At 61.6% G+C, this 134,250-nt stretch overlaps 6 protein-coding genes across 46 annotated transcripts in view; 2 read left to right on the top strand and 4 right to left on the bottom strand.

Moving 5' to 3' along the window:
* Positions 1–18,887: 18,887 nt before the first annotated feature.
* SLC17A9 (solute carrier family 17 member 9) lies at positions 18,888–32,609 on the bottom strand. Of its 15 annotated transcripts, none has more exons than XM_045070547.1 (13): positions 32,378–32,602; positions 32,145–32,275; positions 27,445–27,642; positions 26,951–27,090; positions 25,519–25,618; positions 24,213–24,343; positions 23,665–23,761; positions 23,360–23,456; positions 22,682–22,769; positions 21,374–21,935; positions 20,678–20,733; positions 20,506–20,535; positions 18,888–19,961 (listed from the first exon to the last, which is right to left on the bottom strand). In XM_045070547.1, the coding sequence occupies exons 2-13, from the start codon at positions 32,198–32,200 to the stop codon at positions 19,798–19,800; spliced, it is 1,719 nt and encodes a 572-aa protein (XP_044926482.1). In that variant the 5' UTR covers positions 32,201–32,275; positions 32,378–32,602; the 3' UTR covers positions 18,888–19,797. The 15 variants fall into 15 exon arrangements, 14 of the variants coding, with proteins under 14 accessions (XP_044926482.1, XP_044926483.1, XP_044926489.1 ...); XM_045070548.1 differs by having other exon boundaries at positions 32,145–32,242; XM_045070554.1 differs by lacking the exon at positions 32,145–32,275 and having other exon boundaries at positions 21,374–21,489; positions 21,816–21,935; positions 23,360–23,380; positions 32,378–32,601.
* Positions 32,610–33,579: 970 nt separating this feature from the next.
* Positions 33,580–44,231, bottom strand: GID8 (GID complex subunit 8 homolog). 5 transcript variants are annotated; one of them, XM_045070561.1, is made up of 6 exons: positions 43,798–43,986; positions 43,435–43,573; positions 41,222–41,351; positions 39,997–40,193; positions 39,348–39,545; positions 33,580–38,845 (listed from the first exon to the last, which is right to left on the bottom strand). In XM_045070561.1, exons 3-6 carry the CDS (start codon positions 41,337–41,339, stop codon positions 38,672–38,674), a joined length of 687 nt encoding a protein of 228 aa, XP_044926496.1. In that variant the 5' UTR covers positions 41,340–41,351; positions 43,435–43,573; positions 43,798–43,986; the 3' UTR covers positions 33,580–38,671. The 5 variants fall into 5 exon arrangements, with proteins under 5 accessions (XP_044926496.1, XP_044926499.1, XP_044926497.1 ...); XM_045070564.1 differs by lacking the exon at positions 43,435–43,573 and adding an exon at positions 42,295–42,380 and having other exon boundaries at positions 43,798–43,910; XM_045070562.1 differs by lacking the exon at positions 43,798–43,986 and adding an exon at positions 42,295–42,380 and having other exon boundaries at positions 43,435–43,670.
* Positions 44,117–92,174, top strand: DIDO1 (death inducer-obliterator 1). Of its 10 annotated transcripts, none has more exons than XM_045070542.1 (17): positions 44,117–44,253; positions 59,820–59,986; positions 60,501–60,611; positions 61,378–62,206; positions 62,860–63,181; positions 65,039–65,251; positions 66,175–66,385; positions 74,944–75,400; positions 75,522–75,681; positions 76,521–76,637; positions 76,769–76,873; positions 77,087–77,222; positions 77,609–78,134; positions 78,556–78,709; positions 79,366–79,455; positions 80,261–80,456; positions 87,676–92,174. In XM_045070542.1, exons 4-17 carry the CDS (start codon positions 61,380–61,382, stop codon positions 90,729–90,731), a joined length of 6,570 nt encoding a protein of 2,189 aa, XP_044926477.1. In that variant the 5' UTR covers positions 44,117–44,253; positions 59,820–59,986; positions 60,501–60,611; positions 61,378–61,379; the 3' UTR covers positions 90,732–92,174. The 10 variants fall into 10 exon arrangements, with proteins under 10 accessions (XP_044926477.1, XP_044926476.1, XP_044926478.1 ...); XM_045070541.1 differs by having other exon boundaries at positions 44,142–44,275; XM_045070543.1 differs by having other exon boundaries at positions 44,153–44,279.
* Positions 92,175–99,782: 7,608 nt separating this feature from the next.
* TCFL5 (transcription factor like 5) lies at positions 99,783–113,279 on the top strand. 8 transcript variants are annotated; one of them, XM_045070786.1, is made up of 7 exons: positions 99,784–100,595; positions 101,514–101,700; positions 101,960–102,122; positions 103,655–103,901; positions 105,678–105,819; positions 106,534–106,786; positions 106,869–107,521. In XM_045070786.1, the coding sequence occupies exons 1-6, from the start codon at positions 99,844–99,846 to the stop codon at positions 106,783–106,785; spliced, it is 1,743 nt and encodes a 580-aa protein (XP_044926721.1). In that variant the 5' UTR covers positions 99,784–99,843; the 3' UTR covers position 106,786; positions 106,869–107,521. The 8 variants fall into 8 exon arrangements, 7 of the variants coding, with proteins under 7 accessions (XP_044926722.1, XP_044926721.1, XP_044926720.1 ...); XM_045070787.1 differs by lacking the exon at positions 106,869–107,521 and having other exon boundaries at positions 99,783–100,595; positions 103,658–103,901; positions 106,534–106,838; XR_006603937.1 differs by lacking the exons at positions 106,534–106,786; positions 106,869–107,521 and adding an exon at positions 104,822–105,176 and having other exon boundaries at positions 105,678–105,805.
* A 144-nt stretch (positions 113,280–113,423) lies between these two features.
* COL9A3 (collagen type IX alpha 3 chain) lies at positions 113,424–129,948 on the bottom strand. Its single transcript, XM_045070784.1, has 32 exons — positions 129,835–129,948; positions 129,229–129,297; positions 128,035–128,070; positions 127,347–127,418; positions 126,777–126,830; positions 126,053–126,088; positions 125,797–125,820; positions 125,516–125,569; positions 125,113–125,166; positions 124,743–124,784; positions 124,074–124,130; positions 123,668–123,721; positions 122,974–123,027; positions 122,505–122,558; positions 122,196–122,249; positions 121,717–121,770; positions 121,251–121,304; positions 120,625–120,678; positions 120,483–120,536; positions 120,296–120,340; positions 120,146–120,199; positions 119,963–120,016; positions 119,453–119,506; positions 119,256–119,327; positions 118,209–118,244; positions 117,720–117,764; positions 116,992–117,024; positions 116,722–116,868; positions 116,532–116,586; positions 115,985–116,167; positions 114,886–114,963; positions 113,424–114,060 (listed from the first exon to the last, which is right to left on the bottom strand). Exons 1-32 carry the CDS (start codon positions 129,904–129,906, stop codon positions 113,870–113,872), a joined length of 2,049 nt encoding a protein of 682 aa, XP_044926719.1. The 5' UTR covers positions 129,907–129,948; the 3' UTR covers positions 113,424–113,869.
* Positions 129,949–132,861: 2,913 nt separating this feature from the next.
* OGFR (opioid growth factor receptor) overlaps positions 132,862–134,250 on the bottom strand; it is an 8,029-nt gene continuing 6,640 nt past the window's right edge. For 6 of the 7 annotated variants that reach the window (XM_045070796.1, XM_045070793.1, XM_045070792.1 and 3 more), the window contains one exon: positions 132,862–134,122. In XM_045070796.1, the coding sequence (XP_044926731.1) occupies positions 133,168–134,122 (955 nt within the window). In that variant the 3' untranslated portion in view covers positions 132,862–133,167. The remainder of the gene's footprint in view (positions 134,123–134,250) is intronic. The other variant, XM_045070797.1, reaches the window with a different exon arrangement.

Here is a 134,250-nt window from a genome sequence, read left to right as displayed (position 1 = left end):
CAGCGACGGTGAAGGGTGTTCTCAGCGCCGTGCGGCCGTCGCCACTGCTCCTTCCGGAAGGCCCGTCTTCCATCTGTAATTTGACTGGTTTCAAGCCGGGCTCGTTAGGGTACAACGTGCATCCAGTAAAACACGTGCTTGGACGCACCGCTCAGGAACGTGGGAACCTCGCGCAGCTGGGGAACCGCCGCCGCGGCCAAGATAGAGAAGGCTGCCATCACCCCGGGAGGCCTTCCTGCGCACGCCACCCCCGGCCGGCCGCGGGCTTTCTGGGCCTAGAGTCTTGCTTTGTTCCAGAACATCTCCTAGGGAGGGATTGTTCACAGGTGGCCTCGGCATAGCGCATGTGAGGCTGTCCGGGGTCCCCTCTCTGTGCCTCAGTCTTACCATCTGCAAAGTGGGGTGGTAATCTCAGTAGCATATGGGGTTTTGAGGGAGCTGTACGAGGTGTTTTCATAAATCTTAGCACCATACCTGCCCTACCTCAATTTTTGCAGAAGCCTCGCATGGGCCACTGTGACGTGAAGAGACTTCTTGGGTAAAGTGAGTAGGCCAACCCTAGTCTTTACAGAAAGACCTGCTTGGGGTGTATCGACATTTCCCAAGACAGTTCTAGCTGTGGCTCCTGCGGGACAGGGTCCCAGCACCATCCATGCTGACCTCTCTCGGAGGCAGCCTGCGTGTCCCCCACGCTTCCTCCCCTTCTCAGAGACAAGTCTTTTGGGTTAAGACTCACATGGCACTGGGGCACCTGGGTGGCTCAGAGGGTTGGGTGCTGCCTTCGGCTCAGATCATGATCCCTGGGTTCTAGGATCGGGCCCCGAGTCAGGCTCCCTGTTTGGCAGGGAGCCTGCTTCCCTGTCTCCACCTGCTAATGCTCTCCGTCACTATCTCTGTCTCTCTCTCTCTCTCAAATAAGTTAATTAATTAAATTTTTTTAAAAAACACACGGCACGCCTGGCTGCCAGTGGTGGTCTCTGTGACAGGTGAGAGGGGCCAAGAGGTGGCAAGGAGCCACTGAGGTGGCCCGTACTCAGGAAGGGGAGACGAAGCCAGGTACCCCTCCCCGCCCCTTGCTTGTGAAGGGCCTGGGACGGGGGTCCTGCACGGATTGAATAGGACGTGACAGTTGTGATCGGGGAGGGGGCCCTGAGGAGTGCCCGGCCGGGATGGCCTCGTGATATCACTTTCCCTCTACTGCGTCAGCCGGCATTAGCCCAAAGCCACCCCAGACCCTCCTGGGGCACTCAGGAAGCCGTCTGCACAACCTCGTCATGAGACAGGAAACGCCTGCGGCACATGCACAGTGACAGAAACGTCCAGACAGCGGACACGGCCGGGCACGGTGGGAGGGACACGGCCGGGCACGGTGGGAGGGACACGGCCGGGCACGGTGGGAGGGCCTTCATCCTCCTCAGACCAGGTGCCAACCGCCTCCTCCGGTCATACCAACAATGTGAGGGTCATCAGGGTGAGTCGCCAACGTCACGCGGGGCCTGGCTGCAAGTGACCCGAGCGTCCGTGGCCGCGCCTTTGTGTGAGGGCCCCAGACGTCAGTGGGGAGCTATCTTCATAAACAGGAGGCATTCATAATCCCCTGTGTGGCAGCTCAGTGATCTGCCCGGCGACGAGGGAACGTTCCAGATGAGGCTATGATGACGTTTCCGCACGGAGCGACCCAAGGTAAATCTTTGCAATTTCCATTTTGTGGAGATTTAATATAGACTGCTGCCCTGTTGCTGGCTCCCATTTAATCCGAGGTCACTCATTAAATGGAGACGGGCAGACGTCGGTGGGCCGGGCCTGTGGGCTGAGCTGCGGGCTGGCCTCCCCGGCGCCCGTCCCAGATGGACGGCTGCTGCCCTCGATCTGCGACGGGCGCTAATCTGAAACCTTGACCTGCTTCTCTGCACATTCCACATATTACATGCGACCTGGACACCCATGATGGAAGGCTGTGCGGCCGCCACCAGGAACCAGAGACAGTCACGCTCACGGACCCGGAGTTTCCAAGATTTACCAAGTAAAAGCGTGACCAGAAGCACTGTCTATAACAGGCTGATTGCCCTCCTACAGGAAGAAAACTGGTGCAGCTATAGATCTTTCTGGAGGGAGCAGGGACATGGCCTGCCGCAGGGCTTCTGCAGAGGAGGCTCCGGGCCCGCAGGCCAGAAGAGAGGGAGCCCGGCCCCCAGCAGCACCTCTATACTGAGTCGTCTCCCCACACTCTGAATATCTTTTCTTAACACCAGGAAGCAGGGGCACCTGGCGGACTCTGGATTCTGGCTCAGGTCCTGACCCAAGTGTTGTGGGCTCGAGCCCTGGATCTGCTCCCGCCAGGGGAGGGTCTGCTTAAGGTTCTCTCCCTCCGCTCCTCCCCCGCTCACACACTCTCTCTCTCTAAAATAAATAAATAAATCTTAATTACAAAACAAAACAAACAAGCAAAAAAAAAAAACCCCAAACCGGAAAGCAGCAGTTGTGGGCCAAGCGGAGGCTCTGGTCCTAACCCTGGGCCTTGCGGTATTATGCAGACGGGAAACTGTGCCATCAAGTTAAGGGCCTGGAGAAGAGGCACCTGACCTGGACGCCCCAGCTGGCTCCCAAGTGAGCGACGGTGGAGGGAGTCCGGGGAGCTGGTGTGGGGGGCAGGGGGTGGCCATGAGCCTGGGTGGACAGCCAGCCGCAGGGCAGGAGGAGGCCAGGGCGATCCTGTCCCAGAGCCTGCGGAGGTGGCCCAGCAGCACTGACCCGCTCTCTGGGGATCACAGACTTTGGCCCCACAGCAGCAGGAGAACCCTGACCCTGACTCCTGCAGGGGAGGTGGAGAGGTCTACACTCGGTGGGCACAGGCCCACCTGCGCCTCCAATGACAGAGTCCCATTCCCCCACATGACCTGTGTCCTCCAGAGGAGGACACGTGGCCGTGGCTGCTCCAGGACCTTCGCCACAAGCGTGTCCATGAGATCCCCCCGGGATGCGTGTACGTGCGATCCCCCGCGTCGTGGCGGCTCCACGGCACAGCCCGGCCGTCCCGCTGCGTCTGCCTGGCGCCCTTGTCGGGGCTGCTGGAGGGTTGGGGCTTCGCGGTACTGACCAAGCGGAGCTTGGTGGGTGCCCTCCGTGGCGCGCGCAGCGGACATCACCTGGCAGGTGGTGTGAGGGACGGAGAGGCGGCCACGTCACTCACCGGGGCTGGAGGAGCCAGAGCGCAGTCTCCGCTTCAGCAAGCCAGGCAGGGTCCTGGGACACAGGTGATGTCCCACGGTGGGGACTTGGCAGGGGTCCTGAGCCCTCCAACGGGCAGCTGAGGTCTGCTGAGCCTCTGACCGATGGGGTCACAGGAGTCCTCACTCCAGCCAGTGGGGAAGACGCGTCACAACAAAGGAGTCAGCTGGGGACCCCAGGCGAGAGGCCCAGAGCCCACCCCACCATTTTATTCCGGCCTGGATACCTGGCTGGGCCCCTCGCGGGCGCATCGAAGGTCTGTTGCTGCATAACAAAGCAGTCCCAGACGCCGCAGCCTAAAACAATCATGTCACGGTTCGCAAGGGTCCGCATTCAGGAGTGGCCCGCTGGGCAGTTCCGGGCAGGGACTCCCCTGAGGTTGCTGGCGGAGGCTCTGGTCACCTGAAGGGTCTGGGAATCCCCTTCCAAGGAGGCCCCCTCATGGGGCCCGTGGCCGCCTCAGGTTCTCGCCGCGTGGCCTCTCCCCGGGGCACCCGGCTGGCCCCCCGCGAGCTTTGGCTCACACCCTCATCTGGTGACTCACAGCTTCCTCTCCCCCCGCGGTGCTCAGAGGACGCCTCGGTCCAGCTCACATTCAGCAAGAGGGAATTAAAGCCTCCTTCTGAGGGGACAGTTTTCCCAGAAAGCTGCGCCTTGTTAAGAGCACACACTGGGTCAGTTCACTCAGGGATTTGAAGAAAAGACCCCCTTCCTGTACATAAAATTGTCCCCCCGCGAACGAGCATAGGGCCTGGATTTCACCTTCAGACGTTTGTTTGTTTGAGTTAAGCTTGAGTTAAGCTCCGGCGTGGGGCCGGGCGTCCCCAGGGACCCCTGCTGAGGAAGCTCCTTTCTGGGTCCTTCCCCAGAGCACGTTGCTGTCCTCGGTCTAGGGGTCTTTGTTGACCATCCTTGCAGACAGTGACCTGTGTCCCCTGGGCCACCCGTGTCCCCATGGCCCCAGGTTCAGCGCCTGCGTGGTGCTCGGGTGTGAGGCACTGCATAAGTGACGAGGTTGCTTCCTGGCCTTCAGCGGGACCCCCTCCTCAGACCACACTGGGTCTCCCAGATGTCTCCCGGGGTCCCTCTGTCCCCCGGCGCGCTGCCCCAGGGGTGGCAGGCTGGGGGAAGACACGCAGATCCACTGGTTCTGTCAGTCCCCTGGTACTGCCTTTTATTGGCAGTAATAAATGCCTGTGCTAATTAACGGAATGGGTTTAACAGCCGTGATGACTGTCACAGGAGTGGCCCTTCTGGGTCTTACATAAAACCCTCAAAGATAAAATTTCCTCTGCGGCGTTTTCATTAAGTTTCCATTGTTCTGAAATGAAGCAGAGCTATGCTAGAACATTCTCAAGGGGCTGCGGGAGTCCCACATCTATGCTTGGCTTGGGAATAGGGTGTGGGGCAGGGTGTGGTCCTCAGATCCCGGGATCTGGAACGTGTCCTCAGCACCCGTCCCTTCCCGGCGGTGGAGACCAGACTACAAACGGGACACTGACACCCCCAACAGAGCCAGAGGTCTAGACAAGCCTCTGGCCGCCTGCACCTCAGTGTCCCGGTCTGTGGGGGGGACATGAAGACCCTCCAGGCTGGGGAGGTGCACGCCTGTCCCCCTTGGGCTCAACAGACGGCCCCGCAGCACCCAGGCAGGCAGCCCTTGTACAAATGACCTGCTCAGGGTCCCTGGGCAGCATGTAGGGAATGGGGTCCCTGGAAACCGACTCGTGCAGCTGGTGCATTTTCTCTCCCAAGTGGATCAGCTCCTGGACTTATCCGGGTCTTTGCTTGGTCACCAGCGCCCATGCCAACTGCCCACTGACCCCTTGCAGCCGGTAGAGAGGACACAGGCAGCCACGCTTCCCAGATGTAGGGACAGGAGCCTCCAAGGTTAGGGTGCGGAAGCCCTAAAGCAGAGCCCATCCCAAGTGCAGCCTGGGCCCTCCCTCTGCAGAGAGAGGTGCTCCTGACCTGGAGGTCGACAGGGTTGGAAGCTGACCAGGGGGCCATGGACCAGGATACTAGTTTCCACCATCGCTCATCCACACACTAACAAGTTAGTGGCACAAACCAGAGTAGGACTGAGGGTACCTCGTCAGCAAACCAACTGTCTCAACTGCTGTCTCCACCTCAGTATCTCAGACCCACGCACGACCACCAGAAGGGGCTTGTTGAAAATCACGCACCTGGATTTTCGAAAACTGAGCTCAGACTTCTGCTAATTCTTCTTTTTTTATTAAGATTTTTATTTATTTATTAGAGAGAGAGGGACACCGAGAGACCGAACATATAGGCAGGGGGAGTGGGAGGATCATGACCTGAGCCGAAGGCAGACACGTAATGACTGAGCCCCCCAGGGACCCCAACTTCCTGCTAATTCTGAGAGTTGTTCTGCCTGGCTGCTCTCAGCTTGCATTTCTCTCCCGGCCTCCCAACCCCCACCCAGGGCCACTCTCTTCCTGTCCGCGTGGGGAGAAGTCCACGTCACGTGAGGTCTGGCCCAACCTTTCCCTCCACCCAGGAGGGGACTGTGACCTCTGGGTGTCCCCACCCGTCCCTCGGATGCCTCCACAGACTTGGGAGGCAGCTCGCCAGCAAGCGGTTACTCTTCGTCAACTGAAGCCAAGAGCGGAGGCTGCAGATCAGCGCCCAAGCCGCTGCTGGCCTTTCTGTAAACCGCCAGGCCAGCCCCAGCAAGGCGCTCCCCGGCCACCAGCCGGCCCAGCCACGAATCATGAATATTGATGGCACGGCCTTTGTGAGGAGCGTCCCGCTCCGGCCTCCGCAGAGCGGTGGGCTCCGAGATCTCCCCGGCTTTGTTGAGTGTCAGGACGCACGGCGGCGACAGATGGACATTCGCCTCCAAACCTCCGTGCACCCAAGCACAGCACAAAGGGGCCCGGGATGTTTTCAATATCACACACTTGCCTCGGGGCCTGTCTTCAATCCCATTTACCGAGGGCTGGGGCTTTTTTTCATCAGTCAAATGCCTTAAGCACTTTGTCAACTTGGACATCTGGCCGCACGGCAAAAATTATTTTATTTGCTAAAATATTTAATAGTGTGGCAGGGTTTTGCTGGAGACCGGGGCCTTCATGGCACCTGCGGGCACGCAGCGGCGCCGGCCAAGAACCACGGGCCCTCGAGGTGGACCTGGCTCTTCCCGCTGGAGGAGGGAGAATGTGCTCCCCTCATCGCCTGGCGATGGCTTTGTGGTCCACCCTCCCTCGGCACAGTGAGGATCTGGGAAGTCCGAACACAGTTGAAAATGGGCTCCAATAAGCCCTAGACACACGCGTCCACAGCGGCACTGTCACCACACTGCTTGGTGCTGCTTGGGACCAAGATGTAGCCGAGGATGAAATCAGCCCAAACGCCCATCCGCCAGCGAACGCATAAACGGAATGTGCTCTGTCTCGACAGTGGTTCATTCTTCACCATAATGAGGATGGAGTTATGGCCCACTCTGGTGTGGATGGGCACTGAGAGCATGGCACTAAGCAGGAAGCCAGGCACGAAAGGCCACAGAGCATGTGATCCGACTTCACCAAGTGTCCACAAGAGGCAAACGGAGAGGACGGAAGGTAGAGGCACGGCTTCCAGGAGCTAGGGGAACGGGGCAGGGCCAGCGGCAGGCATGGGCTGGCATTCAGGGGAGGCAAGAAGGTTCTGGAACTAGACAGTGAGGATTGCACAACATTAAAGAGCACCCGGGCAGCTCAGTTGGTGAAGCCTCTGCCTTCGGCTCAGGTCATGGTCTCAGGGTCCTGGGATGGAGCCCCGCATCGGGCTCTCTGCTCAGCGGGGAGCCTGCCTCCCTCTCTCTCTGCCCCTCCCCCTGCCCGTGCTCTGTGTCAAATGAATAAATAAAATCTTTAAAAATAAATAAATAAAATATAAAAATGCTTAAAATCGTAAATTTGTCAGAAACAGTCACAAAGTTGACACGGTGCTGGTATTGATTGTAATGGCCTTGAACCTGATCATCAGAGGTCATTCATAATCAAGGAAGTGCGCTGAGTGTCCAGCATAGCTCTCTCCCGAGGCCACAGTAATGAACAAAACAGTTGGCTTTGGTCCTGCAGAACGCACTGCTGAGAGCAGGCATGGACAGAAATCAGATGAGTCAGCCTGAGTAGAAGGAAGTCTTCCTGGAGGAGGTGGTGTTAGGCTGAGCTCAGGACGATGGTGGGGGGGCAGTCCAGGCAGGGGGACAGCAGGTGTGGGGAGGCCCTGAGAAAGCAGTGTGGCTCTTGGGGACAAGAGAAGGATGACTGGGGTGGAGAATAAAGGTACCCTGATCCTGCCCCGGGAGAAGTGGGTCACCCATGTAGAAAGAAGGTGGACCCCAGGGCAGTTTGCATGCCCCCTTGTGCCCTTCCCTGAGCCTGAGCGCCTCCCGTGTCCCAGACCTGGTGAAGCTCTTCCGTCACGGCCCCCACCCGTCCCTGCAGAGGACACTGCGGTGTAGGGAGGCTGGGTCACGGGGAACACCATGCACCTTCCAGGTGAGGCGTCAAGCCTGCCTCAGGGCTACAGGGAGTCCCTTCCAGTGCCTGCTCCAGAAAACACCCCCAGGCACAAGACTCCTGACAAGTCCCAAGAAACTGGCCAAAGTCTGTGGTGTGACAGCCAGCTCCCAGGAAGCGGAGGTCCCCGGTGTCATGCAGAGTTCTCAGCCCTGGTGAGGACCTGTCTCCATCCCACACCCTTTCCTGGGCCACCTGAAGAGGCCATCACCAGGCACACAGTGCGTCATGGCCTTGCAGGAGCAACCAAGCAACCTATGTGTGCTTCTGCCTCAGACTGGCCTCCTCTTGCCGGCCAGCAGAGAAGGGCTCCGGCCCCAGAGCCACACAGTCTGAGGACCCCATCCGCCAATGCCTGAGCCTGGGGGATGGCTCAGAGCAGTAGATGCTGCCATCTGCATCTGCCCAGAGCACCAGAAGTCCTCACCCAGGGCCAGGCTGACAGGAGACACAACAAAGGACACAGAGGAGGGCCAGATCCCGGACACCAAGGGGAAACGGAGCCCTCTCCAGTCTGGAGGGACTGCCAGGCCTCAGAGGCTGGCGTAGGGGGCACAGTAGGCGGCGCCTTCTGGGGTGATGGTCTGGGTCGCTCACGATCCTGTCCCCAGAGAGGCCAACAGCCAGTGAGCAGGGTCGCTGCACCCAGCCGGCCTCAGATGGGCCCACCCCACCCTCTTCAGGCCCATTGCCTCCCTCCAGGCCTGTCCCTGCCCCTATGCTCGCTGCCCCTCTCCCCCACCTCCTGCCTGCCCGCATGTCTGCAGGCGCTGGGTGGGAGGTCAGAGACGGACCCATTTGACCCCATGGGAGGTTGGCCAAGGCACCTCTGTCCCCCTGGATCCATCCCTAACCCTAGCGCAGGACTTTCTGGGGAGTTGGAGGAGCAAAGAAGATTCCCGAGGCTTCCACATACCCAAGAAGCACTCCTAGACCATTTCCCCCGATACCGCCCAGAGGGGCCTTGGCCTGCAGCCCCCCACACAGTCCTGGCTTCTGCACCCTGTTATCAGAGCCCAAACCTCCTACCATCTCTTCCCCATCACCGTCGGGGGGGCCTACTCCGGCTTCCCCGCCCAGGCCAGTCCGTGTCTCCATCCCACGGGGTGCTGGGCAGGGCCCCATCCTAGACGCCTGGCTTCAGCTCCTCGGACAGGCCCAAAGGCCTGGGGTGCCCAGCGAGGACTGTGGAAGGGGTTCAGGCTGGTCCACCCCACCTCCCAAAGGGCACAGCCGCCAGACAAGACTTCTCTGCAGAGGAGGATAGCAGCAGGGGCAGCACCTGCTCCACTGGCCCCAAGGGGAGGAGGCATCGCAGCCCACACGCCCACGCCACTGCCCACTCTGGACGCTGTGTCCTCCACCAGCTTCTTCAAACAGGGACATTTGTTCTCCTCTCAAGGAGACCGGCTCCTGGGGATGAACCTTCATGTCCCCATGAAGGCACCAGCAGACGTGAACTGGGCTGCCAAGGCCACCCTCAATGTGGCTGAGTGTCTCAGGCTGACGCCGGGTCCCTTGAGTACCCCCCAGCTCTGTGGCCGCGTCCTCGTGGGTCTGGGCCCCGCAGCCCCCCCCGCCAGCAGCGCCAGGACCCCAGCCGGCTGGTTTGGGCTCTGCTGTCCTCTTACCTTTAGATGTTCAGCAGCATGAATATTCTGATTTTTTATTGAAAACTAATTTGGAGTTCTCACTCTCTAAGGGGCTTCTAATCACCAAAAACCGCCTACGGCAAGAGTTGATTGACAGGCCAACATGGCCACTTCTGAAGAACAAATTGGCCATTGGCAGTGCCACAGACAAAGGGAAATGCCAAGGGCTTGTTATTTATGAGCTATTAGGGAGAATGCAATCAGCATCTGCTTCCCACATGGGCAAAAACACCTGTCAGACATCAGGAGACCATAAAACAACACACGTTTAATAGTTACTTTGTTTAAAAAGTCATTAAAATTGAATGTCAGCTAAAACTTAGGAAAACATTTATTCTTCAAACCCCTTTGAATCTTGCCAGTGAGCACAAGACAGGGCCAATTCTGCCTGGTACAGGCACACACGTGTGTCAACGGGGAGGGGGCTCCCCGGGGCAGCATCAGGGACAGAGCAAGGCTAGAGGGAGGACCCTGTCCAGCAGGGCCTGGGATGAATCCCACCCCGGGCCTGTCGGGGCAGGGTTGTCTGTCTCCGCTGCCTCAGGCGCAGCTGGCTGGACAGGACGCACCCCTGTCGGGGCCCCCACTAGGTCTGGAGAGCAGCCCATCCCCATGGCTGGCCACCCTGGCTGTCCCCACCTGCTGTCCTCCCCCTGCAGAGTCCTCGTGCCGTGCTGACAGCTGAGGAGGTGGGCTCTCTGCCCACAGGGAGTCAGGGGCAGGGCCCTCGCTTTCACCTCCACGAGAGCTGCTGAGAAGCCACCAGTTAGGGCCAATTCTGGAGAAGGCTGCTGACGGGAACTCAAGGCCCCAAGCCCAGGACTGGGTCAGAGTGGTGGATCGGTCCGGAGTGGCAGCTAACCCGGCAGCCAGAGCAGGGTCAGGCCAGCTCTGGGGAGTCTCCGCACCAGAAGCTTGGGACAACCTGCTTCCCGAGTCCCACTGCTCGCAAACAACAGATGGTTCCTGGCACAGAAATTGGCCTAAGGGCCTTGCTGTCCAGTCCACTCCACCACGTGGGTCAAACATTGAAGGTTAGTGAGAGGTTTGCACTTGGGAAAGCAGGGGCAGAAAGCCCTGCTCCTGGCAAAGCCCACTGTCATCTCAACCCCACTGGACAGCAGGGAAGGGAGACCAGGTTGGCCAGCGGCATGTCCATGATCGTCCCCAGACGGGGCGGAAGAATGGGGCCAGGGTATCAAAGTCAGGTCAGGCCCAGGCGGCTGCACCAAGTAACCAGCCAGCACTGTGGACTTTCGTCCAGCTGCTGTGGCCCTAAGAAAGTAGCCGTCACTCCGTTCTTGGCCCTTCTTTGCCCGGGGCCTGTACGGTGCTGCTGGGCTCAGCTCAGGGCTTCAGACCTTCCCAGGACAATAGGACAGGTGGACATGGAGACCCTAAGAGAGAAGTTCTAGTTAGCCAGCTTTGACCATGTGGCCAGTGTGGCAATGGACCAAGGAGCAAAGGCTTGTACATTCTTCACCAACAGGAATCAACCCTGGTGAAAGTCACGTCCACACAGGGGACGTGGAAATGTGTGTAGCCACGGAGACTAATGACCATGGACTTCAGCTGGCTCCCTGAGGAAACCCGGAGAGCCCGTCACAGGATGGAAACATTTGGGGGTCAAGGGGTTTGGGGTCTGGGCTCTGGTGTCCTCTCACGTGGCGCCTTTAGATCTGTCTATGCTAAGATCACCCACTGGGGGAAAGTAGTGGGGACAGGACAGGAGTCTGGACAGCAGAGCAGCTCTCCTGCCTGCAAAGCCATCATCCTGGGAGAAAACAGCAGGATGGCGGCAGAGGTCAGTGGGAAAAACACCGGAACCCTGAAGCCCCACCCTGCCGAGCAGACCAGGGCCACCCAGGGGCTCGTCCCCAGGCCCCTCACCCAGCCCGGCCGTGGGGACTCGGGGACTCAGGGATCCCAAGGAACGAGGAACATGGGTTTGGGAACACAATGGGTGGTGAGCATTGGGGGGGCTGGTCTTCTTGTCTCTGTCTCTGTGCTGGAAGGGCTGGGTGAGGGGACTCCCCAGCCCCAAACTCCCAGATGACTTTCAGAAAAGCTTTTGGACATTTTACTGTTGAACAACATTCTAATCCCTGTAGGACAGGGCCGCTGACCTGCGGGGACACTGAAAGGAGCTCTGGAGTTGGACGCCAGGACGCGGCCAGCTGGAGCCGATGGTCGATGGATACCCAGGGACCAGGGTTGGAGACGCCGGAGAGGGATGCCGGCCAACACAGTCATGGCCCCGGACGGTTGACCACATGGCCCCAGCGGGGACGAAGTGTCCTCACAGAGGGACCCAGCTGGACCGAGGCAGGCGCACACAGTGGCTTGAAGCATCGTCTGCACGTGCTGCCTGTCTTCCCCTGGGGTCTGTATCCCCACGCGCTTGGCTTCCACTTTCCCAGCCAAGGTCCATCAAGGAAACATCCTCCATCCATGAAGGAGAAAAGTATGGCTCCGGGGGGGCCGATGGTGCCCACCGCCCAGAGCCAAGTGCTGAGAGCTACGGGCACTGACGTCTCCCTCGAAGGGGCTGGGCCTGTCTCCCTACATTCCAAGGAGGTTTGGTTGTTCTCAGACACCAGGCAGGCCTCGGGACTGTCCATGGCCTCTGTCTCTCCAGACCTGAGGGGGGCTGCTTGCTTGGGGCACCTGTCTGGCCACGTGCCTGGGTGCAGGGGGTGGGGGGGTGGGCACCTCACCCCTGAATCCTCCTGTGCCCCCGAAATTGCAGCTGAGGGGACATTCACAGGACGCTGAATTAACCAGTGAACGACCTGGGGCAGGGAGCCCACCTGCTGTGCCAACCAGCCACCACCCCTCTCGTTCCAGAATGTGCCCCCACCCAAAAAGGAGGCCCCGTGACGCGTTAACAGTCACTCCCTGCCACCCCAGTCTCTGGCACCACGGACATGTCTTCTGTGTCTGTGGACTTTCCTGAAACGGGCTCATATGCTCTGGGACCTCGTGTCTGGCGTCTCTCACGCCGTGTCGGGTTCCCGAGGCTCCTCCGACGCCCCTGTGTCTCCCCTTCCTGAGCCCGAGTGACAGCGGCTGGGCGCACGGGCCGCCGTCGGGGCGCCCTGCTTCCACAATGGGCGTTGTGGTGTTCCCAGCTTCTGGCTGCCGTGCACATTCGTGGCAAGTGTCCGATCACGCTTCCGTTTGCTGTGGGCACAGATGTGGCCGTGGCGTGGCTGGGTCGTCATGGTAATGTCACATGTGCCTCTCCCAGAGGCAGCACGTGGGACGCCCCTGTGGCGCGTCAGGGCTCCCACTTCTCCACATGCCCGCTCACACCTTCCCTGGCCTGTCTGCCGCTTCCAGCCGCCGGGCAGGCGAGCAAGGAGCCCCGCGCTGGCGGGCTTGTAGCAGGAGAATGATGACGTCATGCGTCTCCCGGCAGCGGTCATGTGCGCCAGGCTTCACGGTCCCACGGCGGCTCCGCGGGGAGCAGGACCGAGCTGTCGTCTTTGCTGGACGCGGGTTGCCAGGTGTCGTCCATCGTCTCCCCCGGGGTCTCCTGCTCCGGCACTTCTGCTCATGGAGTCTCACACACGGCGGACGTGGGTCTCTCCCGACCAGGAGTGGCTGCCCTAGAGACCCCTCAGGCGGGGCCCCCGCAGACAAGGCCGGCGTGGATGCTGCAGGGGGTCACAGGTCTCACCACTACCCTGTGGGGAGGGACAGAGCCAGGGGGAATTTGGGGCGCCTCGTGGCCACAGAGAGTCTCCCTAACACCACAGGAAACTCTGGGACTGCGCTGGGGCTCAGATGGTCCAGCTGAGGCGGGGAGGGAGCTCTACCCCTCATGCTGCCTGGGCTGGGAGAGCACGCTGACTGTGGGGGGTCGATCCTGGGAAAGGGGCTGGGCCAACAGCTGCCAGCAGCCCCCACCCCCATTCTGAGTGGGGTAAAGACGGCCCAGGGCACCTCCTACGGCCTGCAGGGCGGCCTCACCTGGCCTCTACAGTCCTGGGTTCCGGGCAGGTGCAAACAGGGAAGCCACGCTGCTGCGGGCCGACCTGTGTGCACCGTCCACATGTGGAAGCTCTAACCCCTAGCATCTGGGAAACAGGGTCTTCACGGAGGTGTTTCAGTCGAAACAAGGAATTAGGGCGCGCCCTTCTCCAGTCTGTGCGCAGAAGAAGAGATCAGGACCCAGACACAGAGGGAGGACGGAGCCTCGGGAGGAGCCCAGCGCTGACACCTTGTCCTCGGAACTCCAGCCTCCAGAGCCGTGGGAGAAGCCCCGGTCTGCTGCACTTTGTCCCCCGCCATCAGATCGCCCGGCTGCCCTGGGCTGGTCCCTGTGGAGGTGCCTGGTCCTGGGAAGGGAGAGCTTGCATGCAGGCAGGAGGTGTTGGCGGGTGGAGGGGAGGGGCAGGGCCACGCAGGCAGCAGCGGTTTCCACCGGCTCGAATGTGGGGGGCCTGTCCCCCAGGGCGCAGGAGGACATAGCGTGAGTGCCGGCTGAAGGCCCTCCGAGCCAAAGGAAGAGGGAGATGCAAACCACTCACGGGGGTGCGGGACGGCAGTGAATGCTAATGCGTTCAGTCATTCCATCGGGCAGGCCTATTCCATGCCGCGCGACGCTGGCATTTTTGCTGGTGTCTCCGCTGGTCTGTCCTTGGCACAGACGCCTTCTCAGCCCTTTCCGAAAGAGGTTCCTGGGTCTTCTGCGCACCTGCGCAAAGGCAGGCGTTGCTTCTGCGAGGGGCGGGGAGTGGGCATCGGTCAGATTCTCTCTGAGCAGACATCTTGAGTGAAGAGTGGCTGGGACCCTCCGAACGTGGCCGCTGACCAGAGTGGGGTGCCCCGCTGAGAGGCCCTCCTGCAGTCCCCCCGAGAGAACGAGCCCCCTTCTCACTCATGCCCGTCCCAGGCCCAGCTCAAACGCATCTGGACGCTCCAGTGCCCACCGGGACAGGCTCACCCTCTCCTCCCTCCCAAGGGAACCCTAAGGAACCGCCCCAAACCCAAGCTCCTTTCGTCCACTCTTGTATTCTCCTGGTGGCCTCCATGGTCAGGCACGCGCGGGGGCTCTGCTGGTCGTTTTGCGGCAGTTCCTCAGGCAGTTAGCCAGAAGGCCTCCCCTGTGTCGCCCTGGAGGCCTGACTGAACTTCTCACAGCGTGGCAGGGGCTCCAGTGACCCAATGTCCCTGGGGAGCCTTTCCTGCCCTGATCCGGAAATCACCTTCCGGTCTTAGAGAGCACCTAGATTCAAGGTGCTCAAGGGAAGGAATTTGGGGTCTGCTCTTGAAATAGCAGACGGGCTTCTCGGGGCAGATGGGTGTCCCTGCCCTGTGCCCACTTCCCCCTGAGGTGGGCCAAAGCTGCCTGATGGTGGGAAGGCGGGCAGCCCCAGGATTTCCGCCCCAGGTGACTCAGTTCCTCTTGATGCTGAGTATTTCCGCCTGGCCAGAGAGACGGGAGGGCAGAGCGCTCTGCTCCTGGGCCAGGCCCGTGTCCTGCTTCCATGGAGCCCTCCACCAAGGAACCCCCGGGACAGACCCCAGGCAGGGGAAACGAAGAAGCATCGTTCATGGGTTCTGCCCTCCGAGCCCTTGTCCAGTGGGAACCTCCACCAGTGCTGGGTGTGTGTGTCTGCGTGTACAGGTGTGCACGTGTACGTGTGTGTGTCTGCGTGTACAGGTGTGCACGTGTACGTGTGTGTGCGCGAGCCCCTGTCCGCTGGATGGGGGGGCGGGGGTGATCTAGGCAGAGACAGAGGCCGGGCCAAGATCTCAAGGTGAACAACATAGGCAGGGCAAAGGGCAGGTACATCCGAGCGACCCCAGGCGCCGGTCTGAAGGCTGGGAGGGCGTGCGGGGCCTGCAGTCTACCCTCTGCCCCACCCCCCAGGCTCAGACCCAGCTGTGTCTGTCACCTCGGCAAATGTCACTCAGGAGGTGGTCAGGGGACAGGACACTCTGGGGGACAGAGACAGAGAAAGCAGGACAGGGGTGTGGGTCCCAAGCTGCCCAGTTACATCTTTGTTGTCAGGAGGGGACCCGAGGTCTCTGCAGGCGACTGCTTGCTGGCAGCTCACGATCTGCCTGCTGGGCCCCGGCCAGTGTGAGGAAACACCCCACCTGGATCCAGGATGTTAGGGGCAGGCTGAGCGTCCCCCACCCTGGCCCACCCCCACCGGTTCTAGGCACAGCTGTGGGTAAGTTCTGGTCACTCAGAACAGGCAGAGATGTGGAGCCGGGGGCAAGTGCACGGTGCAGGCTCAGCACTGGCCCAGGGCATCTCCGGCCACCACCCAGTCCCTACTCACAGCCCCAAAGGCCACCCCCGTGGGCTCAGGAAGGGCGCTAAGCAGATTCGAAGGGGGATCGGCCTGGGGCCACTGCCCAGGGAGGGTCCAACACGGAATACACGACTCCCCGCCACCTGGACCAGCCTCCCCGATGGCTTCTTTGAAACTTGGGAGTGTCTTTTGTATTCCAGAGGCCAAAGGGCCATGCTTGCCTTTAATTAAAATGCACGTCCTTTAATTAAAGGCCCCATAACACATGAAGGGCATCCACTGAAATAGGACGTGTGACACAGTCATCTCCCTGCTGTTAATTACTAATTAATGAAGCTATTTCAATTAATAGCTTCCCCACCTCACTCCCTCTGTGACAGGTCCCGTGCTGGGGCACGTCCCAGGATCAGCCCCCCGCGCCCGCACCCGCAGCCACCCTGCTGAATATTCATGCCGCCACCTCAATGCTTTTCAATTAAACATAATAAAATAAATCCCCGTGAAAGTGCCGCCCAACGTGTCACTCATCTCTCTCCTTCCTCGGACACCGGAAGAGGGTGATGGAATGACCCACTGCAGATGGTCGGGACAGAGCACAGCCTAGGGAGGCCTCCGCAAGTCTCCCTGGTTCTGAGGGAGGACCCCCCGGGAGGGAGCAGGTCCAGAAACTCCCGAGGGGGCAAGTGGGGACCCCCAGGGCACTGTAGTCCTACTGAGGAAGGACAAGCCAGAAACAGGGCCAGGGAGGGCCACGAGAGCGGTGGGGACGGTCCCATGTTACTGACGAGCTTAAGTGCCCATTAAAGACACGAGGGAGGGGCGCCGGGCTGTCCGTTGAGCATCGAACTCCTGATTGTGGCTCAGCGGGTGGCCTCAGGGTCCAGAGATCCAATCGTCCTCCCGGCTCTGCTCTGAGCAGAACCCTGCTTGGGGTTCTCCCTCTCCCTCTGCCCCCCCCCCCAGCTCGCACTCTCTCTCCATAAAAAAGAAAGAAGGTGAGAAATGAGGGAAAAGTGTCCTTTGTGGTGACCAGGAGAGGACGGTCCTGTACATGGGTGGAGGGTGATGCCTCCCTCTCCCCCCGGGAGGCAGCCGGGACCAGCACTGGAGGGATCTCCCGTGGAGGCCACTGTTCCCCGAGCCTGAACTCCCACAGTCCCACTGCCTGCTTGCTCAGGTGGGAAGACAGCCCCATTGGAGGAGGCCTGTGCCCCGCCCCTGAGGACGCAGGGTCCCCAGCCCTGGGGAAGGGGGAGGGGGAGGGGGAGGAGCCCTGGAGCTCCACTCCCTGGCCAGTTAAATGCCCTGTTCCAGAGCCTTCCCAGCCGCCACCGCCCCCCCCCCCCGCCCGCCCCTGCTGCGGTGGCCACACGACCCCTGCACCGCGTCGTCCTCTCAACAGTCCCCGCAGTGCAGCCCAGCGCTGGGAACTCTGCCTGTCGTGGGCGCTGAGCAGCCGGACCCAGAGCCGGGGGTGGACGGGGGTGGATATGGGGAGGTGGTCCTCACGTGGCCCCAAAAGGACGACAGACCAGGGTCTGGCTCTGGACCAGCCGCGGGACACAGCCCTGTCCGACGGCGCCCTCTGTTGGCCAGCTGTGGGCGGCAGCAGCCTGGGCCTCCCAAGGCGAACCCAGGTGCCCTAAGCGCAGGTGCACGCCCCGTTCCAGAACCCAGGGGGTTGGAGCCCCTCCTCTGGGCTCAGCAGTGTTTGGGAGGCTCGGTTCAGTGTGTGCTGAAGGAGGTGGCCAAAGCTCTGTGCTCTTGGCCCCTCGCCCATGTCACCACCGGATCCGTCCCCATCAGCCGGTGGGACCTGCCGGAGCAGTGACCAGGGCAGGAATGTGTCCCAACCTGCGTGTGGCATCTAGCACTCCGCCCAGGGCTGCTGCCCACCACCCTCCAACATCCCTTTGCCACCAGCACCCTCTCCGCCGGCAGCCATGTCCCCCAGACTCTGGGGAGGCCTGACCGAGGTCCACCACTGACCTTGGGCGGGGTATGGAGAGCGCACCCGGCTCCAGGATGCTCCAGACCACGGACGGCAGTGCTGGGAGGAGCTGGGCCCCTCTGCCGGGCACCAGGCCTGTGTCCCCCAAACCCCACATACCAACCCCCCTCCTCTGATGTTGAGGAAGTGACCCGAGGGGACCCCTGTGGCATTCCAGAGGCCGGGGCCTTGGCTGACACCATGAGTCTCCGGCTCCCCTTCTGATAAGACCCACCTTCGCCTCCTGAGTCCCATATTCGCTCAAAGTCCTAGACCCTGCAAGACCGAGGAAGGGCGGAAAGGACCACCACCTCGCTTGTGCCCTCACAGAGCTTACGGCTCGCTACAGGTTAGAGACGCCCATGTTCGCAGCAGCCAAGGGTGGAAACAACCCGTGTCCGTCCACGGAGGCACAAAATGTGGCCTGTCCACCCAGTGGAGTATGGCTCAGCCTGAAAAGGGAGGGGAACTCTGGCGCCCGCTTCCGGGTGGACACACCTGTAGGCCATGACGCTCCGTGGAACAGGCCAGTCACTGAAGGACACTTACAGCTCAAGTCCCATGCTGTGAGGGACCCAGAGCCTCCACATCCACCGGGACAGAACGTGGACAATAGGCACAAGTGGCTGTGAGCAGGGCAAGGGCATGTTGTTTAACGGGGACAGAGTTTCAGGTGGGGAAGGTGGAAGATTCCGGAAACCGCTGGTGGGGACGGCTGTGCTAGGACCCTACTCGTTACGCACCCGGGAACAAGGAGAGCCTAGCTACAGCATCCGAGGACCCGACCAGGCCGGGTGCGGGACTCTGGCCACGGGGAGTCCCTGAGGCTGGGCTCTGCCATCGCCCGCCAGGGTGGCTCAGTAAAACCTCCAACCAAGGACCACGAAGGCTTTTGTGGAAAAGTAATATTCCTAGTGCAGCCCTGGTCAAAGCCACGGAGGCCAGAGTACAGTCTGGGAACCAAGAATCTTTCTGATCCAGCAGAGGGAAAACCAGGGAAAGATGCCTGCCGTCCTGTGGAGTGCTCCCCCGCCCTGCGGTCGGGTTCTGGGGGCGCCTGCGGCAGGCAGCAGGACACTAGCCGCCCCTCCCCTCTCCCTGCTCATTCTCCTGCACCTGCCTGCAACCTCTGCAGGCTTCCTGGGCTGCGAGCCCAACAAAGCTCTCCTCCTAGTGGTTATTCTTTTAAAAAAATAAATAAGTAAGAGTAATAAAGTAACAGTCTTCCTCTTCCAGTTTAATAGCCATCATTTAAATAAATCTGGGGTGATTCTTCCACGTTCTCAGTTTCTGAGTTCTACGTATACATCTTGCAGGACCTGTTACTAATCCCCCAGGCGACCAGTTCCTCTGTTAGGAGAGAAGGACCATGCGGGAAGCTCCCTGGTCTCAGGGAGCGCCCTGGGCGGGAGAGGGACCCACAGTCCCCTTAGGCTGGCGTCAGGGGCTGCCAGGGAGGCAGAGCACTTCGACAGCGCCAAGGACCCACAGGGGAGGCGGGGCGGGTCCCCAAAGATGGGCATCTAGTCCACGGCCCGCCCCCTGAATCGGGGTCTCAGTCTGGCTTCCTGGAGAAGCACTGATGCCACAGCCACTAATGGCCTTCATGAGAACTGTGGTTCCCACCCATGGCTGGTTCCCCTGGGGACACGTGGTGATGCCAGGAGCCAATGCTGGTTGTCGTGAGTGGGGGTGGGGTCCCCTTGTAGTGGGGCCAGGTATGCAATCACAATGCACAGGACAGTCCCCCTCCCCCCACGAAGAATGATCTGGCCTCACATGCCGGGGGTGGGGGGGTGTCTAGGCCAGCGGTGCCCCAGCCCCTGCAGTGATGGGCAACCCTCCCACCGTCATGACCTCGGGGGCACGTGGATCTACATGGAACAGACCGCGTGTGTGACGACATAGCCACTACTAAAAATACTAATTCCTCTCCCTGCTGACAGTCCACGAGCCCTGGGGGAGGGTGCGATCACCTCGCTGGAGAAACCGACGTTCCCCCCAGGGCTGCCCAGCTTGGCTCCGGCTCACCCTCCCTCTGCTTGCTCCGTCCGGAGCGGGAGGCTAGCAAACAGAGCCTGTCACCCAAGGGAGATGGCACCTAAGGAACCGTAGGGCAGGGGCAGCTAGAGGTCCTCGTGGGCAGGACTCAGGTCCACTCGCTGGGCTTCTCCAAACAGCAGGAACGTGCACAGCCCCAGGCTGCCGACGGCGGCCACCAGGTTGAACATGGATGCCCAGGAGCCTGTGGTCTCGAGGAGATAGCCCCCCAGGCACACGCCCACGACACCTGCAGCAGATGGGGGCAGAAAGGCTGAGCGCTCCAAGGCGGTCCCGAGGGCAGGGCCAAGGAGCACATCTGGTGCTGGGGCTCCAGGAGGAGAGGCCAGGGGCGGCCTGAGGGACAGAACCTGGACTCAGGGGTCCACACCACCAGGCCGAGGGAAGGCCGGCCTCCGAGGGTCTCAGAGGGCCAGAGACCTCATGGGCTGCCCAGGGTACTGCCCACCTCAACAGGTCCCTCTCCAGCCCCCATGGAGAACGAGCCCCGACATTGTCATCCAGACACTCAACCCCGCGAACCCTGGGCCTCAAGGATTTGACTCCCATCTGGGGGTCTCGTGGGGGCTGGGGTACGCCATCAGAAAAGCGAACACCGTGGAAAGTGGCTGAGTTCTCGCCCTGCTGGCTCCGGGGGCTGCGCCCTCCCCTCTCCACTGGTGTGGCACTGTGGGACCCTCAAGGGCACCGTGGCCACCCTGTAGGGCTGGGCACCCGAGGGGTGGGGAGACACGGGGGTAGGGCCACCAGGAGGCACCACACCTGCCTCTCACCTGCCAAGGCTCCAGCTGTGTTGGCCACACCTGTGAACAGGACAGAGGAGGTCTCAGGAGGCCCCCCTACCCTGGAACAGTCCCTAGGGGCCCAGGGAGGGGTGAGGTTGGGTGAGGGATGCCTGTGGGGGAACAGTCACTTCCTATTCAAACATGGGCCAGGGGTTCTCACCAAACAGAAAGCCGGCACAGGACGGAGCCAGGTCCTGGATGTTGACTGAAATGCCACTACGGGAGAGAGGAAAGCAGTGACCACGGGACGGCCACCACTCCCCTACGCCCAGGGCTGTCCTCTGAGCGCCTGGAGCCTAGAAACTGCCAAGTGGGTCTTCAGACCTGAGCCCAGCCAGGGGCGGCCTGCCACGCTGGGGCACCGGGATTCGAGACCACCCCAGGGCCACAGCCCCACGCAGGCCATCCTGCCCACCCTGCTGTCCCATTCCCACCGCGCCACAGTGCAGGAGTCCACTCCCAGGGTGAAACGAACAATGGGAAGACAAGCTTGTTCGAGTGCAGAGTCACTTGCTATCTACTAATCTGAAAACCATTAAGCGGCTGAAACAATTTCCAGTGACATCTTCCTTGTCAAATGCTGGGCCTGCTGAGCACCTCAGGAGGGAGCTGAACCAGGGGAAAGGGGCCAGAGGGCGCTCCGCCCCAGCCCCTCCCCATCTGCAAATCTAGTTTTTCCCAATATCCCGGGTCCGCACAAGTGTGATACGCGGAGAAACGTGGCCCCGTGGTTCGCTCTCGGGTGAGCCTGAGCCACGTGTCTTCTCCCACACACCCGGATGCCGGTGGCCGGGGATGCTGCCAGGTGCCCGTGGTCAGCCTGGGACAGCTCTGGTGGGGGGTGCCCGGCACGTACCTGTGGTTAAAGGTCTGCAGGCCAATGGAAGCAGATGCAAAGACCACAGACGTACAGAAGCTGGAGGTGTGACCCAAACACAGGGCAAACACGCTGGACAGCCCGAGGCCCATCACCTGCGGGAGAAGGGGGGTGGCAGGGCACAGGCCGTGGCGGACACTGGAAAGCCCCCCGCTCCTGGGGATGTGTGACGCGAGGCTCCGTGATAAGCCAGTCCCGCTGGTCAGACTGAGAGGGAAGCAGCCCGGCCCGCGTGCCAGGCTCGGCGGCACAGAGAACCCACCAACGCAGCTGGGAGAAGCGCTCAAGGCAGCCAAGCCAGCCCCCAGCACTGACCGAGGGCACCCTCCAAATGCCTTCTGGGTCGGGCCACTGGAGGTCAAACCCCTCGGGTCCCAGGAACAAACGGGTGTCCAAAGAGGCTCATCCCGCCCCTCTCTACCTGCATGAACTTCCGCACGGTGATGGTCCTGTAACCTGAGTGGGGGAGACGGGGAGACGGTCCCGTCGGCCCATTTGTGCTGAGGCCCTGACGGCCCCTGCTGGGTCCCAGCCGGCGCGGCTGCAGAGAGGGGGCAGGGCGGGGAGGGACAGGCCTGTTGTGCAGGAGGCGTGCGTACACACGTGAGCACGTACCTGCTCCCGGTGTCCCGTGTGCACCGTGCGTGCACGTGTGCGTGAGTGTGTGTCTGCACGTGTGGGTGCCGTGTGTGAGCGCGTGTGTTGGCCGTGTGTGACCACAGGTGCGGTGGGAGTGCGTGAGCCCGCGTGTCAGTGCGTCCGCGTATGTGTGTCCGTGTGCGAGCCCTGCACTGGGCGTGCCCCCGAGGACCCTCCAGGTCGCGGTGCAGCAGACGCACGGAGGAAAGGCGCGCTTTCTGCACGGGTCTGCACAGCGCCTCCTCCTCCCACCGTGCGCGGACCGCACTTCAGCGACCAGGGAGGACTAACGTCCAAGCGCGTCTGAGCTCTTCACCCTCAGGGGGTGCTCACTGGGGCTCCGGGCTCACACACACATGGCCCACCCGACCTATGACCTCTGACCCCATCAGATGACCTCTCCTCCTCTGAAGAAGCTCGGGGCCACACCCAGCCCCTGGGGAGAAACGCCACGGCCACAGGACTCAGGTCCTCTCATGGCGCCCCACTCCCCCAGGGAAACTGAGGCTGGGGTCTCATGCTGACAGGAAGTCCTCAGGGGCAAGGCCCCTTCCCTTCCCTCTAGAACTCCCCAGGAGGGGTGCCTCCCGCCCCCCAAGTGTGGCAAAGCCCGGGCTGGTTCCCAGGGGCCCCTCCCCCATGGCTCACCCTGATTGATAAGATGATCAGACAGAAACCCGCTGAACAGACTGGCGGGAATCGCCACCAGCCACGGCACCACGTTGAAGACCCAGCCCTGCGGGAAGGAGGAGGCCTCAGAGGGGAGAGTCGCACGGGCTGGGCGGCTGCCCAAGGCCACGGATGCCCAGGAAGTCTCTGCCCCGCAGAGACTGGGCTCCCGGGTGTGGGGGCCTCTTTGGCCCTGATGGTCCCCGCACTGGCCAAGCTCTAGGCCCGCCGGCGCTGTCTCCCTGCAGGTCGAGCCTCCCCTATGGCTCCCCACACCGTGAGCCGGCTGAGCTGCAGGTGCGGGCCCACCTTGGGGCGTCCTGGTCACCAGATGAGGAGGGTGGCCGGACAGCTGGGCTGGTGTGTACCAGGCTGCCCGGCAGGGGACAGCCCTGCCCACGTCCCGACCCCCGCTGGCCCACCCTCCGAAACGACCATCCACAGAATGGCTGCCAAGCTGTAGGGGCAGCGTTCGGGGTCCATCCCGGGAGCGAGGGCTGTGGCGGCAGGAAGCCACCCCGCCAGGCCCAGGTGCCGACCATAAGCCTGGGGGTGGACATCCCAGGGCCATGAGCCCGCATGCCGGAGCCGACACCGAGTCCCGGCACCGGTCTGTGGCGCTCCCTGTCCCTGAGAACGCCGGCGCGGCTCGCCCACCTTGGAGCTGGGGAACGTCTCCTGAAAGAAGGAGGGAAGCCAGGACAGGAGGATGAAGAAGGAGCCGGCCGACGACAGCTGGGAGGAGATGGCTGCCCTGTGGACAGGCGCCGGGCTCAGCGTCCGTCTGGAGCCCAGCCCTGCCCAACGGGGGCTCTTGTGAGCATGGCTCCCCACGCGCCACACAGGGCCCGGGCGTGGAGGTCAGGAGCCAGGGCTGGACCCACACCAGGGAACACCCAAGACCCACCATGCTCGACCCTATCCCGCCACACCCCCACATGCACTGTGGTCCCGAGGCTCACCAGACTGAAGGCTTCCGGAAAAGCTGTCTCCAGGGAACTTTGGTGTGCCTGGACATCGGCAGGCCTTGCGCCAAGATGCCCAAGGCCAGGATGAGGTCTGAGGGGAGCAGGGCATTTGCACATGAAAGATCCTCACCGTCAGGGCACAGCACCGCTTGCTGCCGACCGGCTCCTGCTGGAGGGGGCAGCTCCCGCGGGCCCGGCCCGTGTGTGACCCCACCACACTGTCTTCCCTGCACGCATCCTGGGTTGTCCCCACACTTGTGTGGACCCTCAGTCCTTCCCCTGCCCGCCGATCTCCCAAGCCCTGCTTCCTGCCACCCTCAGCCCAGCTGCCCCCCAGCTGCCCGTGCCTGGGGGGCAGCTGTCCCTGCGCGCCTGCATGGCCTGAGAGTGGGCACTTTCCTCAAGCTCCAGGTGGGGCAAAGCCACAGCTCAGGGTCCTGCGTCAGCGGACGGTGAGCGGCTCCGGGAGGGGATGGGCACCGGGCCCTCGCCCCTCCCTGGGCAGCTGTGTTTGCTGGCGCTCGCCCACCTGGCCACGGTACCTTTTCCATTCAGTAGGCACCTGTACACGTAACACACCCACAGCAGCGTGAGGCCACCCGAGAAGTAGAAGACACTTGGCCAGCCGTACCGGTCCAGGAGGAGGGAGCCCACGGCCCCTGTCACCAGCATCCTGGAGGACAGACAGTGGTGTGGCTGTGACCCCAGGCTTCCCTCAGGCCAGGTGATGCCTCTGAGAAACCCCCGCCCCCGCCCTGTGGACCTTGCCACCAGGGAAGCAGGCTCAGGAGGTCCCATCTGATCATGTTTTGTGAGGGGTTTGGAGAATTTGGGGAGACTTCTGGATGCCTTGGACCCGGAGTCCCGGCACTACTTTAATTCCTTGCTTCCCGCCCTTCAAGCCGGTCCCCTATGCAGGTGTGACTTCTAAACTAAAAAGGCGGCAGAGAAGAAGGGACGGGTTCGGGAACTCAGAGGAAACCCCCCGTTGTCCATCTCACAGGCACACAGGTGGACATCCTGCAATTTCTAAACCCAGAAGCAGCACAGCCGAGCACAACAGCCGGACGCCTGGCGGCTCCGGGGTTCCAGGCACCCCTGTGGGGTGAGCCCTCCCGCATGCCAGGCGTCCGCAGAGCCGCAGCCAGGACAGCTAACGAGGGACAGAGGAGGGCGAGCGGGGCCGGCAGGCACGGGGGTGCCTTCCCCTCAGCCCCACCGTGGGCAGAGTCTCTCCGGGTGCCTCCCAGCCCGGGACACAGGCCCAGGCCCCCGCTGAGGCGGGGTTTCAGGAAAACGGCACATCCTGTGTGTGGTACGTTTGCCCCAGGCAGCTTATCCAGAATTCCCACGGCCCGGGTGCCCTGGGTTTTATTTGGGTGGCTCCTGGCCCACCCGCAGCATCCCCTGGCCCTCTGATTTCCTGTCTCCATCCTGGGGGCAACGGCACCGGGGGCCTGAGCCCTGGGGCAGCGAGGCCCCGTCAGCACCATGATGTGGCCCTTCTTCCTGAGTGAGGCCTACATGCGGGAGCACAGGCATGACGTCAGGACCACGCCCTGTGCCCCCAGCGGACTGCACCCTCTCTCGCCACCCCCCCAGCACAGATGGAAGGAGCCTCAGTGGACTGGCCACTGCCCCGGCCCACGGGCCTCAAAGCCACACCACTGGCCCAGGCGTCAGGGACCAGGTGCCTGGCACCGAGAAGCACAAGGACGGCCGGTCTCCTGCAGCCCAGAACCAGCTTCCCACGTCACCCTGAGCTGCATATGTGCCCACGTGGCCTGTCCCTGCCCGGACCCCACAGGCACACCCTGGGTCGCCCGGGCTCCCTGGGTCAGGACTCACCCAAACTGGGAGCCGGCCCCCACGGTGCTGTAGGTGAACGCTCGCTCGCTCTCTCGCACCTTCTGGGACAGCAGGCTGGTCAGCGCCGGAAAGTACACGCCTGAAACGAGCGGAGAGCTGTGAGCCCAAGAGTCACCCGGGTCCTGCGAGCGAAGCCAGCCAGGGTGGGAGCCAGGCCGGGACGAGTCGAGTTTGGGGTGTCCCTCTTGCTGATCTCACCCCCAAGGACCAGCAGGACTCAGCGAGCCTCCCCGCAGCCCGCATGGGAAACAGCCGCACCCACAGTCGGGCCAGCCGCACACTCGCAGCGTGGGCCGTGGAAGCGATGTTGGGTCCCAGCTGGGGCTCCTGTTGCCATCACCCTGACGCTGGCCCCAGGTCGCACCAGCCTGTGTCCTGGCATGGACACCACTCGTGCCCACGCACGCCCACACTGGCGTCCACACTCACGTGCATACTCGTGCCCACTCCCGTCCAAGGTGCACGCCCAGCCCTGTGCAGCCGCAGCACCCCGTGTGACCCTGCCTGCACACCCCAGGGCCATCGCCGTCGGGGGGTTAGGAAGGGAGCAGCTGAAGTTTCCTTACAACTTCCTGTGAGTCTACAATGATTTCAATCTGATTTTTATTTTGATTTTCAAAATCTGATTTTGTGGTTCCCTTTTCCACGCTTTTCTCTAAAAGTACCAGGAAGAGCTAAGAGGCCAGTGGGTGAGACAGGATTCGCCTTCCCATCAGGGCCCCTCCCCCCAGCCCCCGCCAAGTGCCAGTCGCCCAGAGCGACGGCTGCCCCTCAAGCCCCCTGTACTGGGCCACAGACTGGCCTCTGGGGAAGATGGGGACATGGCCTGAGCTGAGGGCCACCTGGCTGGGCACCCCGAGAGCCAGCTCCCGCAGGGGCCAATGGCCAGTAAGCCAGACTGCTGGTGCTGGTTAGCACACTGGGAGAGGCGTCGGTCCTGGGGGGGTTGGCCCCGGGGGCAGCCTGTACCCACAACACACGGACACTCAGCAAATCCCCACTGCGCCACGGGCCATGGTGGCGACAGATACCGCACACCAGGCTGGCTGCCGCCATGTCTCTGGAGCAGAGGAGGGCGTCTGACGTTAGAATGTTCCAGGCTGGGAAGTGTCTCCAGGGCAGGCAAACCAGCCGGTGAGAGTCGCTGAGAGCAGGCGTCGGCCAGCATGGTCTGCACTCCCGCTGCCCTGTCCAGGGCCCCGCAGCCAGGCCCGAAGCTCCGGCCACCCTATCAGCGGCCACACAGGGCCGTGGACATGCCTCCTCTGATCTAGGGCCCATCCCACGTGGGAGCACTCGTGAGGACAGGCATGTGCACGCATGTGCACTCACACACGCGTGTGAACAACACGTGCACCCGCTTTGCTCTCCCACGGCTGAGACCAGGAGGGACGCTACGGGGCAGCCCTACCTTGGAGCAAGCCCGTGAGGATGCGTGAGAAGGTCATGAAGACCAGGTGCGCGCCGCTGAGGTGGGCGAGCAGCGGGGTGGCGGCGGTGAGGAAGCCCCAGGCGCAGGCGGACAGCAGGATGACCTTCTCCCCGCCGATCCTGAGGAAGGACAGGGGGACAGTGACGGGAGTGTGGCGGCCAGACGGCCGGGCAGGCTGAGAAGATCCCACTCGCAGAAAGCACGGCCAGAGCCTCCTCCTCTGCAGGAGAGGCCGACGGTAGGAGCGCAGGTCCAGCCTGTCCATCTGTCCCGACAAGCACCGCACTGGGCTGCCGGGGGCTCCTCAGGGTGCTGTGCACCTGCCCGCACCACCCTCCCGGCCTCCCCCGTGGAGCCCGGCTCTCCCAGCTCGTGTGTTGCTTGGTGGGGAGGGCGGGCAGGTGCACATGCTTTCTGCAGGAGCCCCGGCCCCAGGGCAGCCCCAAGCCCGCGTGGGGAGCAACGCTGCTCACCGGTCTCCAAGGTGGCCGCCCACCACCTGCGTCAGGCAGTAGCCCCAAAAGAAGCTGCTGAGCACAAGGCCGGCCTCCTTCTTGTTCCAGCCGAAGTCTTGGCTCATGGACACGGTGCACACGGGCACGCTGACGCGGGCGCAGTACAGCAGGCATGTGCCCAGCAGCAGCGTCGCCGTCCACGTCTGGCACTCGGGCCTGCGGGACAGAAGGGGCTGCGTCAGGCCTGGAGGAGCAGCACGGCCTCCTCCAAACACCCCCGCCCCCAGGTCTGTGGCTGAGCCTGCGATGAGCCTCTCACAGCCGCAGGGCCGGGAACGACCAGCCGGCCGGCAGAAACGCAGGTCAGACGGGCGGCAGCTCAGTAAGCCGCCCGGGGGGTGCCACAGGGTGGGAGCAGGATAGTGGGTCCCCGGAGGGTGCCCAGGAAAGCGGTGTCTGCCCGGCAGAGGACCTCGGGCAGGGGACACGGTGCCTTCAGGGCAGTCGGCTCTTGGAGAACCTGGGCAGGGCTGAAGCAGCCCTGCCAGCCAGGGAAGGTGTCCACACAGCGATCATCCTTCAGACTCCTGGCCCACGCTCCGTGACTGGCCCTGACGCCAGGCAAGTTAGAAACTGTCCCAGCCGGTAGGCGGTGAGACCCCAAATGGGGTCCCAGGGCGTCAAAACAAACAGCAGGATCTCCACAAACGATGGGCTTTGGCTCCTAGTGCCGTGTTGACATTTGCTGATGGGACAAAGGCAGGACATGGACAGATGTGGCAGGAGGTGCCCTGGGCATAGGGGACCCTGGACCCTTCAGAGAGACTCTGGAAATCAAGAACCGTTCTCAGAGACAAAGCTGACTTTCCTACGGTGAGAGAGGGGGGTGCCGTTCACATGGGTGGGAGACGGGCAGGGGTGCTGCGGCGGCAGGGGGTCCTGGGGTGTGGCTGGCAATGCCTCAGGCAGTGGGCGTGGCGCCAGGGGGCAGGCAGTGAGGGCAACAGACTGGCGGGGAGCTTAGGGGTCCCACCCGCACCCGACGTCCCCAGTAGGGCACGGGGGCAGGCGGCCGGCCTCTCCCCCAGGAAGAACGACCTCCTACGTCTGAGGGCACCTTCTTGCCGGCAGGTGGTGCCCAAGCCAGGAACCAGATCGATGCGCCTAATGAGATGTGTCTGTCACCCCACAGGCAGGCCCCAACCTGGCACAGGGCCCACCTCTCCGGGGGAAGAGCTGGCCAGGGGCACGTCAAGGTTGCCCCGCCCAGCAGGGTGGACGGCTGACCGTGGGAGTCATTCTGGGGACTCAACAGGGAGTGCGAATCTGCGCCTGCCATCCGTGGAACGCACAGCTAGCCCGTGGGCACCACTGGTTGGGGTAGTGGACAGGCCTCTTGGAGCCTGTGTCCTCAAAGAAGAAGGGCTCATGCCCGTGACTTCTGCCCCTTGACAGGTCAGTAAACAGCAGAGTGACCAGCACATTCCCGATGTCCCAATAAGGAGCCCCTGCAACTGCCTGGGAGGGAGGTAAAGCCACCATGTCCACGTCCTCCGGCCGGCACAGTCCGTGGGCGAGCAACCCCCTTGCAAACCACCATGCACTTTTCCACAGTCAGGAGGAGGAGGCATCCACCTGGCCAGGCCTGCGGCGGGACCATCCCTTCACGGCCGCTGCCCTAGAAGAGGCCACAGTCCCACCAGCAGACACAGCTGATGAGAGGTTCGCCAGGACCACGAGGGGGTTTGGGGTGAATGAGTCCGGTTCCAACAACCCGGCCTTCCGTCCCCCAGCAGCCCCGTATCTGTAGGCCAGGCCCCGTCTGGGGCTGGTTTGGGAATCTCCAAGGGGCGTGCAGTGCAGTAGAGAACTCTGTAGGCAGAGCGGATGGGGTGCCGCCTGGGCCCACCGCTGGGCTGCCACCCCTCCACGTACACGGGGAAGAGGTGAGACCACAGATTTCAAGCTCGGTCTCAGCATCCGAGGGGTGCCACGGGTGGGACTCTGGGGCACCCCTCTGCTGCCCTCTGCACTCACATAGGAGTCCAGTGGGAAATAGGATCCTGTGCTAAAAATACACCCAGTTCTGTCAATCCGGAAGCCAGACACCAGACCCTGCTTTGGCTAGGCTGGGGGAGGGCGCTCCTTCTCCAGGCTGACCACAGGAGAAATGGGCCAGTGACCCCTCAACACCATGCCCCCCCCCACTTCCTGATTCTTAAGACCAAACCCGCCCTGTGAACACTCATCCCGGTGTCCGTCCCCATGTGCCCCTCCTGAGGGCAGCAGGCCTGTCGGGGACTTCTGAGCAAACAACCCTGCTGGCCTACTAGGGAGGCCCAGAGGAACACAGTCCAAATGGCCCATTCGAGCCGGGCCAGCTGCTGGCCTGTGCCTAGCCGGCTGCCCCCGGGGAGCCCCTGGGGGTGTGCCTGCCCCGCGGCATTGCTGTGGCCTCCAGATGCCAGATCCCGGGTGACCCACGTGGGCCCACAGTATCCCTGTGCCTCTGCGCTCGGGCTCGCTGCCAGCATCCATGTGCCTGCCCGAGGGCACTAGGAGGACTGCCGGACGTGGGAGCAAAGCTTTCAACATCCCCTGACAGCCACCGTCCGCAGGGGCCCACACAACGGAGTTTTATTCCCTTCTGTAGTCAAAGCCATGGAGGGTCCCCTGCCCACCTGGCCATCGGGAGCCTCTTCCCGGTGAGCCCAAGAGCTCGCATGGGAAGCCCGGCCGGAAAACGGGGGGCGCCTGGGGTCTCAGAGGGTTAAAGCCGCTACCTTCAGCTCAGGTCAAGACCCCAGGGTCCTGGGATGAGCCCCGCATCAGGCTCTCTGCTCGGTGGGGAGCCTGCTTCCCCCTGTCTCTCTGCCTGCCTCTCTGCCTACTTGTGATCTCTCTCTGTCAAATAAATAAATAACATCTTTTAAAAAAAGAAAGAAAGAAACACCGGAAGGCCAGCTGAGGCTGACCCGCTCAGGAAGGGTGGCGCGTACCTAGAACACAATGCAGCCCCCTGGCCTCCTCCTGACCACAGCATGCCAAGAAAGGCCCCTCAGCGTGCAGACCACCAGTCTGCTGTGAGCCTGCGTGGGGCCAGGTGCTGCGGGTTCCTCCCTGGGCCCTGGAGGCCCCCCGGCACTGCCAGTGAGGCGGGTGAAGTGACTTCCTCTACAGCTGGTGGGGACACAGAACGAGCAAGTCTGGCTAGAGGCGGCGACCCGACAAGGACAGCTGCCTGAGGGCTGGTGAGCACGCCAGGCCCAGACTCCTTGATCTTGTGGAGGGCTGTCTGGGAACCCAGAGGCTACGGCAGGACGAGCCAGGAAAGCTCCATCCTGCTCACTCTGCCCCGTCCTGGGCCTCAGGTCCGTGCCCCGAGCTCAGCAGAATGCTTCCTATGAACCTTCTAGAACCTTGTGCTTTCTGCCAACGGCCCCTATGCATAAGAAGCATCCACGGCTGAGCAAATGCGTGGCCACGTGGCTCCTTGATTCAGAAAAGGGAACTGTGCCCGCACTGCAGGCCTGGAGAGCACACACAGGTCCAGGGCCACTGGCTGCCCCCACCCCGGCTGCCCCCACCCCGGCGGCCCCCACCCCAGCGACGCGGCTGATGAGTGGCAGCCTGGCTTCCCAGGGCCACAAGAGCAGATGCACGGTTGTCAAGGCGGAGAGCACGCCACGTCGGCTGCAATAAACTGCCACACTTCCTGTGACTGACAGAACTGTCCACTCAGGGGTGGGGGTGGGGATGACCTCGTCCCAGCAGAGCCCAGGTCCATCCAGGACCCCCCAGACCCCTCCGGAACTGCTGCCTCACCTGCCAAGGGCCGGGGGAGCTGCAGGTGCTCCCTCCTGAGCCACAGAGGGAAGAAGTTAAGGGAAGGCCAGGCAGAGCCACGGAAACCGAACCCAAGAGGGAAGTTTGCAGGACATGCTGTAGCCACAGCCACAACACTCTGCCCACACGGCCGTGAAGCCTGGATCAGCCCCTCAATAACCAGACAGCGGGGAGGGAAGACAGGAGCAAGGCAGGCCGCAGGGCACTCCTGGCCCCGGCCGTACCCCTGAGCGCAGCGCCCTGTCCTGGGGGTGCTTGGCAGGGAGACCCGGCCCTTCTCCACACCTCGTCCTGCAGGAAACTTCCAGCCTCTGTGGGCCACTTCGCGATGTCGGCCTCTCTCCAACTTCCCCACTAACTTTGCCCTCATCCTTCCCCAGCCTCGGGGGGTGGGGGGGGGGGGCTTCCCCTTAGAGGCCTCCTGCAAGCCTGTGCCTGGGCGCAGGGGCAGGAACCAGCCGTCGCCCTGCAGGGAGCAGGCTCCCCGGGCACTCAGAGCTGGAGGTGGACTGGCCTTGGGATCCCAGGGCCCAATTTTGGATCCAGTGTCCAGCTGGCTGGCCTGAGGGACCGTGGTCCACAGAACTAGAGCAAGGGCTGAGGCATGTGGTCTGGGGGTCTGGGGTCTCCTCAGAGGGGCCCTTGTGTGTCCTCCTGCCCTGGGGACTTCTGCACGTGGCAGTGGACGCGGACACAGAATATGAAAACGAGTGGGCAGTCGGCCTGGGCCCCGTCCATGGAGACCACAGCACACCGCTGGCCGGTGGAGGCAGGACTCCCCCACCCCCCACCCCCAGGCTCCCCAGCTGCCCTGCCGCGTGCCCCTCTACCACTCCCCTGGCCCTCAGGCCTGGATATCCGTGGGGTCCTACCTGGCAGGGTCAGTCCTAGGACTCCCAGCTGTGCCTGCGAGCTGGCTCTCCACCATCTAGGGTCTGCAGGCCTGGAGGGGCACTCGCTGGCCTCGGGACTGGATGGAAGGGCCGAGGACCCTGGATTGGGTCTGGGTAGTGCACGACCTCAGGGCTTGGAGTGGTGGCCTCGGCCCCTCCCCAAGCCACCACGCTCCCCCCCACGCCCCCCCCACCCCACACCTTGGCCCCACCTGGACCACTGGGTGTTCTCGGCCCCGTCCCCGCGGGCCTCCTCCAGCGGCAGCGGCTGCGGCTGCATCGGGGGGCGGCCGTCCGCGGGCACAGGGCTTAGCGCGCCCAGGTTGGGCTCCCGCCGGCCGACCCACACGGGCAGCACCGCCCAAGGCCACGTGTCAGTCCAGCGGCGCTTCCGTCTGGCGCTCTTAGGACGCGTCGCCCCCGACGGCCACCGCGAAGGGCGGGCCGGCGGGCGGGGCGGAGCACACGCCTTGTCCCCGCCCGATCCCTCCCGCCCGGGGCTCCGCGGTTGGCTGTCAGGACCCACCTCCCTGCTGCTCCTGGGGGCACCCGCACAGGCAGACGGGGAGGGCGCCGGGTTCCCTGCCGCAGGCTGGACAGATCAGGCTACAGTGGGGCTGTGCAGGGCCAGGCCGGGTGGTCCTGGCACAGGGCATTTTGACTTTGACCTTGGACGCCTGCAGAGAATTGGGGGATGGTGGTGGTCCTCCACCCTCACCCTGCCTGTCACAGGGCTGTGCGCATCGGGACCGTCTTCAGGCAGCGCAAGGACAGTTCAGTCAGGAGTAGCCAACTGTCGACGTGGACCTCTGGAGGTGGGCTCCAGCCTTGTCACCCTGGGCCAGTCTGTGCTGGGCGGCCGAGGGCCAGCGCCCACACAACAGGCGCTGCAGAAGGGTTGGAGCTCCCCGCAGAGGTGTGTGGAGCACGCAGGCTCTGCCAGGCCCCAAGCAGGCCCCTTGGACCTCCCTCACAGGGGGCTTCACGTGTCCACAGGAAGGACCCAGCCAGCATCGCGCACACCGCGACCCAAGGGCAAGGAGCGGACTCTGGGCGCACAGCGCCGCCCTGTGCAGCTGCCTCCCCCCGCCCCCAAGTCCACCCACCTCGCAGCAGCCTGGCCAATCTTGCCAAGGCTTCTCGCTGCCCTGAGAACCAAACCTGGGAGAGCCCCGCAGCACAGGGCCCCCCTTCCCCCACCCTCCAGCCCCAGGGGCTGATTCCCACCCGGCCCAGCCCGCAGAACCAGCCCCACTGGGATGGAGGGGACCGGCCGGGCCTCCGCTGTGCCCCTCCTCCATGTGCGCAGGAACCAAAGGAGGCCGAAGCTATCTTCTGAGCAGAACCAACAGCGGCAGAGGGAAAGGAGAGCGACAGGCTGTGTGTGATTTCCCTGGACACCAGAAAGACGAACTTTATGACAATAAATGAATTTATTATTATTCTACTCGTGGAATTCTTGAAGGTTCTGGAACAGATCATTCTCTTCAAAGTGCTGGTGAGTTCAGTACGTGAGTCTTGAAAACAGCGCTGTGCAACACGTTTCACGCTAAAAATACGCCTGGACACCCAGAGACTACAGACTCGCTGGGCCCATGAGTCTGGAGCTGTGCAGGGACCAGCACTGCCCCCTCCCCCTGGGTCTGGGTGCTTCTGCTGTCTGCCCCTCCCAGCCCCCCGGGGCCCCTGTGGCCTAGCCGGGGAGTCCTCCATGGTCCTCCGGCTTGCTTCCCTTCCAAAAGCCAGTTGGGAGGAGGCCAGCCGCGTGATGCCTCGGTCTGGGCGAGCAGTCTGTCGCAGCGTGGCAGGGAGAGATGTCACAGCCAGGCAGCGCTCCGACACCGGAGTCCAGTAGTCCCAGGAGCAGGGGCCAGCGGCAGCCTTGTCTCCTCACCCCCAGCTCCAGATGGGAGGCACAGCCCCACAGCACGCAGCACACGGCACGCACGCTAGCCTGGGCTGCGTCCACAGCTGGGCAGGGGGCCGGCGGTGCGACCTGCTTCAGGATGTGCGGATAAAGCCACTGCCCCCGGTTCTCACTCCTGCCAAAGGTTGTGGTTGGAGCGGAGTGCAGAGGAGTCCAAAAGACATTCTGTGCCACGGTCAAAGTGAGCCCGTCCACCTGGCCTTCTAGCTGGGGCCTTCCCGCCCACACACAGGTGTCTCCGCCCCACCACATCCATGCTGCAACGAGAAAGACCTCTGGCCCACAGCATCAGGGATGCGACGACCAGCTCACCCAGACCGCCCCTCCCCGGCCGCCAAGGCCCTCGGGCCGCTGGAGCTGGGGCCTAATGTCCTGCGGTGGCCGAGCGGCTCAGGACCCCCCCCAGGGCACAGAGTCCGCATAGCCGCAGATGCCCAAGGCCCACGCCAACCCCGTCTCTACATCCACGGACGTCAATCATGACGAGGACGGGAAGAGAGCCTCGATGGCATCTGGGAATTAAGGCACAACATCCACGACAGACGGGCTTCATACGCCAGGGACTATGGTGCCAGCCAAACACCGCAGACGGTGTCGAGTGCAACCCACGCGCTCAGCGCTCCACGTGGGGACGCCCTCAGAACTGCGGCACGGCCTCCTGCGAGGAGGGGCAGGCTGGCATGAAGAAGGCCTCAGACACCATCGCCACCTGGGGAAGAGGCATGGGGAGGCTTGTTCTCCCTGCTCCGAGGTCCCGCTCCGAGGTCCATGCACCCGTGGGGGCCGCAGTCCATGATGCCGCTGCTCTGGCACGAGGCACCTCACTTCTGCACTCACTAGAAGGCACTGGAAAGCGGCCACTCTGCGTCTCTGCCAAGTGTCCCACAACTGCCTTCACACGAGGCGCGGACAACCTCGCGGCCCGTGGCACAGGCTCTACGGGGAGAAGCGCCCGGGCGCTCACCGTGTAGCTCCTCTACTCTGAGTGTCTGGAAAGACCCAGGAGTATTTAAAAAAATAACTTCTCAGGTTAAAATCATGTGGTAGGTGGCCCCAATCTATTTCCTTCACAAAAATGAAAGTTCAGGACCACCCTCTGAAGAACAGACGGCACACGGCACACGCACAGCCATGCACACGCGCCCCCGGATGGTGCTGGTCGGAGGGGACGGAACAACAGAGCCTCAAGGTGAGTGAGGCTGAAGCTTCCTCCTGCCGGCTCTCGCGGATGGGCTCCCGGAGGACCGTGTGTCGCACTGAGTTCCTTATTCTTATTAGAGTATCCCCAAAACCCGGAAAACCCCAAAAGACCTTCCAGGCAACCACTCTGAGCAAAACATAAGCAGTTGACCACGAATTTAAGAAGAGGCACCAAAAGCAACCTACTCTGCGTTTCTCAGAAGACGCTGTGACGGGCACACGTGCCCTCAGGGGCAACGCGGACTCGGAACCAGGGGCGCACGGAGGCTTGCGGCTGGCGATGGAGGGACACCAAAGTCACATGACTGATGCAGACAATATACTCTTAAATCCGAAAAAGCAACACATTTCTGAAACAGAAACATACCCGCTATAGAAACGAAGTGCATGGTCTCCAAATAACACATCAAAATGCCACACCACGGGGCTTCTGAGGCCAGACAGCCTGGTCCCCGACGACCCACTGTGTTCGCATCTCGGGGGGCAGGCACGCCGGCCTGGCGGTCCCGGTCTGGCCTCCCGCTCATGCTGGGACGGCACAGTAAGTCCCAGAAGCGGGTCCTGCCCCGCTCCCCCAAAGACACCACGGACTTGAACGTAAAACGTGCACAGTTCTTTCTGAGCCCCCGGCTCCGCCTGTCCCCCAAACCGACACTGTCCCAGGACACAGACCTCACGCTGCCTGACGAAGACTGTCCCCAGGAAGCACCCTGACCGCACGAAGAGCCGCCTCCTTCCTCCCGACGCTGCCCACACAGGGTCTTCAGTCAATCCTGAAGACCAGTCCCGAGACACATTTGCCTTTTCTAGAACCTGGAAACCTTAATCCAAACGCCCAAGTACATTAGCTCTCACTGGGTTTGCAATAATCCCAACGCCTCGTAAAGACTCCAAAAGGGGGCTGGTTCCTCACGCAACTTCACGATGTCGGGAACGCAGAGTCCCAGGGTATTCTCCAATTTTATTTATTTCAAGGCACTTTCCACAAGAAAATGTAAAAAGAATAAACTATGTAAAACATCACATTTTAATAAACACACAGCAAGATCCAAAGGAGATAAAGAAAAATTAAATTACACTTAAAGTTCATTATCTCGAAATGGCTTAACGTCGTCTGCCGGAAGACAGACCGCAAACGGCGGCCAACAGGAAAAGCCCGCAAAGCCGCTCCCGCCAAAGCGGGTTCCCAGCCAGGGACGGCACAGGAGGCAGGAAGCGCAGGCCCGCGGGGGCACAGCCAGGGCTCCCGGCCGCGCCACCCGGACCGCACTGGCGGCAGTGCCTGCTCACGACGCCACACACGGCCCCGACAGGTGACCGCGCGCCAGCACACTGTCCCACGCCGCTCACTCGCGCTTCCTGCACGTGACAAAGCCCGCCCGGGCCCTGCTGGCTCCTGGGTGGCTCCCGCATACAGGACATCCCGTCACCACGCACCTCACACCCTCTGATGAAGAACGGGTCAGGGTGATCACATGGAAACCAAGCTCGTAAATGACCTCACATACACGACTAAAAACACGCGGGGTCCTCCGGTGCTTTTCGAACGCGGGCTCACGCACACCTCTCTGCTGCTGTGTCTTCCAGCTTCTGCTCTACGTGATGATTTGTCGCCCGAAGATCCAAACCTCAGCTCTAACTTACCATGCTCAAGCCTCAGAGGAAACGGGCCCCAAGAAAGGTCCCATTTGGAGAGGACTGCTGAGGCGGTCAGAGCAGAAGCACGTCTGCTCCCTGGCGTCGAGAAGACCACCCTCCAGCCTCACAAAACCACAAGGGCAGAAGGGCAGTCAGAGGCCAGGACAGGCCCCTGAGCCCACACCATCTTGCCTCTGTGTCACTGACCCCCCAGGGCAGCCGACCCTGTCCAAGGCTCCTGCCCACTGGAGGAAACCACTGCTCCCTGAGCCGGCAGGAGAGGAGCCGACAGACATCACTTCACGCCACCACCCAGGGTTGCAGGCATGCAGGGGACAGGGCCCAGCCACCACCTGACCTACAGGAGCACCCACAAGCCTGCCCAACCTCGCCAGACACAAGAACATGTGCCCGGCAATTCAGCTGCCATGGGCATCTCCCTCCGTGAAGCCACAGGTGCTGGACCCCATCCCAGCACAAGGATCCACCCAGTGAGGACAGAGTCCCAGCCGCCACGGCAGCTGGGAGCCCCCACCAGGGGACGGGCACTCCTGGGCACTGTCACCACCACCTCCACGAGACACAGCTCTGTAACGATCGCCCCACAGAATCCGTGGCCAGTGACACCTGCAGTGAGGCCACACACATGTTCGCATCCAAGTCACAAGGGCCCCAGCACCTGCCCCAGAGGTGGGACCGGGGAGAGCGCAGAATCAGGACACCTGGGAACTCACAAACACCGCGAGACCAAAGCGCACACCGAGCTGCTGTGGTGCCAGCCTCCTGAGGTGAGCACGCGCTCCCGCCAGGGACGTCTGCGGCCGAGGCTCAGCCGTCAGCGCGGGTGCTCCCTCCCAAGCACACGGACCACACCGGGCAGAGGGGCCCTCCAGCCACAGGGACGAGCTGATGCCACTGCCATCACCACCGGGACCTAAGCCCCGAAAGCAAAAGGTTTGAGATGATTAAAACTTTTTAGAGGCCGTTTGGTCATTCTTGAGATCAAAGAGAAACCTTTATTTTCAACAAAACTGCCTAGAAGAGAAGGTTCATTGATCCACCAGGAAAGAATCTCTCACCACAACCAGCACCAAAATATATATTTAAAAAATTAAAAAACACACAGCCCCACCCCTCAGGCACACATCTCCCCAAAAGCCACACAACCCAGACCAAAAGGGGAAACAAATCAAACTCAATGCCCTCACACAAGAAAAAAGTCTGTGAATTAGGATTTACAAATTTATATAGTCTTTCCTATGAAAAACAAAAACGAAAAACCAAGGGGTAAGAAACAACTTCTGCACCGAGGCCTGGAGAGTCTTAGGAGATCTGAGAAAACGGACGCTCTGCCTACAAGCTAACAGAAAGCAAAATAACAATCAGTGCTTTTCGCAGATTTGAGCGGGAGGCCTCGGCTTCACAATATTCCCTCCTGACCGAGCACTCGGCCGGTGCGATCCCCCGGGAGCCGGAGGCAGGAGCGCCCCGCCGCCCGTCCGCACACGCCCTGCCAGCAGAGTCTGCATCACACTTCCAAAGAGACAGTGCCATTCACGGCAAGTTTTCCAGCGCTTAAAAGGGCCACTTTTCCCTTTAAAAAAGATGCCAGGTCAAAAAAAAAAAGAACGAACGAAAGGGAGGGAAGGGGAAGAGTTCTCTACTGCAGTAAAAACGTCTCCGTCACAGACGGCCGCTGCGAGGAGTCCAGGCTGGGGGAGCGCGGGGCCACTGGCGCACTCTACTTGGGCTCCTCGATCACACCTTTGCTGAGGTCTGTCATTTTGGGATATTTGACTTTCTTCTGGTCCAGCTCATTCTGAGCCCAAAGGAGGAGTTTCAGTAATTTGGCCAGCTTGGGTGTTGACTCCCGATTTTCATAATCTAGGACAGCTTGGTTAACCTCGCTCCACACCTAGAAAATAAACACATCCCATAAAACCACCACGCGCGCAGAGCACCAGCGAGAGGCTGCTACCACGTGCTCTTCGGACTTCCTGGAAGCCGCTCTTACAGGCCGAGCTCGCACGCGACGCCGGTCACCAGGAGGCCTGCCGGCAGATGGGCCCCACACACCCCTCGCCCAGAAGGCGTGCGCGGGTGCGGTCGGCACCGATCACATCTGGCCTGGGAGACGCTTAAACTGATTGAGTCCCCCAGGTGGCCCGAGGACACCTATTTCTAAGTCTCTGAACAAAGAGAAAGATTATGACAAAGGAGAAGCTAAGAAAGACTTTGGAAAATTGTACGATCAGTCACAAGGCTCTGCTTCGGGCCTCGCACAGTGAAAGACCCCACGTCAGGGAAGGAGAGCTGCCGCCACGACCGTGCGGCACCGGCCCAGAGGCGGCCGCTGTGGTCTCTGAGCCCTACCCCAAAGGCCGGCAGGGGGACAGAGGACCCCTCGGCGGGCTTACCTTCTGCCTCTGCATCATATGAAGCAGGTCTCCAAACGGCGACTCCTCGGGGTTATCGAAGGCCAGCAGGGCCAGCGTGCGCTCCATCTCCGTCAAGCACTCCCTGCTCTCCTCGCCCTGCTCCGCCAGCTGCGTCTGCGCGAACTCCAGCGCCGCCTCGGTCTCCCGCTGGCGGATCAGCTCTATGAGGTGCTGTTGCTGGTCACCGGCAAAGGCACATGGGCTTACACACCGCGTCCGGCAGTGCGGCACGAGTTTCTAGTCAAAGGTCACCTTAGAGGACAACCTCCCAGCATCCCTGAGTTACTAGAGTAACGTTTTTTAAAATTTTATGTATTTGAGAGAGAGACTGAAAACCCCCACGCGGGGTGTGGGGGGGGCAGAGAGAGAGGACGAGAGAAGCACCTTACAACCTTGGGATCATGACCTGAGCCTTAACCAAGGATTGGGTGCCTCAGCGACGGAAGCACCCAGGTGCCCCTAAATTAGCATTCTTAAAGCAAGAAACATCTTCTGAAATGCAAAAAACCACAGCTACCTGAAACCCCTTCCCCACGCAAACGAACACATACTGTGGGAGTGCAACTTAGCCCCGCGACTCTGAAGCCCGCACGCAGCCCGCCGCCCCCGCGCGCAGCCGGCCGCTCACCTGCAGGTGGAAGTAGAGGTACCGGTTCGTGTCGAGCAGCTCGGGGTGGAGGCTGTTGATCAGCGCGATGGCCTCCTGGATCTGGCCTTTCAGGATCATCTCACGGATCTTGATCCGCTCGTCAAGTGTTTCTAAGTCCACACTAGGTTCAATCCCAGATTCCATTCGAAACTTCTCTGCTGCTTCCTTAAAGCCCTCTGAAAATGACAACCATCTCCCGTGCTCAGAAAGCTACCAAGACGCGCTGCAAAGCGTTTTTCACCCCCGAAAGCCCACTCACCTCCAATAACCTTCAACATGACCCGCACTTTCTTAGGGTCTGGTATTAACATCTCTGTCACCTACCAGTTGCGCCCCATAGAGAAAATGCAAAGAATGAATTTCACTCCTTCGCACCCATCCAAAACACCTCTCCCCCACCAGCTGGGGCGAAAACGAAGGCCACGAAGCCCGTACGTCATGGGCTCCTGAACGAGGGCTGCGGCCCAGGCCCAGAGGCAAGGAAGGTGCAGGTCTGTCCCAGGCATGTGTCCCCCAGGCACATCTGGACACAATGGCCTGCCTTCACAGATGACAGAGACCTGGTCACCCCTGCCTCTCAGGAGACCATACTTCTCCTCAACACCCAAGCAGAGCGTGTGCTGTCCCCCAACCCCACCCGGCCAGCAACAGGCAGACACTTCCCCGTTGCCTTTCAAATGACGGTCGACGAATTTGGGGAGGGGAGTGCTGTGAATCACAGGAAGGAGACTCCTACCGGGTTCAGTCAACCAGATTTCCTGATCGGGCACAGAATCACCTCTTCCTTCCCAGTAGCGAGGAGGACTGTTAGTTAGAGACCCCGTCTGTTGGTTTCGTAAGCTTCTACCTTTCCCCCCCCTCTTTGGAGTTAGGCGCACCTTCTAGAGACAGGAATTTATCAGACTGGCGCGAAGAGATCGGCCACCTGGGACTTTCAACGGACTTCAGAACGTTCTTACGCATCGTGATTAACTGTAAACACGTCACCGGTCAAGAAACAGGTTTTCGCCTTAGAGCTCAGACACCCAGAGTAACACCCTCCTCTCCAGAAGACCTCGTCTTTACTACACTGATCCGCGAATTTGCTAAATCAGCCTGGTGTTTTTTCACAACATGCAAACTAGCTAACTTCACCAAAGATCGTCGGCGGTACAGCTCTGACCACGGGCACGTCCCCCGGGCAGCGTCTGGCTCGGGACGTTACCTGTCACCAGGTAGTTCATGATGAGACGGTTCATGTCCGCGCGCTGCACGTGCAAGTTATTGAGTTTCTCCAGCCACTCGTCTTTTGAGATTTCGTCAGGCTTCTCTGCGTAACTCATGCCGACGTGTTTCTACAAGAAAAAGTATTTTCAAGACCAGTGAAGATGCCGGGAACGAGAGACACAGGACAGGAAACACTCCGCGGCACGGCCATCGGGCAGGACGGGGACAGAGGGTGGCTGTACTTGTGAGCACGGCACAACCCAGACAGCGGTCAAGTCCCGACTTGGCGCGCAGGAAACAAACCTAACACTGGTCTCTGCTAAACTTCGATTAAAAAAAAAACCCTTTAAGAATTCTATGACAACTGTGATCGTTTCAGAGATGAAGACAGCTACACGGTGTGAAGTGACAGAGAGTGGGCGGAGTTAAATCTGGAGGACGGCAAGTGCAAAGAGCCTGATGCCCAGAGGCAGTGCGGGGACCAGAAAAAAGGCTGGGATGTCAGGAGACAGGTTGTGTGCTAGGGAGAGCCAGGAGCCTCTGAACTGCCAGGTCAAGAGGTGGGGCGCGTCATACTAAGGCCGTAGAGACTCAGGAATTTAGATCAATTCCCTTCTAGGCAGAGGGCAGCCACGTGAGAGCCGGGAGTGAGGAAGCGTGCACTCTGACACAGAGCCCACGAGAAGTCCGCTGCCAGACACTCGCCGGACCGACCAACACTGAGGACCGCGACAGAGACAGAGCTCCCTCGCAGTCTCGACGCTGCCGTCAGGGCAGACGGGAACTGCAAACGTATCTGGCCCTTCTGCAGAGCTGCTCCCAGGCCAACAATCCCGCCGCAAGACTGAGACCCTCAAGGCTCCCCACTGAGCACCAGACACGCACGAACCCACTCAAAGGACCACCGCTCAAAAAGGCAGAAACACGGGAGCCCAGCTGTTCATTCGGTAGCGGCACGGACAGACAGACTGTGGTTCACAGAACCACAGCCCCAGGCCCCGAACCCTTAGGCAGTTATGTTTCGGAATTAAAAATCCTGCGGACCTTATAAAGCCTGTTGGCACAACTCACCTACGTCACAGGACACTCGCACTGCAGTCTGGGGCGGCACCCCACGCTAAGTACTCCTTCTTCGGGGACAGGTCTGAACACCCACACTGAGTGAAACACAAGTTATTAAAAGCTTTCACCAACTCAGATTTTTTGCCACCCAATAGTTCAAACAAACAAGCACACAAAACTTCTGGTTTTCAGAGCTATGTGGATGTCAGGATTGCCGAGCAAGGATCAGGATCGTGGGTCCCCCAAGAACACTGACTGCAACAGCCACAGGGGCGACTCCCGCCCGCCAGCGGGGAGAGCCGGGCCGCGGCACAGCTTGCAAACAGCCCCCGCTGCGGTAAGCGCGGGGCTGGCCTGCTTCAGGGCGGCTTCCGCGGGAGGGCAGGGCGGACAGCGGCCCGGGAGCCAGCGGGGCTCTCTAGACGGCAGTCCGCCGTCCGGTCCTCCGTAAGCAGTGGGTGCCGCGGAGCCGCGGAGCCGACGCCGAATCAAGACCTTCAGCGCGGGACGCCGGTGGCCAGCGCCGAGCCACCAGCGAGAGCCGGGCCAGGAACGTCAGAGTCAGAGCAGGCCACAGCGTGGCGGCCCGCGAGCCCGGGACGGGCACACACTCGCACACACTCGCACACTCACACTCGCACACTCGCACTCGCACACCCGCACACGGCAGCCCCGAGCCGGGCCTGAGGCCTGGGCGGCCGGGAAGGGCCACAGCCGCGGAGGGAGGCCGAGGAGGAACAGGTTCGAGCGGTGGGGCAGGTCTGGGCCGGTCTCCGACGCGCGGCCGGACGCCCCGCAGCCGCCCCGCAGCCGCCCCGCAGCCGCCCCGCAGCCGCCCCGCAGGCCCGGCTCGGCGCCGGGAGCGCGCATCAGGCAGGCCCCGCCGCACGAGGACGCTGAGGGCCAGGAGCCGGCCGAGGAGCGCGCGGCGGAGCGCCCGGGCCAGGACCGAGCCGCGCGGCGCCCGGAGCAAGGCCGCGGACGGCACGGACCGCGCTCGGGCCGCGCCGCCTCCCCGAGAGCCCCGGCCTCCCACCCCCGCACCGGGCGCCGCCGGCAGCGCCAGCCGCTCGGGGAGCCGCGACCCGCCCGACGTGGCGCCCCGAGAGCGCCGCGGGCGCGCAGCCGACGGGCCCCGCCGCTGCTCACCCGGCCGGCGGGCTCCGCCGCGCGAGTCCCCGACGCCGCTGTCTGCCCGGGCGCGCCGGCGCGGCGTTTCGCGGCAGGACCGGCGTTCCAGCGCGCGGCCAGCCCGGCCCGTCGGAGCCCTCGCCCGGCGCGCTCTGCCCTGCGGAGCAAACACCGGATTACGCGGCGGCCCCGGGGGTCAGCGACTCCGCCGCCGGGACACCGGGGGCGGCTGGACGTGCGGCCCGCTCGGACCTCGCAGCCGGCACAGCCCCGGCGCCCGCCCGTCCGCCGCCCCCGGCCCGCGCTCCGCCCCGGCCCCCGCCCCGACGCGCCCGCGGGGAAGCCCGGCCCGGCCGCCTGCGTCCGCCGCAGCCATCTTACCGCGCGGATCCCGCCTCCCGCGCTGCGCGGTCTCCGCGGCCGCTCGGGGGGCCGGGCCGAGCCGGGGTGGGGGCGGCGGCGAGGCGCCGAAGACCGGAGCGGAGGCGGGAGCCGCGGCGGAGGCGGGGGCGAGGGCGGGGAACGCGAGGGCAGACGCTCCGACGGCCGCCCCTCCGGGCACCTCCCGCGAGATCGCCAGAGCGCAGGCGCACGATCCCGCAGCCAATCAGGAGCTCCCGCGGGCCGGGGCGGGGCGGGACGCGGCCGCCGCCCGGAAGCGCGGGACTCCGGCTTCCGTCCTTGCGCAGAACGCCGCTCGCGGCGCCCTCGCTGTACGGGTTGGCGCGAGAGTCAAAAGGCGTCGGCCGACCCTGGACAAGATGGCCGCCGTCGAAGTGTCGTTGTGGGGGAACTTCGCGCCGCGACGGCGACATCTAGACTGAGTCGGAGGCCAAGGTCCCAGCTTCCTTTCCGTCATGTGTGTGAGCTCGGAGGGCAGGGAGCGGGGGGCGGGCGCCGGTGCCGCGCGCCGCCCCGAGGTGGGGGGCCCTCCCCGCCGGGCGCCCGCCTTCGCGCGGGCCCGGGAGGAGGCGGCCGAGCGCGCCCGGCGGGGGTCTCGGCGCTGTCGGTTGGGGCGGGCCGCGGGGGTCGCCCGCCCGGGGAGGCAGCGCCCGGCGCTTCACGAGTGGGCAGAGACGGGCCTGCCCTCGGGGAGCGGCGCGGGGGTCCGCGGCCGCGCGAGGGCGGGCCGGGGCTGCGGGCGCGCGTGCGGCGGGGCCGGGCCGGGCCGGGCCGGGGGCAGGCGTGCGGCGGGGCCTGAGCTCCGGGGCGGCGGGGCCCGGCGCCGGGGGGAGGGGCCGAGGCCGTCCTCGGCCGGGAGCCGGGGCTCGCGGGGGTCGTGACCGCGGCCTGACCGCGGCGCCTGCTGCGGCTGCTGCCGCCGACGGCCGACCCGCGGGCCCGAAGTTCCGCCGCGAGCCCAGGCCGCGCGGCGCTGCGTGTCGGTGGCGGGGCCGTCCGTCGCGACGCGGCCGTCTGTGCCGCGCGGCTGTCCGGCGGAGGGCGCGGGCGGCCGAGGGCTTCGAGGCCCCGGCAGAGGCGCACACGCCCAAGCCCGAGCGCCGCGCCCTCCGGAGACCGACGGCTCCGCCCGAGGAAGCTTCCCGCGCCGACTCCCGGGGTCGCGGCCGCACGGCCCGTCCCGCCGCGGCCACCGGGTCCCCAGCCGCGCAGACCCCACCTCCCCCGTCCTAGGTGGACGCCCGCAGCGCCCCCGTGGGCAGCGCTGCCCCGACAGGGAGGCCGCCCTCTGCTCTGGGAGTGCGTCTGCCGGGGTCCCGCGCCCTGCTCTCCCGCAGCCCACCCAGCGGCAGGGGGACCTCGCCTTCGGGGACCCCCTGGCGGCCCGGTCCGGGCGAGCACGGCCGGAAAGCTCCCCACGCCAGCCCCTTCCCCGCCGGCCCCTGCGGTCCTGGCGAGCGGAGGGGCTTCCCGGTCGCCCTGGGGTCGCCCTGGGGTCGGCAGCTCGGCAGGGTGGGGAGGCGTTCCCGAGCGGAGCGAACGAGCGCCCCGGGTCCGGCCGCCTGGAGCGTCTCGCGCCGCGGTGGTGCTCACCGAGGCCTGATAACGGGTCAGCGTTCGGCCCAGACGCGGGAGCTTCCCGAGCTTGGTTGAGGACGGAAGGAGCCAGCGAGCGAGGCTGACGCCGGCCTTCCCGACCAGCGCTGCCCGCACGGCGGGACCTTCCCTGGAGAGAACAGAGGCGGCCCTCCGGGACCGACCTGGGCCTGGCGGACCCCTTGACGGTGGTGACCCCCGCGGAGGAAGAGCCATCGGCTGGGCAGTGGGCCGGAAGGGGGAGGAGAGGCCGGCATCGGTGGTGCCTGCGGGGTCGCAGTGAGCGCCGAAGGGGGAGAGGCGGCCTGCAGGTGAAGCTTCTGCGGGGGCAGCCGGGGACCGCTGAGAGGTGTGTTTAGAGAAGGCCCTAGAGAGGAGGAGCCGCGAAGTCCAGGGTCCACACGGACCGCAGCAGATGGCCGTTACCCAGAGAGCCTGTCCGCTAAGGCGGCAGAGAGGCTTGACCGGACCGGGCTGAGGCGGGCTCCGGGGACGCCCCCGGGTGGGCAGTTTGAGACAAAGCCGACAGCCGCGGAGCACCCGCTGAGAGCGGCAAGGCCGTCCGCTGGGCCTCCGGGACAGGCGTGGTCACAGAGCAAGCAGCTCAGGGACACGGCGGGAAGGCACGTCAGATGGCTGGGGTCCCGAGGTGAATAGGGTGAGGGGGACACAGACGTGCGTTGAACACGTTCGGAAGCAGCAGGTGAGGAGAGCAGGCCGCGGGTGACATCGATCCCGTGAAACGAATTAAACTAATTTAAACTAAATTAACTTTCGCTAAAGCAGAAGGATTTGGTCGCTGAAGGGAGGGAGGATCTCCGAGCTTCCGGCGGGTGTGTTGGGGTTGACTGGGTGGGACCAGCACTGAACAGGGGACACCGGGGAGGGTCCCGATGGGAGGAGAGGCTCAGAAGTCAGGAGCTCATTTTGCACACGTTAGGTTTTGAGGTGCATTTGAGGCATCGGGTGGAGTTAGGGGCACACGTGAGTGCAGGGACCCAGGTCTGGGCACAGGTAAATGTAAGCACGGCCAGGAGGGAGCTCCCGGGTGGAGAGTGTGCGGAAGGCGGACAGAGGCCAGCCTGGGCCAGGGCCCGGAACCCTCCGTGCCGCTGGGAGTCTGGGGGTGTGGGGTACCACGAAGGACGCTGGGCCACTCTGGTCGCCACTTTGGGCAGCCACCGGGCGGATAGGAAAGAGGCAGGGCTGTGGAAGGGGAGCTGCCGGGTGGCCGAGCCTCCACTGTTCTCCAAGTCTGGGCAGAGAGTTTTGTTTTAATAGATGAGCAGTCCTGCACAGGGTAGTGTTAAAAGTTTGCTAGTCTTAAAAGAGCTTTAAAGCATTTTTTAAAAGGGGAAAGTATTTGGGGAATGAAACACACAGTGCTGCGTGTACTCAAATCCTAGACTGCTCGGGAAGCCGGCCGCGGCCGTGTCTGCCAGAACAACGGCATTCCGACGGCCGCTTTTATCTTGTTCTCAAAACCTAAAAGCATGAAATCAAGCCCATATGTACTGGAGACCCTGCTTTCAAAGAGATTTGGCTAAAACAGACCTAATTCTTCTGGATAACGCATAAACTGATCCATTAGTGGTGCCCAGGGTCATTGCCACACAAGGCAGTTGGCACCAAGCGGTCACCAGCCTTAGCTGCCGCTTCTCACGGTGTGCTGCGTCTCCTCGTGCAGGTGTCGAGAGTCAGGAGGAACTGTGTGACTGTTCTGCTGCACACATTCAGCTGCTGGGTGGCTCAGCTGAATTCTAAGACCCGGGAAAGCACGTTTAATGGGGTTTTTGATGTGCCCCCCTGCCCCCTGCCTGATTGTATTTCTGAGACTGTACCATCGAATCAGAAAGCACCGGCTCAAAGTTTCCTGGCATGCGTAAAAGCCAGAGCAGGTACCTCCTGGGGTAACCGGACCTGTGTACAGCGTGGTGTTTCCGTGGGGCGTGGGGGCCGCATAGCTCGCCGCTGCCCACTGCTGAGCCCCGTTGAGGTGCTGGTCCTGCACCCTTCAGACCTGGTGAGTCAGAAGTTGATGTACACGTGAGTTAGCCTTTCTCTTCTCAGTTAGAATGAAAGCACGGAGCTAGCGCACACACACACGTGCACACACACGTACTATTTCCCGCGCACACTTCTGTCTGTACATGTTCTGAGGATTCCCGCCCCTCCTCCACAAACCTAGCCATGTGATCGTGATCAGGTGCCGGATGGCGTGGTGCAAGTCTTGACGAGATTTTCCCAATTCATACGCACATTTGCTCTTTTTAGAAACACGTGTGAAATACTGGTTTTTGGTTTTTTGACTTTAAAATTCTCTTATTTTCTCCAAATGCCTGCTTTCTGTTGGAATGAGAGGAACTTTCGTATGTCTGACAGATTCCCAAGAGTTTTCACTTCTCTGTACCCCCATAGAAGGCAGCATCCTGGCTTCCCGCCTCCCTGGACAGATTGGGGGGATGTCGCTTCTCCCTGCGTCTCTTACAATTTAGCAGCCGTTTGTTTGATTTGGAACTCAGAGTCGTGGTGTCGAAAGGGTCATTTGTGTGTACTGATGTTGTCAAAGTCCAGAATAAAGCTCGCTGGGTGCGCTCTTGAAACTCCAGGGCTGAGTCTCCGATCCTCTTGTCGGCACTTCCTGCACACGTCCGCGCTAACCTTCAGCACTCGGGCCCCACGCACACCTGTAGGCAGAGCCCTGCTCCCGAGGGCCCCCCAGGCAGCAGACTGGCGCCCTGAGACTTACTGGTGGTGACGAGCAGCCTCTCACCTCAGGGAGGCCCCTCCTCCTCTGTCACGCACCGTGTGTGATTAGCCCTATCAGCCTACGTGGGCACAACCGCTTTGCTCTCACTGCTTTTCTGTCGAACTCTGGCGACAGGCACGGCCTTGTCTGGCGTTTGTCCTGGATGGCGCTTTAGAGACTTGGGAGGAGAAAGCAACCAGAAAGAAAACACAGTTCTCATGCTTCGCACTCATTAAAACACTGGTTTCTTCCGAAGGCGACTTTTCCCCTGAACTCACAGCGCGATGCCGCTGTGAATGGAGTAAGTGGGCGCTGTGGAGTGTGAGCCCAACACTACTCGCAGCCGTTTCTCCGCGTGAGCACCTGTGGACACGGGCAGGACGACAGGAGAGCACGTCTGCATCCCTTGGTCTCATATACACTTCTTCCTACCTTGATTTAAGATAGTGCCCCCAGCCCCTGTCCTGGTCCCCTCATCCCACAAGCACCCACGTGATGCTGCCCCTGCCTCCCCGGAGTTCCGCCTCACCTTGCACGGCCATTGATGCTGGGTTTGCTTCCTTTAAAGACCCTGTGCGGGGTTCCCGTTCATACTTCTGACCTGGGAGGCCTCCTGTGATCCTCCCCTCCCCCTGCAAATGAGCCCCGTTTTACAGTGGGCCGCCCCGGGTCACGCTGCTTGTTGCAGCTGCTGTCCCCTTACGCCTGCCTGGCCTCTACACCCCCCGCTCCCTGTATCCGGGGGCAGACTTGGAAGAGTGGACACCCCAGCCCTGCCAGATTCCAGGTCGGTGGTCCTAACGGAGCCACCGCAGCAGAAACGAGCTGCGTTGTAGTCCTCGGGAGGAAGCCCACCGGCTCTGCCGGAAACGAGCGGGGCTGGGGAGCCCCGGAGGTGCTCGTTAGAGCATCGGGAGGCCCTGTGGCCTCTCTGACAAGAGCCCGGGGCTTCCTGCGTGTGTGGGCCGCGCTGGGGGGGCCGTGGAGTTGCCTACGTCATGGGGGCTACTGCAGCCGAGGAGCTCCTGCCCTCGGGGCAGAGGCGTGCGGTGCGCACAGTGCCCCGCGCTCCATCTGTGGCGTGTCTGGGGACTGGCCGGGGCCGAGTGAAGAACATCCAGGTGGAGGGCTGTGACCCTTGGCCGGACCCCCTTTCCCTTTCTGGGCAGTGACCGTCCCCCCTTTCCTTGCAGGCCCTGCGGGGCGGTCGTGCGTGCGGGGACGAGCGGCGGGGGGCCGGCGTGCTGCGCTCCGAGTCCCGCAGAAACTCAAGAGCGCGGCTGGTGGCCGTGGAGCGGCGCCCCTGCCCCGTCGCCACGACGCCGGCCCAGGCCGCGGGGCGCTCCCGGGGGAGGGCGGGTCGGCCTGCGGCGCCGCGCGGCCTGGGGTCCGCAGAGCGCAGGCGCGCGGGCGGGGCGCCGGGCCTCCTCCCTCCGCGCGGGGGCGCTGCTCAGGGCGCGGCCGGCCCTTCTAGCCCCGAGTCTCGGTGGCCGGCGCCGACCCCGCCCGCCCGCCCACTCCGCGGCGCTCCGAGGAAATGGCTGCGGGACCCCAGAGGCCTGCGACCCCGCGGTGAGTGGCGGCGTCCCGGCCGCCGGGCAGGGGAGGGGGCGGCCGCCGCGGGGCCTCCCTCGGGGGCGGGCGGGGGCGGCGGCGGCGGGGCGGTGCGGGAGCCCGGCGGCCGCGCGAGTCCGCGCTGCGCTGCGCCGAGAGAAGATGGCGGCGGCCGCGGGGCGGGCGGAGGGCGCGGAGGAGAGGCCGGGGGCGCGCGGCTCCCGGCTCCCGGCGGCCCGAGGCCCCGGCGGCGCGAGGAGGGCGCGGGGGACGCGGCGGGAGCGGGGGCCGCGGGGGGAACGGCTCCTCCCGCCGAGTCGGGGTGCGGGCGGCGTAGACGGTGTAGACGCGGGTGCTCCGCTTCCCGGGTCGCGGGCGTGGCCGGAGAGGCCCCCGAGCTCCGGTTCCGCCGCGGTCGGCGCCCGCGGGCGTCGGGAGGCCGCGGAGGGGCGGTCCGGAAGCGGATGCGGGTGCGCGGCCGCCGGCGGGGCAGGTCGCGGGGCGCCGCTGCTGGGGCGGGGCGGCCGTGGGAGGTCGGCTCGGCCTCGCGGCGCCGGGCCTCGGGGGGGCGCGGGGCGCACGCCGGCCCCATTGTGTCGCGGCCGGTCGTCTCGGGGCAGCCGGCCCGGCGGGCAGCGTCCCGGGCAGGCGCGCCCCGCGGCCCCTCTGCGTCCCGGGCGGTGGGCGCCGGACCCCGCCGGTGCTTGCGTCCGCTGCCCCCGGCCTCGCAGCCGCGTCCCGCTGCGCCGCGCTCCCGGCCAGCCGCCTCCTGGGCCTCGGCGGCCCCACGCGCGTCTCCGCGGACGGACCGAGGCCTGCGGGCCCCTCGTCGCCGCCGCGCGGGGCCAGGTGTCGGGCTGCGAGTCTGGCTCCTCGGCGAGGAGCTTGAGGTGGGCCCCGGGGTCAGGGTCGCCCGCGAGTTCCGCTGAAGACGGCGCCGGAGTCCGTCGGCCGCGGGCGCCGCCACCCGCGTCCTCTGCCGCGGAAGGAAGGAGACGCGAGCCTGGTGCGCCCGACGGGGCTTGCTGCTGGGGGTGCGTCGGGGCCCGGCCCGGACGCACGTGCCGCCGCCTGCAGAGCCGCGGGCCCGGCTGAGACCCGCTGCCGGGGGGGTGCCGTGGCCGTGCGGCTCAAGGCGCCGAGGCCCGCGACCTTCGCAGGGCTCCGCGGTGCTCCGGGCAGATGCTCGCCGCACCCCCGCCCGCCGCGTGTGCTGAGCCCCTGAAACGACCTGAAACGGCTGGGCGGTCCCGGGGACAGGTGCAGCGGGGGCTTGCCGGGACGTCCCGGCTCCTTCCATGGAATCCGGGGCCGGAGTAGGTGCGGGCATCCGCGTAGGACCAGCCCACGGTGCCGCTGCCTCCAGCAGCAGCGCCGGCCTCTCGGGAGCTTCCCCCATGCGCCGCCCGAGGCCGCTGCCAGCCGCGGGGCCAGCTGTGTTCTAGGCACCTCCTTGGTCCTGGTCTTGCCAGCGCGACCAGCGAATTCAGGTGTGGTTGGCGCTTTACTGCCGGTGTCCCCCCAGAGCTGTCCCTCGGCATTCCGCTAAACTCGCCTTACTTCCCGCAGCGGAGTTCTGTCCCGTAGGAGGAAAGTGTAGTCGCTCTGCTCCCTCCGGTGCGGGCTCCCAGGGTACCGGGCTCTCCTGCCCTCTGCTGCCACTGGCGGGCCTGCGTGGGCATCACCGTGGCTCCCCGAGGAGACGCTTCATGTCGCTGGGGTCATGCCGCTGGGCTCGTTGGGGCTCGGAGGTGCGTGCATTCAGGGTTTCGGGCTGGAGTCGGGACTCGCCTCTGCTTGGCGCTGGAGCTTCCAGCTGTTGCTGCGCACGCCGAGTCCTTCTCCCACAGGGGAGCGGCTCAGGGACCGGCTCGCTCTGCGGCTTGGCGTCGGCTGCTCGCGCCCCCTGTTCTGGTTCTGTTTCTGCTGAGGTGGTCCGTTTCCCTTTCTGCGCTCCTCCGGCCATCTGGGTGGCGAGCGGAGGTGGGACGTGTGTGCAGGATCCGCCGGAGATCACTGGTGTCCTTGGGTCCCTGCAGTGCGTGCTGTCTGTCGTCCAGCCTTGGTTCTTACGTGCCCGGTGGACTCCGGCAGCCCGTTACGGAGGGTGTTTTCTTAAGTGGAGTTTCTCGCCGGGGTGTCTGGTTGCTTACGTGGCAGGGCCCCTGAGAGTGGCCGTGTGGTCCTCGCGTCACAGGATGGGCCCTAACTCCGTTAGGAGGACCGTGCTTTACTTTACGGTGGATGGAAAGGGTCTGAATCGGGCTCACTTGCGCTAGGCGCTCACAGCGCTGCTTACAGCCGGCGCTGTTCCGGAGTGCTGGTCCGCAGGGCCCCTTGTTGCACGGAGTTGAACCAGTAGCTGCCGGTGTCTCGTCAGGATTCTTGTAGCCGGGGCTGTACAGCGTGCTCCGTCGGGGGGCAGTTACCGTGTGTGTGACTCGTGAGCAGGTGTGTCTTTGCGGATCCGACTGCGATGCTGTGGCTTTGTCTTCCATATGCTGATGCGGACTTGTAAGTGGTGTTTAACACACCTTTATAAGAAATGGAATGAGCCCACCCCCCAGTGTAAAGATAGCTTTACCGTGTGTCGGGTCACAAACACAGAAAACTAAAGTAACAGAAGAAAAGCAGCAGAAACACCAGAAATGGCCCCATTCCGAAGCCCACGCTACAGCTGCTCCCCCATTCGTGAACGTGGGTGGGTGGGTGTGGCAGGATGTATTTAGGGAGTGTGGCCACTGCACAGAGCTGCCTTGTCACCAGTGCTCTTCACTCGCACAGGACTCTTCCATGGCAGTGGCTCTGTGGTTCGTCACCTTTTACTTGCGGCCTTAAAGAATTCCATTATGTGGACGTTTCTCGAGTTTGTTCCCCCAGCGCTGTCCTGGTGATGGACATCGGTTTGTGTCCCTTTGTTTAAAAAAATACACATATGTGCATGGCTGGGAGCTCCCTTACAAACACGCCTGCCCGTCCCCAGTTCTCCGAGGCCGGTCATGCTTGGTCCATGCAAACAGGAATGTTGCCTGCTCTGCCCCTTGCCAAGTACACAAGGGAACCTTGGTAAATACCTGTAAAATGACCCTCGTAAGAGGGCCTGTCTCTCCAGACGCCCACCCACACGGATGTTGTCGTGTCCAGAGATGACACCTACTGCTTACCGCTTGCCCACCCTGTGTGCGCGCTGGCGGCCGCTCGGCACGGGGCAGCCTCCCGTGGCCTTGGCAGAAGTTGTGTGCTCACGGCAGTGCACATCTCCCAGGCAGGAAGGCGCGGCCCAGAGGGAAGCCCGCCTGTTCAGCGCGTCCACCCGTTACGTTTGCAGCTGGGTGGGAGCTTCCTGCCGTGAAGCCCGTGCTCTGGGCATCTTCTGCCCCGCTGCCCCCCGAGCCTCCCGACGCCGGTCCGCTCAGGAGAGCTTCCCCACTTGCGCCTGGGGTGGGGGCACTGCCGGCTGCTGCGGGCAGGACCGGGACGGCCCGTCAGGGGCCCCGGCACCCCAGGGAGGTTAGCAGGGCTAAGTGGACCCTGATTGTGGACTCCTCAGCTTTGTTAGATTGTGGCCAGGCAGGCTTCCTTTTCACAGCGTGGGTTCTTTAGCAGTAAGAGACCCTCTCTGCCCTTCTCGCCCGTGCGGCAGAGAGGGTGGAAGTGCGGTCCCGCTGTCAGATTGGGAGTCTGGAAACTGGTACAGAATGTCCTCTGATTCTGTCACTTCTCCGTTTCACCTGGGACCTTGTCCACGACCCCCCCCCCCCAAGAACAAAACTAGGCATTGAGCTCTGCTAGTCTCAGGGAGAGAGTGGAAGACCCCACGTGAATCGCAGTGGCTTCCTGACTTGAGGTCCTCAGTCGCGATTCTCGTCTTCTGGCCTGCGGCCTGCATTTCTGACAGCGCCACTCGGGAGGCAGGTGCTTGGGACGCAAGGCCTCTGCGTCTTCTCCAGAGCACGCGGTCTGCGAATCCAGGCGGCGGCCATTTCATCGTTGGAAACGAGCGCCTTCTCCATGATCTCTGGAAGCTGCTTGAGGCGGGGCAGGGGCAGGGTGTGGAGGTGCTGCGGTCATCTTGGGCCTACTGACTGGGAGGGCCAGGAACGGCTTTGGCCTTCAGAGAGCAGCCCTGTGAGGTCACCCACCGGCGGTCCCCGGGGACACCGCGGACCTTCTGTTTCTGTCCTCACATCTGTTGGTGTTACTGGGCTTGGCGTGGAAAGAGGCATGCAAGCTTCCTCGTTTTTAAGTAATAAAACTTCATGCGTTAGCACGAATAATGCTGTATATAGAGACTGTCTTCTAAGACAAAACCAGTAAGAGCCGGAGCATTGTTTTGCACACACTCGGACTTCTGGCTTAGTTGACAACAGCTGGATTCTCCGATCTGCACCCAGAGGCAGACAGTGGTAACGTCACTGTCCTCCAGCTTCTGGAAAGCTCTGCCGTGCACTCCTGTAAGTGCCGGTGAGAGAGGCATCCGTCTTTTGTGTTTGTGCAGATAATTTGACCTCAGGGACCTCCCCAGAGGCCTGTGGACCTAATTTTGGGAACTTCAACTCAAATTGTGACTCAAGTTGCTTCTGCTAAGAAAAGAGAACTTCGCGAGAGTTGACTCTCAACTTGAACACCTGCGGAACTGGGTTACTAGTAGGAAGATAGACCCCCTCTTTGGTTTGTTGTTTTTTTTTAATCGACTCAGCTGTGTGTTGGCTTTTTGCAAAGAGCCTGACATAAGGACGGTTTGTGATTCCGGTGCGCACCTCGTTCCAGTAGACCACCTGCAAGGGAGCAGGAGACCCAGGGTGCTGGCTGGGTGGTAGGGCCCTGAGACCTCTTTTGGCCTTAGGTCATGTGGCCTGACTGCAGTCTGAGCATGTGAGCGGCCCTTGCGTTGGTTGTAGGATGTCCTTTCGCGGGGGCCTGCCCTCCTGCTGCAAGGAAGCTGGGGGTGAGGATGGACTGTATGGACTGGGGACTGATCCGGCCTCCCGTGGTGTGAACCCAGGAAACCACAACAGGGTGTGTGGTCCAGCAGTGCCCACATTGGTGCTGGGAGTGCCAGCCAGCTACCCATGGGGACTGCTGTGGGTATAAAAGCAGTAGGGCGGCCAGTTGGGCAGGAGTCTTCCCTGGAAGATCAGGGTTCTGAACAGCTGCAGGACCTGGAAACTCATTCTGAGGGGAAACGGCCCCCAAAGTGCTGAGCAGGGACGACTGGCACTTGAATGTCATACTGTCCTGGGAAACGACTGGCAGCGCACTCATCCCATCTGTGAGCACACACACCCCTGTCCCTCCTCTCTGTTGGGGAAGGAGCAGAGGAGCCTCTGTCTGGGAACCTATCCCGCTGTCACTCTTCGGTACTTAGCAGTAGCTGGACTTGTCCCATAGGGCAGATTTTTAAGCAAGCCTAAGAACCTGTGCAGTTCAGGGGATCACAAGAACAAGGCGGTGGCCTTGTCTCTGGAGCACCAGTCCCCCAAGATGTAGGATTCCTGTAGTCCCTTGCAGTATTTAAGACCATGTTTTTATCCAGAGGCAAAAGGGGAGCTGGCTCTGTATGCTTGGGCTGCTTTAACAAAGACCGTGGGCTGGGGGCTGATAGAAAACCCACGTACCGGGGCGCCTGGGGGGCTCAGTGGGTTAAAGCCTCTGCCTTTGGCTCGGGTTATGATCCCAGGGTCCTGGGATCGAGCCCCGCATTGGGCTCTCTGCTCAGCAGGGAGCCTGCTTCTATGTGTGCGTGCAGTCTCTCTGAAAAGTAAATAAAATCTTCCCCAGAAAGATCTCATCAGGAAATTAAAAAAGAAGGAAAGAAGGAAAACCCATGTATTTCTTACAGCTCTGGAGGCCCACAGTCAGGGTGCTGGCGTGGTCAGGTCCTGGCGAGGTGTCTTCAGGGTTGCAGGGGAGGAGAGCTCTCAGGGCTCTTTTCAAGGGCACTGACCCCATTCGTGAGCTCTGACGTGACGACCTAAGCGCCTCCTCAAAGGCCCCATCTCCCGGTAGTGCCATCACCTTGGCAATGGGTTTCAGCGTGAATTTCAGGGGCTGGGGCACTCAGCGCAGACCACGGCCAAAGCCTGTCCGAGGTAGGAGACCGCACCATGAAACCGAGAACAGCGAGAGCCGCCTTTCCTGCTCCCTGACCTTGGTAGATGTAACGGGGCTGTTCTGCTACCTGACGCCCACGTAGAGCTGCCCACCGAGCTCACGAGCCTGTGTCCTGCAGTGGAAACTGCCCAGAGAGAGGCCGGGGGCCCCTTGCACACCCCGTGCCGAGCCAGTGTCCCAGCCTCACAGCGGGGCCTGGCCGGACACTAGTCCCTGAGAGGCTCTCAGGTAGCACCTTTGGCTTTTTGTCCGCATACGTGTGAGCGCAAGGTACTAAAATTTTAAACCAGGTTGTTTCTGGGTTTCTCTCTATATTCGTCTCCTGAGAAGCTTACTGTGCTGGGGAGACCGTCACCTCATCGGAAGAATTGTAATAATGACCCTGTTTCTCGGGAGCAGCAAAACTTTGAATTAGCTGTAAAAGCTCTAAATGTAACACAGTCAAGTCCAGTTCTGGGTAGATGTTCAGATAAATGAAAACTGGATTTCTTAGTTTACTTTGTGGGCCCAAACCTCTCCTGTGCGGGGTCAGAGTGCAGGCGCGTGTTTGCGGCTGCAGACCTCCAGGGCGCAGGGGGAGAGGGAGAGCCTCGGGCCGGTCCTTGAGCCGCCGGGGCTGCCGGGGCTGCCGTGTCGGGCGGAGCCGTGGGCGGGCGCTGGTTAGCGGCGGTTCTAGTGATGGGGACTGAGGAGGGTCTTCAGTGGGGCAGGCTGCCTTCTTCAGTAGTTTGAAGAATTTCGCCTCTTGGCAGCCTTCATCCCCCGCAGGGAAGGGTTAGTTGGGGGGCACGCGACCTGCAGTGCGACCTGCAGTGCGAACTGTGAGCTTGGGCGTGGTCGGTCCTTTCAGAGTCTCCCTTCACAGAGGCGGGAAGGAGGAGGCCGCGCTGCGACACGCGCGGCGCGGGGGACGGGTTAGAATGTTCTGGAACGGCGGAGGGTGGGGAGGGGGTTCCGAGAGACCGTGTGGGGCCCCGGTGGGACCGCCACGCACTTGCGTGTTTCCTTGGGAGGGGCCGCGGCTGCGCGCTCCTGGTTGTCCTGCTGTGGAGACGGGAGCTTCCTTGTGGTTGCGCGGCCCAGCGTCTTGGGGAGCTGCGCTTGGGTCCGCAGAGCCGGAGCGCGCACGGTGGGCCCTCGCCGGCACTTCTGGAACTGCGCCTTCAGCTTTACAAGAAGGGTTTCAAGTCCCGCATCACTGACGCCTAACAACTGTGGAGCTTTTGTTTTTAAGAAACCACATCTGGCGGCGTAACAGTTTGCAAAGTTGGAGACTCTGAAGGGAGGATTTAGTGCTTTTAGAGCACTTCTGTGGAAGGAGATGCTTGGTCCCTTCTGATACTGAAGCACAGAGATGGGCTGTTGCTTTGCACGTCTCCGGGGTGTGCTTAACTAGTGGGGGTTGACGAGCGCGTCTCGGTGTGTCCCCGGGACGCCGGGGCTGGCACGGCGGGCACCGTAGCAGCGCGACCCGCGGAAGCCGGTCCGGACAGCGGCGCTCCCCTGTGCGGCGTGCTGTGTGCCGCTGAGCCCCAGTTGGTCGTGGAAAATGTGCCGTTTGTCCGAGCGAGTCCTTGCAGAGGCGGCAAGGGCTGTTAGCTCAGTCGCGCCCATCACTCAGCGTCCTGTCCCGTCGCTTCAGGGTCCCTGTACCCAACGGGCAAGGATGTGCAAAGCCCTCCTGTACCCAGAGCAGGCGAGCCCGCCGGAGGAGCCCTGCGCCGGCCCGGCCCGCCCCCCCACGGGCCAGCCCTCGTGCTGCGGAGCGTGGACATGACCTGGGTCTCCAGGAAGCAGCGGACGATACTTGTTGCTCGTGATAAAATTCGAGCTTTCAAGTGAAAATTACACTTTTGAAAAGCTCCTGTCCGCCCTTCACGAGCTTGATGGCTTCCCGGTCACTAACAACGTTAGAGGGATGCTCCGGTCGCTCTGGTTCAGGTCATGATCCTGCTTCTTGGCTCCCTCTGCCCCTCCCCCCCCCCCTGGTCTCTGTCTCAAATAAAATCTTGGGAAAAGGAAAAAGAAAAGGACATTTGAGGAGGTGGTGGGGCATTAACAGCATGTGTCTTTGTTGCAGTGCCGTGTGCCGTGCGACCATGTCACTCAGTGATGTGCCTGCCACACGGGTCACAGGGTTGCGAGTGTGCGCGGTCCCGGCGGGCAGCGCGGAGGCGTGGGCCGCTTGCAGCCAGGGTCAGGTCTCGGGCCCCTGCGTGGCGGCTCTCCTCGTGAAGGTGGTTGAATTTCAGCTCCATGTTCAAGAACACCCACAGTTACCTAAAAACTTTCTCAGCCATAATTTTGGAAAGACCCCCGGTCCTACACGAACAGAAGCATTTTGGAACCCCCGCTTCTAAGGGTGTAGCGGAGGCCGGAGAGCAGAAGCTGTGAGAAGCCGCGCGTTCCAGATGGTTTCCCGGCCGCGGCCGCCACTGCTCGGGCTGGGAGCGGCCTGGCGAGTGTGGTGGCCGGAGGTGGGAGCTTCCTCAGCGGGCCGGCTCCGGCTCCGGCTCCGGCTCCGGCCGGCTGGGCCCAGACGCCGCCCTGACCGAGTGCAGGACAGCTCCGTGTTCTTCCGGTGCGTTCCGTGTGCGCCGCCTGTTCTCTTCCCAGTGTCAGGGACGGCCCGGGTCGGCGCTGCTTACCCTGGTGTGACGTGGGTCCCTGAAACACGCTCCCTGCCCCGCCGAGGGGCTCGGCGTGGGCTTCTGTTGTTTGGTCTTGATATACACGCTTTTGTTGCAATTGCTGCAATTTTTATTAGAATTTCTACTTTGAAGAAATTAGCAAAATGTTGATTTTTCAAAGATCAAGTTAAGTGAATCAGATGATCTGAAGTGATTTGATCTGTTCTGAAGTCCCACTCACAGGAGTAACTAGACTTCCCGTTTTCCTTTTTTAATTCATGCTTCGGAACTCGAACCCAGGAATGTGTTTATTTCTCAGATAAATGTGTATTTAGATTTTTCATTCCTGAGTTCTTTGTTTTATAAACACTCAGTGTTAGGAAATACAGAAGTAAAGTTTATTTTTCGTTTTAACTAGGAAGGAAAGGCATCTGAACATTGGAGCCTTGATTTGAAATGCATTTACCACGTTTGAGAGATTTGAGGGTCGTGGTCGTGGATTTGGTTAGTGGAATGGGCACCGTCTCTTTAAGAGGAGATGCCTTGGAATGTTTGTTTGTTCTGGGGTCCCTAAGGAGACCACAGCTGTTCCCCACCCGGAGTGCCCACCTGGAGGCAGGAAGGCAAGAGCGGTGGAGGGGGGGCTCGCCAGGGAGGGGTTGGGAAGGACCCTGGGGGCCAGAGGGTGACGTGTGACGTGTGAAAAGAGCAATATTGAGGACCTGTCCAGGAGCAGAGGCCTGTTCGGTGCACATTCCAACTAGGTAGGAGTTTTTTGCAGGACTATAATTTCGGAGAACTTTTTTAAATGCACATAGATGAAATGTAGCACATCAACATCAAGTAATTACGAGTCTCCTAAAGTCTTTCTTGGGCTTTTAACTAAATGATGGCGCATCTCCAGTGGTACGGGTTTGTGAGGACTGCTCTCCGCGGATGATTTTTTTGTTCAGCCTTTTCGTGTTTCTGCGTTTGGCTTTATCAAGCTGAGCCCACCTCAAACGTAGGATCATACTTGGAAAGCCGCTGATAATCCGCGCCTGGTTTTGAAGCCGCCGTGCTGCTGGGGCAGCTCCCCGCCCCCCCCAGGACCGACCAGCGCCTGGCGCCCCTCCGTGACCGGCCTAGCCACGTTCCGTCCCAGTGCAGTTGCGTGTCTTCTTCTGCACAAGTCCTTAAAGAAGAGGACTGTGTTCTTGCCTTTCCTGTTTCTTTTTCTCCCCCACCCCAACTCCCTGAGTGGGTCACAGTTGATGACATATGTTCAGATAATAGATTACTTGTGAAGTTTGGTGCTTTTTTTTTTTTTAATGTTACGGTTACTTGAATCTATAAATAATTTTCTTATTTTCTTTCAGGCACGTTCTCTGTGGGAACAGTCTTGAGATGATCTTTACTGTTCCCTGTGGCCAGTGACGGACAGCAGCAGTGTCGGAGGCCGGGCTGTGCCTGTGGAGCAGGCGATCCTGTCCGACAGGTGCTCAGACCTTTGGAGAAGGCGTCGGAGCATCTGGGGCCGGGGCAGGTAACACCGCCCTGGTGGCAGCATCAGTGACACAGTTTTCTCTTAATGGGGTTGAAGTCGTGTGTCCTGTTTCTGAAGTGCCATTTTACGTGAAGAAACAAGCGGTCTGACGTTCATACGTGGTATGACATAGCATGTTTAGCCCCGAGGTGGAGGCGAATGTTCAGCCACGTGCTGAGAATTTTTACTCGGCGCACTCCCGTTTTTCCACTGGCTTTTTGTGGGTGCAAGTACTTGACGTTTTAGGCTCTCCTCGGTGACAGGTGTGTTTGTTGAGGAGAGTTTTTCCCACGCAGAATCTCAGGACCAGAAAAGTGGTGTGGTCCTTGCTGGCACGTGTGCTGGTGTCACAGCCACCCCCGGCAGCTTCCGAGCGGCCTGGGAGCCACTCAGTGCGGCTGGACTCAGAGTGGACGGTGGGTAGAGCCAGCAGGAAACGGGAAGTAAAAGAAAGAACAAAAAACAAATCTGGTTGCGTGTGGTTTTGACTTCTGTGTATTTTGTGTTTTTGAAGGTTTTCATCCCAGCACAGTCCTTCCCTGTGACGGAATGCGGCGTAAAGGCTGAGTCCGCCTTAGCGTGTGGTGCGCGTGAAGCCTGGCTAGCCTAGAAAGGAGTTTTCAAGGTATATACGGTCTTTTTCAGGGTTCCTCAAGAATGCAGTGCTTTAGTAGTCTGTCAGCGAGCAAGGATATTTGCACGGAAAGCTCGTCTCCGTGTCATTTTCTAAAGTGGCCAAGTTACTGTTGCTGCGCGACAGCCAACCCGGAGTCAGGGCTTGGGAGTCTGGTCAGGCCTTCGCCTCTTGACCCTTACCTCCACCGGGGTGGGCGGGGGGTGCGGTGGGCACTGGCACTCGGGCCGCAGCAGGCCTGGGGTGCCCTTCTCTCTAGCAGGGTGGTTGGACCACTTACACAGCAGCTCAGGCCACATAGCCCGGGACGGAAGCGGCCAGTCCTCTCGCGCACTGGGCCTCAAGCCTGCCTGGCTCTCCATCCTCTGTGCCAGGGTGTTGGGGGGGGGGGGCGGGTGCGAGGCGCCTCCCAGCACTGCAGCCCTGCTCCGCCCGCGCCCTCATAGCGCCCAGCTGAGTGCCGGGGGGACGGGCTTGAGTCGCTGGCTGCGGTTGTGTACCGAGCGCTAGATGCGTGACTGTTGACTTCTGTCCGGGGTCCCCCCGGATCTTCTCTGACGCTACCTCTCAGGAAACCCTGATCGAGAGGACTCATTTGAATCAACACCTTCGCTTTGTGTCGGCAGAAGGTGGTGGTTTGATGCGCAGCCGCGCTCCCTCCACGTGAATCTGGAGCCTTTGTGTTCGTGGCTCCAGGGCTTGCTCTTGCCAAGAAATGTTGCCCCGTTAACGTGGCTCGGTTCCCTTTCACCGCTAGGTATGGATGAGAAGGGGGATCCGAGCAATGAGGAGGTGCCCAAGGCCATCAAACCCACCAGCAAAGAGTTCAGGAAAACATGGGGCTTTCGAAGGACCACCATTGCCAAGCGCGAGGGCGCTGGGGATGCCGACTTAGACGCCCCGGAGCCTCAGCCCCAGCAGCAGCAGAGCCTCTCCTTGCGACGGAGCGGGAGGCAGCCGAAGCGCACGGAGCGGGTGGAAGAGTTTCTCACGACGGTCCGGCGAAGGGGAAGGAAGAATGCGCCCGTCTCCCTCGAGGATTCCGGTGAAGCCGCGTCTTGTGCCGTCACAGATGTGGAGACGGCGTCGGAAGGGAGCGTGGAGAGCACCTCTGAGGGGAAGGGCGGGCCCCCGTCGGGCTCTGTGGGTGATAAGGAGCGCCCGGCCGCCTCCGTGAAGGCCAAAGGAGGTGAGGACGAGGACGACACCTCTGACAGCGACAGTGACGGGCTGACTTTGAAAGAACTTCAGAACCGCCTGCGAAGACAGCGGGAGCAAGAAGCGGCCGATAGGCCCCCCAAGAGCCGCCTGAGGAAGAAGCGCCGGGAGCAGGATCCCACACGGACCGTGGACGTGGGGGCGGGCAGCGCCGCGGACAGCGTGCTGCCCCACCAGCAAGAGCCCGAGGCTGAGCAGGGCGCGGCGGCCCAGGCTGAGCGGGACGGCGGAGACAGGGAGCCGGAGGGGAAGGCCGCTCGGGGACTCGAAGGCAGAGACCCCAGGGATGTGGGCAGGCAGAAGCCCGAGTGTGAGGCCTATGAGCCCAATGCTCTGTACTGCATCTGTCGTCAGCCACACAACAACAGGTAGGCCACACTACGGGGGTGCGCTGGCGGCCCCAGCGTCCAGAGAGATCCAGGGCGTGAAAACAGCAGGGGAGGGTTCTGTGCATTTTGAGGGGACACCTTCCAGAGCTGGGCTGCATGAGTGACTCACTCAGTTGGGAAGGATGAAGGAGGCATTGGCGGGGGGGTGGGGCACAGAAGGGGAGGGACTTTCTGTAGCCACACAAGGCCCCCCACTGCCGCCGTGGGGTGGGGGGAGGACGCATGAGGCCGTATGGACTCCAGCGCTCCTGTCGTAGATGGGTTGGACACACCGCCCTAGACCGTCCTGGGGGGCACGTGTGAGCAGGCTGTGGTCGGCTGCAGCTTCAGCACCCAGAGCCCGTCTGCGTGCTGGACCGTGTCAGGGAGCCACCGCCTGCTATGTTCAGTGGGACAGAGCGACGTGCTGGTCCGTGGGGATGAGGGCCAGGTCTCCGGGCGGCAGTGCCGTGAAGCCTGCAGCTCTCGCTCAGAAGGCTTCCGTCAGGAAAAAGTCAAGGGAAGGGCATATGAATCGTTCTTTGTGTTTTGCTTTTTTTCATTACGTGTTAAAACCTGAATTCGGTCTTTTAATAAGTCTGAAACCGTTTATCGAGCTTCGCGTTCCTGATGCCAGTGTTTTACAATTTGAGGTTCATGATTTGCTGCGACCGGTGTGAAGAATGGTTTCATGGCGACTGTGTGGGCATCTCCGAGGCCCGGGGACGGCTCCTCGAAAGGAATGGCGAAGACTACATCTGCCCCAACTGCACCATCCTGCAGGTGCAGGACGAGACGAACTCGGAGAGCGCGGAGCAGCAGGAGGCCAAGTGCACGCCCGCGGACGGGGACGGCACGGACTGCACGAGCATGGGGACGGTGGAGCAGAAATCCGGCGAAGACCAGGGGATAAAGGGTAGAATTGAGAAAGCTGCGAACCCAAGTGGCAAGAAAAAGCTCAAGATATTCCAGCCTGTAAGTACTTGTCCGCGAGGCCAGTGATAGATGGGGACGAGGTAGACCTCGGGGCCCTGGCGGCAGAAACGCCAGGACTCCCGACAGTTGGTCTTTCTTTCGGAGCAGGTCGGGTTTTCCCTTCCAGACGGCGTTGTGTCTGCCGCGGGCTGGGCTCCGGAAGCAGCAGTCTCCCCTGCACGTGGCTTCGTGGGCCACCTGCGCTCTGTGCTCCCGCAGGACAGCTCAATGGGCCTTTCTTTAAGTCTTAATCGGCCTCCTGTACTCTTCGTATCGAGTTAATGTTTTCCTTAAACAGACTCATTTTTTAAAGTTAGTTTTTCCTTGAATATGTTTTTTGGAATGTCAATTCAGGTACACACACAACAGAATTATTATGAGTTCCTGAAGTAAATGTGCATCTGTTTGACCTGACCCCATTGTCCTCAGAGAGCTGGTGGTCTTGCACCTGTCTTGCTGTGAGACACTGAGAGCAGTGCTGGTGACCTGAGCCTCCTGGGGCGGCGGGGGTTGGGGGGCACACCACTTGATCCTTGGCATCCAAGGCACCTCCCTCAGCTGCCACTGGCGTCCCCTCTGGAACACTCAGGCACTCGCTAGTAGGGCTGTGGCTTTTCCGTGTCACCAGCTTCTGATGTCGAGGAGCACAGTCACGGGCTCACAAGAGCACATTCCCCCAAGTCCTCGGAGGCCCCACACAGCCTTGAATCGGAGGCCTGTGCTCGGCCTTGGGCGTGCAGAAGCTTTGAGAGCTGTGAGACCCTCGAGGCGGAAGTGCTGTGAGGTCTGGACCATTTAAGCAGTAGCGTGAAGATGTCCAGACACCCCGAGTGGGGATATGATGGTTATTCTTACCTTGTTTGGTCATTAAGAAAAATTCGTGGAAATGGAACAGTGGGAAAAGTCACCCCAATATCGTGTCTTTGTTTTTGATGTTTGAGGCTGCATTCGCTTAGATTTATTCTTGGTCAGACTTGGATTCTGTGGAAGAAAAACCGTGTCAGAACACCAAGGTGCAGACACTAGATTCAGCTCAAGTACGTTGAGGGCTGGGTTCGGTCTCGCTAGAGCCTCCGCGCTGCGCGACCAGGGAGCCAGCCTTAGCGGCCTTCCGCAGTGTACACTTACTAGCTTCCACGGGACAGAAGCCTGGGCCTGGCCTAGCCGGTCTCTGCCCAGGGTCTCCAGGGAGGGCACCCCCGTGCCAGTGGAGGCTGAGGTTTTCTCACAGGCTTGGTGGGGCAAGGATCCACCCCTGCAAGGTTCCAGTGATTTTGTGTGTGTGAGTGCCCTGCGCCCTGTGCGGGACTCAGCAGTGCTCAGTCGCCCGTCGTCTGCCTGAGACTCCCGCTGAAGGGGTGTTCCTGGGTTTGGTCCGGTAGCTTCACCCTCAGAGCCTTGCTACGAGGGCCTCCCCCACAGCCCTCTGCTCCTTCCAAACCAGTGGTGGAGTCTTCTCTCTGCTGCAGGGTCCAGTCCCTCCTCGGACATGTTATGTTGATGAAACAGACCCTTTCCTTCGCTGAGAACCCTCTCATTAGCGTCCTCAGTTGCACCCGCAGAGCTCCCCGTCGGCCCTGCAACGGGTCCGAGCTCTGGGGGTAAAACCCCGTGGTGTCCAAAAGTCCCAGGAGCCTGCGGGCCAGGGCAGAGCCCAGGGGCCGCCTCCCAGCCCTACAGCTACCTTGAGGGCCCTGCAGCGGGGCAGAGTGGGGCAGGTGCTCTGAAGAAGCAGGGACACGTTCTTAACCGGCATGGAAGGTGCCACTAGTGTGTCCGTTAGAAATAGCCCCGAGGCATGACCAGGAAGTTGGGGAGCGCAGATGCCTGCTGGAGCCCACGCCTTCTGTCCCGTAGGTAGCCGAGGCGCCTGGGGCCGCGAAATGTATCGGGCCCGGGTGCTCCAGCGCTGCGCAGCCGGACTCGGTTTACTGCAGCAGCGACTGCATTCTCAAGCACGCCGCGGCGACGATGAAGTTCCTCAGTTCAGGTAAAGAACAAAAGCCAAAGCCTAAAGAAAAGACCAAGACGAAGCCAGAGAAGCTCATTCTCCCAAAATGTAGTGTCCAGGTAAGCTGTTCCAGTCCAGCCTTTGGAGTTGTCGGGGTGGGACGTGTCCGCGCGCCGCGGGCAGCCATGGCGGGTCGGCTTGCGGCGGGCGGGGCACAGCAGGTACGCACCGAGCGCCGCTGGCGCCCCCGCACTCCGCCTCCAGCCTCGCACACTTGCCCTGTCGTTACTCGGGTGTTGTCTCCCTGCGCCCGTGGTGGGCGTCATCGGCACAGACCGCAGTGAGGCAGTGCGGGACCCCAGCCCTCCATCCGGGAGCCGGCACTTTTCGGGGTCCCGGGGGGTTTGCCAGGGCCTGTGTGGCACTGAGATTCGCAGACGGCCCAGGGCGAGGAGTGGGTCTTGGGGAGCCAGACTGTGTGCCTCGCCTTGAGTCCTGACTTGCGGATCTGTCTCTCATGCCGTCTGTGACTCAGGCATAGTCACAGCTGCTTCGGGAGTCGCCCAGAGTTCTAGCCCAGGTCCGGGGGCCGCATTGCAGTCCTGTTAACACCGGTGATGAGTGAGGCCTAAGTAGTGCCGTCTGGGGAGCCCAGCCCACTGTTTGAGTGCTTGCTTGGCCTGTAGATGGTGTGGTGTGTGTGGCTGCCGGTTCTGAGTCCCTGGACGCCAGAGCAGGTTGCTGTGCGGTGTGCCGAGTGCCTGGCACAGGAGGCGGGACATTGCCGGCCTCCAGTCTCCCAGAGTGTCCCCAAGCCTTGCCTGGCACCCAGGTCCTTGTTCGTGACCATCCCTCCACGTCGCTTGGACGTGCAAGGGTAGCCCAGCCCTGCTGCTGAGCAGATGCAGAGCCCAAGGTCAGGGTGGTGAGGGGCCTCATGTGACCCTGACCGTAGAGCATATCATGACCTTCGTTGTGGAGCGCGAGGAGCGGAGGCTCTGTTCTGACCTCCTTAATGATCGGGGTTTTGCCGGTTATCCAGGCAGGCATTCGAGTCTCTGCTGTGCACAAGAGACCGGCTCCAGACAAGAAAGAGAACACCGTGAAGAAGGCGCTGGTGGCCCCGTCGAGGAGTGAGGTCCTCGTGAAGGAAGCAGCCAGTGAAGGCACGCCGTCCTGGGCGAGTGACCACAATTACAATGCAGTAAAGCCGGAACAGACTGCTGCTCTCTGGCCGCCACTGTTGTATAAATGTATGTATCACTTAGGGGTAGCACCTGGACCCTTCCTGGTCTTTCTGGACAGCTGTCACTCAGGCCTGTCCAGGACCAGGAGCTTTAGCCGTGTTTAATGCTGCACCTGCAAACATGGAAGCAGGTGCCCGAGCCCCAGGTGCTCCGAGCCCCGTGCACCCCCTCAGTCTGTCGGCCCTCCCTATGAGTACAAACCTCACAAAGATGTACAAACCTCGTGGCTAAACGTCTCACCCGGCAACCAATGTCTTTAATCTCTTTCACTTTCACTGTCAGGCTCTGGTAAGTATTGGTGTGGTCTTCGGCGCGGTCACGCTGGGTCAACGCGCTCCCGGCATCCAGACCCTTGCCGGCTCGTCACAGCCCCACTGGCTTAGGAGTCTGTCCCACTCATCTAGTCTCCGCGCACGGCTGCCTCTTGCGGGGATCCAGTCTGCAGATAGGGAGCACCTGACACTCAAGTGCGGTCTCCAGGAGTTACATTATTTTTGATCCAACAGGAATTTGTGTGTGTGCAACTCACTAAACACACACACACACACACACACACACACACACACTCACGTATGTATGTACGTTCAAGTTTTGAAGGCTGTTTGCTGCTACATGTGCTCCAAGGTAAGTGAGTGTGACGTGCTGGCCCTTGGAGCTGTGCCCCCCTGAGGGAGCCCGCAGTAACCGGGACCTGACTGTCCCGGAGGCTTGCGCTGACAGGTCAGAGCCTCCTCGCCTCCAGACGGGTCCCAAAGCTGCGTAGGACCCTGCTCGAGATCGTGCAGTTGGCCCCTCTCCATTCTGTTTTCAGCCAAGCACCCAAACTTAAATTTTGAAAATTTAAACTGGTCCATAGGACCCATCTATTACTAAGATTATTTTCACTCGGTTTTAATTTATGTCGTCTTACGTTTTGTGCCTTTTAGAAAAGTACCAAAAGGCACATAGCTTTAAGTTCAAGACCATGGGCGTGAGCCACACTGTCCCACGGCCGGCACTCCCGCAGGGCCACGCTAGAGCCGACGGGGTTGGGGAGCTGTGAGAGTGACCCCAGACCTGCGGGGGTGGGTGGGTTGGGGGGAGTCGGAGGGAGCTGTTCCATTACAGGGTGAGCTGGGTACTGGATTAACAAGAGTCCCTGACACACCGCAGGCGGTTGGAGCTACCCATGCTAACCGCACATCTCAGACCTTCAGCAGAGCACCCTGACGAGTCCCGCATGCACCTCAGTCAGCACCGCGGACCAGCGAGCACCGGGAGCACTCGCTTTGGAGTCTCGTGCGTCAGTGCTCGGAGTCGGTCACAGGCACATAACAGAACGAAACAGCGGTGGGGGCTTGGGAACCGCGGAAGCCCTGGGTGGCGGGCTTCAGTACGGCTCCGTCTCTACCAGCCAGGCCCGGAAAGCTGCTGCGAGGCTCCCGGTGTGCACGGGGAGGGGGAAACGGGATGGCTCCTGTCTTTGAGGGGAGCAGAGGCCAGGAGGAGGCCCGCTTCTCGGCCCCTGCCTCCTGCCTGCCCTTCCTGCTGCTCCGCCCCTCGCCGAAGCGCCAGCTGCTTCAGTAGACAAAGCTGGGCCCGGGGAGCGCCGGCCCTTTCAGCACACTCACATCTCACAGTTCAAGTCGGCGGATACCCAAGGTGGATAGCACGCATAAGGGACATATCTTTTAGCTAGTTGCTTCTGATCCTTTTCTGTTACCCCAGAATTGTCACCTTCCAGTCATGGGTAAAATACGCAACTTCAGCCTCGGTGAGTAGCGGTCGTGTCTCCGCCTCTCCCCCAGACCATCCCCTCACAGTTGCGGGGCATCAGGCAGCGTGCACACACACAGCAGAACCCTGTGTCCCCACAAGGACCCCCCAGCTGCCTTTCTAGCTGGCTGCAGAGCATGTTCTGGGTTGGGGTGGCTAGATTTGGGGTACAGCTGGCACTGGACCTTTGTTAGAAGGAAGTATTCCTACATTGACCTGGGTACATGTTAAGTCTGTGGTTATGTCCCCCATTCCACAGGGCCCACGGGAGGTCCCCTAGACATCCCCTCACCCCCCAGGCCACTGCTGCTGACCTTGGGTTGTGGGGAGTGACAGCTGTCCGTGAACAGGGTGTGAGGAGGCCTCCCATGGAACAGACGGGGACTGGGAAGCTCACTCTTCCTCTCCCACGAGAGGACCCGCAGATGCTCTGTGTCCCCGGTGACGCGGTTCACGGTCACCGCTCTCGCTGGTCTCTGCGTGGCTGCTCCCATGTAGCACCCACTGCCGCTTGATTGACCGCTTCCCTCAGCCACCACATGTCTGTTTCGTGACCTTATTTTTTTCTGCTCTTTTTCAATGTTGGGTCAACTTCTGTTGTCAAGGCATGAAGAGAAAAAGGCTAACAATTTTTTTCTGAAATGTCCCTGACGTGTTAGCATTTGGAAGTGGAGTTCTGATGCGTGTAGGCACAATTCCTGGTATCTGGGATCCCCTACGTGGCTCATTAGGGGACTTAAAACACTGGGATTCTGAACAGATCTTGACTGGAAAGTGAGATTTCTACAGTTTTGTCTAGCTTTGAGAGAAAGCAAAACCTTAACAGCCGGGACTCCCAGACTCCCGAGATCTGGTAAAGCAGTCTGCCACAGATAGAAGCATTTCCCCTGTAAGTTTCGGGGGCACGCCGCTCAGACGAGGAGAAGGGGGCTTGCCACGGGGACGAGGAGCGGCTGCAGAGGCGCGCTCCCGAAGCTCTGAGTGGAAACGTTTCCTAATAAAGACGCAGGGGGCGCTGGGACCTGGGAGTGCCTCGTAGAAGCGTACATCCTTACCTGTGAGCGGTTAGGGTTGTATCAGTTACGTGAGCCGTTTTCAACCTATTCCAGAATCGTCCTTGGCAATAAAATATGGTCGGGGACGAACAGACCTGGTACACCTGAACCAAGGTCATCATCCGCCCCCCCAGTTAGAGAGAAATCCAGAACTCTACTGAGAAAGGTGCAGCTCGACCACCCTTCCTACTGGGTGTACACCTGGGATTTCCTCAGCGCTCAGTGATGTTGAGGTATTTCGGACTCCCCACGTCTTGTGAGCTCAGAACCAAAACCCAACAAACTGGGTAACTTTAGACAATCAGGTCAGGGAAAGGTTTCCCACATACATGGACTTGAACACTGGAGATGAAACTGCCAGGAGCGCCCAGTGCTGTGTCCGTAGTTGTGCAGCAGCCGCTGGAAGTTTCCAGGTTTGGCTCCTTCCACCTGCCCTCCAGTGAACTTCACGTGGCCTTGGGGAGCTGTGGCTCTACTGTGATGTCTAAAGACACTATAGGGAAGTCCCTTTGGTGGCATGTGTGTCGATGCCCCCGTAACCCCTCCAGTGCGGCACACAAGTTTTACGGGGCACTTGCATTAAGCTGTAGCGTTCTTGAAGTGAAGTCGCGTTCCCTTGCACATAGCTCTATTATTTGCTTCTGCAAACCAAAGAAGTTTTCCTGAAATGAAGGCTGGGTCCTCTTCTAGTGCCAAGAACCTGGAGAAATTCAGCCAGAAGCACGCAAAGGTAACTGCTGCAGGGCCCCGATTCTGGTCTGCACAGGGCCAGCAGCCTTGGGGTTTTCTGTGGAATGGGACCCTTTGGGACAAGGGGCGGGTGGAAGGGTCAGTGAGCTCTTCTAACAAGCCCTCAGCCCCCTAGGTACGTGTTGGATGAACTAGTAGGCAGTTTGGTTCAGTGGTAACTGGTTAAAATTTCACCTTAAAAATATGGTCATGCCTGTCAGCCAGCCGGAGAGCTGTTGGGAAAGCAGCAGCTCCACGCCCGAGTCAGTCTCGGGCCCCACATCCACTTCCGCTCTGACAGCGGGCTGCTCACCGGATCCCAGTCATGTAGTCGAGAAGAGGGAAGGACCACCTGTTTCCCCCCATGGCCTCGGTCCCATTGTGTCAGCGTGGTTCGTGGGGAAGGACAGTTTGACTGGTTCTTCTGTAGGTTATCCCTCCAGCCTGGCTCGGGCTCCGGGCTCGTTTTCAGAACGCACGGAGTGGAGCTGTTGTACAGTGAGGAAGGGGTCTCGCTTCCAGGTCTAGACTTGGGTTTTTTTTGTTTTACAAGTGGAGAGTTCTGTTCCTCTCTCCACTAAGGTGCAAGTCACTCATACACTGAACATCAGGAAGAAAAAAGCCTCAAAAAGCTTTTGTGGAGCCCAAGCCAAGACCGTGTGCCTGGGGGTCTGCATAACGATGAGGCCTGGTCTGAAGAGTGTCAGGGCACAGCTTGGGCATTCTAGTGTGTTAATTGGGGGATTATACATGGTTTTTGATGCAGAAGCAAATTGGTACTTGATTTTGCTGCCAGGAAAAAACTCACTTTAAAAATTTTAAGCAAAAGCACAAAAAGGATGGTTTTCTCTTACTGCTGTTGATTTGACTTTAACACCAGGAGAACTCTTGCCGGTCAGAATTGAAGTGGGAAACTTCGTTGTGCACGTGTCACCCTGAACTGAGCGTAGAGCTGCTGTCCCAGCCAGCAGAAAGCACAGCCCAGTGCACTGGGGACCCAGCGGGAATGACGGGGGCACATGGAGGTGGCTGGCGGTGGGAAGCAGGGGCTGAATTTCGGAGCCAGTGGGGAGGGAATACATGGCGTCTCAGTTGGGGTCTTTGGGGCCTCACCTGCCCCGTGGAACGCAGCCATACTTGAATCCTTGTCACACCAGAAGCTCACTCTAATTTTTCTGGCTTCTACAGCCAGTTACTCAGCAGTGAGCCCACCTGAGACCAGGGGGACTCTAATCTGGGGATTTTTAGGGTAGACTAGTAATAGTTGGGGCAGGACCAGAGCGCAAACGGTTTAAAGCAACTTGCCGCTACCCTGAGGGTTTCCCACCGGCCCCTGTGAAGGGTCGTCCCTAGAGGTGGGTGTCTGGGGCTGCAGGGCTGTGCCAGCCGGAGCCTCACCTGGGCAGCTGCGATGGCCTCTGGTGGAGACCTGTGTTCCCGGCTCCGCGGAGGCCCACCAGTGCCACCCAGTGGCCAGCGATGCCGCCGCGTCACTGCCGCCTGGCACTGGGACAGGGCCCCAGTCTTGGGCTCGTTGGGAAGTTGGCTGGTTAGAGTGTCTGCAGGCAAACCCGCTGTGCTCAGCTAGGCTGCACCCAGAAGAGACAAGTGGCCAGAACCAGCACAGTCTGCTCCATCGGGGGCAATGCCCGACCCATAGGGGCAGGTAGCTGCTGAGGTCCTGCCTGTCCCAGTGCTGTGGCAAACTGCCCTTCCCCACAAGCAGGCCCAGAGTGTGGGGCTCCTGGAAGCTCTGCTGCCAGGGTGACCAGCTTGGACACTCCCTGCGGGCTGCCTTCCACACACACAGCAGCTTCCGGGGGGATTCGGGCCCCTCCTCTCTGCTGACCCAAGAGTCCCACACCGCTTGGGCGCATCAACTGTCCCCTGGAGACACTCTTGTCTGCTTTTTTTAGACAAGACTTTTCTAGTTGGTTACACGATTATTCCTTGTCCTATAAATTAATATGTGGTCTAATACGTTAAGTGAATTAAGGTGAAGAATTTTGCGAACTCGATTTCAGCTCTGTGCAAAGATACTAGTGTGTCCTCGCTGTGCGGACACTGCAGCGCCGTCCGGGGCCGGTCACTGGCCATAGCCAGTGCAATGCCGGCTCGCAAGGGGACCGAGTGCAGCTGCGTCCATGGCACTTGCCGGATTGGGCTTTCGGCACGTTTGAAATGTTTCCGGGTAGGAGAGGTCACGTCCAGCTTGCTGGCGGAGCCCCTCAGGGTCAGGATGTTGCACTAATAATTTGCTTACTTGCCTAATTGTACCTGTTGATACACTTCCCAGAGCACAGGTAGGGGATAGCAGAAGTTGGCTGTGACGAGTAACAGCTAGTCTGTAAAACAGCGACGTGATGGCTAAGGAGAGCCGTCATGTGCTTTGAAAGATTGGGCTTATTTACCGTTGAACCGTTTGTGGACAAGAGGTCACTTTAATCTCATATGGGGACTGTCCCAAAAGTAGTCTTGAGCTGGCTTTTTGCAGAGTATGTAGGGAAATGCTGGTTAGACCACTGGCAGTTCTGGCCAGGACACCTTGCAGTATGTTTTTAAAAGTTAACTTTTCCGGCTGAAGCACCGTAAGCTGTCATGGACGCAGGTGTTCTGGATGTGACCACCTCTGCTGGGGTTTCTGGACGTGCCCTAGGCCGGCTTTTGAAGTGTGCTCTTAAAGCACCCTTGGCAGAGATGGGCTTTGGGAAGGGCGGGAACCGAACGGTTCTGGGCCTTGCTTTTCCCAGTGGCTGCGCCTTCGTTCACAGCTGCTGGCAGGCGGCTGCCTCCCTCTGCTCGAGGTCTGTGTGCTGTGGGCCTTGCCACCTGGGCCCCTTGTCCGGGCTGTGCCACCCTTCCCTTCCCCTGGCTTCCAGCAAGAAAAGGGATCTCCATCCATTTGATTTAACCCCCAAACCAGCAGTCCCCTGGGCAAAGTGACCTTGTAGTCAATCTGAGCTGGTGAAAGTTGGCTTCTAGGTGTTGGGTACAGTACTGTCCACAGCCTATACACTGGGTGTGATGAGGTGCTCCAGGGGAAACCTGCTGACCGCCGTCCCTGCCGAGTGCCTGTTGTCTGTTTTGTGAGACGATTCTTGGTCTGTTGTGTGCTTTCTTGCAAGCTCCCGTCCCCAGGGGCACGAGGCCTTTAGAGGTGTGGCCACTGAAGACCGTGGGCATGCGTGGTGGCGAGCAGTGTGATGTGGCGGTGGGGGGCAGCGCAGACCTGCCAACCAGCCCCGGGTTCTGGCAGACAGGCTAGGCCACGCTGAGCAGTCAGGCATGAGGCCTGAAACTGAGGGCATTGTGAGCGGAAGGTGTAGGATTTAAAAGAAGTGACGCCTGGTAGCAGAGGACTTGGAACACTGCCCCAGGTGTGGATGGACCCTGTAGTGGTGCTGCTGTTGGCAATGGGCAAACGAGATGCTGTTTCTCCTGTAAAGTGGGGGAACTTGAGGTGCCGGGGCTCTTACTTCCCACTGCAGCACTGGCCTCGCCGGCTGCTCGGGGAAGGAGGACCTTGAGAGCAGGGGCTCTGGCCCTCTGCCAAGATGGCCAGGGTCCCATGGCAGCCTCAGGAGCGCCGTTTGTTGGGTCAGGCTTCTCTGTGAGTAGGACCCCCTCTTTTCCCTTGGATTGGATAACTTTCTCCCTTGTTCATTAGAACAGTGACTGGTGATTGAATGACTTTTTTCCCGGGGTAAAACCGAGGCTGGAATGTGGGACGAAGCCCCTGGTTTGGTGCCAGGAGGCCCCCTGCTGCGCATGAAGTTCAGGAGGAGCCTGTGCCTGGGGGCGGGGAGTGGTTTGTCCCTGGGTCCCTTTGGGGACTTGACTGCTGCCCTAGAGCGCATCCCCATGTGGCTTCCTGGCCTGCTTGCTGGACCCACTTCTCTGGCCATTCGGCTCCTCCAGATCCGTCCCTCGGGTGTGCGGAGCAGCGGCCATATCTGTGGCCTTGCTGCCCGCCCTGTGGCCCTGGCTCCCTGACCCGCTGTGTCCCTGGAGGCCTGGCCGGCCCCAAGACCCAGCAGCCGCAGCACTGGCCCAGAACTGTGTTGGTGCTCACCGGGGACCTTGCTTGTGATGGTCTGGTACGGTGTGGGTGTGATCAGTCCTCCGTGTCTTCTCGCTCTCAGTGGAGAGAAAGTGCCAGCCGCGTAGGCTTTTGTGCGGCTTGAGGGGTTTGGCTTTGTAGCTTTCAACTGCAAGCTTGCTTAGACCAGAAGCACTAATTTACTGTCTTGCCCAAAATGAGGTCCGAGCAGAGGGCTTGGGGACGCCAGTCACACGGCCTTCTCTGTTTGCGTGTCAAGTGGCTGACCGTTCCCGTGCCGCAAACCCCCGTCCGCTTTCCCTCTCTATCCATGTCATTTCCACTTGACTTTGATGCGGAGTGGTAAGCACCTGCGTGCGGTCCCCCTCCCCAGGCCCCGAGAGTGGGCAGAGGGGCAGGTGGACGTGTGTTAAAGGGGAATGTGTCTGACCTGTCCTGAGATTTCCTAAATTCACGTTTACAAAAACTTGACACTTGAACTCTTTTTTTTTTTTTAAGATTTTATTTATTTATTTGACAGACAGAGATCACAAGCAGGCAGAGAGGCAGGCAGAGAGAGAGGGGGAAGCAGGCTCCCCACCGAGCAGAGAGCCCGATGCGGGGCTCGATCCCAGGTCAAAGGCAGAGGCTTAACCCACTGAGCCACCCAGGCACCCCGACACTTGAACTCTTAATGCAAGTGATCTTCTGCGTCTTTTTATTAACGCACAGTTTGCCTTTCAGCTTTTATGCTGTGTTCATGATTTAAATTAAGCCTGTGGTAACTAGGGTTTGTTGCTGAAGTGCAAGGTTTAACGTCCTAACACGCAACAAAGCATATTTTTCTGAAATCAGGTGCGGTCACGGTCATGCGTATCATTGGCAGCCCTTCCCTGGAGCACTCTTTCCTGGATTTAAGATTTCGTGGTCTGAGTTGGTCTCCCGTGGCAGCGTGGCCTCGCTAAGTGTGTGTGCGTCTCTTGCAGCCGCGAAGGAAGACAGGCGGGCAGAGGAGAGGACCGTGGCACCCAAGAGAGTGGCTCCTGCGGGCCCCTCGGCAGGCGGCAGACAACCTGCACCCCGAAATCTCCTTCCAAAGAAGTCTCCGCCCTTCGCAAACACAGCAGCAGCCAAAGTGGCCATCAAAAAGTCACCCTCGGGTTTCAAGGGCCCTGGACCCAAGCGGCCCTGGCTCTCAACCACGCCCTCCAGCGGCGCTCCCCCTGCCAAGCAGGCAGCCCTGGCACCTGGGGCTGCTGCTTCCAAAAAGCTCCCCAGCTCGGCCACGTTGGTGGGGGCCGTCAGGAAGCCGGGGACCGCTTCTGTGCCTTTGGCATCTCAAGCCCCAGGACGCCTGGGAACCTCGAACCCTGCCCTGTCGCAGCCAAATTCGCAAATCCGGCAAAATATCAGACGCTCCTTGAAGGAGATTTTATGGAAAAGGTGGGTGCTTCTCCTTGATTTCTCCCTGTTAGAGCAGCGCAGTGCGGTCACATCGTGACTGCCACACTTCGGGGACTGTGGGGGCACAGTGGCCCATGCGGGCTGTTCTTGTTCCTTCTAGAGTCAACGACAGTGACGACTTAATCATGACAGAAAGTGAAGTTGGGAAGATTGCCCTGCACATTGAGAAGGAGATGTTTAACCTGTTCCAGGTTACCGACAACCGTTACAAGAGCAGATACCGCAGCATCATGTTCAACCTCAAGGACCCCAAAAACCAGGTGTGTGCAAGCAGCCCAGCGCGGGGCCCGCCCGCCAGTGGGTTCTCCGGCCGCAGCTCGCAGTGTTCCCTGGACACGGCATCTGGAAGCTCTTGTCCTGCCACACGAGCCACAAGGCCGCCGCCATGCCTTTCCTGGGCTAGGGGTGCGGGTTCACACGTGCGCTCGGGCCATGCCTGGTCTCACCAGCCGCAGGAGTGTCTCGGGACTTGGGCTTCAGACCGCCTTTTCCATCTTAATGCCATCCCCTCAGCTGAGTGAGCCGGCCGGTCTGCTGCTCCTGAACGCACCCTGCGGTGCTCCCACGTGGGCAGGGGCTGTGCTCACATGGGGTGGGAGCCGAGTCTTCCTAGCAGCTGTGGGTGGGCAGTGCTCTCCTGCTGCGGTTGAAACGGGAGTTCCTGGGAAAGCATTAGCCACGTGCCCGGTGGGTTCCTCCTGCCGCCCGGGGCTCGCATCTTCAGGTCTCCCAACGGCCGCTCGACCTGCCCACGTGCTCAGGGGCAGAATCTGACTTCCCGGCCCCCACAGTAACCTTGCAGCAGAAGTGATTTCTTGCTGCCTTTATCCCTAACTACCTTTTTTGAGTGGGTTTTGTTCTTTGGGGTCTTTTTAGCAGGGTCGGTGGTGTGTGGTACACAAGTGCAACTGGCCAACTCGCGCTGGTGTTGTCTGGCCCCTGCGGGGCTCAGTCCTGCGCTTCAGGCCTCTGTCCTGCTGCTATCAGGCCTCCGGCAGAGGCTGCTTTTGCTGCTGTGTCTTTCTTGCGGGCTCTCTGGTGTTTTCAAAACTGACACCGAAATGTTTTGAACGAGTGAACGAGACGTGTTCATTTACAGGGGCTCTTCCATCGCGTTCTGCGGGAGGAGATCTCTTCGGCCAAACTGGTGAGAATGAAGCCGGAGGAGCTGGCGTCTAAGGAGCTTTCCACGTGGAGGGAGCGGCCGGCCAAGCCTGTGAGTGCTTGGGAGGGGCCCGGGGTGCTCGGTGCCAGGCCTCCCTGGGTCCCCAGGGCCTCGGTTGATGGGTGAGGCATGAGTGAGGCCTCCTGAGCGAGCTTTCAGGCTCCGTGTCCTCCTCATGTCAGGTGCTGGAGTCCAGAAATAAGCTGCCCAGCGAGAGTAAGAAGACCGCCGCGAAGCAGGAGTCTGTGCCCGACATGGAGGACTCTCCACCCGTGTCGGACTCGGATGTAAGCCTTGGGGACTCGGGATGGACCAAGAACGGAGTCAGAGTGACCTGCTCCCAGTGTGCTCAGGTCTCCCAGGTTACCGGGCAGGACCCTGAGCTCCTAACGAGCACCGTGTGCCGCGGCCCTCCCCTCGCTTTCGGGCCGTTTCTCTGCTGCTGCCCTGGAGACAGAGGGAAGCGTGACCTGCTCAGCTGTCCCCCTCTTCCCCTGCAGGAGCAGCAGGAGTCCGTGAGGGCCGTGCCGGACCAGAGCGCTGCTCCCCTGCTGGATGTCTTCAGCAGCATGCTGAAGGACACCACAGGCCAGCACCGGGCTCATCTGTTCGATCTCAACTGTAAGATCTGCACAGGTGCGTGCCGCCGGGCCTCGCCTCCTTTTGCTCCTGTCGGCGATCCTGACTGGCTCGTATTCCCGAAGTGTAGGGAGTTCGCCTCTGCGGTGTTGCTCTCAGGGGCGCCTGGGGGGCTCCGCCAGCGAGGCGTCTGTCTGCAGCTCGGGTCATGATCCGGGGACTCGCCGTCGTGCCCCGCGTCGGGCTCCCTGTGCAGCAGAGGGTCTGCTGCTCTCTGCCGCTGCGGCTCTCCCTTCTTGTGCTCGTCTCTCGCTCGTGCTCACGCTCTCGAGTGACACCTCACGATGTTGGGCTTTTTTATTCGCACAAGGAGTCATCTGCTCGGGGGCGGCTGTGCTGTTGAATGCGGGATCTCTCAGGAGGGTCTTCCTCACGTTCTCCAGGTCAGGTTCCCTCGTCGGAAGACGAGCCGGCTCCAAAGAAACAGAAGTTGTCAGCTTCCAAGAAGGAGGAGCCGAAGCCCCAGTACGAGCCTCCGCCCTCTGAGCCGGTCCTTGGCTCCGCTAATGAAGCGATGCCAGAAACTCTGCCCGAAAGTGCCTCTGAGCCAGACCTGGATGGCGCCGCTCACGCGCACTTGGAGAGGAAGTACTTCCCCGTGCCACCAGGAGACAGCCGCCCGGAGCCCTCCGCCCTGGAAGGTCCCTCCTGCCCGGCCACCTGTGGGGGCTCAGTGCTCACCACGGTCACGGTGTCTGGCCGAGACCCCAGGACTGCATCCAGCGGATCGTGTACAGTCACGGCCCCTGCGGCAGCCCGCCCCGATGGTGCCCACCCAGCAGAACCCCGACAAGACGTCCTGAAGCCTGCTGTGACCTCAGTTACGGTGCCCAAGTCCATACTAGCGAAGCCGTCCCCGTCCCCTGAGCCCAGATACCTCCTGCCGGTGCCACCGGCCCCACGTGTCAGGTGCGTCCCATACGCGGAGTGGGAGCAAGCTAGGAGTTTCATTTCCCGTGGATTAACAGAAGAGGGGCGTGGGGGTGAGCCCATAGTTGAGCTCCCACCCCTTCGGGACACACTTCACTCTGGCAGTTTGCATGGGCATGAGAAGGCCTGGTTTTAGCACGCCTGGCCCTTCCTTTAAGCACACAGGTCTTGAAAACCGAGGTGTGACCCACGGCCGTTCGGGTCTGTGGCGCGTTCCGTCTACCCTGTCGAGACCAGCACATCTGTGGCGCTGTGCTGAAAGTAGCCAGTTTGGAAAAGCCCAAGCTCAAGCTCGAGGGGGTTCACTGTCGCCCTTACAATTCCATAAAGTCTCCATATTTTGCAGATGGTTTGAGCCCAGAAGAAAGATTGATCTGTTTTCTGTGGTTTTGTTTTACAGTCTCTCCGAGTCCAGGTCCCCTCCAGAAGGAGATACAACCCTCTTCTTGTCTCGACTCAGCACCATTTGGAAAGGATTTATTAACATGCAGAGTGTAGCAAAATTTGTCACTAAGGCCTATCCTGTGTCGGGGTGCTGTGACTATCTCAGTGAGGTCAGAACCGAGCGTGAGCGCGCACTCGCTGTCCCACCCCAGGCCGGGGTCAGGTGGGGGCTGCCCTCCCCGCAGAGGGCCCGCAGCGTGAGCCCTGGGGAGGCGCGGCAGAGCCTGCTGTCCTGAGTCAGCAGGGTCAGTCGTTTGCACAGGGGTAGACATTCGCATGAAAACTGTCGCACCGTTTATGACAAAGCTGGGGTCGCTCTCCTCCCCCTTCGGTTCAGCCAGGGCGTGGCGCCCAAGTGTGCGCGTTCCCGGCTGACAGCGTGGCGAGGCGCGTGGGGCTGTCGGGGTCTGGGTGTGTGCAGGCTCTTTGCTTTCCCCGAATCCGTGTGCACAGCACTGGCGTTTACGACCTTAGCGAGCAGAAGCCATGCACTTCTGGATCATGTCTGAGTCCTTGCTGTGCGTCCACGTTCACAACCGATAAACTAGAAATGTTCTGCAGGACGGTCCCCCATTCAGCAGAAGGCCGTCGGGCTGCACTCCTGCCGGGGAGGCCCGAATTCCGGGTACTGACCGGGCGCCATGTAGCGCTAGTGTTAGCCGTGTTCAGTGGAGGAGTTGCGGTCTGCTGGAATCTTAGGTAGTTTGGTGCCTTGAAATGACTCCATCCTTTTACTGGCCACTTACCCAAAGTCCGTTTTGTCTAGGACCTGCCGGACACGATTCACATTGGTGGAAGGATCACACCCAGAACAGTTTGGGATTATGTCGGCAAACTCAAATCTTCTGTATCTAAGGTACTTGCCGTAGTCTAGTCTCTGCGCCGTGGAGGAAGGCGTCTGTGTAAATGCAGCTCCTTCTTCCGCTTTGATCTTGATGGGTTGGTGCCTGCCACGTCTGCTTATAAGTTGTTAAATATTGCCAGGTAAATGTTTCAAATTCCATCTATAGCGGGATGGTTGTGTGGGTGATCCGGTGGCAGCAGTTGTGTTACAATTTATGTTAATGGGTGAGTGGGTGACACAGGCACTGTGTCTTCCCATTGTCCCTGTGACTGAGGGAGCCGGCAGGTGCTGGAAGGGCTGGTCCCAGGAGGCCCTGGCCCTGGGCGAGCTGGGGGCCATGAGCCCCTGAGACGCAGCCACAGCGGAGCGTGCATGCGTGGGCAAGGGCTGCGGTTTTCCTCAGGCACACGAGGGGCTTGGACCCTTTAGTCTCGTTCAGCTTTCCTGTTGTGGAGGCGCTCTGGGCTCGTGTGTAGATCCCACAGCCGGGCAATCAGGACCGGCATCCTCACACTCCGTGCCAGAGGCTGCTCTGGGCTCGCACCGCAGCCGGTGACGGGGCTGTCTGGGGAACAGTGGGGCTAGGAGTAGAGGCAGTCTTCCAGAGATTCCCACCAAAACCAAGGTCTGAGTCCAGCAGCCCGATGCCAGAGTCTCCGTCATCCCGGCGTGCTGGACAGCAGGACAGGGAGGGGGGTGCCGAGAAGTGCTCGTCTCTCATTTCCGGCAGCCTTTGAGGTTTCGATGAAAGAGGGGAGCGGTGCCTTTCTCATGAAGCCACAGGCCAACGTGCGCTCGTCCTGTGTTTGTGCTGCAGGAGCTGTGTCTCATCCGCTTCCACCCGGCGACTGAGGAGGAGGAGGTGGCCTATATCTCTCTCTACTCCTATTTTAGCAGCCGTGGCCGCTTCGGCGTTGTAGCTAATAACAGCAGGCACGTCAAGGACCTCTACCTGATCCCACTGAGTGCCAAGGACCCTGTTCCGTCCAAGCTCTTGCCCTTCGAGGGCCCAGGTAAGCGCCAACTCTCTGAGGGGTGACTCGGCACACCTGACCCCCCACGACCCTTTCTTCCAACACCATGTCCTGCCAGACTTGTCATGCGCAGATCTGCCACCTCGCCCAAGCCGGGGCTTTTTAGCCGCAGGAGCAAGGCATGGGGATGGAGTTGCATCTAGCTGTAGAACTCAGCTTCTGGGACACCAGAGAGTGGCCCTAGAAATACCCTTACCGTTGGCATGAATTGTCTTAGAAGATGGGACAGGAAGAGGGGAAACCCCACAGCGTCCAGTCAGCCAGTCACGGCCTTGGGTCAGTGGAGGCCGGAAAAGGGCCAGAGAGGAAGGTCATCCTCACAGTGGGCTTGGGGGGTCACCTGTGCTTGCCATGGAGCTCGGGGCTGAGCCTTCACCAGGCCGGAGAGACAGGAAAGCTAGCCCGTGTGTTTTCATTCTTTAGAACGTGGTGGTTTCAGAAGATCACTTACAGATTAGCTCTTTAACAAAAACAAAGCCCTCAGGCTTGTTGAGGGGTTGAGGGTGACTCCGGGGGAACATGGTCTGTGGGAGGCCAACTCCTATTGAGCCCGGAGAGGTCCACATGTTGCGCAGTGGGTCGAAGATGCCGCGTTGAAGTGCCTCCTCGGCCACGAAGTCCCCAGAGGATGGAGCCCACAGGAGAGACGCCGCGTCTGACACATGGTGAACGCTCTTGGAGAGCTTGGGTCTAGAGCCGCGGCTGGACCCTAGGCCCTTGGTGGCACTGCGTAAACCTGGCACCTCTGGGTCCCTGTCACCGGTCCCGGCAAGCATTCCTGCCGCAGCCACATGCCGTACTTCCTGCGCCTGAGCTGTAGCTTGGCCCAGGAGGGCTGTGGGGCAGGAGCGCGCCCCCTCGCAGGCACGTCCCAGGTCCTGACCGGGGCACATTCACGCTTGAGCTGTGCTCGGCTGGTACCTGTGCACCACAGGTGGGCCCGCCGTGGTAAGGGCTGGGGCCCGCAGTCGGGGTCAGCTGCTGGCACGCTGTGCGTTGAGTTACCTTCGTGCCGGATACACTTTAAAAGCCAAGGACTCGAGGGGGTCTCTCGCCAGCCCTTGCGGTGAAGAGGCGCCCCTAGTGGGTGGCGGAAGGCCCTCCTTGGAGGTTCTCAGTGAGCAGCCCTGGGAAGTGTGCGGGCCACTCCCTGGATGACCGTCCTGAGGCCTGAGGTTGAAGATGAAGAAGCTGGCCTCTTGGGCCCTGGAGGAGCCTCCAGTCGGTCACCAGCATAGAAGCTCATGTGCACGATGTAGCGTAAGCGTAAGCATAGGGTCCCCTGGTGACAGTTGCGGGTGACTCTCGCAGCCTCCCTAGAGCCGGGCTAGGGCTTGTCCCGCTGTCTCAGCAGCAGGGTCCGCAGCGGGTGAGCTGCCCGGGGAGCAGGGTGGAGGCCGGCGTGGAGGCCCCGCCTGGACAGGGCTGCCAGGAGCTGGGCTTGGTGCGGAGGCAGGTGCGGGCTCCCCGCAGTGGACAGGTGAGGAGCCCCTCCAGCGGAGCCACGGTGGGGGCAGCCCCGCCAGCAGAGGGTCGGGGGTTGCATGGGACGCCTCCAGGGTGACATGGGGGGTGGGGAGGCACCTGCCTGGTCTGTGGAGCATGATGGGCTCTGGGCACCCGGACGCGCTCAGTGACGGCCACCTGCACTCCTGAAGCTCCCACGCCACCTGAAGGGTCACCCGGACGACCACAGACTTCTGTCCGCAGTAAATACAAGACCGGGCGGGGGGGCCTGCAAAACAGTCATGAGTGAGATTCTGTGCATAAGCTTTTAAAGACTTTTTCTAGTCTAAGGGGTTTCTAAATCTAACCCCATTTAGCATATATTTTTTTTGTTTTCCTGATACCGTTATTACCATTAGTCCCTGTGTGTATCTTACAGTTCCCCAGCCAAACAGCCTGGAGCCCCGGCCAGGTTCTCGGCCTGACCTGCTTCACATACCCACAGCGTGACTTGGTGCTCTCTAGGTCCAAGTGTTCGTGTGTCCTGGTTTCGTGGTGTGTGTGTGTGTGCGCGTGTAGGAAGGCTGGGCATGGGCATGATTCTCCCGTCACGGAGGTCCCTGTCCTCACGGAGCTGGTCTCTGCCTGGCACCCCTTGAAAGCACAGGCCTGGTCCGGGATGGGGGTGGCGTCCCTCAGCAGAGCGGCCAGTGGACTGGAGCAGGCGCCGACCAGCGAGCACCACCCACAGCCTGGCGGGGGCACCTCTGACTCCCCCCACAGCCCCTTCTCCCAGGGGTGGCCCGTGCTACCCACAGCTGGCTCACCCAGTAATCGGTTGTGCCCAGGTCCGCACCTCCCCTGTCTGTCCCGCTCCATATTTGTGCACACGCACGGAGCACAGGCCTCAGTGGACACGGGGCTCTGGCTCCGGCGAGCGTCCCAACTGGGTGGGCGGCCTGCTGTGTAGGCAGGTCGAGGTTAGGGTGGAGGTGGCGAGCGTGTTGCAACAGGGCACACCCGGCCCTCCCTGACCCTCCGCTGGTGGAGGGTCCCTCCATCCCTAGAGACAAACTGCAGGGACCCTCACCTCCTGGACTCGGGTCTCGTAGATGTTCACGTGGGATTCTCCCCCAAACTCCTGCTTTCCATGCTTGAGAAGCAGGACACAGAAGGGGCCTAACCTGGGGACTCCATGTGCACCTACCCCTCGGCCAGTGCCGCGTCCTTCCCCAACGTCACGCTTCCGACGGTAAACACAGAGCGTGTGTCCACACGTGGCCACTCCTCGGCCCACATACCAGGTGTCCACACAGCGTGTCAGAACAACCCAGAGCATGCTCTGCCTAAGGACATTTCTGTCCATGCGTATACATAGCATCTGTCCACTAGAAATACCAGGCTGTCTTGTTCTGTCACACAAGTCATTCTTAATAACTGGACGGCCCAGTTTCAGAAGACACCTGGAAAGCCCTGATGGTGGACGTTCATCTTACCGTCCCGTCACCCGACAGGCCTGAACCACGGGACTCGGGAGTGCACAGGCCCCGGCCCCGAGCGCCTGTTGATGGCGTTGGGCTTCTAGGAGTGTGTGCCAGGGGGCTGGGGGCCAGGAACTTAGTGCAGAGGGCGGGTTTCCTGGAAGCCTGGAAACCCACGGTGCCGTCTTCATTCCCATCTACCTGCTTTCTAAACTAGCTGGAAACTTCTGTGAGGTGCATTGTCCTCAGGTAAGCGCCCCTCAGTCTTGCGCGCATGTGAAAGAATCCGGGGCTGTGCACACGTCCTCACGGTCGAGCACGGCATTGAATTCAATGTACAGCTCTTTCTCCTTCAAAGTCAATAAAAGTATTTCCTGGAAACCGGTCACTGTTTGTTTGAATTTGAACTGGTAGCTTCAGTACCTGTCCCAGGCCCACAGGGGTGGAGGGCGGAGGTCTCCATCTTCCTATTGTGAGCCGGCACCACCCGCTCGGGGCGCGCGGCCCGGACGAAGACGCACAGCCTTCCCCTTTGACCCAAAACGTGTGCTGAGCCCAGTGGCTCTTTCCGGGTCTTAGGGATTCAAAATTGGAAAGAGAAGGGGGCGTGCGTGTGTGTGCGTGTGTGTGTCGTGGTCGTGGTGGAGGGCCGGGGAGGTATATGGTGTCTCCCGTGTATTTGCCACGTCTCTTCCTAGGCAAGTCCTGCAGAATTAGGGTCTAACTCCCACACACTCTCTATTGAGCAGGAGTGAGAAGTTTGTTCTGATGGATTCAGACTAGAAGAGTTTTCATTTTTAAAAAAGTAGAGTACCCGATAGCTTTGGGGGTAAGGAGTCCGCTTGCGGGTGGTTTCAAGCAGTTTTGTCCCGTGCTGTGTCGGGCTGGAGGTATGTGGGGGCAGTCCAGGGCTGTATTTCCCGCCCCTTCACCTTTCCTGGCCCCCCCGTTGCTCAGCACGCAGGAACCCCAGCCCTGGTCTGCGTCTCGTGTCGGCAAGTCCGTGGACACATGACTGCAGATGACCCCATCCCCAGTCCCTGGGTCTGCCCACTTTTTCTGTACGGGTCTGATTCTAGCCGTGGCCACTGAGGCTAAAGAATACCTCTACCACAGAGGAAATTCAGGAATGCCTCCGTGCAGCTAAGGAGGCCTGTGTGACACGGGCAGTGCCCCCTGAAGACATTCTTGCTCTGGCATTTTGGAGCAGGTGGGTGCAGACACCCTTGTTCCCAGTGACCGCTCCTCTGGAAATGGAGGACGGCCCGCTCCGCTCAGCCCGTGTGGCAACCTCCCACCTAGTAGCTTGTTTCTGTCTAGGAATCACAAACCTAACCACCCTCAAAAGGGCAGTGGGTAAGTAAGCATCTCTGCTTCTAGTAATGGACAAAGGGAGGAATTTTGCAAAAGCAGAGAAGCAGCTCCGTGCCCTGGGCTGGAGCCTTGGTCTCCACACTGCAGCCAGTGTGGTCGCCGCCGCCGCCACTGCAGCTTCTCGGACACCCTCTCCTCTCCAGGGGAGCACTGGGTAGTGGGCAGGCCTGCAGAGGGCTCTGGCTGCGAGGGGGGCGTTCTGGAGGAGAGCCAGATCTCTGCTGCCTCCCCAGGGGCAGGCGCCCAATTGTCCTTGCCGGTCCCCTACCTGCCGCCTGCCCTGTGGCAGTAGAGGGCATGGTCAAGTCTGGGGGACACCCTCAGCTCAGTAAGGCCCAAGACAGATGAGTGAATTCTGTGTGTTTCACAGATGTCCGTTACTGCCAACGTGCTAGTTACTCTCCCGATAGTCGCGCGCTCAAGTCCGTTGATAAGATCGACTGCTTCAAAACACACGTGCATTTTGTGACCACCCAGTCCGAATTTTAAATACTTGGCAAAATTCAGAGCTAACACCGATAGGAGTCGGAGCTTCTCACAGATTGCTTACGGGTCACTTAGAGATTTGTGCAGAGGAGGTAGTCCAGGGTTGAAAGCTACTTAGTTAGCTGCCTGTGTCGGGAGAGCTCACTGTTCTCAAAACAAATGTAAATGCTGAGTAATTTAAGCACCATCTTGGCTGTGATGAATAGGACAGCCAAGGTTGGAATCTACAGAGCGTGGCCGAGGTTCGGGTGTAGCGGTGGTTTTCTCCAGCCAGCAGTGAGACCGTCGGGGGTTTGGGATGGGAGGGCACACTGCACCAGAACCGCACGCCAGGTCTTCCTGGGTTTAACACAATGACTTCCCTGTCACGCACAGCTCACTGACCTGAGACCTGACCCTAAGCCACGAGCCCTGACGGTGTGTCTGGAGGTGGCATGGCCCTCTGCCCTGAATGTGGACTTGGGGACTTCCTCCCCACCCCCCCCCCACCGCCCCGCTCCCACCCACCCACCCACGTGGCTGAGCACATTCCTTCACTTTGGCTCAGACGTCAGGTTCTTTCGGGAGAGCCAGGCTTCCGGAGCTGCCGCCGTCTAGTGCGGCTGGCAGGTCCAGAAGGGCCGTGAGAGCCATTTTAGCAACTGATGATACCCAAAACGACCTGAGTAAGCAACGCAGCGCTCCGTCAATGGCTGTTACAGTAAAAGAGATGCCGTTCTGAGTTCAACTATCGCTGACTCGTGTTAATTAGGAAACAAACATGATAGATGACCCCTCAAGTCTGCTGGGCAGAAACGTTTGGGTAGGACACTCGGGGTGGGCTGCCTGGCCTTCCTGTGTCTACTCCCTCCTGTGCCAGCCTCTTCCTCTCCTGGATACACGGCTTTTTACTGGGGACTGGGGGTTAGGGAGAGGACGTTCTGGAAGCGGGGTCTCTAATGAAGGTGGTGTTCAGGTCCTGGTGTTAGGAGTGGGTCTTCCACAGGCATGTCCACGCTGACAGCCGTGAAGCAGGAGGCCCTTCCCACGTGGGAGGGAGGGTAGCACCGTGCTCTGTGCACAGAGGCTGTCTCCCCAGCTCAGACCTGACTTGGCTTCTCAGGGGCTGGGTGGACTGTCTACCGCCCTGTGTGCTCTGTGTGTCAACCCAGCTCTATTGAAATTTGGGAAGATTAGTAGACATTTTAGAATTACATAATGGTGTCCAAAAACAACTATTTGAAGTCACCTGTGATCATCTTTAAAACCAGAAAGAACGGGAAGACAGTACTGATTTTCAGTACGTGAAAGTTGGCACATGCAGCAAAGACAGGTGTGTGCGCCGGAGCCTTGACTTATCAGTGAGTGATACAATTTGACTTTAAGTATCTTTCACTATTGACAAATTTTTATGTATCCTTTCTCCCTAAAATTACTCTTTTGTGACTTGGGTGGTTTTGTTCTTCTTTTGGTATTCTGGATTTATGAGTGTGGGGTAGAGAATCATTAGTGAAATACTGACATTCCTGGAAAGATGTGCAATTTAGAGTGGAATAATGTTTTTTTTTTACTTAAGAAATGAGTATGTTTAAGAGCTGTCCTGTGCCCAGAAACCGCAGTGTCTTCCGTGTGGCCTCTTGAGTCCCCTGCTGGTTTTCTGAACACACTGGGCTGCTGGTCTCAGTGCCGGCCTGTGCTTGCAAAGACCGTGAGCATCTGGTTAAGTTCATGTTAATGGAGCGTCTTTCTAAACCCAGAAGAACGTTTACTTTAGCCGTTTCAGTCAGCCCGGTCCTTCCCTTCCCCGGAACCTGGACACTAGCAGCTGCCGAACTTCCCTCATGGCGTGTGCAGAGGTTAGCGTTGTAACCATGCTGGAGGCCTGGCCCTCTGCTTCGAACCTACGGCTTCATTTACGTGGCGCAAGTCCCCAGTTAAAACGGGCTGTTCGTTGCCTTTCTGATGTGTTAGCAAGAGGCAGATAAAAGAATACAGCTACGATTTTGTGGCAGGTCCTCCCTGTACGTCTGTGCCTTACGTCCGTGCCTTACGCCCTGGGGCTTAGCAGATGTCGACGGACGGTTGCATGATGGCCTTCCCCATGCCCTCCGTCACGCTGTCCTTCGGCTTTGTATCTGAGGTTTGGATCTGTAGCATAAGTTCTGACAGTCGGGGGGAGTTTACCCCGGGAGCTAGGCCCTGGGCTCTGTGGTTGTGCTGCGGGGGTCGGGCCGCCGGGTCAGGGTGGGCCTGGACTCACGATCTTTGGCAGTAAGCACTTCCGCTCTTCCAGCCCTTGATTTTACTTTGCCAGTGAGCCCCTTCCTCCTGCCTGTTGAGACACGCCCACTACCGCTGCCCGTGGGGTTTGCCCCTGAAGAGCGAAGGCTGAAGTCAGATTCTAAAATGTGCACGACCGTTCTGTTTTTCAGGTCTTGAGTCGCCGCGTCCCAACATAATCCTTGGGTTAGTGATCTGCCAGAGAATAAAGCGTCCTTCAGGTGCAGGAGAATTAGATAAAGTGGAGGAGAAGCGGACCCGCCCTCAGACCCAGGAAGAGACGGAGGTTTCGGTGTATCCCAAAGTGTCCGTGGCCCCACAGTCCGAGAGGAAGCCCCCCAGGTTCCAGGTGGGCTCCGGGGACATGGCTGTCAGCACCACACCCCCGGGGACTCCTCCACCGCCGCCCCCGCCGCCAGAGCCTCCTGCCGCGTCTGCTTCGTCATCCGTGTTGAAAATACTGTCCTCGCTCAAACCGGGAGCCCCGAGCACTGTGCCCACAGCGCCCGCCGCGGCGGCTCTTCCGACGGCCGCTCCTTCCGCCAATTCCTCCACCTCCAAAACAGCCTCACCCCTGGAGCACATCCTGCAGACGCTGTTTGGGAAGAAGAAGTCTTTCGACCCCCCTGCCAGAGAGCCTGCAGAGTCGGCCCCGGCCTCCCACCCAGACCCCAAAGCCAAGGCCGACGGCGGGCTGCCCGCGGCGCCTCTGCTGGATCCGATCGTGCAGCAGTTCGGCCAGCTCTCCAAAGACAGAGCCCTGGAGGATGAGGAAGATGACCGACCCTACGACCCCGAAGAGGAGTACGGTCCTGAGAGAGCCTTCGGCGCTCAGCTTGAGCGAGGGAGGCGCCCCGACGCAGAGAAGGCCCCCGAGACCGCCGAGCGGGAGGAGGTGGCCTACGACCCGGAGGACGAGACCATTTTAGAAGAAGCCACAGTGGCCATCGACGACCTGCCCAACCGGATGTGTGCGGACGGGAAGGGCGGCGCGGCGGACCGGCCCGCTGAGCCCGCGGCCCCCGGGGCGGCCCCCTCCCTGGTAGAGCAGCAGCAGATGATCGAGGAGCTGAACAAGCAGATCGAGGAGCAGAAGCGGCAGGTGGCTGAGCAGGAGGCGGCGCTGCGGCAGCAGAGGGCTGCCGTGGGCGCCTCCATGGCGCACTTCTCCGTGGCCGACGCACTCATGTCGCCGCCCCCAAAGGCTTCCCTGCCTCAGGCCGAGCTGTTCCTGCAGGAGCAGCAGACCACGGGCCGCCCGGCCGCGCTCCCCGGCGCCCCTCCCGCGGCAGGCCCCGGCTGCGACCCGCGGCCAAGTCGGGACCCGCGGCAGGCCCGGCGGCTGGCCGCGGAGCACTGCGAGAGCGAAGCCGGCTCCAGGCCCCCCGCAGCCCGGGAGGACGGTGCGGAGGCCGCCTTGCCCGCCAAGCCAGATGGCCCCAAGCACGAGCCCTCCGCGAGCCCGGTCGTGCTGCCTGCAGAGGGCGGCCCTCCCTCGGCGGGCTCGGGCAGCGGCTCGGGCAGCGCGCCCAGACCTGCCCGCAGGGTGCTGCTGCCCACGCCCCCCAGCTCCGCCTTCCAGCCTGGCTTCCCTCTGCAGAGCGCGCAGAGCTTTCCCTCTCCGGGAGCGAGGGACCCTTTCTCAGCTCCAGTGTGTACCGCTCAGGAAAAGTGTGAGGATCCGAGAAATGCTCAGTTTGCTGAAAAAGGTGACCCCCCTGCGGTTGAAGCCGAAGGAGACGGAGAGCCACCGTGCAGACCCGGTGAGGGGGCCGCCACGTTCCCCTCAGCTGGACAGAGAGCAGGGGCCCCTCTGCCCCCATCCCAGGGCCAGCGTGAGCCAGCACCACGCACGTTTGGGACATCGGGGCTTCATGGCCCCAGTTTCCCAGGACCAAGGGGGCCAGCCCCTCCATTTTCTGAAGAGAATATTGTTTCTAATAGCGATGGGCCGCGAGGGCCTCCCCCGGCCAGATTCGGGGCCCAAAAGGGGCCCATCCCTTCCTTGTTCTCAGGGCCACATGGGCCCCCTCCCTATGGGGACAGTAGGGGTCCCTCCCCTTCCCACCTTGGGGGGCCCAGAGGATCAGCACCACCCCAATTTGAGGAGCGAAAGGACCCGCACGGGGAGAAAAGAGAATTCCAGGACGGCCCGTACGACGAGCCGGCCGGCCCTGTCCCTCAGTTCGAAGGAGCAGAACAATCCCAGTTTGTGGGAGGTCGAGGCGCGGCGCCGTTCCAGTTTGGAGGCCAGAGAAGGCCTCTGCTGTCACAGTTTAAAGGACCCCGAGGGGGTCCTCCTCCCCCTCAGTTTGGGGGTCAGAGAGGGCCTCCCCCCGGCCACTTTGTGGGCCCGAGGGGGCCGCATCCCAATCAGTTTGAAGGACCCAGAGGCCAAGCGCCAAATTTCATGCCAGGACCCAGGGGGGTTCAGCCTCAGCCATTCGAGGAGCAGAGGGTGAGCTCACCCCCAAGGTTTGCCAACCCCCGCGCGCCCGCACCCCTCCCGTTTGGCGGACCGAGGGGGTCTGTGCCCTTTCCCGAGAAGAGCGAGCCCACGCCCCCCCGCTTCCACTTCCAGGGCCCGCCGGCGCCGGGGCTGAAGGCAGCCCCCCGGCCACTGCTGGAGCTGCCCAGTCACCCGCCGCCACACAGGCCCGAGCGCTGGGACGAGGCGCCGGTGCAGGGCCCTGAGCCCGAGTTCCGAGAGGCCAAGGGCCACGACTACAGGAGCGCGGCCTTCGAAGGGCGGTCGAGGGAGCGGTTCGAAGCGGGGCCCAAAGAAAAGCCTCTGGATGAGCCCGAAGCCGCGCCCGAGAGCCGGCCGGGCAGGGCCCTGGACGAGCGCCGGCGAGAGCGAGGGCGGCGCTGGAGCCGGGAGCGGGACTGGGAGCGGGGCCACGAGCGGGCCCGGCACCGCGACAAGGACGCGGGCCGCGAGTGGGACCGGAGTCGGGAGCGCGGCGCAGACAGGGACCGGGGGCGGGACCCGGAGCGGGCGTCCGAGTGGGGCCGGAGCCGCGAGCGCAGCCGCAACCGGGAGCGGGAGCGCCGGCGGGAGCGGGAGCGGTCTCGCAGCAGGGAGCGCGGCCGGGACCGGACCCGCGAGCACGGCCGGGAGCGCAAGGACCGCAGCAAGAGCAAGGAGGGCTCCCGGGACCCCAAAGCGGACGCCCCGCGGGCCGCCACCCCCGCGGGGCAGAACTAGCGGCCGGCGGCGGCTGCTCGGCCGGGGCTCCCCGCAAACGCCCTGCAGGAGAGCCGGCGCGGGCGCTGCGGTGAGCTGCGGACTGAGACGCAGAAGAGAGTCTCCTGGACTTGGGAAGTGACTGTGATTTTGTGTACAGTGGTTTCTTACAAGATTTCACATCTTTACAACTCAGATGCTTTTTAAGAACTCGGTATTTCCATTTAAAATTACTGGAATGGGAATGTGTCTACAGAAGCATATTGCTTTTTCAGATTATAAAGTTATCTTTTCCAATAACTTAATTATAGTAAATTTTAAGGGAATTTCCGTGGACCTTAGAGCCATACCCGTACTGAGATCTGCTCTGTATCTGTTTCTAAAAGCTGCTGTCACAGGCCGGCTCGCACCGAAGCCCAGCGAGGCTCTCTGCTCCTCCTGGGGTGTGCGGGACAGAGCTTTACAAATGCGTTTTTCTTTTGTCACAAGGAAATTTGAATTACAAATTTCAACCAGGAAACAAACCATTTCTTAGTTTTGCTGGTTTTGTAGATCACCTTATACATTTTTTTTCTCAAAGACAGGATTAAAAGCAACATCTGTCCAAGTAGAAACTGTTGCATTTTTTAAATAGCAATTTATTGAAAAAGGTGTAACCTTTACCAGCCTAAAAAAAGTGAGAAAAGAAGCCAATTAAGTGTTCTTTAAAAGGGGGGTGGGGGTGGGGTGGGGGTTGACTTTGATTTGCATAATCAGGAGCAGTTTTGTTTGTGAGGCGACATCCCCACAGTCCTTCCTGTGGCCCAGGGAGAGTGCGCCCGCCCCAGGCTGCTACCCTGTCCGTGACGCATTGCAAAGTCTGTCGTTGAAAGTGGGACGGTATTTGTGTGAAGTCTGAGGCCGAGGACGGTGACGTGATGACGGCAGCAGAGAAGTCGCTCCTTGTCGTACATCGTCCGGTCCTTCCGAAGGGGGAAGCAGAGAAACCCTCGCTAATTTATTGGACTGTACAAATAAATACACTTTGATAATTTTTTTATATTTTCATAAACTTACTTTTGCAAGTGTAAAATTAGAGAATTTCATTCATTCTTTGGAGTCTCCTCCATCGTACATCACTACGGATTTTTCACTTTCTAGCACAAACGTTCAAACGATAAGAGCGAACACGGAGAACTTGGTGACTCATGGGACCGGTTCCGGACCCCGTGTCAGTACGTTAGATTGCATTGAAGCGGCGTCAAGCTCCAACATCTATACGATGTGAAGGGTTTTTTACATGTAAAACAAATTTTTCTAATTTAAATACACAAATGTAAAAATCAAGTGTGTTTCTTTAGGTTTACTTGATAGAAATTTCTGTAAATTGTATTTTATATTGCAAAGTATGATATCACTGTACAGTAAAACATGCAGCTCCATAGGTTTTGTTACTCGAGGTAGAATAAACGTCTGCAGAAGGTTTTCTGTCCCTTGTGTGCACTCACTCTTCCCCGCCAGGACTTTGGGGCTAGACCGGTGCGGGGGACACGACCATGTGTCCTCAGGCAGCAGACCACCTCTGGCCTTGAGCTGGGTGACCCTGCAGCTCTGTCTGCTCAGCGTGTGGCTGGACATGCCCAGTGCTGCTCAGGGAGCACGCGGCCAGGTGGCGTGCGTGGCGGTGGCGGGGCCAGCAGGCTGACGAGGACCCTTCAGGGCTCCGGGAACCTGCCCACAGCCAGGGCTGGAGCAGGGGGAAGGCAGCAAGTCACGCTTCCCGTAGCTGCCCTCGGTCCGGCGGCGCCTTGCCCGGACTTCCCTTTCTCACCTTGAGCCCCTACTCTGCTGTGGGCAGAAGCGGGACATCCTTTCCGGCAGGACCGGCTCCCGTCCTAGCGGAGCTCACAACCAACTCCGGGGGCAGAGGGGCAGCCCACGAAAGTCCCTGGAACCTGCTGGGGAGCCTGAGGGGCCAGCCCTGACCATGTGGAGGGCCGCTCTCCAGAGAGCTGCTGGCCGCCCAGACCCTACAGGTCGGAAGACCCAGCTCTGCAGGACAGACGCTGAGGAGTGCCGAGCTCGGCGCCCTGGAGCCATGAGCCATCAGGCCGGCGGGCTGCCGCCAGAGGGGTCTCCCCAAAATGTCAGAAAACTGGATCCCATTCTAAAATCCTCGGTCCATCGTCTCCTCAGACGCTTGGTCTCGTGTGTGTTCACCCCAAAGCCCGTCTTCCAGAGGCTCCGCGTAGCCCCCCTGCAGCACCAGGCGGTGCCGTCCTCACCTTGCCATCATCTGTCGCCCCATCAGCCCTCCCACCTGCGACCCCGTGCAGCCAGGGTCGCCCACAGTCCGGGACCCATGAGCCGTGTGTGACTCTCCAGGAGCCCAACTAGCGAGGGGTCCTGCTTGAGGATGTGGCCAGGCAGGGCAGTCCCTGGGACCCGAAAGCCACAGTGTCACCTTGGGGGGGGGGTGCCACCAGGCTGTGGCCCGTAGTCCTGGTGCTTTGCCGGCTGCGCTGCAATGTGCAGAGGCAGCTGTAAGTGGGTATGAAGGAGCACGTTCACAGAGCGCTGGGAGGGGCTGGGCCTCCGCGGGGACAACACTGAAGAGGCTGGGCACCCTCCCCAGCTCCACCCCCCACCCCACTAGTCCAAGGACCTGCCTAGAGGCAGTGCGAGTAGGGGGTGAGGCCCACAGGGACTGCTCTTGAAGGGGCCCTGAGCGAGGGGCCGGACAAGCACAGGCCCCTGTGGACAAACCCAACTGAGGGCCTCAGAGGGGAAGGAGGGGGGGGGGACCTCCGCCCCGGGCTGCTGGGTCTCCCTGTGAAGCCTGTGGCTTGCACTGACCATAGGACCCTGGGGGGAGAAAGGGAGCACTGAGAGGCCCTGTGACTCGAAACCCACAGGGACTGTTGGTAACATTTGTCGGTTTCCTGGAAGCTTCTTCCCCGGTTTTTCTTTCACGAAATTGGGATTCTGTAATTTTTTTTTTTTAAGATTCTATTTATTTGGCAGACAGAGATCACAAGTAGGCAGAGAGGCAGGCAGAGGGGGGGGGGGGGAGCAGGCTCCCCACCAAGCAGAGAGCCCGACGTGGGTCTTGATCCCAGGACCCTGGGATCATCACCGGAGCCGAAGGCAGAGGCTCAACCCACTGAGCCACCCAGGCGCCCCTGGGATTCTACACATTCTTATATGTTTTTTTATTTGTCTTATCCTGGACGAGTCCCAAAGGCATCAAGTATTCATCAAAAGCATTATTTGTGTTTTTCTGCATTGTTCAAAATGTTCAAGTCCTTGTAGTTTGCGGAGAATGAATGCTCCCTGTAGGTCTCTGGGGTGGTAAGTGTCCACTCAGGAGAAGAGGAAATGAAAGTAGGGTTTTTGTTTTGTTTTTTAAGAGTCCCTTGTCTTTTTTTTTTTTTTTTTAATATTTTATTTACTTATTTGACAGACAGAGATCACAAGCAGAGAGACAGGCAGAGAGGGGGAAGCAGGCTCCCCGCTGAGCAGAGAGCGTGATGCGGGACTCGATCCCAGGACCCTGAGATCATGACAGGAGCCGAAGGCAGCGGCTTAACCCACTGAGCCGCCCAGGCGCCCCTGAAAGTAGGGTATTAAGTAAACCAAGATACAGGCCGCGGTGGGGGGATGCGGCCCCCCAGAAACAAGCCCTCCTGGTGGACTCTCTGGCCCCTTTCTCTGCGCGATGCTGCCGGCTGCACCGCCAGGGAAAACACTGGGGAAACGCCCAACCAACCGAGATTGCAAACAGAGCTTTGCCCGCGTGCCTCACGCAAACCCAGAGGCAGGCAGTCGCAAGGGGCAGAGTGGCCTCGGTGTCCCGGACAGCCGTCGTCGTCGCCGCAAGAAGGCCGCTCGGCCGGCATCGCCTCCTCCCCGCAGCGCCTCGCAGGGCCTCACCCGCCTGCGCTTCTGGTCCCGCGCTGTCGGCCGCGCGCACTGCCACGCGGCCGGCCCTAGGGCAACGCCACAGGTCGCACATAGCCGGTGAGCACGGAGGGGCTGAGCCACCACGGACACAGCGTGGGTCACCGCGGCGGGCCGGGCCCCGGCACAAGCGCGCGCCGCCGCAGGAAGCGCATCCCGAGCCACCAGGCCACCCGCGCTACGACTCGCCGGTTTCCGACCGGGACGTCTCCAGCTAAACGCCAGCCCCGGCGCGGTCCCCAGCGCGGCCCCAGCAAGAACCCCCAACCCGAGCACTGACCTCAGCACCGCCCCCAGCTCCGCCCGGAGCACCGCAGCTCCCCTACCACCGCCCCAGCACCGCCCCCAACCCCGACTCTAGCTCGCCCCCAGCCCCGCCCTCAGGACGACCCCAGCACGGACCCCAGCACCGCCCCCAGCACCGCCCCCAACCCCGACTCTAGCTCGCCCCAGCCCCGCCCTCAGGACGACCCCAGCACGGACCCCAGCACCGCCCCCAGCACCGCCCCCAACCCCGACTCTAGCTCGCCCCCAGCCCCGCCCCCAGGACGACCCGCAGCACGCCCCCCAGCCCCGCCCCCAGGACGACCCCAGCACCGCCCCCAGCACCGCCCCCAACCCCGACTCTAGCTCGCCCCCAGCCCCGCCCCCAGGACGACCCCAGCACGCCCCCCAGCACCGCCCCCAGCACCGCCCCCAAACCCCGACTCTAGCTCGCCCCCAGCCCCGCCCCCAGGACGACCCCAGCACCGCCCCCAGCACCGCCCCCAACCCCGACTCTAGCTCGCCCCCAGCACCGCCCTCAGGACGACCCCAGCACGCCCCCAGCACCGCCCCCAACCCCGCCCCCAACCCCAAACTCTAGCTCGCCCCAGCCCCGCCCTCAGGACGACCCCAGCACGGACCCCAGCACCGCCCCCCACCCCGACTCTAGCTCGCCCCAGCCCCGCCCCCAAGACGACCCCAGCACGGACCCCAGCACCGCCCCCAACCCCGACTCTAGCTCGCCCCAGCCCCGCCCCCAAGACGACCCCAGCACGGACCCCAGCACCGCCCCCAACCCCGACTCTAGCTCGCCCCAGCCCCGCCCCCAAGACGACCCCAGCACGGACCCCAGCACCGCCCCCAGCACCGCCCCCAACCCTGACTCTAGCTCGCCCCCAGCCCCGCTCTCAGGACGACCCCAGCACGGACCCCAGGACGACCCCAGCACCCCTGAAGGCTCTCAGACACTCCTTAAACCACGTTTCCAGGGCTCCTGGGTGGCTCAGTGGGTTAAGCCTTTGCCTTTGGCTTAGGTCCTGATCTCCGGGTCCTAGATTGAGCCCCGCATCGGGCTCTCTGCTCAGCAGGGAACGTGCTTCCCCCTGCGCCTCCCTGCCTGCTTGTGATCTCTCTCTCTGTCAAATAGATAAACAAGATTTCTTTTAAATAATAAATAAATAAATAAACCATATTTTCTAAACTAGGACAACGGCAAAATCACGCCTCCACCTAACCAGATGCAGCCATCCTGAAAACGGGCCAATCCCAGAAGAGAGTCTCTCCCAAAACGAGCAGGGACAAGGTCAGCACAGCTGCCGTGGTCCTCATCTCCACAGCGGACCACTAGGCCTTCTTCACCACCCAGTCTGTGCTCCCGGGCCGGACTCCCTGCCTGGCGGGAGCCCCGAAGACTTGCAAAGCCCGCCTGAATTGCGTCCTTGTACTTCTGCACCGACTTCAATCACAGGACTTGGGGGTACCGGGAGGTGCCCTGGGAATCCTCCTGCATTCTGGGCATGTCCTGCAGACCCTCTGCCCCTTCACAGGCAGGCCCAATCAGCCTGGCCCATACAGTGTCCCTTTTTTGCCCCTTGACTCACTGGCACAAAGGGTCCCACGGGGCCAGGTGGCCGCCCCAGCTGACAGCCCAGTGAGACCGTCCCTGCGTCCTCTGGACGAGGCTCTCTTCCGCTGGAACTGAGCCTTCTAGAACCAGACGTTGCAGGAACTGGCAGCAGAGATCCAGCTCGTGGATCAGGAGAGGGAACAGTGAGAGGAGCCGCCCCATTTCCAGCTCTTGGTTCCCAGATCCGTGAGTCCCGGCTGTGCAGGAGCAAGACAAGCTGGTTGCTGACCTCTAGCATGCGCTGTGCCCCAGAAGCGCCACCCAGCCCTGCAGATGCGGCCACCAAGCCGGCGCGGTGATGGAGTCTGCAAAAGGCCAAATGACCAAAATCCAGATCGCGGACCCCGAAGGCTGGTGAGGGTGTGTGGCCTCAGGCGCCCTTATCCACTACCGGTGGGAGCACGACCCGGGGCAGCCAGCTTGGAAGGCGGTTTGCTGGTTCCTTACAAAGGGCTTAGAATGCGATCTGCAGCCAAACCCTTGGTGTGTATCCAAGGAAGGAGAAAACTCTTCTCCACACAAACACCTGCACATGGACGTTTGGCAGCTTTATTCGTAACTGCCAAATCTCAGAAGCAACCAAGACGTCCTTCAGTAGGTGACAGACAGACACTCTGTGGGCCATCCAGACCACGGAATACTATTCAGGGCTAAAAAGAAAGGAGCCGTCAGAGCCCGAGAAGACATGGAGGAATTCTAACTGCATCTAACAAAGTGAAAGAAGCCAATCAGAAAAGGGCTCCACACGGGGTGATAGCGGCGACACGGCGGAAAACAACGATCAGGGGCTTCCGCGGGCAAAGTAGGGAGGGTGAGCAGGCAGAACACGGAGGAGTTTTAAGGAAAATACTCAGTCTGACACTCAACATACATGTTCAAAACATGTGTTTTGTTGGAATTTATACCTAAGCATATTTTTTTTTTTTTTTTTAAAGATTTTATTTATTTTATTTGACAGAGAGCAAGATCACAAGTAGGCAGAGAGGCAGGCAGAGACAGAGGGGGAAGCAGGCTCCCTGCTGAGCAGAGAGCCCGATGCGGGGCTTGATCCCAGGACCCCGAGATCATGACCCGAGCCGAAGGCAGCGGCTTAATCCACTGAGCCACCCAGGTGCCCCTACCTAAGCATATTTTTGAGTGATGGTTAGTGGTATTGCGTTTTAACCAATGGGCACATGTTCATTGCTAGAGTGTAAGATACAGTGATTTAAGGTTTTATTTATTTATTTCAGAGAGAATGAAAGTGAGAACAATCACAGAAGGAGAGGGAGAAGCAGACTCTTCACTAAGGGGAAAGCCTGAGGCGGGGCTCGATCCCAGGATCCTGGGACCATGCCGGCATCGGAAGGCAGATGCCCAACCGACTGAGCCGCCCAGGCGCCCGGGAGACATTGATATCTGAATGCTCTTCTTCTATTCCGTGACCATGGTGAGGTCAAGGTTTTTTGACATAGAGCGTCAGGTTTACTGCAAGGAAAGACAGCTGTACTTCTCTCTCAACCTGGTGCTGTCTCTTCCGCGTGCTTTCTCGGACAGAGTGGAGCTTCCTGTACAATAGTGAGCAGCACAGGTGACGGGCGACGTCCTGGCCTTCTTCTGATCCTCAGGGAACGCAGTCAGTGTCATACTGGAAAGTGTGATGCTGGCTCCAGGTAATTCATAGATACCCTGTGTCAGGTTGAGGACATTCCCTTCTACTCACGGCTTGCGGAGTTGGAGTTTTTATAGGGATCTTAGATTCGTCAAACACCCCCCCCTCCCCCCCGCCTTGGTCTGTTAATAGAATAAATGATGTTGGGCTGATTTTCAAATGTAAACAACACTCGTGTCACTGGAGTAAGTTCGATCTGGTCAGGATGTTTTATCCTTTTTCAAAAATGTCATTGGATTCCATTCGCAGAGACTCTCCTGAGAGTTTTTACATGTTTGTTCACGTCAGATGGTGCCCTGCGGTCTTCTAGTCCCGTAGTGTCTTGGTGGTTTTGACATCAAGTCACGCTGGTTTCACAAAAGGCGCGTTTGTGTAACAGTTTCACGTTCAACACTTGCCCTCCTGACACACGGCTCCCACGGATGGTGAGCTGTGGGCCCCGGTACCTCAACGGACTGTAGGGCCCACCATGGGTCTTCGTAGCCAACGACCATGTGAGCCGCGCTGCCCTCCCGTCATTGTCTTCAGAGTCCCTCTGGAGTTGGGTCGTCTGGCCTGCGTGGGACAGGGCCCTGCGGCGTGCGCAAGCAGCGGGGGCGGGAGACACCCTCCCGCGCTGCGCACTAGGCCTGGCCTGACCCCTCATCGGGGCTCTGGGCTCCTCGGGGCTGCCTCTGAGGGCCGGGCAGACCCCGAGCTGCGCGGGTCGGTCTGCTCCGCGGTACCGGGGGCGCGCCCCGCAGCGAAGCCAGGGCGTCGCCGCTCCGTGTTCGCGCCGCGCACGCCCGCGGTCTGCAGGACGCCGAGCGCGGACCGGGCACGCTCCGCCGGGCCGGCTCTGCGCCTCCGGGGAGCGGACGCCGCGGCGGACACGCCTGCGACCTTCACGGGGCTCCGTGCGCTCGCCCTTCGCGTCGGGGTCCTCGGACCCGCTGCGCCCGCACCGGACTCGGCTCCGGGCTCGATCCCGGCGATTCGGTGCGCGCCACGGCCCGGCCCGGGGGCTCCTCCGTCGGGGCGGCTCCGCCCGCCCGGACCGCCGCCCTCCGCGGAGCGTCGGGGCTGCGACACGGGGGAGGCGAGTGAAAACCGCGGCGGGCCCGACCTCGGCCCTGCTCCGAGAACCGACGCGGCGGACGAGCGCCGCACGCGCGGGCACACGGTCGCGGTCCGGCCCGGGCGCGGGTCACCAGCGCACGCGGCAGGCGGCTGCCCTGGGAACCGCTACAGCGCACGCGCCCGCCGGCCCCGCCCCTCACCTGCGCGCGCAGCCTGCCGCCCCGGAGGGAGCCCCCACCCCCAGCTGCCCACACGCACGCACACGCACACGCACACGCACACCTTCCGCAGCCACACGCAGAGACACACACGCGCGCGCACACACCCACCTGCGCGCGCAGCTCCGGGGCCGACCGCCGTCGGAGGCGAGGAGGGGCGGGGCGCGGCGGGCCGGCGGCCGGGCGGTTGGCGGGGGGGCGGGGCCGGGGCGGGGCCGCGGGGCAGGGGGTGGGGTTTCCGTTGCGGGGCGGGGCGGCGCAGGCGCGCTGCGGGCCCAGCGGTTTCCCGCCCCCCAACGTCGCCCGGCGAGGCCGCGCCGGCCCGGTGCCCGCCGGCCCCCCGCCGCGCGCGCGCGCCCCGCCGTTGGCTCCGGCATGTCGGGCCCCGGGCCGCGGGAGCCGCCGCAGGCGGGCGGGCCGGCGGGCCCCGAGGGCGCGGACGCGGCGCCGGGCGAGGCGGGGCTGAGCTTCACGACCACCGACCTGAGCCTGGTGGAGATGACGGAGGTGGAGTACACGCAGCTGCAGCACATCCTCTACTCGCACATGGAGGCGGCGGCGGCCGACGGCGAGCTCGACGCGCGCCTCAGCTCGGCCTTCCTGGCGGCCGCGGCGCCGGGCGCGGCGGCGGCGGCGGGCGGCTTCGCGGCGGCGGCGGCGGGGGGCGCGGCGGCGGCGGCCGCGGCGGCGGCCGCGGCGGCGGCGGCGGCGGCGGGGGGCGCGGCGCCCGTGTACCCGGTGCTGTGCCCGCCCGCGCTGGCCGACGGCGGCTTCGCGGGCGCGGCGCCCTGCCTGGGCCACGTCGACTTCCAGGAGCTGCGCATGATGCTGCTGAGCGAGGCGGGCGCCCCCGCCGCCCCCGCCGCCGCCGCCGCCGCCAGCGCCGCCAGCGCCGCGCCCCCCGCCCCCGCCGAGAAGACGCCGGGCGCCGACGGCCCCGGGGCGGGCGCGCCGCGGCCCAAGGCGCCCGACGGCGGCGGCAAGGAGAACGCGGAGGGCGCGCCCGAGGCGCGGGCCAAGTCGGCCGTGCGCGTCCGCCTGGAGGACCGCTTCAACAGCCTCCCCGCCGAGCCGCCGGCCGCCCCGCGCGGCGCCGAGCCCCCCGAGCCCGGCGTGGCGCTCAACAAGTGGGTGTCCCTCCCCGCCGCCCTCCTGGGAGGCCGGGCGGGGCCGGGGCGCGGGCCCGCGGGGTGCACACGGCCAGGCCCCGTGGAGCGGCCGCCCGCCCGGCGGGGCCCGGGTCTCCCCGCGGACGAGGCCGGGGCGGGTCTGGGCGGAGGTGGCGTCTCCGCGCGAGAGCGCCGGCAGGGCAGCCTCCTCCGGCCGGGTCTTCGCGGGGAGCAGACCCGCCTGGGTCCGGGGCCCACCGGAAAGGTCGGCGCTCTGGGCAGGGGCCGGCCGCCGGTGCTGAGCGAGTGCGCAGCGCAGACCCCGCCGCCGCGCGTGCGAGCGTGCGGTGTGCGCCCCGCGTCTGCACCTGCGGACCGGCGCCCCGAGCCGAGCGTGCGGGCGCTTCTGAGGACCAGACCCCCTGCACCAGGTCTTCCACCCAAATGTCAGGAGAGGCCTGTCCCCTCCCCACCGCGACTCAGCTTAGGGGTGACTCCACACACGCGGCAGACTTGGTGGCAGGGAAGTGTCCTGCAGGAAGCCAGCCCCTCCCTCGCGGCTCTCCTTCTGAAGAGGAACTGCGCAGGGGTGGGGGGTGGTCCTCGGCTTTCTGTCCCTCCCCACCCTGGGATTTTCCCCATTTTGTCCCTAGTCGCCAGATTTTGGAGAATGGCCAGAAATAGAGCAAGAGAGATTGGTCTCAGGTGACATCCAACTCCCTGGTCCTTCCAAGAAGAAGCTTGAGCTTGGCCACCCCCAGGCTGCTTGAGCCTGGCTCTGTAGAGGTTTCCACGAGGAGGGGTGCTCATCCTGCCAGATGCGGGCTGTCTAGACCGCCGGCGGCTAGCTGGGAGAGCGTGCTGGGGGTCACGGCCTTTGGCCGCTTGCCTGCCACATGGTCTTCACGCATCTCCGCGTCTCCTTTGTCTTGGCAGTTTGGTCACTCTTATCCGACATCCTTCGGAGTTCATGAATGTCCCTCTTCATCAGCAACAAAACAAATGCACAACGTTGGTAAAAAACAAAACCGCGGCAGCCGCCACCGCTTTGCAGTTTACATGCCCTCTGTTCACGTCGAACGCTTGCCCTGCCTCGGGGGGCTCGAGCCTCTCGCAGACGCAGGTAAGGGAGGGACTCGCCAGGGCTGCTCTTTTGTACGAGGTGGATTTTATTTTCATTAGGCCTGAAGGATTTTTCTTTCATTTGAGCTTAATATCAAGCTTTAAAATCAAGACCGTTCATTGCGCTTTGGGAACATCTTAAAGTCCTGGATGTACGCAGAGTTCCTCAAATTGCGCTACCGTCTTGGCCGTGGCTTCGGTTGGAGGGCATTTGGTTTGCGTGCGCGCTGGTAAACTTGCTGTCGCCTCATTCTTTCCAGGGTTCTGGGAACCCGTGTTCTGTACTCGAAGCTGCCAAGCATCAGGACATTGGATTGCCTCGAGCATTCTCTTTCTGTTACCAGCAGGAAATTGAATCCACTAAACAGACTTTGGGCAGTAGAAACAAAGCCTTGCCTGAGCAGGTTTGGATTAAAGTAGGAGGTAAGCCATAAAGCAGAGGGAGCCCCGTCCTGCTGGCCTCTTGGCCGAGGGTGGGGACGGCGAGACGCCGAGTATAAACATGAAGTCGTCTCTTCTTTTTTAAACATTTTTCCTTATATTTGAGAGGGAGGGACCAAGCGCACGAGCAGGATGAGAGGCAAGGGGAGAGAGAATCTCAGGCAGACCCCTGTTGAGCACAGAACCCATGGTGGGGCTCGATCTCAGGACCTGAGCCAAAATCAGGAGTCGGCCGCCAAACCGACTGAGCCACCCCACGCCCTCACACGTCATATTTATGCTTTGGACGGCGTCGTTGAGTTTGAGGGCTGCTTTTCCTCACTGGTGATCTCCGTAAACGGAAAAATGATAGACTTGCATAAATTCTGTTTCCTTCAAGTTGCTGAAAGCACTTAATAGTTGTGCTTTTGTTTTTTTGTTTCTTATTTTATATTTCGTGAGTGGGACAGGAGTCTGAAACCTGCTAAAAGCTTTAGGAGACAGATGGGCAAAGGTTTCAGTTGGCAGCAAGAGGCCATAAGCTGATTCAGAAAGTTTTAGAAAGAAACGGCTGAAGGCAGCTTGAACTTGGTTCACCTTGAGAGTGAGCTCTCAGCCCCTTTCTCCCTGCAAACAAAAGTATTTTTCAACTTAACTTCCAGAGCTGATGGGGGCAGGGCGGGGGCGGAGTGCTGCCTCCTCCAGGCAGTGGGTCCTTCTCCCTGTTCAGACTTTTTATGCAGAAGTAGGTGCTTCCGTGTGCAGAGTGAAGGGTTGGGGGAGACACAAGCCACATACTAATTCCTTTGCTTCAGGAACAAGACAGTCCCAGCGCCGGGTCTTCCTCGCAGGTCCCGATGTGAACGCTGTATGGAGGGACCCTTTGGCCACAGAGACTTAGGTCTCATTTGGCGTTTCGGGAATGCCTGTCACCGCACACAGGGGTTAGGTGCTGGCTGGCCTCGATGCGGTGGGGCTTGCTGTGTTCCCCTGGGACACATAAGAGCTGTGACGTGATTCCTCCTCCCAGGGGCGGAGTCGCTGGTCAACTGGGCGCACCTTGAGCCCTAGGGCACACAGGTCTTGTCCTCTTCTGAGCATGGGAGGTAGAGCACCTGCTGTCCCGTTAGAGTGACTGTATAAAAGAAAATCCTGGGGAGAAAATTTGTTTTTTCCATTCTAAACATCAGAAAAGTCAAACAACCTCTTGGTTTCCCTGTTCACCGACAGCAGCTAACACCTGTTGATACATGAGGGACTTCGGACAAGAGTCTGTTGCTCACACACTGCTCGGGGTGTTTTAATTTAGTTACAGATTTATGTTCAGTTTTGTGCTTTGGAGCTTGGAGCTTTGCGTGAACGGCTTGTGCCGGTTACCGTAGTGGGTACGGCTCTTCCCGCTCAGTTCTGGGCGTTCTTCGCCCACTCGTGTGTCTGTTCAGGTTTGAAAAATGCCATGAAACACATTCGGCATTAATGGGGACAAGTTAAGTAAAATAAAAAATTAAATGCCACTCTTTCCTTCTTTTGCAAAGAAGAAGCGCTATGTAAGCAAGCCGTAAGTAAGAGGAACCGGAGTCGAGCGCGCCAGCCGGACACAGGTGGAGAACGAAGAGCCCTTGGAGAGATTCAAAACGTGGGCGAAGGCTCGAGCTCCACACAGGGCGCTTGGCCTCCCGCGGAGTCCTCGCAGGCAAACCTCGGGGAGCAGACCCAGAGCGGGCCCCAGGGAGGAAGGTCGCAGCGTAGGGAGAGGCACAACCGCATGGAAAGAGATAGAAGGTAACGCGTGTGCTTGCTTGTCGACACGCAGGCTTACGGCAGCTACTGGCGACGCTAGGCAGGCTACTCCTGAAACAGCAGTTCAGTGCTTTCTAAATGCGTTCCCAGTGGAGAAAAGTTGGCCGAGGAGATGCTGACTTGGTTCAGCTCGGTGGGCCGGGGTCCCCAGGGTCACCCCAGGTTTGATGATTCGCTGGGAAGACTTAGAGCTGTGACCGATCACAGAGAAAGGACACAGCAAATTTAGCCAAGGTGCTTGGGGAGAAGTCCGGGAGCCAGATGCGAGCTCTTGGGTGTCGCCTCCCAGATGCGCTCTGCTCCCTCGGCCCCTGGTCCTGAGGCCGGCGAGCTTCCCAGCGGGGAACGCTCGTGAGAGACTCAGGGCCCCAGGATTTTATTGGCAGAGCGGGTCACGGGGACATTCCCTCCCTGGTGAGCCCCAGAAGGAGAGCCAGCGCTCAGCATGAACCGTATTGTTTGTACCAACATTTTAGGCACAGTGAGGCACCTCACTAGTGGTGCTGGGAACCTTCCCGAGGCTCCAGTTCCCAGCAGCCGTCAGGCGCCGGCCGTGTGAGCGGGCCTCGGGAGACCGCTGCGCTGCACTGCTCACCGGGGCACCCAGCTTTGCCTGTTTCTTTTAAGAATGTTGGGGAGGGAGGGGGTTAAAACTGTTATTTAGGTCGTTTTATCTGCAGATTTTATTTAGAATTTTATTTAGATTTTACGTAGAACCAAAAGGTGGTTAATTTCTCTGTATTGCAGCTGGGTTTTTACTCGATGTTTCCGTAACATAATTAAGGTAGTTAACATAGTCCTTGACGGGGAGTTCACCCCAGTCTCCTGTGCACAGCCCGGGGCGAGGCAGGTATGTAGCTCCGGCTCCGGCGCTGACCTGAGGCAGTTTATTTCTTTTTAAGGGACGTGTTACAGCTAGCTAGCCCGCCCGTGGTCCTTCTTAGACCTGCTCACACACGCACGCGCACACGGACACGCGCACACGCTCCATCAACCTGAAGGACGTCTGTGAGCTCCAAAGGGCAGCTTTCCCACCCTGACATTTCATCAGCGTTTCCTGGGTACCTGCCGTGGGAGGACCCTTCCCCGTGGGTGGGCAGCCTGCCGTCCCCTAGGGCACCACGCTGCCGGTTCGCTCCCTCTCACCTCCGTGCCTCGTCGGGGACGTCGATCTGACCCCTGCACGGACTGGAGATCAGCGTCCGCTGTTGGGTTTGCCTGACGAGATCCCCGCGTCCGCTCCACGTGTGCACGCGGGTAGGTGGGCAGCAAGGGTCGCGTTCTGTGCTGCCCTGTGTCCGCCTCTCTAGGACGTGGCGCGACGCCGAGTGTCCTCTGTGAGTGTTACTGTGGTCTGATTGTAAGGCCCAGTTGTGATTTAAGTTCTCTCTAAAATTACCTCTAAAAAGACTGGGTTTCGGGGTCTTAGCAGGCGGGCGGTCCGTGGTCCTTCTGTGAGCCGGGGCCCCTTGGCGGTCAAAGCCGTGATGTGGCTGCGGATGAGTCCCTTGGCACATGGAGAGCAGAGTCGTGACTCCTGAGTAAGGAACGGTCTACCCAGGGAAAGAGCACACGCAATTTTGCTTCCTGTTTGGGGGGTTTGGCTCTGTCCTTGGTCTAGAGACTTGAACCTGGCCCTTGCTCCTGGCCCACGAGCAGGACCGTCCCAGCGGAGTGCAGCCGAGTGCCAGGGGCCAGGCCAGGAGCAGTGGCCTGGCGCCTGCTTCTCAGCGTGATTACTTTGGATTTTGCCTGTAGGCGCAGGATCCGCATTTGTTGTGACGAGTTGAATCTTTTAGTCCCTTTCTGCAACGCGGAGACGGACAAGGCGACCACCCTGCAGTGGACCACGGCGTTCCTGAAGTACATTCAGGAAAGACACGGAGACTCTCTCAAAAAGGTCAGTAATGAGGGCAGGTGCAGTCTCAGAATGTTATAAACCTACAAGTGATTTTTTTGTCCATTTTTCCCTAAGATACCCCCGACGGTCCTTTGTTTCCTGGAATCCAGTGTTGGATACTGAGTTCGCTTTGACCAAAAGCTCGTTAGTGTTGTAACGTGTCACTTACGGACCGATGGTCCCAGCCTGGGTTGGTTCGCTGACCTGCGGCATCCGAGTGACAGCCCGGGCTGCAGGCAGCGGACCGGATGGGGCTCGCCCGGGTTTCGGGCACCCGTTACCCTATGACAGCTTCGCGGAGGGTTGACGTGAGACGAGTTAGGCAGGAAGAGAGAGGCAGATAGCGTTCAACAGTCTGGAACCCACATGCATTCAGAAGGCGCGGAAGAGATTCTCTTCCATGGGCTGGGTGAGCGGGGACAACATGGGGCCCTGGGGCCCGAGCACCTGGACCCCGAGTGCAGCCAGAGCCACCTTGACCCTGTCTGTCTGGTCCCAGGGGCAATTCCAGCGAGCGAGCGCGGCTCCTGGCGGGGCCGATCGCGTGGTGTGAGCGGGAGGGAGAACGGGGCACTCCCAGCATTGGCTTCACTGCTCTGCCCTGGGGGCACCTCGGCTCCCGGTGCCGGCCTCAGCGTGCTGGCGGTCAGGCTGAGCGCGGCTGAGGCCCTGGGGGGGCAAGCCCCGCGCACCCCAACACTGCTCCCTGTCCAGGCCATCGTGTGGCTGCTGTGGTCGCGGCGTCTGGCAGGGACCAAGCTGAGGTTGGCGCGTCTATGCGAAGCCTTTTCCAAAGAGCCTCCTGCGTGTGGACCGCGCGGGGCAGGGCCCGCGGCTGTGTTTCCGGCCCCACTCTGTCTCCGCAGGACACCGTGGCATCGCCCGTGTGACCGCGTCTCAGAGCGGCATTTGCGTCCCGCTCCCTCCCAGTGGCTCGCTTGCGGTGACCCTGCGGCTCGCGTTTGAGGTGATGTGTTCGAGGGAGGCTGTGAATTTTAATAAAATGATGCTCTTGTGCATTTTTTTAAAGCTTTTTTTCTTGATTCCAGCCAGTTAGCGCAGCGTGGTGGTGTCCGTGGCAGGCGTAGGACAGATGGGCACGTCCGGCCGCCGCCCGGAGGTCGGCAGCACAGGCGTCCCCCTTCCTGCCCGTCGCGGCCCCCGCCGCCGCCCGCGCCCGCTCTGCTGGCCGTCTGTGGGCTCTGGAGTGCGGAGTCTGTTTCTTTGTTTTTCTTAAGGGATGAGGTATTTAATTAGGTTCTTTGTAAGAATTTAGAACGCCGCTTTGTGAGGGCCAAGTCTGTCTGGGAGAAAACACCGAGCGGCCGTAGCCCTGAACGGAGCAGTGGCTTTTCGCCACGGCAGAGTCCGGGGCCTGCGGCTGTCCGCCCGGCCTCACGTCCACCGCCTCCAGCTTCTGTTCTCGGTGTCGACGCTCTCGCCCTCCCGCGTCTGGGTTCTGCAGATTCCCGCGGGAGGCGTCAGCGAGGCTCCAGGGATCGGCCACGTCTGTGTTTCTCCTTCTGGTGCTTTCGCCTGCGGGTTACCTTCCCGTCTCGGGCCGCACCCGCCTTCTCGGCTCTCCTGCCCGCTGTCAGATGGGACAAGAGTCTGTTTCTTGTTTGACTTCTCTCTTTTTTTCCTTGGCTGCTGTGTTTTCTTTCTTAAATTCCACGTGGGAGTGAAACCATACGACTCTGCTCCACAGAGTTCACGCGCACGATCCCCTCCGGTTCCGACCACGTCGATGCAAAAGCCGGTCTTCGTCCCCTGACGGAGGCGCCGTGGCCACATCTTGCCCGTCTGTCCGCGTGTCCGTGCAAGGGCTTCTCGGTCCCTCGCACAGCTCGCCTACGGCGGACCTCGCTGCTCTGGGCGCTCGGTGCGCGTCTCCCTTCGCGCCACGGCGTCCGCATCTTTGGGGGAAATACCCGCAGAGCGATTGCTGGGTCGTAGGCAGCTCTCTTGTCAGCTTTCTGAGGGAGCTCCGTGCTGTTGTCCAGAGTGGCCGCACCAGCCTGCGTCCCCGCCGACGGTGCGGGAGGGTCCCCCTTTCTCCGCATCCTCGCCAGCGTCTGTCGTTCCTGACTGGTCAGTTCCAGCCGTTCTGACTGGCGCGATGATGCTCATGATGCCGGGTGATGTTGAACAGCTTTTCATGTGTCTGTTGCCACCTGGATGTCTTCTTTGGAGAAAAGCTTTTATATTTTTGAAGATGATTTGGGGCGCCTGGGTGGGCTCAGTCGTTAAGCCTCTGCCTTCAGCTCAGGTCATGATTCCAGGGTCCTGGGATCGAGCCCCGCATCAGGCTCCCTGCTCAGCGGGGAGCCTGCTTCTCCCTCTCCAGCTCCCCCTGCTTGTGGTCCCTCTCTCGCTGTGTCTCTCTCTGTGATAAATAAACAAAATCTTTAAAAAAAAACAAAAACAAAAATGGAGGGGCACCTGGGTGGCTCAGTGGGTTAAAGCCTCTGCCTTCAGCTCAGGTCATGATCCCAGGGTCCTGGGATCAAGCCCCGCATCGAGCCCCGCATCCGGCTCTCTGCTTGGCAGGGAGCCTGCTTCCTCCTCTCCCTCTGCCTGCTTCTCTGCCTACTTGTGATCTTTGTCTGTCAAATAAATAAAAAACCAAAAATGGAAATGATTTAACGTTTGGCCTGGTGTACCTGTTAGCGGTGAGTTATTAATATGATTCATCCGTAAGTGATGACGGCACTCAGCTCACAGCAGACCTGTTAACTGTCTTTGTATGTATTCCGAGACCAGATATGTTAAAACTCATGTCTTATATCTCATGTATAAACATGGCTTGGGTGGGCCCGGCAGGAGCAAAACCTCCCTGCGGAGACCTGGGATCAGCGCTGCGGCCAGGCACTGCCAGGCCACGGCCCTGGTCCCAGGTCTCACTGCCGGGCGCTCCCCGTGGGCTGGTCCTACCCTTTCCGAGTTGGGGCATCTGTGCCCTGGTCTCTCGGCGGCTGTGGGTGTCCCGGCTTCTGGCCTTGTTCTGCTCTGTTCGCTTTTGTGGGAGGGCACACGGTAGTGTTTTTTCCCGTTGTAATTTGCTTGTATGTTGCTCTGAAAGCTTACCTTCTTTATTTTTTTGTAGTTTTAATCTTCCTGACATCTTGAGTTTAAAAGCTTTTGGTCTGTTTTTCACATTTATTACATTTTCATAAGCGAAGATGGTCTGTATAAAGAAACAGTTTCTTGAAAGTTTGCTGAGACTTTCGTTGTGACCTCTTCTGTGGTCAGTTTTTAAAAGTTCTGTATTTATTTGGAAAAAACATGTATTGTCCATTTGGTGAGCTCTGCGTTTGTTGGGTTGGGACCATTAATAGCGACTCAGACCCTTGCTCTCGGGACACCTGGGGGGCTCAGTTGGTGGAGCCGCTGCCTTCAGCTCAGGTCATGGTCTCAGGGTCCTGGGATCGAGTCCTGCATCGGGCTCTCTGCTCAACGGGGAGCCTGCTTCTCCCTCTCCAGCTCCCCCTGCTTGTGTTCCCTCTCCCGCTGTGTCTCTCTGTCATAAATAAGTAAAGTCTTAAAAAAAAAAAAAAAAAAGGAAAGAAAGAAATTTGCTTTTTTTAAGTTTGGTTTTACTTATTTCATCTCCACACCCAACTTGGGGCTCAAACTCCGACCCCGAGGTCAAGAGTCACACGTTCTTCCTGCTGAGCCAGCCAGGTGCCCCCCAAAGTCACTCTTTCTATCAGGCGTTCTCATTTACAAACCTGACGTGCCGATCAGCTTTGTGTAGACGTCACCTCAGGGTGTTGTGACTCGTAAAACTCCCTTGAAACTCCGTCATTTCCCTGAGACAGCGGCTGCCGGCTCGCCTCTGGCCCCGGTAAGGAGGTGCGGGGCCCCGGGGAACCCAGCCCGCACCGGGGCTCCCCACTGCTGGCAGAAGTGTGCACAGCCGGGTGGACGCCGGCGCTCACCTTGTCGTGTGCACGACGTTCCCGTAGTCTCGAGTACTTTCTTTGTCAGAAGTGACGGTTTCCTTCTTTGTGACTTTTACATTACTTTTTTATTATTCTCAGAGGTAAATTCTACCTTCTCATATATGGGCAAATATTTTACATTTTGGGCTTTTGAGTGTCAGGATATACATAGGAAATTGTCAAAATGTGGCTCATCTTAGACCCTCAAGCCCTTTAAAGTTCAGGAAGAAAATAGATCTGAGCAGGTATAGCCCGAGTGCAGGTGGCAGGAAGCGCACTGCGGCCACCGCTGGTGGGCCTGGTGTTATCAGTGCAGCGCGGTACTCCTGTGTCCCTTGGTGGATGTGAATCCAGGAGGAACCCGCTACAGCCCAGCGACAAAGACAACATGATTCAAAACCAGCAAAGGATTTGAGTACCTTCTTCCAAAGAAGATAAACAAATGGCCCACAGGTCCGTGAGCAGATGCTCAACATCCCCGATCGTCCGGGAAATGCAGATCAAACCACGGGGCTCTGCCGCATGCGCCCAGTGGGTGTGGCCGGCACGCACAGACGGACAGACAGACAGGTGGAATCGCAGGCCTCAGAGCAGAACCCTGTGCAGCTGCTGTGGAAAATGGGGTGACAATTCTCAGAAAGTCAGAATTGCCAGATGGGCTGTTGCATTTGTGGGTGGGGATCCGGGTGGACACTTGTTTGGGAATGTTCACAGCAGCCTGGACGTGGAGGCCCCCAAATGTCCCATCAGCAGAGGAGTGGATAAGCACAGCGTGTGCACCGACAGCAGAATGTGGTTCGGCCACGGCCCGGGTGCCCCCGAGGCTGCCGCTCACGGAAGGACAGCTCCTGTGCCAACCTCTGTGTGGTCCCAATTCGTACGCAGAAAGTGGGACATGGGGTGGGTGCTGGGGGAGGGCGACAGTCCGTGTCTCATGGGGACAGAGTGTCTGTGGGGGGGGATGATGAAAAGTCAGAAACCGTGCTGATCACATGGCACTGTGCAGGTAGTGCCACTGGGTAAAACCGTTTAAAGTGGCTGAAATGGAAAACTTCATGCTCTATATTTTTTTACCATAATAGAAAATCTATAAACGTAAATTTAGTTTTTAAGAATGTTATGCTTTAGGGGTGCCTGGGTGGCTCAGTGGGTTAAAGCCTCTGCCTTCGGCTCAGGTCATGATCTCAGGGTCTCAGGTTCGAGCCCCGCATCCGGCTCTCTGCTCCACGGAGAGCCTGCCTCTCTCTCTCTCTGCCTGCTTGTGATCTCTGTCAAATAAATAAAAAAGATCTTAAAAGAAAAAAAAAGAATGTTATGCTTTAAAAAAAAAAATTACGGAAACGTATCCATGCACAGACATGGGGAGAGCAGAGCACAGAGCTCCAGTGTTCCTCGGACACAAGGGCGTGTTGTTAGTGCCCCCGTCTTGTGGCCCTCGGTGGGTGGTTTAAAACCTTCCGCAGATCTCTCGGTTTCATTCTCAAGGGCATCTCTGCATGTAGACACGTGGTTAAACAGCCACACCGCATCCAGACGCCCCGAAGGGCTTGCAGCCGTCTCTGTGCTGCCCACTCCCCTGAGTCAGGATCCAGAAGCTGTCCAGCCGAACGTTGGTTGGTGGTGCTCAACATCGCTGAGTACACGATGGCTTCCTCCTCTCCGCCCTGTCCTTTTTTAAAAGATTTATTTATTTATTTGACAGAGAGAGATCACAAGTGGGCAGAGAGGCAGGCAGAGAGAGAGGAGGAAGCAGGCTCCCCGCTGAGCAGGGAGCCCGATGCGGGACTCGATCCCAGGACCCTGAGATCATGACCTGAGCCGAAGGCAGCGGCTTAACCCACTGAGCCCCCCCAGGCGCCCTCCCCCCGCATCCTCTTTTGACTGAAGAGATGGAACCCCCGTGCCGTGGCCTTTCCCACCTTGTACATTTCACGTACCCCGATCTTTGTTTCCCAGAGGCTGAGGAGATCAGGCCATGTGCTTGCTCTCATCTTTTGTGAGCTTGGGGCTGCCCGGTGCGCTCAGGAAACGGCCAGTCTGACCCTGCTGTGAAGCCCGGGACTTGTCTAAGTGCCTAGAGGCAGGGAGCAGGAGCAAGGGCCGCGGTGGACAGGGCTCCGCGGGAGCCCCAGCTTCCAGAGCCGACCCCTGATGCCAGCCCGCCGCTGGCATCACTCCCGCCGTGTGCCCGGGGTAGTGATGGGCCCGGTGTGTCTAGCGGTGACGGAAGTTCTGCAGGGAGACGGCAGTGATGCTGCGGGAAGCCGGCCCGGCAAACGCGCGCACACACGTGAGAATGGTTAAGCAGCGTGCAGAGTTTACTGTGGTAGAAAACACAAGTGTAGGTGTTTGTTTTTAAGTAAAGAAGCCTTTTTAATATGGATGGGTATTACAGGAATTATTGGAAAATTAATCGTAGGTGTAAATGTGACTCTGAGAAAAACGTTTGAATCCCTGTTTACACCCCGCACACCCCCTTACAAGAGGTGACGTGAGTTTGTGGATGACACGTTTCCATCTTTTGAAGTAGTTTAGGTCATAATTTCAACCTTTGGTGTATTTTTAATTTTTTGTAATCTTATTTATTCATCTTAAGTAATCTCTACACCCAGCGTGGGGCTTGAACTCACGACCCAGGATCCAAGAGCTGCCCACCGCCACTCGCCGAGCTGGACAGGCGTCCCCAGCCTTGTCTGTTTTGAGATAGTTTGAGTCCGTAAATTCACAGCATTAATGGTTCTTTCTCAATTTCAGGAATTCGAGAGTGTGTTTTGTGGTAAGACTGGCCGAAGGCTCAAGTTGACCAGACCGGACTCCTTGGCGGCCCGTCCTGCGCAGGAGAGCCTACAGAGCAGCCCGGCCATGGACGTCAAGTGACAGGAAGGGACCGCCAGTTCCGGCAGCGGCGGCGGCTGCCCGGGGCCCCCAGCGTCCGCGCGGCCCTGGAGCCCCGGCGATCTGGCTCTGGGGGACGTGAGTCCAGCTGAGGGGCCTCCGCGGGGACGTCACAGCACGTTTTGTAGAGATGTTTGTCTAGAACGAAATCCTTAGCCTTTCGTGTCCTCTTACACCATTTGGGGATGAAGACATGTTGACAATTAGCAAGAAACTTTTCAATTATCCGCCTGATTCCATCATGTTTTCTTAACATGATAACTTCAAAAATTAACATCCCATGTAATTTCCTTAGTCTTCCAAGGTGCACCACTTTTTACTTATTTTATTTACATTTTAAATATGCCCACTTAGCGATTGGAACAAGTTGAATTGTTCGTGACTAGAAGTAGTTTGGAGATCTTACTCCCTTGTTTCTCCCCGTGCTGACTTCCGGTGACACGGGACCGTGTTCTGTGGCGCGGTCCGTGTCCAGCCTTGTCGCTGGACATTTTCCAGAGACTCCCTTTGAAGCCACTTTTGCCCGTAAAGGAGATATTGTCACCGTGGGTTCCTTCAATGCCCTCATTTTCATATTCAGAGTCATTACTTGGTGTGTAATAAACTAGTGTTTGGAACTGAGGTTTTCACACGAGTGGCTTTATTTATCACAACACATAATAGTGGGTTTGCTCGCGGTACAGACTCCCCTTCAAGAAACATTTACTCGGAGACAGTTTGCACACGAAAGAAGCAGGTAAATCAGACCAGACCATGTAGAGGGGGTGCCGTACATGAAACCCTTTATTTGTTAGACTGGGGTCGCTTGGGTCCGTCTGCCGTCTTACCGGGATTCGCTCTCAGTCCTCACACGAGTGTGGTGCGGACAGGTGGCCGTTCCAGGCCTCCACGTGCATGTGCCCCGTCCCCCTCTCAGGGCTGGGGTCCAGCTGGCACACCTGGGCCTATGTCTGAGGTGCGCGGTGACCGCTGACGGGCAGTTGTAAATGCGCTAGGGACGGCTCCGGACAACAGGTCGACGAAGGACACTCTCAGGGACCAAGTGTCCGGTCGCTGCCGTTGAGAACACGAGGGGAGGCCAGGAGGGCCGTGAGGGCCGTCTGGATGCCATGTGTCGCCGCCCCCCGCCCCCAGAGCACTGCGGCTCCTCGCGTCCTTCCGGGGCTCCCCGCTGGCGTCGGCACTGGCTTCTCGCTTCCTCCGGTTAGGTTTTAGGAACTTCTAGAACCTGACTTCTCCCCGCCGCCTCCCATCACGGCTCCTTGGCAGGCTGAGGTGTCACAGATGCCGGGGGTCCCCTGAGCGCCGACAGCACCGCGGAGGCCAGGATCACCTGGAGGCCCGGGCTCGCCGTGGGCCCCGTCCCGGCCATCTCTGCTGACGCCAGGCACACCCTGCGGTCCTGGAGACGCAGCAGGAAGGGGAGTGTCGACCTAAGCCTAGAACAGCCACTGAGCCTCCCGCCCCGCGCCCTGCTGTGTGGGGCTTATTCAAGACTGGGGGGGGGGGGGATGAGGGCAGAGGATGAGGCGGGGCGGAGGTGGGGCCCGGGGCCTGTCCCCAGTGCTCCTGGGGAGCCGAGGGAAGAGAGCCGAGCCGGGGATGGGGCTGCAGGGCTGCCTGGTGAGTGGGGACAGGTGACAGTCGGCATGGCCTGCGCGGGAGCCCTGTGGGGCGCGCACCTGGGGGATGGGCCCCCTGGGTAGGTGGAGCAGGATAGGGCAGCTGAGGGTAGGGGGCACGGAGCAGGGGTGCGGCCTCAAGGGCCGGGGGAGGAGAGGCCTTCTGGGCGCTCAGGGAGGACTGGACCGTGGTCTCCGCCCGGCCCACGGTGTGTGGCGGCCCACGGTGTGGGGGTGCGCGGAAGGCTGTGCGAGGGGACTCAGGTGTCCTGTGAGGCTGGCCCGGGCTGCACCGCGGGGCCTGGGGGCTCCTCATTGGACACTAAACCCTCAGGATACACGTGGGCCAACTCGGAGGGAGTTCTGGAATGTAACCGACCTCGACGCCAGCCTGCTCTCACCGAGCGGAAACTGACTGACTCTGCGTGACGAGACCCGCCCAGACCCGGTATCGCTCGGACGGGTCGGTCTGACGGTTCCTGACTGTTCCCGACCATCGGAGACGGCTTCGCCCAGAGAAACATGGTGACACGCGTTCCCCACCGAGATGCAGCCCCGGGCCAAGTCCCAACGCCCTGGGAAAGCAGCCGGTGACCGGCACCCACCTTGCAGCCCCTGGTCCCCAGCCGGCCCGTCCAGTCCCGTGCCCGCCGCACCCCTGTCTCCTCTGTCTCCCGGGGCCCCTGTCGGAAAGCACCGGACGTGTGAGGACCCGGCTGGGGTTCGAGGAGGGACCCACCAGCGTGTCACCCGCCTTCTGACGGGCAGGGCTCCGCCTGGTGAGTGTTCTCCTGAAGTGAAAACACTCAGAGAAGCAACACGACCCCCGGGAGAGAGGACGATGGAGGCCCGTTCGGAAGGGAGCTCGTAACAGGCCGAAAGGCCTTCAGATCCCGCTCGGAGCAACCCGCGGCCTTCTGCGGGATGACAGCAGGGCCTCGCGCCCCGAGCCGGCACCGGAGACGCTCAGAGCCTGCCGTCCTGCGGCCGCCCCACACCGTGGGACCGTGACCTCAGGACCGACACCGCATCTGCGAAGATGTGTTTGTCTCCAGGGCGGAAACCGTTCAGCCTCCGAGTTTCTCGAATACAAGGGCAGCGGCCCTGCTCATTCTGGAAGGACTTGCAGTAAACTTTGTCTCACCAAGTTAGAAAGGAAATCACAGTTAAGTTTCTCTCAGAAACAGTTTTCTTATGCTGTTTCTTAGAAACAGAACTCCTGGATCAGTAAGCCGGCGCGGACCGGAATGCCAAGCTCCAGAACTGGGGCCGGGAGGCGGGGGGGGGGGGAGGGGGACACGGTGCACACTCGGACAGGGGTGCGTGTTAAAGGCCGTTTTGGAAAAGCCCAGTGTCCACGAGTTCCCACTCGTGTCACCCACGAGGCCCGGTCCATGGGCCAGAGCATCCGCGGCTGCGGCTCGGCGGGGGCCGGGACAGACCCTGTCAGCAACGGGGCCCAGCCATGAGGCCATGCGGTTTCTGCACTGCACTTCCCAGCGCTTCGGAGGGAGTTCTGTGTGATTGTTGCTTTTTACGAGTTTTTCAGGGTCGGATGCGGCTAAGGGTGATCGGGCTCCCGCTGTTCGTCCCTCACATTTTGTCTGCCCCCGCCCCCGACCGCTGTTCGGATGGTGTCCGTGGGGCCCGCGGCATGAAGAAGGGGTTAACCGGGCCGCACAGAGGTCGGCGTGGCCCACTCACCTCTGGGCCCCGGGTCTCCCAGCTCTCCGGTGGGACCACGGTATCCAGGGGGCCCTCGGGCACCGGGGTGGCCGATGGAGCCCGGGGGACCTGGGGGACCTGGGGGCCCCGCTGGACCAGGCCGGCCTGCAGATCCGGGCGCTAAAGGCTTCCTCAGGTGGGCGGCTAACTGTGCGATTTGTTCTTTTGGAAAAACAAAGATGCAAGCGCTTACTCGAGGAGGACCAGCAAAGGCCGCCCGCCGAGGCAGAAAAGATCGAGGCGCCTAACTCTCTTCGGGGCGCGGCCCCGATACTGCTCCCTCTCCCGCGTGCCCAGGAGGAGGTGCTCATTTTGGGGGGACTCCTTACAAATCCTGTGGCGCAAAGTGGCCAAGAGCTGGCCGCTTCGTCCGTGAAGGCTGGAAGGCGCAGGTCTCCGTCCCGGCTGACGGCGACCCAGACATCTAGACCCACCCCCTGTGCCCCCGCGCAGATGGAGACTAGCCACCCCCCAGGGAGGGGAGAGGTGGAGGAGGCCAGGGTGCGCAGGGGTGGAGGGCACTCACCACCGAGCATCCCTCCGCACAGCTCCCGGATGTGCTGTTCGCTGGCTTCTCGCCCCTGAAATTCACCCCGTCAGTGCGGCAGCAGACTGGGGGCAGCCGGCTCCCTTAGACGCGGCCCCCCACCCCACATCAGTCTCAGAAAAGTGACCAAGGCCGGCGAACACCACCCTCAACAGAGGGAAAGACGTACCGGGACTCCGGGCTTCCCGGTGATGCCAGGCAGGCCTTGTACTCCTGGGAAGCCCACGGGGCCGGGCGGGCCTGGGAGGCCCTCGACGCCACTGGTGCCGTTGGGACCCTGGATGCCCTTTGGGCCCAGCTCCCCTCGACTGCCGGACTAGAGGGAAACAGGACAAGGCAGGTCGGAGTGCACAGCGGCCAGCAGCTGCTGCCCCACCCCCGCAGGCCGGTCCGGCGTCTCCTTTGGACTTTGTTGCTGGAACAGCTGGCGGCCACTTACCTCTCCTTTGGGTCCGACCGCACCACCGGGACCCTGCAAGAGAGCAGTTGTCCATTGCGCTGTTAGCCGGCGGGCATTCGCTTCCAAAGGGCAGGGCTGGTGTGGGGGGGACCGGGGGCAGGTGGGGAACCACCAAGAAACCACCCTCGGGGCTGCCTCAGGACAGGAAGCGGGGACTTCCTTTCACCATCCTGAGTAGTTCTTCTCTCGCTGGGACTGAGTTCTCCGCACGGACGATTTTGTGACTTATTTTCCTAACGAGTGTTTTCAGTAGCCGCTCGGCGCGTCTCGTTACACGCGTTTACTTTGTGCCCCGTGTCCATCGCCAACTCGCTCTAGCAACGGACGTCTGGACCTCTCTGTGCCTACAGTCCCCTTCTCCAACCGCGTCCTCTGGAAGCTTCCCAGCTGCACGTGCGGAGGGCCGTGGTCCCCCACTGAGGGGATCCCAGCAGGCAGGCACGGCTGCCCCCATCAGGTTGACAGGGCCCGGGGGCCAAGGCCGGGGTCCGGCTGGTCAGAGTTGTCCAGGAATTCCGCAGAAGGACCCGTGCGTGCGCGCGCACATGCAGCCGAGCTTGTCCTGGCTACAGCCATGGGGCCCGCAGCCTCAGGGTCCCTGGGGCTCCCCGCGCTGCCCGGAGCTGCGGACGGCACCCCCACCCCGCAAATGGGACTGATTTATTCTCAGCTGTTGACAAAAGCGAGGCCGATTTAACCCCACTCACCAGGTCTCCTTTGTCCCCAGGAAAGCCATCGGAACCTGCGACGCCCTGAAACCACACGCCCCAAGGTCAGAGAGCGGCTTTCCAAGCTCGGGCGCCAGTCCCCAAGCCCTAGGCCCAGGGTGGGGATGCCAGCTGACTGCACAGACCGGCAGGACACACGGACCCTCTCTTGCCAAGCAGCATCTCAGGGGGCTGTGGCTTACTCTAGGCCCTCAACCACTACAAAGAGGGCCAGGAGCCCCCAGAGGTCACAGGCCCGGCCCCTGAACCTTTCCTGAGAGAGTGCGCCTTCTGCAGACAGTCCTGGGGCCCAGACTCCACTCCCCCCTGACAAGGCCCCATTCCCAGAAGGTCAGCGGGAACACCCCCTCGCTGGGAGCTGGGGCTGGGTGTCCAGAGCGGTCCCCGCTGCTCAGAAGGCACGAGGCAGAGCAGGTAATGGAGGAGGGAGCGAAAAAGAAGGGACCTGACCCCTGGGCGTCCGCTCACCTGGTCTCCCTTAGGGCCGGCGGCTCCTCCTGGGCCCTGGCACGAGAAAGTCAGTGTTAGAGGGAGCTCGGGGGTCCCTGAGGTGGCCCCTCCAAGCTGCGGAGCACGGCGGGGCCGGGAAAGCAGGCCCTCCCCGGGCGCGTTCCCTGTCCGTGGCACTGTTCTGTGCATGCCCGTCTCTGGAATCTTCCGGAAAAACGGTCTTGGGGGCCCCGGAGCATCGAATCCACGGTGCTATGACTGTGTCCCAGGCCTCAAATCTGGTGTCGCTCCCAGTACCGTGGGCCGTGCGCGGGTCATTGCCCACACGGAGCTGCCGCGTCACAGCGCCCAGAGCTCGTGTTCCTCACCTTCCCAGAGGACCCGGAGACGAGGGACAGGTCTGGAGGAACTGCCAGGATTGCTCACAAAACATGGAAATAACACCTGCCCATCTGCTCCAACAGCAGCAGAGTGAGAACTTGCCCGAGGGGCAGAGACGTGGCCGCCCGACGACAGTGGAGGCCAAGTGCAGCGAGGGGCGGGAAGATTCAGGCACAGCCGGTGGGCACAGCCCCCGGGGAGGCCCCGGCCCAGTTGGCGAGCCCCAGACGCCTGGGATTTCCTGCCTGGAGGCTGATGAAGGGCCCCCAGTCCGGCCACAGGCCCGTGGTTTCCGTGCCCCCCGCCCCTGCCTCCCCCTGCAGCTCCTCGGCCTCCTGCCTGCGGTGAAGTCTGACGGCCAGCTGGCCATCGTGGGACCTGAGCACACATCTGAGGAGGGCTCCAGGCTGCCCTGACCATCCCCAGACGACAGGGACCCTACAGCGAACGTCCCGACGGGCACAGGGCGCCTGGGACGGTCAGAAGCAGTGAGGCCTAACGGTGCCTAGAGCCGGGGCTTCGCTTATCTAAAGTGCGTCAAGCAATCCTCGAAAACCCAAAACATGAAGCCCTGGGCCTCCCCTGGGCTCCATGGGGGCCCGCCAGCAGCGGGCAGGTGCACCGCGTGGGTCCTCGGGATGGAGAATGGGGGCGGGGACCCCCCAACAGGGAACGGCCACTCACCCGGTCCCCGGTGCCACCTCGAAGGCCCTGGGGGCCCGGCAGGCCAGGGTCTCCCATGCTGCCCTTCTGGCCCTACAGACAAGGACCAGCCTGTCAGCATCCACAGGGGAGCCTGGCGGGGACACCGCCCCCACCCCCTGCCCAGCAGGCCCCCCTGGGCTCACTGGGCATAAAGCCTGGCCCCAAACCTCACCCACCTGGAAGCCTCGGATACCAGGGGCTCCAGGAGGGCCTTGTGGGCCCAGAGCCCCCTGAAAGAGAAAGGGAAGGAGTGAGTTCTGCTCTGCTTGCCCCGGAGACGCTGGCCGTCGGGCCCGGAGGCTGCGGACAGACGTGGGAGCCCTGGTGGGGGGGGCAGTTGGGGTTGGAGAGCTCGGCCTTCCCCTCAGCTGCCACGCCTCAGTCTTGGGACCCAGGTACCCACGACCAGGGCTGTGGGGCCGGCGTGCTCATGATCCCTCTGTCCGTCTATGGAGGCGAGGGCGGCATCTTGTGGAGCCGAGACCAGGCCGCTGACCTCGGCCAGGTGTGGCGACTTAGTCCCTCGGCACAGAGGTCTCCAGCTGGGCTTGGCCCTCACTGTCTTTCGGCTTTCACGGGGTCAGCCCACGGGTGCAGCCAGAAGGCCTCCCAGCCTGCACAGAAACCTGGTCGCGTGGTGATGCCGCGGCACCCTTCCCCTGGGCCACCCTGCGTCCCTCACTCACCGCCGAGCCCCTGTGGCCAGCTTCCCCACGCTCCCCGGGCACGCCAACGTCTCCCTGCACAAGGAGAAGCGGAGCGCCGTGTTGGCGGAATCCGTGGACTTGGGGGGTGGGGTGGGGTGGGGAAGGGGTGGGGGACGGGTGGGGAGGGGGTGGGGGACGGGTGGGGAAGGTGGGAGGACTTACTGGGACGCCGGGCTCTCCTGAGGGGCCGGCCTCTCCCAGCTCGCCAGCGCGGCCCTGCACAGGACGCGAGAGCCCTGAGTGCCCACACGGCCCCTCCGGCCCGGCCCGGCGCTGCCCCCGCCCACCCACCAGGACAAAGAAGCCACATACCAGTTCTCCCTTCTCGCCCTTGGACCCTGCTCGTCCCGGGAGGCCCTGCACGAGTCAGAGGTCAGGGCTGCGGAACCCGCAGCAGAGCACCCCAAAGAGGGCCGGTTCCCCTGCACCAGCCCCCGCTTGGGGACCCAGGGGCGTGGACCCCCATCTCCGGAACACCGAAGGAAGCCCGAGCTCTCACCGGCAGCCCGTTGGGACCCTTCTCTCCTGGGGCACCGCTGCGACCAGACTCTCCCTGCGGGAGATCGGGGACCGGCTGCTGAGGCCCGGGAAGCCGAATCCCGCAGGTCCCCCGCCCCGCAGGCCACCGGCCCGACACCAACCTTGTCACCGTCGAGCCCCGGCACACCGTCGCGGCCGTCCTTGCCCGGCACACCCTGGGGACGGGGGACGGGGTGAGGCCTGCTCTGCCCCTCGTTCCCCGCCTCCCCAGTCCCCGCACTGGGTCAGCAGACCCCAGGCCGCCCCACCCCACGCGGTGACCTGGGCAGCCCTCCGACCGCAGCCGAGGGCGGCTGGTGCATGGCGAGGGGCCAAGGGCAGTGTGAAGGGTCCCACACGCTGCCACCCGCATCCCCGCAGGGACACTCCCCCATGGCCTGGGTCACAGGTGATGGAACAGGCTTGGGAGCCTGCTTTCCCCAAGGAGGAGGCCGGAGGAGCGTCCGGGGGGGCCTGTCCTCGCGGGCTGGGGTCAGGAGGGGACGGGAGGGGTTCAGGCCTGGGCTGAGCGCCCGCAAACCCTCAGAACCCTCCTGGCTCCAGGCCAGGACGGCACGGGGCACGCAAAGACCCTCCACCTGGCCCCCGTGCCACGAAGACGCCGGGGGTGCCCTGTCGTCGGAGAGGGATTCTCCAGGGGATGGGTGGGGACGGTCGGGGCAGCCACGCCGTGCTCCGCGCAGGGACCCAGCCTCCGCCCAGCGCCAGGGCGGCCGTGGGTACTCACCGGCTCTCCACCCGGGCCTGCTACCCCAGGGACGCCTTTGGGACCAGGCCTGCCCTAAAAGACACACAATTGGCAACATTTTGGGGGGCGCCTGAGAAAGCACCTCCCGGGTGCCGCCCCTCAATCCCAGGCAGCCTCGCGTCGGGGACAGTGGACTCCGGGGCCTGCGTGCTCAGGGCTGGGGGATGGCCCTGCTGGTCCAGCCCGACAGCAGGGGAAAGGCCTGCGGATCCAGGACCCAGCCTCGCATCCCGTGCTCACGTCGGCCGCCAGACACGAGCTCCTTAGAGCCCCCTGGAGAACTGCCCGGGACCCCGTGGGCCAGGCCGAGGTGCTATCCAGGGACGCACCACCCGCAGGAAAGGGCAAGCCCGGCCCCGGCACGTGCCATCTGGGCGTGTCTCCCCCCACCCCAGATCAGGGTGTTTGGAGGAAGGAGCCGGAGAAGCTTGATTCTCTTACTTACAAGGTCACCCTTGGGGCCGCGGAAACCCTCAGGGCCCCTCTCGCCTCTGTCACCCTGAAACGACAGGGGGCGAGGGGGGTGGGGGGTGGGGGAACAGAAAGTTAACAACTCGAGCAGGTTGGAGAGCCGCCCTGCGGGGAGACTGACCGGGCCGGGCCCCCGAAGTGGTTAGAAGAGCAGGACCGACGCTGCCAAGGACCACGGGGGCCAGAGGGGCCAACCGCACCCCGTGAGTGTCCAGACAGAAGGATACCAGCTCTTCCAGCACACTCGACCCACCCCCCCGGTGTGCCCACTGCCACCTGCTCAGGTGTGCCCAGGGCTATGGGCCCATGAGAGGACTCAGTCCTGGAGAGGACTCAGTCCTGGGGAGGGCCAGCCCAGCGCGGCCCAGTGGGACTGGGGGAGGCACCGGCGTGCGGAGGAGGAGGAGAGGGACCGAGAGCCTTGGCTGCTCTCCACCCCGGATGCACACATACCACTCTCCCCGGGGCTCCTGCGATCCCTGGCGGCCCTCGGAATCCAATGGGACCCTGTGAGGGAGTGCGGGGGTATCTGGGCCTCTTGTCTGGAGCCTGGCCAGCGTGCCTCCGAGGCCCTGGCTCCATCCAGAAAGATCTCGGCTCCAGCAGCCCCAACCAGACAGCCCCCAGCAGGCCCCTCCTCACTGGCCACCCAGAGGCCCAACCCTCTTCCCCCCCATCTTCCAGGGCCTCCCCCCCAGCCCCTCCCCTCCTGAAGGTGGCCTCCCACAACAGCCTGGGCTGATCTGAGATGGCCAGACTTACCCGATCCCCTGGGGGTCCGGCCGGCCCTGGCAGGCCCCGAAGTCCCCGAGGTCCCTGTGGGGAGAGAGCTGGGAAGGCAGGGCTTGGGCCAGCAGCCTCTGCCCCCACCCCAAGACTGCATACCCCCTGGGCGCCACTGAGGGCCCTATAGTCTTCCCTAGGAGCACCTGACCTCAGGCCAGGCCCTGGAGGGGCTGGGCAAGGTGGTGGAGGAGGGGGCCACAGGCGAAGGGGGGGTGCAGGGCCACAGGCCCTGGAAGGGGGACAGGGGAGGGGGATGGGGGCACAGGTCGGGGGAGATGGGGCCACAGGCCCAGGGGAGGGGGCCTGGGACTTGCAGCCTGGCAGACGCAGGACCGTGGCCGGTTCCCTGCACAGGGACCTGGCGGACAGTCCCCTGCAGCCCTAGGCAGTCCAAGGGGCTCCGATCCCACCTCCTCACCCCTGTCCAGCTCCTCCCCCTCCTCACCTGCTGCCCCACAGTGCCTGGGATGCCAGCAGGCCCAGGGGGGCCAGGATCGCCCTGCAGTGGAGATGAAGGGGTATGAGCAGGATCAGCCCAGGCTCTTGCGGCACCTCTCCGAGCCCACTGCCCACCCCCAAGCCCATGCTGTTGGGGCCATCGCCCCACTCACAGCCTCCTGAGGCTCCTGACCCTCTGCCAGAGAGGCCCCCAGGCTTTCCCAGACGCCCCTGCCCGGCTGGCGTGGGCCCTTCTGCCGCCCATGCAGTGGCCTCTCTGGCTAGAGATGCTGCCAGCCTCCCCGGAGCCACGGGAGCGGCCGCAGGGGCAGGGCAGGAGCCTCCAGGAGACACTTCTCCATCCACCTGGGGGAGGGGGCGCCTGAGCTCAGGGAACCACGAGAGACGGGCAGGCAGGGGCGTGTCCCGGGACCCTGGCCCAGCTCGCCTGGCTCTGACCAGCTGGGCCGTACACGGTGCAGCCCAGATGCAGCCAGCACTCTCTCCTCGGCCCCACCATGCCTGGGGCCCCGCGCAGACCCCAGCCCCGGCCGAGCCCCCCCGTCCGGCCGCCCCCAGGGCCCTCGCGCAGACCCCAGCCCCGGCCGAGCCCCCCCCGTCCGGCCGCCCCCAGGGCCCTCGCGCAGACCCCAGCCCCGGCCGAGCCCCCCCGTCCGGCCGCCCCCAGGGCCCTCGTTCACCTTCTCGCCATCCTTGCCGACCTCTCCTTGCTCCCCTTTGTAGCCGGGGGGTCCCTGAAAGCCAGCGGTGGGCGGCAGGTCACAGCCCACCCCCAGTGGCCCCGAACAGGGCCTGCATGGCCGCCAGCCCGGGCGGGCCAACCCTGGTCAAGAGGGGCAGGGCTTCCCAGTCCTGGTGGCCGCGCCCGTGCCCAGCGGTTACCACTGGGGAACGGGGGGTGCGGACAGAGCGAGGCCCCCAGGCTGGGCTGGAAGTCGGCCTCCTCTTCTTCTGGAAGGACTGGCAGACTTTCTGGACCCTTGTGTCCCCCCAAGTCCCCTCGGGATCTCAAGGCCCACACTGGACCAGGCTGCCTCCTCCTGTGGGGCATGGAAGGGGCTCAGTCACCCTGCGGCCACCGCTCACCTTGAACCCCGGCATTCCTGGGGGGCCGGGGGGGCCAGGAGGGCAGACGGCTGGGCACTGTTGGAAGACAGAGCAGTCAGAGCCCTGGTCCACACAGCCCTGGACCTGACCGAGGTCAGCGCCCAGGGGCCCTCAGAGGGGCTTTTCCACCAAGCAAAAGGGACCACAGGCCACACCAGGGCCTCCTGGGACCGCAGACGGGGTCTCATTTAGTGTGTGTGCGGGGTGCAGCGAGGCCTGCCGGGACCCGGGGCCACCCCGGACGTGCTTCTCTACACGCCTCCGAGACGGAGAGAAAAGGGAGTCCCAGGCACTAGCCCAGAGCCTTCTGGGCTGGGGACACCCTGTGTCCGTGCCAGCCGGGGCGGGAGACACTGGCCACATGTGGCTGGGCACTCCGGATGTGGCCGCACCACGGAGGCCCAGGCCCATTTACAATCCCTTCTCTCTCAGCCCAGATTCGCACGGCCAGAGTGCACGGAGGCTGTGCCCAGAGCCAGCGCCGCCCGCGCAGCCTGCACCCCCCGCCCTCCTGTGGGTGGGGAACAGGCCACTCTCCGCATGGGTCCCCAAGGCACCCCCGCCCTCCTGTGGGTGGGGAACAGGCCACTCTCCGCATGGGTCCCCAAGGCACCCCAGCCCCCTTCAGAAATGGCTGTGAACGCCTACCTGAAGGTCGGTGGCGCCTTCAGGGAGGACCCCCGGGTGACCCTGGAACACAAAGACAGCTGACTTTGAAGCTGCCCCCCACCCCCAGTCCCTATAGCCCTGCCAGGGGGCTCAGGTCCTGCCTCTCCCACAGTGGCCAGTGCTGGGCACTCACAAGGACAGATACCAGCTGCCTTTGGGGCGGAATGGTCACCAGACCCGAGCCCTGCCCATCCCCACGTCAGCTGACCCAGCCACCACAGCCCTGGGCTTCACGCACATCCAGAGAGTGGACCGGAGTTACAGGGCATGGATTTGGGGGCAGGAGAGTCAAGCCCACTGTGCCTGGCACTTCCCCCAAGAAGCTTTGGGGCCCCTGCCCCATACTTACGGGGGGTCCTGGAGGTCCTGGGGGGCCAGGGAGGCCGGGTAGTCCAGAGGGTCCCTGGGGGTACGGGGTAGGACATCAGGTGGAGCAGAACCAGCCCCCGCCGGCAGGGAGGTGACCAGCTACTTCCAGAGAGAAGCCTCCCTCCCCTGTGCCCTGACCGGGACGCCCCCACTCTGCCAGCCTCCCCCCACCCTGGCCTGGTGCTGGTGTCCAAGGTGCATCCCAAGGCCCAGGCTCTCCTTGTCCCTGAAGGTCAATCAGGGCTTCTATCAGGCCACAGAGAAAAGTGGGGGGGAGAGCGGGGGGGGAGGGAAGGGCAGGAGAAAGGGGGCGAAGCCCTTGGTTGTTGACAGGCAGGACCCCTGCTCTGAGCAATGGGGCAAGGTCAGGGGCAGCCACTCACCGGGGGGCCCCGGAGACCCATTCCACCTGGGACGCCACTCTCTCCTGCTTCTCCCTGGGGCGGGGGGAAGGGAGAGAGACACGGGGGTCTGCACCCGCAGAGCTCTGAGGACCCCACACAGTGCTAGTCTGCCCCCTCGGAACAGGAACCCAGGCAGCCCGTCAGGCAGCTGCCCCTAAGGAGGACCCAGAGCCACAGCCCTGGTTTGGGACCTGGCAGCCAGCTGAGCCCTGTGCACTGCTGGCCTGCCGGGGGCTGGGGTCCGGGCGGTCAGTACTCACCGGGGGTCCGGGGAGGCCTTTGCCCTGTAATGCCAAGCACTGAGTCAGAACTCGCCGGGGACTGGACGGCTTTGCCTGCCAACCCACCCCTTCCCCTAAGACTGGTGGGGTGCACGGAGCAAGCCCTCAGGGGGTGACCCTCCCTGGGGGAGAGAGGGCATGGTCCAGGGACAAGAGAGCTGGACACTGCCTCCCAGGGCTCCCGGAGGGCCCCCCTCACGCTGGTCAGTCCTGCTGCAGGGGAAGCGATACTTACCCCCAGCCCGGGAGGCCCCGGGGGTCCCAGACTTCCCTATAGAAGGAAACCAGGGTGTCAGGAGCAGGCTGGGCCCAGGCTCCCAGGTCTCCGAGAGCACAGCTGTTCCCCTCCCCCACTCTGAAAGGGGTCTCCATTTTACGGAAGACTGAGGCCCAGGGGGAACCCCGGATGCCCCAGGGGCCCGGGACAGGTCTTTTGTCAACAATCCTGCTGAGAAAAGTCCAGACTCTGTTGGAAGTGGACACAGAAAGCAGCACAGGTAGGCCAGGCCAACAAGAAGGCCCAGCCCCAGGGCTCCCGGAGCCCCCACTGGAGGGCCCCATGCCTGGTTCTGGTTACCAAGGAAGCCCGGGGACCCCGGAGAGCCAGTGCCTCCTGCTCCTCTGCGTCCAGAAGACACGGTCCTGGCAGTGGAGACCACCTCCCTACCCATGTCCCTGCCCCCCTCGGGCTCCCTCCAGAAAGCTGACCCCCTACCGCCCCTCTTCCCAGGAAGCAGAGGCCGGGAAGGCTGGGTCATTCCCCCCTCCCGAACCCGGTATGAACCTGAGGACAACCGTGACCAGAGGCCAGTGTGGGGCTTGGTGGGCTGGCTCCTCACCACCCTGTGCCCACTTCTGCACCCTCTGCCTCCCTCCAGACACGGGGCCCAGCGGCACCGCAAACCAGGGGTTTCCCCCACCCCCTCCAGTGGAACCCACACTCTGGCAGCAGCACTGACCCGCTCTCCAGGCGCGCCCTTGGGGCCGGGCGGTCCATCCTGGCCGGTCAGGCCCTGCGGAAAGAGGCAGAGGGAGGGCTCGAGGGGCCACACGGGGAAAGACAGGCCCCACAGAGCGTGCTTTCCCAACTAAAATGGGTCCAGAGGCTGACAAAGGCCTAGCTGTGGCCCCTTGGCCTCCGGCCGGCCTGCCGTCCACCTGGAGGGCGAGCAGCTGGGGGGCCCACTTGTCTGGGGGCCCCTGCTCCGGTCCCTACAAAGCCCTGCCTGGGGCTCTGAGGAGGAGGCCCGTCTGCTCCCGGACCAGCAGGAGCACTTTCCCGTCCGTCGTGGCGCGGCTGGGTCTCCGCCAGCCGTTCCCGCCGGCGCTGAAGGGTCTGGGCTGAAGGCCAGCGGAGCCCTGCTGGGGGACCTCCGGAGACCCGCGGGGACAGGGCAGGCACAGCTGGAGGACAGCAATCAAACTCGGCCCCCGGATCAAACCCCTCCAAGTCCAGGCCCGGGGCAGGGGCAGCGCAGAAGGGGGCTCTCGGGAGGGGAGCGGGCGGGGGGAGGGGCAGGCACACTCACGTCCACGCCAGGCAGTCCCGGCAGCCCAGCCTCTCCCGGCTTCCCCGGCTTCCCTGGGGCCCCTTTCGGTCCCTGGAGGAAGGGGGCGGGGTGGGGGGGGCGAGCAGAGGCGTGAGAGCAGGTCCCGCCCAGACCCGTGGCCTTCACCAATGAGAGAAGCGCCTTCCAGCTGGGGCCCCGCCCAGCAGTAGAGATTGGCTCCCGTCCCCCAGAGGCCCGCCCCGCCTGCTCTCCTGCGACCCCCTCGCGGGCCCCCGCCCGCGGCCCTCCCCAGCTGCCCCCACTGCCCCCGTCACACCGGCAGCACATTCACCAGGATGCTGTGTTGGCCAGCTGCTTTGGCCGCCCCAGCGAAGGGCCAGTGGGTCCCTCTGTGGGACCGCCCGTGTGGCCCCGGACCCTCAGCTCCCAAGCCTGAACAGCTCCGGGGAAGCTCGCTGTGGGACCTGGCCTGCCTGGCCAAGGACAGCTTCCAAGCGGGTCCAAGCCGAACCCTCTACCCAGAGACCCGCCGAATCCCACACACCCCCTCCCACCCGCTTCCTGGCCAGGCCTCTGCTCTGAGCCCTTGGAGCCCCCCGCACCCCACCTCCCCGCAGCAGGTAACCAGGGCCAGGGGTGGCGGAAGGGATGTCAATGACCCTCTGTTCTAGGTCCGCCCCTCCCCTCACCGGAGCTGGACACTCACCGGGGACCCAGGCAGACCCGGAGGCCCAACTTCTCCCTGCACAAGGGAAGACACCCGCATGTGAGCAGTGTCTCCTGACAACCCGGGCCTAGAAGGCCCCTGGAGATGACACGGGAGCATCCCCACCTCATGCACATCTGGGGGGCACTTCCCCTCTGGGGTCAGGCTAGAGGTGGGGGCTGGGGAGGCAGAGATGGACCCTGGGGACGCTGCCCCTACAGGGCCCACAGACCTTTGAGCAGGGTTCTGAGGGCAGAGGGAACGGGTCCCGCAGCCCCCCACCAGCACCCACCAGCCTGAGAAGCTTCGGAAGGTGGGCTGTGGGCACTGAGAGGCCTCCTGCTCCTGCCTGATGTAGGGTGGCAGTCCCCCAAGACTCTCAGAGGCTCAAGGCGGCCCCCCAGCCCCCTCCCACCCACGACCAGCCGACGCTCTGCAACGTTTTTAAGGGGAGCCCTCCCCGGAAGGAAAGACTCAACTTGACTCCCATCAGCCTGGGAGTCTTATGGGGGGCCGGGGCCCAGCCCCCATGGGAGGGGCGTGGGGGCCAGCCACGAGCTGTCCCAGCCCTCCCTGCCTCCACCCTGCAGGGATGTTGCTGAGCACCCTATGGGTCCAGGTCGGCCAGGGTGGGGGTGGGTAGGAGACTTGGGGCCATCCAGGGCCTGGGGGACTCAGAGAGGCTGAGGACCAGTTGCGGGGGGTGCTCCCGCAGTACATTACAGGTGAGGAGAGGCCTGGAGCAGGCCCCTACCTTTCATGGAGGTGGCTGGATTGGGGGTTCAGCCCAGATAGTCCTGGGACACCCACGGAGGACTCCGTCTCTGGGGCAGAGCCAGCTCCCAAGCCCAGCCCCTTCCAGAGCTGTCTCCCGCCCCTAGCGGCCTCCAAGACCCACCCAGAGGGACAGGCCCTGCACCTCCACTGCCATGGCCCCTCTGGGGACCCGGAGACACACACCTCAATACCCACAGTTCCAGTGCAAAGTCTACGTGCAGCACCCCTCCCTGCTCTGGGGACACAATCCCGGTGGGGTGAACCCTGAGCAGGAACCACCCACACCCCTTCCCCGCTTTGTCCCTGCCCTGGGAAGTGGGGCTTGGTATTGTCCCCATCAGGTCTGGGGGCTCAGGGAAGTTGGGGCTGGACTAGAACCCCACCGAACCCTCCCCGCCCCTCCCTCTCCCAACTCACATCAATGCCATCTTTGCCTGGCTTTCCAGGTGGCCCTTGGGGGCCAGGGGGTCCTTGAGGTCCCACTTTCTGAAACGGAGAAACGTCGTTATGCAGCTGTGTCCTCCCCCGTCTCCTGTGGTGCAGGTCCCACTGGCCAGCCCCGGGTTGGCCCAACAAGAGTGTCCCCTCTTCCTGGGTCAGGAGTGGTGCTGGGGCCTGGCTCCGGGGGGCCCCCTGACCCAAGCCTGCCTTGGAGACCCCCCCAAAGCCTCAGGCCGGCAGGATCTTCATCTTAAGGCCAGGAGGGGCTGGCCACTGCCCCACGGGAGCCTCAGGGAACAAAGGCAACATTGTGCCTCTCTGGTGGCGGTGGCTGACCCGGCCAGGCGAGGACAAGGCACCGTCCTGGGCTCGTTCCTGAGGTGTCTCGGTGTCCATGGGGGTGAGGGGGCCATGGGCTTCAGGTCCGGGTCTCCAAGGGTCCTTGAGTTCCAGGCTCACTCTCTGGCCCAGGGTGGTCCCAGGGCCGGACCGCTCGATGCCCCATCTCAGAGCCCCAGCCTCCCCCCACGGGGCCGCCCATCTCCAGTGCGAGCCTGGCGCACCCCTCCGGCCCGCGCTCACCTGTGCCTCGCTCCCGGTGGCGGCCAGGAGCTGGCCCAGCAGGAGCAGGACCAGCGTGGCGGCTCCGGCCATGGCTGTGCTCGCGCTCTGAGTGGCGCCGGTGGTGGCGGCAGCAGGGGCTCGGAGCGGCGGGCGGGGCGGGCAGCGGGCCGGATGCCAGTTCCCGCCCCGCCGGCCAGGCACAAGCCCCCCATTCAGCAGGGCCCACCTGGGGCTTCAGCTCCGCCCCATACCTCTCCACCGCGCCGCCAGGGGAAAGAAAGAAACCCAGTGGCATTTTTTTGGCTGGCCTCTGAGTTAAATTTATCCCCGGGACTGATGAGTTACACACATACACCTTTTAGCAAAAAAGAAAGACGCTCTTTTCTCCGCCTGCTCCTCCGCCAGGGTAAGGAGAGGGCAACAACCCCACACTGAAGGGCTCCTTTGGAGAAGGGGCAGCTTCAGCCCTAGAAACAGTGACCTCCGCAGGGTCCTGAGTAAGATAGAGGCTGCCCGAGACCCAGGAAGACCCTCAGAGAGGGGGAGCATCCCTGTGCTGGGGGCCAGACCAGGCCCACTACAGCTCTCGTCCTGGTACCCCGTCCTGCCTGGGCAGAAGCCTCAGGCCAGGCGTGTGAGGCTGGGAACACCTCCTAGTCCCAGGCTCCTAGCCCAGAGTTTAACGATCTGGAGTGCTTCAGTCACGGTGTCCATCACTGGCAAAGGTCAGACTCTTACCCTCTTACCTGGCCTTCCCCACCACAAGAGAGAGCCAAATGGTGGTGCCGGCAGAGGACAGTAGCAGCACCGGGACCACGGGGCCCGAGCAAAGCTGCTAATGGACAAGACCTCTGAGGCTGGTGTGGCTCTTCCTGCTTTTCACAGTCTCGGGCAGCTCAGGGTCGCTGGGTTTAGGCAAACTCTGCTTCACCCTCGGAAGGCACAGGAGCAGCAGGGTGGGGGGCAGCACCGGGGGGCCAGGAGCCTCTGCGCCCACCCCAGGGGACTCCCACAAATCCAGGTCACCTAAAGGCCCACGGAACTGGCAGGATCTCAGCCCCGCCCACAGCCAAGTATCAGAATGTTTAGAATTCTCTGGGAAATGCTGCTTTGGGACTTAGAGCACACTGCATGAACGCTGCTTTCCTCTCTTTCACTAGTCAAGGGCATTAGCGAGAGGAGGGGAAGCATGAGGTACAGATTCGGACCTGTGCCTGGACAGCTGAGAGGCTCACGACGGCAGGCCTGTCTGCGGAGGAACTCCATTTCGGTGGGCGGGAGCTCAGGACTTCCGCGGTGCGTGGGTTCACAAGGGGCCAGCGGGTGGACGAGGAAAGGAATACAGAGGGAAGCAAACGGACTCGGTGGAGAACCTCAGCTCACCACTGTGGTGGACTGGCTGCTCACTCCCTCACATGGGGGGGGCGGCGGTGAGAATTCTATCAAGGAAGGCAAGAGAAGCTCGAAAGCTCTCGCCCTCCAGCAGAGTTCAGGTCATCCTAGGACATCGTCAGACACCCCAGCCCTTCCACCCCACCCACAAGCCCAAAGCCTGGGGAGCAAGACTCCTTCCCCGCCAACCTCTCCTCCCTGCCGTCCACCCCCTTCCTGGAGCAGACTCAGAGAAAGTCCAGCTCGGTCAAGGGAGGGAGCTGGTGCCAGAAGTCTGGCTCCAGCCTTCACCCCAAACCGGTCCCTGGCTCCACACAGTCCCTCTCCCTGGGGAGCTGCCCCTGCCTAGAAGCTGAGCCCCAGGGGGCTCGAGTGGGTCACGACCTCACAGCTGACACCCCCAGGCAGAACCAAAGCATCACCCCTCTGTTTCAGGCCATCACCCTGGGTGAAGTGTGGGGGGCGGGCAGGCCAGAGTGACTGCCAGTCTCTAGGTCCTGCTGCTGGGCACAGGCACCCCCTCCTACGGTTGTTCCAATGGGATTTTCCTCCCACTCTGGGTTCAAGCTTCTCCATGGAACCTGTGCTCCACAAATGTCCACATTGAGCATTCTCACCACTAAGGGCTCGGTGGGGGGGGGCGGTGCTGCTGAGGACTCAGTGTTGGAGGACCCCCTCATCGTGACGTCGTCACCCTCTGTGGTAGAAATTCCATCCCTGTGCCAAACTGAGTTCAGGCACCAGGGGACCATCCCCTCCCGCAGACCGGAGGGGGCAGGGGAGAGCCAGCAGCACAGGACACAGCCTGCCCTAGCTCCAGCACCGGGGAACATTAACTCAGGGGCTGGCCCTCCCGCAAAATGACTGCCAGTCTGCCCACCTCTCCCACCAGGATAGGAGCTAACAGTCCACACTCTTGAAAAACGGAGCCCAAATCACAGCCAGTGACTCAGAGCCCCTCCCCCTCCGGAAGAGCTGTGACCTGGTTGCTTCAGTGGTTCAAAGGCCAGGGTGCAGCCCTCTACAGGGCTCTCACCCTGTTGGTGCTGAAACTCCAGTGGGTCAGGAGGGGGACTCCGGCCCAGGGGGACAAAGCCTGGCTGAGAGCCCACCGGTCCTTGAGGACAGGGAGGTGCACTCTACCCCTGCCAGTTGGAGGGGTCAAGGGGGTCCTGGTGTGGTAGGTAGAGCAGCCAGGGTAGGGACGGAGGAAACAGAGCCACAGAGAACGCTGGGGAGCGGCCCCGAGGCACCACAGTACACCCCTGACCAGGGTAGGCAAAGATCTCGTCCAGACCCAGGGTCCTGTCAAACTGCTGCTCCTCCTGCTCAGCCCACCCAAGGGACCGCACACAAGTCCCAGACCCGCTCCTACACCAGTGACAAGAGGCAGCCGTGGGACCAAGTGCCCAGCTCCAGAGGGCCCAGGAGGCCGTGTGGTCAGGGTGTCTAGGACCGATGCATCTGTCCGGGGGACTGCAAATGGCTGTTTCCACGGGTGCTCACAATGGCCAAGTGGGCCACATCTGGGCTAGGCCACTTTGCACCCAAGGGGCAGAAGCCCAAGGAGCAGCACCACCGCCAAACGAGCCCCCTTCCCGGACTCCAGCCACCCAGAGCCCACCCACAGCCCCGTGGGCCACGCTCAAACGCTCAAAGTCAAATGAGTTTATTCAGAAAAGGCCTCTGCACCAGACTAAGAAAATGAACCCCCCCTCAGGCCAATTTACAAAGCCAGGTAGGGGGCAGGGCACAGAGGAGAGACGGCAGGAGGGCAGTTCGAGGTCAGGATTTCCAAGTCCTGGCTTTCCAGCAGCTGCGGTGGCCACTATAGTGACGATCAGGGAGAGGCCAGGACTGCACCGTGCTGAGAACAGAGGGCAACGGGGCTCCCCAGACCTGTGGCCCGGCCGGGATGCCCACGGGCACCTGCTTCCCTTAAGGGTTTCTGGGTTTGGTCTAAGGCCCCACCTCAGCTTCCTTGTCTAGCCATGGTCCTGCGGTGGCTGAGCTCCCCGAGGCAGCAGGCTGCAGCCCTGCCCAGCCTCCTGCCTCCTCCACTCCATTCTCACCCTCTTGAGCCTCAGGACGCCCTGGCACTGCGCCATGCCAGGCGGGGACTGGCCTCTTGGTCCCACTGTCCCCACCATCGCCACCCACCGAGGAACCGTCCCCAGGGCCCTGATCCACCTTCCTTCTCTTCCTCACCTCCTCCGCCACCTTGGCCCCCGCGTCCTGTGGCCCGGGCTGCTCGGCCTCCCCGGGGGCCTGGCTGCCCGATTCCTGGGCCCCCCCGCCAAGGCTGCTCTGGCTGAGGGCGCAGCCCTCCAGGTTCAGGGCAATCTTCTCCACGTCCGAGGCGCTCTGGGCGCCCGGCTCCCCCGGGGCCTGCTCCCGCCGGCTGGCCTCCAACTTCCTCTTCTTGCTCTCCTTGGGGCTCGGGGGCTCCGGGTCCTCCTCCCCGCGGCCCCCCGCCTCCCCTTCCCGGTCCCTCGCCAGAGCGCCGCCGGGTGCCCCGGGCGGCGACGGGGCACCCGCGGCCGCGCCGTCCCCGCCCTCGGCCCGCCCCGGCCCGCAGGTCCGTCCCGAGGCGCCGGCCTGGCGCAGGGGGTCCCCGGGGCTCCCCGCGCCCTCGGCCGGCCGCAGCCGGCGCAGCTTGTCGTGCGGGCCCCAGACGAACTTGCGCCGCGGCCGGAAGTGCTCCCAGGCGAAGCGCAGCAGCCGGCGGCGCTGGCGCGCGCAGCGCACGGAGAACACGAAGTAGTCCAGCGCGCTCTGGCGCACGGCCGGCAGCTCCCCGCGCACCAGCGTCTCCTCCAGGAAGAAGCGCGCCAGCGGCGCCTGGTAGCGCTCCAGGCCCAGCTCGCCCAGGGACTTGAGGATGCGCGTGATGCGGAGGTTGTTGTGGCTGTGCCTGGGGGCGTGGGGGCAAGCGGAGGGGTGCTGGCGGGGGCCAGCTGTCTCCGCCCCCCCTCGCCGCCCCCCCCCCCCTGGAGAAAATGGCCTGGGGGCCCGGATAGTGCAGGTGGGGGCTGCGATGTA

This window comes from Mustela putorius, unplaced genomic scaffold, assembly GCF_011764305.1.
Source record: "Mustela putorius furo isolate JIRA1106 unplaced genomic scaffold, ASM1176430v1.1 tig00003972_pilon_pilon_pilon, whole genome shotgun sequence".
Lineage (NCBI taxonomy): Eukaryota > Metazoa > Chordata > Mammalia > Carnivora > Mustelidae > Mustela > Mustela putorius.
The sequence above is the reverse complement of the archived record's forward strand: the minus strand, read 5'-3'. Positions and strand labels throughout refer to the sequence as shown.

What these genes read in the sequence shown, in the direction of transcription:
- SLC17A9 (XM_045070553.1), bottom strand. Translation starts at nt 32,445, where the DNA reads ATGCAGCCGCAGCCGCTGCCGCTGGAGGAGGCCCGCGGGGACGGGGCC. An exon ending in GGGGCCGGCTCCCAGTTTGG is followed by an intron (nt 24,344 to 25,518) that starts GTGAGTCCTGAC and finishes TCTGTCCTCCAG; the next exon opens with GATGCTGGTGACAGGGGCCG. An exon ending in TTCCGGAAGCCTTCAGTCTG is followed by an intron (nt 23,457 to 23,664) that starts GTGAGCCTCGGG and finishes GCCTGTCCACAG; the next exon opens with GGCAGCCATCTCCTCCCAGC.
- GID8 (XM_045070561.1), bottom strand. Translation starts at nt 41,339, where the DNA reads ATGAGTTACGCAGAGAAGCCTGACGAAATCTCAAAAGACGAGTGGCTG. An exon ending in ACCTCTACTTCCACCTGCAG is followed by an intron (nt 39,546 to 39,996) that starts GTGAGCGGCCGG and finishes GCCGGTGACCAG; the next exon opens with CAACAGCACCTCATAGAGCT. An exon ending in ATATGATGCAGAGGCAGAAG is followed by an intron (nt 38,846 to 39,347) that starts GTAAGCCCGCCG and finishes TTTATTTTCTAG; the next exon opens with GTGTGGAGCGAGGTTAACCA.
- DIDO1 (XM_045070542.1), top strand. Translation starts at nt 61,380, where the DNA reads ATGGATGAGAAGGGGGATCCGAGCAATGAGGAGGTGCCCAAGGCCATC. An exon ending in AAGGAGATTTTATGGAAAAG is followed by an intron (nt 75,401 to 75,521) that starts GTGGGTGCTTCT and finishes TGTTCCTTCTAG; the next exon opens with AGTCAACGACAGTGACGACT. An exon ending in CTTGCCCTTCGAGGGCCCAG is followed by an intron (nt 80,457 to 87,675) that starts GTAAGCGCCAAC and finishes TCTGTTTTTCAG; the next exon opens with GTCTTGAGTCGCCGCGTCCC.
- TCFL5 (XM_045070786.1), top strand. Translation starts at nt 99,844, where the DNA reads ATGTCGGGCCCCGGGCCGCGGGAGCCGCCGCAGGCGGGCGGGCCGGCG. An exon ending in GGTTTGGATTAAAGTAGGAG is followed by an intron (nt 102,123 to 103,654) that starts GTAAGCCATAAA and finishes TCTTTTGCAAAG; the next exon opens with AAGAAGCGCTATGTAAGCAA. An exon ending in CGCATGGAAAGAGATAGAAG is followed by an intron (nt 103,902 to 105,677) that starts GTAACGCGTGTG and finishes TTTTGCCTGTAG; the next exon opens with GCGCAGGATCCGCATTTGTT.
- COL9A3 (XM_045070784.1), bottom strand. Translation starts at nt 129,906, where the DNA reads ATGGCCGGAGCCGCCACGCTGGTCCTGCTCCTGCTGGGCCAGCTCCTG. An exon ending in CAGGACCTCCAGGACCCCCC is followed by an intron (nt 124,785 to 125,112) that starts GTAAGTATGGGG and finishes TTTGTGTTCCAG; the next exon opens with GGTCACCCGGGGGTCCTCCC. An exon ending in AGGGCGAGAAGGGAGAACTG is followed by an intron (nt 120,200 to 120,295) that starts GTATGTGGCTTC and finishes CGTCCTGTGCAG; the next exon opens with GGCCGCGCTGGCGAGCTGGG.